The sequence below is a fragment of the Stomoxys calcitrans genome, chromosome 3 (assembly GCF_963082655.1).
Source record: "Stomoxys calcitrans chromosome 3, idStoCalc2.1, whole genome shotgun sequence".
NCBI classification, from domain to species: Eukaryota; Metazoa; Arthropoda; class Insecta; order Diptera; family Muscidae; genus Stomoxys; species Stomoxys calcitrans.
In genome coordinates, this window is record NC_081554.1 from 106,156,782 (window position 1) to 106,300,960 (window position 144,179).

Here is a 144,179-nt window from a genome sequence, read left to right on the forward strand (position 1 = left end):
TTCCACAATTCTACATTAGAACAATGCCTGGTTCATACAGAGGCTGATTCTACTAAAGAAAACAATAAATAAACAACATTTTCAAAACTAATAATACAAATAATTTATAATACAATAATTGAATTATACTCACTAATTATAAATAATAAGCAAATCAAATTTATTATTATTATTTTTCCTTTTTCAGCACAAAGACAAAAAAAATTTGGACACTTTCCAAATCGTTGATATATTAAATCAGTCCTTAACTATGTCAGCTGTTATCAGTGTTGCCGTTTTTGGAAGGTTCCTACCAAAATTTGTAGGTTTTTATTCGCTTGGTAGGCTAATTGCTGAAAAAACGCTGGGTATAACTTAAAACTATTTCACTTCTTGTCGTTTTTCTGTATTCTTTAAGAGTGCAGATAAAATCATGTATGTCAAGGAGCCATATACTGTTACAAGGGGTTTTACTGCTTCAAATTTCAGCAAAAAGGGCGTAAGTTCCGATGTTGACTGTAACTGGTACGAGTGTTAAAGAATCTTTTCCATATTTGCTAAATTCTGGGTAAGAACTATTTTGTTAGTTCGTTTTAAGTGTTAAAATTGAACTTTATACGGTTTTCGCGGTGAAACTCCATATAAAAAAATAAGCGGAAAATATCGATGAAAAGTGTTTGTTTCGCTATAACTTGATTTTTCATCTCGGGAAAATTTACATTTAATTTTTTACTCTAATTAATATCTCGGTACGGGAGAAAACGTGCCACTTGGCGATATATACCCATGAGTGACTAAATAGGGACTAAAAAAAGTTTAAAATTCGATAATGTTTTCTAACTTGGTAGAGTGAAGCTTATTTTTATTTCTCTTTCTAATTTATTTCGTTTTCGAATCGAGATTAATAGTCGAAGATTTTAAGTCAAATGATTCTCCCTGACTGGGATTTGAACAGCCAACCTTACGATTGTGATGCGTATTTTATCCCTCTGTGCTACGCGCTTTTCTTCGTTTCGGAAGGCTAAGTAAATATATACATATATTTTCTTTTGTGTGGGTTTTTTTTTAAGTTAGCGTCCAAAAAAACAATAAGAGTTGATTATGAGATAAGATAAGAGTTGATTATGAGAAAATAATTAGCGAAACATCAAAGATAGAATTCCGACAGTAATGTATCTTGATGTTTTAAATCATGAAATCTCTACAAACTATCATGCAAAAGGACCTAAAAAGTGACTATTCTGGGAGGGAGTGAGAAAGTTTGGAGGGGGGTGGAAAACAATTTAGTATTTGGGGATGCATAAATAAGAAAAAAATTTTACATAAATATAAATAAATATACTTCTAAAATATTGCAATAATCTGTACAAAGTAATAACGATTGTGAAAGAAAGTGTTTTGCTTTTGGTCTTGCAATTACAACCACATTATTTTGGAACAAGTGGAAGATGCTGGCAAAGGCTTTTCAAAAGTTGTGCTTATTTAACTTATACCAATGATAATACTACAAAATTTAATTATATTTACAAATAAAGTGGTAAATTAAATAGTTTTGTGTTTCATTATTCATAAATTTCGAAGGGGTGGCTTTTGGTTGAAATTACACATGCATATATGAATTGCGTGTACACATGCACGTAAGCAACCGATAAATTGATTGGTGCCATATTAGGTTTTATATGTAAATGGCAACATTTTGGTCAAAGAAACCCAAAAAAATCGAATGTGGTAACCTCGCCAAACCACTGTTAGAAAGATTTTGTGAGATTTTTCCAAAAAAAAAAAAAACGTAGTACCATCCTTTAGCTCCGTCAGCTACCGAAAAGGCAGGGAGCAAGCCTTGTACCTGCTATTGCCATATCGTGTCCATTGTCTATCCCATTTAGCATATAGCTTTCACATTATCCTCTGTATGTTAGAACAAGACAAATATAGTTCTAAGGTCTATATACTAACCATTCGCTAAGCATACTCAATGTAAACTCATATAAGAAGAAGACTCAATAAAACATGTACTACTACTACGTCTTGATGGGCAACTGCTCCTACCAGTAAATTAATTTATCTTAGCTGGTACCAGGATATAACGAAAAAGATGCAAGCAGATGAGTAAAATTTTTTCTTGCAAGTGCACTATCTAACAACGATTGTTTGGCTTAAATGCAGTTTAAGAGCCCCTCATCGATCTCCTTGAAAGTGATATATTTTATGTAGCTTGGTGGCTGAATCCAACAATGTACAAAATTTCCCAGGAAGTTATTGGGTTTTGAGAAATACACCCTTAATGAATTGATGATGAATTGAGTACCATCATTAAGATATTTTTAAAAGGTACATTAAACTTTGTGCATAAAATATTAAGAAAATTACACGCATTTTCGTTAAATCTCAAAATATAACCTACCCAATCCAATGAAAAGCCCCTAGACCTTTCATTTGGTATATAAAAGTTTAGTTTTGTATACTGTTTTAATAAAAATAAAAAATAAATATTTTTTACATAAATAAAAACTTTTTATTTCGTTGGAATAAAATGTGTTTACAACTTGAAATAATAATATGTTTTCTTAACATTCCCAGGGCTCTAAAAAAAACGAAGAATTTTCTATTCCATTTTGAGCCTCTTTTCGTTGTCGGCGACACCGGCGTAAAGAGTATTATAAAAAATATGTTACATTTGTGCTTTATTATTTTTAAGGTCCTTTTAGTTTAATTTCCGTTATTTTACATTTATATCATCACACATTATTTCTAGTATTCCCTAGAATTTTTTTAATGTTCTTTCTTGTTATACTCTTGTTCGTCATCATACATTGTTTCCAGTATTCCCTGGAATTTTTTAATGTTCTTTGTTGTTATACTTTTGTTCTTCCATCATTTTCTTAGAATTCTCTTCCAGCTTGCTAGAATTGTCTTCCTTCTTTCTAGAATTGTTTTCCATTATTTTTCTGGAATTTTCTTCCATTATTTTACTGCGAAACTCACATCCCATGGCAAAACAATTAAAGGTGGTCTCATTTATACAACAACCACAATTCATATGGTGTAATCCGTCAACAAGCTGACCGACGTTTTGTCAACACACACAGAAAAATGTATGTGCATGAGTGTATACATGTGCGTACATTAACAGAGAAAATGCAAGAATGAAGATAACAAAACAGAGAATGCAAACAAAAATCTGTTATCTCAATACCGTCAAACTTGGCTAGCTGCTTACATCTGTTCGCGTGAGACCACCTTCTTAAATCCGCCTTGAATTGTGACAAACCTGGACACCGAGAATGTAGAGCTAAACTTGAACGTTCCAGATCGAAATCGCCACCTCCAACCCAGAGAGTGGCTGTAAATTCATCGCAAGAGTCACCTTTAAAGCTAAACCGAGCTATTCCAGCAGGGCATGATCTGGTTTCCATGAATAATGGCCCCCCAATCTTATTAGATCAGATTTGGGAAAGGAAGGATATCCCCGTGAAATGGAGTGAGACTGCGTACAGCCATGGGGAATCACGCAACAGTCAAGGGAAATGTTGTTATGGAATTGACTATCGCCAATGGATCTGTTAAGTATGAGTTTATGGTAGCCGATATTGTGGACAAAGTTATAATTGGCGCCGATTTCATGATTGCGTCGGTGTTAATCTGGATATGAAGCATCGTGTGATGACCTGGTTCAACATCGAAATACCGCTAAATATGGTGAGGATGTCCATATTAGACATCTGACTGCAAATTATACAAAGACAATACTTCGGAATGGCGAACCAATGAGAAGGGTGTCAATGTCAAGGAAAGGGGATTGCGAAACTGGTAAAATGCGTCCTCATCCACATCGCATGGTGAAAAGTTTTACTCGTACTCTGGAAGGACATCCCCAAAAAGTAGCGGGAAGCGGTCAGAAAGATCGAGATGTACACAAATCAAAATTTGTGTTGCCATATATATGTACACGATTCAGCTTTCCATACACCGACTAAGGCTTCTTTCGGAAGCAAGTTAAAGTTACCCGGGGAAGGTAGGAACACTTCGAACAAGAATGCCCAGGAACGATATGACCGTGCGACGAATACTGAAAGCTTTCAAAAAGAGATTGTGTCCGAAATTGTAAACACATTGGGTAGGCCCTGCGGAGTCATCAGCAAACTAAACAACGCAGAAGAACGAAAACCCAAGGTAAAAATGTGTATGCGACATCTAGAGAGGTAAGCATCATACGGAACGGGAACTGCGCCCACTCGTGACGAACAGGCTTACGCGGGGGTAGTTTAATTTCTGTTATTTTAAATTTCAAACTGTTACAGTTTTCTTACTACGTCATCACATATTGTTTCTAGTGTTCCCTGGAATTTCATTAATGTTCTTTGTTGTTTTACTCTTGTTCGTAGTAATTTCTGTTGTGTTGCTTTTTATTTAACTCTACCCCATGCTTGTTCAATTGGGTATTCTCGAAACATCAATGTGGCCAGCAAGAGGTATATGAGGCATTGGCACAACGCAACATCTGAAAGCGCTTATTGAAAACGTATAAGCAAATAGCAGTTAGCAAGTTGTAAAGCAAATAAGTAGATCAATAAATCATTGTGAAGTAAAGTAATTGTTAACGAACTGTGTTTTAATTATAGTAAAACGTCTAAAGTAAAAAAAAACGTTACAATAATTTATATACATACATACATATTTAATCAACAACATATTTAAAGAGAATCGTATTAAATGCCAATATTAGCATTTTGCGTGCAATACCACGAAATCTAAATCCACATGTGTTATCTTCCATTCTCAGCGCTCAAGTCAATATAATTTATATATGAATAATAATATATTAAAATAAGATGATATTAATGATATATTTTTATAAATACCACGTTTACATTCTATAAAGTCCTGCAATTTGATGCGTTCGGATTTTATTCATTATACTCATAGCCCATAAAGTCTGCGTTCACCTGACAAACTTTTATAATTGGTTAAAGAACACAAAATAAAATTATAAATCAAATCAACTCTTTTACATATATTTTTTGTTCATATTCCTAACATTAAAAACAAAAACAAAAGTTTGGTTAAGCTCTTTCACTATAGAGCGATTTAAATATGATAACAATTAAATATAAGCACCACAAAGTCTGCGTTAAGTAATTGAAAGTAAACAAAAGAGTTATTTAAACACAAAATAAAAACATATTAACACATTCCTAATATTTGGTAGGATAGCCACGTTGTCTTAAGCGGCACTTAGTCTATTTGGCATGGAGTTTACCAACTTCTCTGTTTCCTCAGATGTTATTTACGCCCATTCTGCCTGCATGACACTTCATAACATCTCCTTGCTGGTTATAACGTGCTGACGAATTTTTTTCTCCAATAGATCCCAAAGATGCTCAATGAGGTTGAGATCTGGCGCTTGGGGTGGTGTTTTAAGCTGCTTTGGAGTGTTATATAGAAGCCAAAGCTTAACAACCTCCGATGTATGCTTTGGATCGTTATTTTGTGGGAACCAAAATGTCGTTGCAAACCCCAGTTTAGCAACACTTGGTTTCAATTTTTTTTTTCAAAATAATAATATAAACCCATTTATCCATTTTGAACTCAATAAATTCAAATTGACCCTCTCCACTAGCAGCCATACACCCCCACACCATAACTCCACCACCACGGTGCTTCAATTTTGGTTGATGTTATACAAGGGTTGTTGCTTGCCATATTAATCACTTTGCGTTCGTCTCTAACGGATAATTTTTTTGGACGCCCAGGCCGAGGCTTTGAAGTTATAATGCCGGTTTCTTTGTAATAATTAATTACGCGCTGGACAGAAGAATACGTTCTTCCAACTGTTCCACCAATATTTCTAAAGCTTTGTCCTTCTTTCCACAATTTAATAATTATTTTTTTTCAGATATGCATATTTCCTTTCCTTTAGTTTCCATGTTTCCAAATTTATTAATTAAAAAAAAAAAACAAGAGTAACTATCACTTGTTATGATAATGAACTGAAACTGATCAGAAATAAGAACAAGCATCATAAAAAGTAACGGTACTTTCGAAATAAACAAAGTGAACGCAGACTTTTTGGTTGTCATAATTTCTTCTTATGAGACAAAAGTACCGTTAGAACCAAAAGCAAAAGCAAACTTGTATTTTTGTTTTAGTTTTCTAATTTAAGAAATATAAAGAAACAACATATACTACAAAACTTAACTTTATAAATTTTTTTATGTTGTTTTTTCAATCATTAAAAAAGAAATTGTCACATGAACGCAGACTTTATGGACTATGTGTATTTGTAAACATCCGACAATTTTCTACATTCAGTAGGACATTTCCTCATTACTTATGAAAACACTTTCTTGAAGCTATTATGTTTTCATTGAGATTTTTGTTGAAACCGTGAAAAATACGTGTTTCAACTATAAAAAGCGAATATAGTACCAGCCTTAAAGCTATAATAAAAAAATTTAATTTTATGTAGCGATAAAAACCACACTTATAATTTTCTATAATTATTTTTTTTTTGTCTAGCCACGCCACTTTGTGTCTGTATGTGATGGAAGTTGGATATATATTTGACTCATTCGCACTTCTTTTCGCATTACATATGTGTGAAACGGAACACAATATAGTATTGGTCAATACACCATTTATGCTATCAAATAAAAGTTTAAATTATACAATTTAAAATATGTTCGGCGTATGCCTTCTTTACCAAGGCTGGCAAATTTTTTTTATTTAATTTGTCCTTATAGATTAATTTTTTTAGAATTTTTAGACGTTTTTACTTTTGGTCCTATGAGAGAGAAAAAAGTCTTAAGCCCAAATTTTTTTTTCCAAATTTCCCTAATTTTGAATAAAAAGGGGATTTTTCCATTTAAAATACTATTCATGAGAAACTTGAATTTTGTAGTCCAATTTGACTATCTTTGTCTATATAATTTTATGGCCAAGATTTTCTTTAAAGCATTTGAATATTTGTCGAGGCCACCGTAGCGCAGAGGTTAGCATGTCCGCCTATGACGATGAACGCCTGGGTTCTAATCCTGGCGAGACCATCAGAAAAAATTTTCAGCGATGGTTTTCCCCTCCTAATACTGGCAACATTTGTGAGGTACTATGCCATGTAAAAACTTCTTTTCAAAGAGGTGTCGCACTGGGGCACGGCGCTCGGCCTCGGCTTCAAAAAGGAGGTCCCTTATCATTGAGCTTAAACTTGAATCGGACTGCGCTCATTGATATGTGAGATGTTTTCCCCTGTTCCTTAGTTCATGGACAAAATTTTCAACTTGAATATTTGTATCAATCGGTCCTATAAAGTTCATGAAATGTATCTTCGGTTTTTGGTGGGATAATTTGAAGTTCTACGCCATACATGGAAGCTTGAAATCGTAGTTTTCTCATCCATACAAATGGGAAGTTTTTTGTAAAATTGCAGTTAAAAAAAAATTTTAAAGTTTAAAGTTTAAGTTTATGAAATGTATCTTCGGTTTTTGGTGGGATAATGTGAAGTTCTATACCATACATGAAAGCTTGAAATCTTAGTTTTCTCATGTCGTAATTTAGATCCATACATATGGAAAGTTTTTTGTAAAATTGCAGTTTTTAAAAATAAATTGTTAATTTAGTTTTTTTTTTATTGCTGCTCGAAAATGGTTGAAAAAATTTTTATATATTGTACTTCGTTTGAAAGGTTATTAAAAAAGCTACAATATGAGCTCTATGCTCTACAAATCGGTCCATCATTAAAGGAGATATTCGTATTTATATTTAAAGTTTCAAAGGCCTAAATCTCCGGGCTCTTCCCGGATACAATTTTTATTTTATTTGAATGGTGGTATAAAGTGCTATTTTCGGAAAAAAATTGCTAAAATCGGTGAGGGGCTCGTAAACTGCATTTACTCCTGAACATAGTACCAGCCTTTAGATGGCAAATGAAAAATTTTCGATAATTTGAAGTCTTGATTTGATTAAATTATGTTTTATAAATGATCGGCCTGTCGATATACTTTCATCGATAAGTTACATTGGTTATCGACGCCGCATTCATAATTGGAAGTAGTTGAATTGGCTTTTTAAAGTGAGAATAAATTTTGTTGAAAAAGTGCGCGTTATTCACAGAAATTAGTTGTAAGTTTTAATAAATAAATTCTGTAGAGTAAACAGGTAATAAGACTAAATATTTACATATGCATATTTATATAGGTATAAATATATATATTTACATATAGTTATGTCCGTTTCTAAATGTAAAAAAATGAACATTCCACTTAAATAAAACCATTGGTTTGGTTCAATTACTGTCGTATTAAATAGAATTAGGTTTCCAAAAATAGACGATTTTCGAAATAGATCCTCCTTCTACTTTATTTAATATTCCTGTTGATTAGTTAATTTTGGGTGTGCCTGTCTCGGTTGCGACGACGCTTCTGCAGCGCAGAGACCATTGCATTGTCGACCCTTTGTTTCTTTGTTTGCTTCGGGTATTCTGCTTTACTCACTGCGCTGTGCCTTTTTAACTTTTTTTTTTCTTTTCGATGTGTGCCAAAATTATTTATGTATGTATATTGACATTTGTGTAAATATTTACCAAAATACATTTGAAATGGGCGCATCCTGTCTTGCGATTTTTACAGAAGTATTGAATTTTGACCCTAGGAAAGCTTCCTATCCCCGAGACGAAAGCGCAATTCAGACCAACAAGTAAAATGAAGTCAGGAAAAGTCGCGAGATTATATTAAAATCAATAATTATATGAAAAATCAAAAATAAATAACCATAATACATGCTGTATAGATGGATAGACAAGCCGTGAAGTACAAAAATAAAAAGCAAAAAATGTTTCCAATGCAAGTCTTTTTGTTCGCCATGAGGTGGTAACGCCGTTTGCCAAACTGTCAATATAAAACGAGGAAAGGGTGAGAACATATGTAAAATTTATAAATAAAATTTGCAAAATATATGCGGGCATAGAAATCAATTTAAATTTGTTAAGATTTGCGTACTTAATTTTATAAATAACTTGCTGAACCGGGCCCGCTTTGCAGTGCCTTCTTTTACTTTATATCGAACAAAATTGCCCTTCGAATATTTATTTCGACAATTAAAAAGCTTTTATTGGAATATCATGCTACGAAGATAGTATGTGTATATCGCTTGAATAACAGTATAACAATATAAAGGTCTTTATCTGAATCCCATAGGATCTTTATTGGTCTATGAAATCGCTCGGAGGGTTTGGGGTCATTTTAGTTTGGATATAAGATGTACTCCATTCTTAAAAGACTATTTGAGCCCAATATTTGCAAGTGGATTTTGATATTTGGTAAGTTTTGGAGGTGGGGTGGCCCCCTTAGTTACCCCATCCGAAATTTAAATACCAAATTTTCTTTTTTCATTTTTTTTTTTGCCTGTAAGGGCGAGATCATTAATTTTCGCTTAAATCGCACCCCTTATCTCCGAGATCTGGCGTTTCTGAAAATTAGGGTTTCAAATAAAACAATTAATTGATCCAATAATTTTTTTTATTGGATCTACTTTTCAATTGCGAACATGATTGTTTTTGTTTTTAATTGAACCTTCAAAAATTTAATATATAAAATGCGATTAAAAATTTTATTTTTTAAATTAAACAATAACACCACTAGCTTTTTGCCACTCGATTCGTTTGCCAATTTATTGAAAACGGCTGATTTTATGGAGTGAAAATAACACTGTTATGACATAAGATAAGACTTCCCAACAAATGTTCTTTCGACTACGTATTTAAATTTCTAGACGCAATTCTAATCTTATTAATGATCATAATATGCATATCAATGGCATAACGGCTCCTTTGGCATCGATCTAATGAAAACATACTCTAGATACATGTTTTCTGTTGGGATTACTTCCGCAATGCATGTTATTCATAAAGTTATTGCCTCGCTACTCTTTCTTTTATATTTCGGGGAACAATATTTTCCGTTTCATTTTTGGAAAAACCCCCCGGTTTTTTATTTCTAAGGAGTGTTCATGGACCCAAACATAAACCTCAAATTCGTTTTCCCGGAATTTTACATATATAAACCATTGTCGCTGGCTGCGAGACACAAAACTCAAATGATCGAAAAAGAATAGAAATCAAAAGATAAAACGCACACAATCAAACATATGCATGGGGACGTTAATGATGTCATATAGCCAACCATAAAAAAGACATCGAAATTAACAAATATATAAGCGCCAGCGACACTCCCACCACTGCAAAGATTCACTTTTCGAAATCGAGTTGTTGTTGTTGTAGCAGTGTGTTGTATACTGAGGCGGCAGCCCTTGCCGATGGAAAACTCCATCTCTGCCCTTGTGCACCTCCTGTACTCGCCCTCTCTTCCATTCACGACGCTAAACATCAGGATTACAAATTAGTACTCAATCGCTCGGAGATACGGGCTTTGTGTACTGACACCATTTAGCTCTTCTCATTAGGAGTTAATCTGTTATTAAGTAGGGAGCCCATGAAAGGAGGCACAGGAGCGGCACGGCGGAGCTTGCATAAGGAACAATTTGAGATACATCCTTTCAGTAGTTTCCTTAGACGAGGCTGCAATTGTGGCTTCAAAATTTTTATGCTCATGAACAACAATTAGTTCAGTCCAGTGGTGCTTGGGCGAAAGAATAATGGGACGTATGGGAATGGGACCGTCAGGCAGATGTCACTCTCTCCATTGTTCTTCCTAACATATCGTTCAATGAATCTCAGTACATATGCCACCATACGCCTTATCCTGAGAAAAGAAGAGAATCAATTATGGCATATTTACTGACCGCTAACAATTTCGGGCAAAGCTCCTCTTCACAAATTGCATCATTCCGGGCGGAAACCATTTTAGGCCAATTACCTTCAGGCTCATGCAAAAATTGTATTCCTTGGTGCCAACGAGAATTGAAGCAAAAATTCGTGTTTCTCTTTGCTCTTGTTGTTTCGTCCGTTACATTCAAATTCGTAGACAACCATTTCAATCAGCGGGACGAGTCGAGTCCAATATCTCGGCAATTCTTTGGGCTACGAACGATTTATACCTTCTGTAGTCCGAATTAATCCACTTAATGACAGTTGTTGAATCGATTCAACATACCCTTCGGCAAACCTTAAAGGAATGTTGTTGTAACCACATTTTCATGTGGAAGTGGCGACCCTCGTCAAGCTTCTGACGAAGATCATTTTCTATGTTACACAGCAAACGGGTTTCCAATACTGCAGCCTGTAGTTCAAGTCTAGGTATGGTCATTGACTTCGGAGGAGCACATTTGATTTACCAAATTTTACCTAAATTTTACCATTTGGCATTAACGGCCTCCAATAAGACATGACACCAAAGGCGTCCTCGCTGGATTCCGATTCTGGAAAACCAATCCGGAAGTAATGTCTAGGGAGACTCACTTGAGCCACATTCTTTAACTCATCTCGCCAATGATTCCATTTGCCATACAACACTTCAGGTAAGTTCTCATCCCAGCTAATGGCATTTCTTCAGACCTCTCGCAACAACAATTTGGCGGTGATCATAAAATGACTTAGAAATAATGTAATTTGAGGTCGTTTTACAAAGAAATAATATTCATTGGTATTGTTTGTTCAAAGATTTTTCACAGATTTAAAAATGTATATTAATATTGAACAATAGTCTAAGAAACATTACAATCTAATGCAAGCCTACTTATGTAGTTTATACAAAATAAGAAAGTATTATAAAGGGTGATTTTTTTGAGGTTAGGATTTTCATGCATTAGTATTTGACAGATCACGTGGGATTTCAGACATGGTGTCAAAGAGAAAGATGCTCAGTATGCTTTGACATTTCATCATGAATAGACTTACTAACGAGCAACGCTTGCAAATCATTGAATTTTATTACCAAAATCAGTGTTCGGTTCGAAATGTGTTCATTCACCGTTCAGCGATGAGGCTCATTTACGGTTGAATGGCTACGTAAATAAGCAAAATTGCCACATTTGGAGTGAAGAGCAACCAGAAGCCGTTCAAGAACTGCCCATGCATCCCGAAAAATGCACTGTTTGGTGTGGTTTGTACGCTGGTGGAATCATTGGACCGTATTTTTTCAAAGATGCTGTTGGACGCAACGTTACGGTGAATGAACACATTTCGAACCGAACACTGATTTTGGTAATAAAATTCAATGATTTGCAAGCGTTGCTCGTTAGTAAGTCTATTCATGATGAAATGTCAAAGCATACTGAGCATCTTTCTCTTTGACACCATGTCTGAAATCCCACGTGATCTGTCAAATACTAATGCATGAAAATCCTAACCTCAAAAAAATCACCCTTTATATGAAATGAGTTTACAATAGCTCCTCTCAATTGGACAGTTTCAATAAATTTCGAATTGTAACAAACGATGTAGCATCTAAAAGTTTTGTAAAAATGTCAGCTTTTTTCCTTTAGATTTCCTTTCATTATATTATCCATTAAAAATGATGACGCGTATCGTTATGTTTGGAACGTTTACATTTCATATTCTTCGGCATCGCTATACAGCCAGCATTATCTTTAAATATTTGACGGTTGAACACAATAAATTGACGGTTGAACAACCTGGTTCATCTCTTCGAATCAGTCACTGCTATTTCGCCAAAAGTGACTGAGGTCCTATCATCCCGTCTACCGGGGTTCGAGAGTGACTTAACAGTAGACCACAGTTTGCCTACGTCGGTGTCTAAGTTACATTGCTCCAAGTTTTCACCCACAAATTCCGCTTATGTTCGTTGACTACCCTGTTTAGTGGGGTCAATACCACGAATCCCATCACGCTCGTCTGCGAGTACCACTGCTTGCGCCGGGAAATTGGACCGCGCTTGGGGTATTCGACCAGCTGGTATAAAGCGAGCGGCTGCTGCGTTAATGATGTCACGGAATTTCCTCTCGGCAACTAGCACATCCGAGGGGGGGTAGCAGTTCACTGAAGCGGCGATTGGTATACTCTTTGAAGCCAGCCCAAACGGCCTTCTTATGATTGGTAAACGTCCGGCGCTCAGAGGATATGAAGTCGGGTGTTCGGTCGATGGTGAGAATTATGGGGAGGTGGTTTGACCCCAGAGACATGACGGCTTGCCAGGACGTCACTCAGGAGATCAGGGGAGGCAATGGAGATGTCTGGTGAGCTGCTGCACCTTCTGGTAATCCTAGTGGTTGTATAGATCTATCTCGACAGTACCGGACCTGACTGCTATCCCCATGAACTCCATGTATGGGTCACTAGCGCCATGCGCAGGCAAGATAGGTCTATATTGCACGGAATGGTGTATCACGAAGGCCAATCCCTCACCTCCATTCTTGAGCGATCCTTACGTAGCACAATGTATCCGTGAAAACGGTGCAAGCTGCAGGTGTTAGTCAGCTTTGTCTCCTGGATCGCTGCGACCAATATGCTCTTCCGACTCATGAAATCCACAATCTCATCGATCTTGCCACGGAGTCCGTTGCAGTTTAGCTGCAAAAACGATACACTTCCCGGCACTGGCATGGCAATATTTGGACTGGGATGCTGCCGTTGGGTATATTGCTGTACAGGGAGGTCGGGGGTCACATAGTTCGACGAGGAGAACGCCGAAGACGACGACGACGACGCTTGTGATCCACTGCTGGCTATGTCCGCACAGCACCTTGCGACATAACCTGTATGACTATTCTCCCTTAGTAAAGTGAGGCCAGAGCAAGATCGGAAATGTACCCACTCCATGCACCGGTTACACCTCACCGACACCGACCGATGATAGAGGAGGTTCTGGCAAACCGAACAGAACCAGGGTCCGCGGTTCTTTTCAATCCCGGCACGGATGTGCCTCTCCCATGACGAAAAAAGACGAACACGTACACTGAGGCGGCAGCACTTGTCGATGAGGGTTTCATTGGGTCAATCCGGTGCGTTCAACTGGCTGCCATGGGATTGCCAGTCGTTTGTTCTTCGGCTTTGCTTAAAGATGCAAATGAATGATAATTACATTTCATCCTTACTTCGAATAAATTACCACACCTCTTTGCTTTTTAAAGCACCTCACTGTTTCGCAAAATTAGTGCGTAACTTTTGTGAAATTCTACTTTTAATCCAGATTTCACTGGTTTGCTCACAGATAGTAAATTCTCTATAAATTCAGTACTGTAGATGACATCTCTCAAATTTATTTGAACACCAGTATCACTTAAAGCATCGATTTCACCAACCGTTGATGCGCATACATGCTCTTCATTCTTAGCAACTCTTATATAGTTAGGACTCGATATTTTCTTCAGATTTCTGAACACTTCTTTGTTTTTGACAGTATTATCCATTGCACCAGAATCCAGAGCAAACACAATATCACCCATATTCTTAAACGATGCATACAATACCATCAGCCTTGAAACTTACATTTCCATTTTTTGTAGCTTTTGCTTCTGCTATCTTTTTTTATGTTACCATATTTTCACAGCGATGGCATTTTCTATTAAAACGATTCCTCCTGTGTTTAATCAATTCCAATGTTAAATCTTCTATAGTCAGTTTCTCCTAAGCAATGTCAAGAACCATTGAGACACAAGATCCGCCTCTTCTGGCTTAGGTTAGGTTGAAAAGAGGGTGCAGATATTAATCAGCCCCATGTCACTATGGACATACTTTACTTTACTTATTGGCTATGACAGAATATTTCTTCCACTAGCCGAACGTAGAATAGCGTTCCAAGCGCCTCGATCTTCTGCGCTCATTCTAAAATCTCAGACACCAAGTTTCGAGGTGTCTCCCACAACTTGATCTTTCCATCGTGCTTTTGGTCTTCCCGGTTTGCGTGTACCACCGTGTTTGCCTTCAAAAGACTTATTTGCTGGAGCTTCTTCATCCATTCTGACAACATGACCTAGCCAACGCAGCCGTTGTATTTTGATGAGTGTAACTATGCTATCGTCGTCATACAGCTCAAACAGCTCGTGGTTCATACGTCGCCTATATTCTCCGTTAACGCAAACTGGTCCATATATTTTACGAAGAATCTTTCTCTCAAATACTCCAAGCACTGCCTCATCTGCTTTCACAAGTACCCATGCTTCAGAACCATATAACAGCACGGGTAGTGTAGTCTTCGTCTGTCGAGAGATGGCCTTGTTTCTAAACTGCTTACTTAGTCCAAAGTAGCATCTGTTTGCCAATATTATTCTTCGCTTTATCTCAAAACTGGTGTCATTCGTTTCGGTTACGGCGGTGCCGAGGTAGATAAAGTTAATGACTATCTCAAAGTTGTGGTTCCCAACTTTCTCCATGTTCTTTATCTGCTCAGTTGTACAAGGCTTTTTGGGAGTGGAGACCATCCCTTTCGTCTTGTCTCCATTTACTGCCAGACCCATTTTCACTGACTCTCTTTCGATTCTTTCAAAGGCTGCAGTTACTACTTCCGGTGACCGACCTATGATATCGATATCGTCGGCATGGCCAAGTAGCATGTGCTCTCTTGTGATTAGTGTGCCATATCTATTCACTTCTGCATCTCGTATAATCTTCTCCAGCAGGATATTAAAGAGATCACACGAGAGGCTGTCTCCTTGTCTGAAACCTCGTTTGGTATTAAATGGTTCGGAGAGATTCTTTCCTATTCTTACTGAAGAACGCGTATCAGCAGTGTCATCCTGCAGAGTCTATTAATTTTGTAGGGATACCAAACTCAGACATGGCTTGAAATACCTTTGAACGTTAAGGAGTATCGAAGGCGGCTTTGTAGTCCACAAAGAGGTGGTAGGTGTTGATTTGTCCTTCTCGGGTCTTTTCCAGGATTTGGCGCAGTATGAATATCTGGTCTAGGGTGGATTTACCAGGTCCAAAGCCGCATTGATAGGGCCCAATTATCTCATTGATTTTAGGTTTTAATCTTTCACACAGTACGCTCGAGAGTATCTTGTATGCGATGGGGAGAAGACTTATTCCTCTGAAGTTGGCACATTCCGTCTTGTCTGCTTTCTTGTGTACGGGACATAGTATGCTGAGGTTCCAATCATCGGGTATGCGTTCTTCTAGCCAGATTGCGCAGATAAGCTGATGCACCTTATCAGTGTGTCGCCTCGGGTCTTAAATAGTTCAGCGGGTAACCCGTCGGCTCCTGCTGCCTTGTTGTTCTTTAGTCGGGTTACTGCTACTTGGACCTCATTCTGACTAGGAGGTAAACATTCTATACCATCATCAGGGATTGGTTCTGCGGTATCCTCTTCGCCGCCAACATCGGACACTAGCAGTTGGGTAAAATGTTCTTTCCATATCCTCAGCATGTTGTCTGTGTCAGTTACCCGATTTCCTTCTTTGTCTCCGCAGGAGGATGTGCCTGCACCAAAGCCATCGGTTTGTTGTTTAATTCTTTGGTAGAATTTCCGGACTTCTTTCTGACTCCTGTACATCTCAATTCGCTCGCACTCACGTCTTTCCATTTCCTTTTTCTTTCTGCGGAATAGACGTTTCTCCTCTCTCCTTTTCTCCCGATACCTCTCTTTCTTGGCTTCAGTAGCATCTCGACACTCTTGGTCGTAACATGGGTTTTTTGGAGGAGGCTTTCGGTACCCAAGTACGAATTTCGCGGCATTTTCCATTGAGTGGGCAATAGTTTGCCACTGCGCCATTATATGATCGAAACAAGGAGTGCTTTAATCGAGCAGTTGGGTCAGTCGAGTGGAGTATGCCGCTGCCATTTGTTGTGTCTGCAGCTTTTCAATGTCCAGCTTCCGTGCAGTGTCAGATCGTACTTTCCTCGCCATGTTCAAACGGGTGCGAACCTTTGCTGCAACAAGGTAATGATCCGAATCTATATTCGCTCCACGGATCGATCGTACATCTAACACGCTGGATGAATGCCTTCCATCTATCACAACGTGATCAATTTGGTTTCTCGTGTTTTGATCGGGTGACAGCCATGTGGCTTTATGGACATACACCTAAGCCAGTATTCGGCTTGTCGTGTGCTCTAAGAACTATAAGTAACCTCTAAAAAGAAAATTTTAAGTTAGGAATTCCATGCTACTTACAAAATCCTTAATTGTTTTCAATACCACTCCCCCATTTTGGTTCATGTCTGGTATTGTGTCTCCACCTAAGTGCCGGTATCTGTTAGACGCGAAAACCGGGCAATGACATAGGAAATGCTCCAACGACTCATCATCTTCCCAATCCCATGGCAACCGGTTGTACGCACCGGATTGACCCGATGGAATCCTCATCGGCAAGGGCTGCCGCCTCAGTGTACGTGTTCGTCTTTTTTCGTCATTTGAGAGGCACATCCCGGAGTGCCTTCTCCGTACGCTTCTGGTCCGTGCTGGGATTGAAAAGAACCCCGGACCCTGGTTCTGTTCGGTTTGCCAGAACCGGCTTCATCATCGGTCGGAGTCGGTGAGGTGTAACCGGTGCTTGGAGTGGGTACATTTCCGTTCTTGCTTACTGGCTATGTCGCTAGGTGCTGTGCGAACATAGCCAGCAGTGGGTCACAAGCGTCGTCGGATTATGTGACCCCCCCGACCTCTCCCGTACGGCAATTTATTCAACGACAGCACCCTAGCCCTACTATTGCCAGGCCAGTGCCGGGAAGTGTATCGTTCTTGCAGTTAAACTGCAACGGACTGCGTGGCAAGATTGATGAGATCGTAGATTTTAAGAGTCGGAAGAGCATATCGGTCGCAGCGATCCAGGAGACAAAGCTGACCAACACCTGCAGCTTGCACAGTTGTCACGGTTACAATGTGCTACGTAAGGATCGCTCAAGGAATGGAGGTGGGGGATTGGCTTTCGTTATACACCATTCCGTGCAGTATAGACCTATCTCGCCTGCGCTTGACGCTAGTGACCCATACATGGAATGTATGTGGGTTGCTATCTGGCCATAGTCGACTAGTTCTGGGGGATTTTAATGCACATCACACGTCATGGCATTCTCCCCTAGGTAACGACCAGCGTGGCATAGCTTTGGCAAAGCAGATAGATAGCTCCACGTTTTGCACGATGAATGAGGATGCCCCACTAGGATTACGAGGAGGTGCAGCAGCTCGCCAGACATCTCAATTGCATCCCCTGATCTCCTGAGTGACGTATCCTGGCAAGCCGTCATCTCTTTGGGGTCAGACCACCTCCCCATAATTCTCACCATCGACCGACCACCCGACTTCATAACCTCTGAGCGCCGGACGTTCATCAATTATAAGAAGGCCGATTGGACTGGCTTCAGAGAGTATACCAATCGCCGCTTCAATGAACTGCCACCCTCCTCTGATGTGCTTGTGGCCGAGAGGAAATTCCGAGACATCATCAACGCAGCAGCCGCTCGCTTTATACCAGCCGGTCGAATACCACAAGTGCGACCCAATTTCCCGGCGCAAGCAGTGGTACTCGCAGACGAGCGTGATGGGATTCGTGCTATGGACCCCGCTAACCCCAGAATCAGCGAGCTGAATCTGGAAATAAACAGGGTAGTCAACGAACATAAGCGGATTTTGTGGCTGGAACACTTGGAACAATGTAACTTAGGCACAGGTGCAGGCAAACTGTGGGCCACTGTTAAGTCTCTCTCGAACCCCGGTAGACGGGACGACAGGACTCAGTCACTTTTGGCGAGATAACCGTGACTGATCCGAAGAGATGCGCCAGGTTGTTCAACCGTCAATTTATTGTGCATCCCGAGAGAGACAGGGCAAGGAGGAGAGCCATTCGCCGTATTCGTGGTCTCCGAGCCGATGAACAGCCATCACAATTTACCGTGGGCGAAGTTACGAATGTTATCCGTGGCGCCAAATCTTCTAAGGCGTTGGGCCCCGACGGAATCTCTACATTGATGCTGAAGAATCTGGATTCACCAGGAGTTGAGTACCTTACCACTGTCCTTAACCTGTCATTGAACACTCTTATAATTCCCGATGTCTGGAAAATGGGCAAAGTGATCCCGCTACTGAAGCCTGGAAAATACCCGAGTTTGGGGGAGTCGTACAGACCGATCTCCCTTCTCTCACCAGTGTCAAAGACGCTTGAGGCATTACTCCTCCCGAGCCTCGTAGGAGAATTTCCATTCGCAGAGCATCAACATGGACTTCGGAGACTGCACAGCACAACAACAGCTTTGCATGCCATCACCACACACATTTGCCGTGGCTTCAATCAACCCAGGCCATGTGATAGGACGGTCCTCGTGGCACTAGATCTATCGAAGGCATTCGACACGGCCAGCCATGCCAAATTATTTGAGGACATCGCCAACACGTCCCTCCAGCCAGGCCTGAAACGTTGGGTCGCGAATTATCTGTGTGGCCGCCAGTCATTTGTGGAATTTAGGGATAAGAAGTCGAAACACCGTAGAGTGAAACAGGGAGTTCCCCAAGGTGGGGTGATATCTCCGGCTCTGTTTAACCTCTACCTATCCTCCATTCTATCCCCTCTAGACGGCATAGAGATCGTATCATATGCGGACGATTGTACGATCATGGCATCAGGCCCCCCACCCATTGATGACATCTGCGATAGTTTGAACGTCTACCTCAACGAACTTGCCTCATATTTCGCTGCAAGAAATCTGAAGATATCCGCCACCAAATCTTCAGCCACACTGTTCACTACAAATACGCGTGAGGTGAATACTGAGCTGACTGTGATGGTCGATGGAGAAATAATTCCGACCATCAAGTGTCCCAAAATACTTGGCGTCACATTTGACAGCTCCTACACTTTCTCCCCACATGCCACAGCAATCTGCAATAAAGTAAAAAGTAGAAACATGGTCCTCAAGTAACTCGCTGGCAGCACTTGGGGTGCAGACTAAGAAACCTTGTTGACCACGTACAAAGCAATTGGCCGGTATGTGGTAAGTTATGCAGCGCCAGTGTGGTCACGTCAACTTTGTGACACGCAGTTGAATAATATTCAGATCTGTCAGAATGCCGCCCTCCGAACTGCGACGGGCTGTCTCCTCAGTTCTCATGTGGACCACCTCCATCAGGAGACAAAGATCCTACCAGTGCGAAGACATAACTACAATACATGCTGTCTAAGCAATACCTTTTGGGCTGTTATCGCAGAAATCATCCAAATCATCATCTTATGGATAGATACCCACCGCCCAGAAGCCTTAAGGTAGATCTACAGGATCTAGAGCGTGAGGTTCAGCGCTACAAGAGAGAACCTCTAGATCAAGCTACATATCAAGCGGGTCTGAACAACATTCATGCAGACATGGTAGCAGACGCGTTAATTGGCTACCGGGTGAATGTAGTCCTTGGAGAACGACCGCCACCCATTGCACCCGAAGAAATCGACCTCCCCCGGCAAACCAGAGTAGTTCTGGCTCAATTACGTTCCGGCAGATGCAGCCGCCACAATTCCCACAGATCTAGGATTGATGCCGACGTGCAAGATGTATGTCCCGATTGTAACCAGGGACCGCACGATACACGTCACCTGTTTAACTGCTCGGCCAGACCCACTCGACTCAGACCCAGATCCCTGTGGACGCACCCCATCTTAGTCGCGGAGTTCCTGGGTCTTGACACTCAACAGAATCAAGCAGACGAAAGTACGTCTGCAACAATACAATAAACTGCTACAACAACAACAACAACAACAATGTTCACACTCGACGTCCTCGCGTTAGCACCACACCACTTCACGCATTCTTTGATCGCCCGGATCTCCTCCTGCAGGACCGTATTATGGTCAGGCAGTCTAAAACAGATCTCAGTCCCTGAGCTCTCAATATAAACCCCCAGGCCCACTCTGTCCTCTAGCTTTGATCCATCCGTGTAACATGATTTTCCAATACTAGGGTTCCGTCAATCCAAGACTGTGCCGCCGGCAGCAGTGCCTGCCTCGCACTCGATTTCAAGGTTGATCTCAGGTATCCGATCGGAAACCTCTTCCTTTCCTTCCAGGCTTCCTCTTGTCGTCTCGATTATACCGCGATGGTATGACATGCTCCCATCCTCAATCCATTCTCCCATCGCCTTTAGTCTCATAGCCGCAGTGGCTGCCTCACACTTAATCTGTATGTCAATGGGTCGGATATCTAGAATAGTCTCCAGTGCCCTATTGGGCGTGGTCCTCATCGCTCCGCCTATGCCAAGACAACATGTTCTCTGAACCTGTTGTATGGTCCTTATGTTGCACTTTTTCTCCATTGCAGTCCACCACACTACTGTAGAGTCAGTGGACTATCCTCCTCCTATTTAGGCCCCATTTCGAGCCTACGGCCCGTCTACATAGTTATTGTTGTTGTAGCAGTGTGTTATACACTGAGGCGTCAACCCTTGCCGATGAAGAACTCCATCGGGTCAATCCGGTGCGTACAACCGGTTGCCATGGGATTGGTCTACATAGTGCCCAACATCGGTGAGCCTTCTCAGTACGCTCCTGAATGTGACACTTCCAATTCAGTTTTCTGTCGAAAATCACACCTAAGTATTTGACCTTGTCAAATATCGAAATCGTCTTATTGAGGAAACGTGGTGCGTTAGGCCCACCTTCGTCTTACTCCTGAACAGACATATTTCAGTCTTCTCTGGGTTAACATTGAGACCTCTGGGTCTAGCCCAGTCATAAGCCGTATGCAAGACTCTTTCGGCCCTTCTGCATAGCTCGTTCGGATCCAGACGGGTTCAAATCCCTCCTCTAGGTCATTTATGGTGGTCACCCATAGCAGTGGCGATAAAATGCCCCCCTATGGCATGCCCTGTGCCACTTTGTCCCTTATATTTATGCCATGGGACACACAATTTATCCACCTGTTCCTTAGCATGTGGTTTATCCTGTCTCTAAGGACCGGATCCATCCGTTACTGGTTTAAGGATTGGATCACTGTGTCGGTCCGCACATTGTTAAAAGCCCCCTCGATGTCAATGCATACCGCCAGTGTGTACGTTTTGGCATCAAAGGATTCTTCTATTTTATGCACAACCGTGTGCAGGGCATTCTCCACCGACCTTCCATTGACATATGCATGTTGTTTGTATTTGAGCAGTTCGCTGGATCCTACTCTTTATCATGGTGTCCACAATACGTTTCATGGTTTAGAGTGAAAAGAAAGTAAGGCTTATGGGTATGTAGGCCTTTGGTGTCGCATAACTTGGCTTGCCGGGCTTGGGTATAAACACCACCCTTGCCTCCTGCCATGCTTTCGGAGTATATGCAAGTCCTAGGCACGCTGTGAAAATATTGACCAGGTGAGGCGCCAAATAGTATGCTCCTTCTGTAGTAGCGCCGGATATATTTCATCAGGTCCTGGTGACATAAATGGTCTGAAGCTCCTCAAGGATTCCTTCACCATAAATTCCGTAATTATACACCTTCGATCAACGTCATCATTCCAAGATTCCGGTATAATTGGTAGTTGGTATGGTTCAGTCCAGAAACTTCGTCCCGGTTCGTCCATGGCTCCGGAATTAAGGCAATATGAATCTCGCCATTGCTGATTTTCTCCATCAGAGCGTGTGTAGCAGTCTCGCTCCGGTGGAGGTTTATCTGGATTACCTCAATCATTGGTCCTCCAATAAATGGGTATATTGGGAATAGGTGATGATCTCTGCTCCCTGTTCTTTAGGCTGCATTGACTTTCCTGCCACTGCACTGCCTGATGTCATCGTTCGTTAAGCTGTATTGGGTTTCCATTTCCTGTTCTGCCTGATGTTTCAATACTAGGATCTTTGCCTATCTTAGCCTTCCAAATCTTAAGTAAATGGGCTTCTTAGGAGTAGGTTATGGTACCATCATCGTCTCTCTGTTCGTTGGGTTGCATTAAGTCTCCTGTCGCTGTGCTGCCTAATGTTTCAATATTACGATCTTTACCTATCACAGTATTCCGAGTCTTTAAGTCGGTGATGGATTCGTCGTCAGTTTCCTGTTTGTTAGGCTGTGTTGGGTCTCTCGCTACTGCACTGCCTGATATTTTAGTACTAGGATCTTTGCTTCTCCTAGTCTTTCCAATATTGAGAGATGCCGTGATTGTCTCGTTGTCGGCCCCCTGTTAGTTGGGTGGTGTTTAGTCACCTGCCACTGTACGGCCTGATTTCGCAGAATGCAAATTTCTGCCTATCCTAGTCTTCCCAATCTTGAAAAAGACAGCTTTGCTTCCGTAGTGCGTCATGCCTTTAGTCTTAGCCAAACTTGTCACGGAGATTTGATCAATGCCAACCACAAAGAGAGTTCCTTCCTTCTCCTCCCTATGAAATACCTCCCACTTTTCTGCGACCAAACCTTGGTTTTGCTTATCCAAGAATCCCAACATGCGTTCCGCCGCAAATGCCCCAACTGCCCCATCCCTTGATGAAGACTGTCGCCTTTATGAGTTGGGGGATATTCATCTTTCTCACCAGGTCAATCTTTGCGCCCTCCCAGGGAGCGTGAATACCTCTGACGAGCTGTTTGAGGGCATCATTACATTCCACCGACGTAAAAAGCAGTGTAAAGATGCCCCTCTAAACTCGCGGCTCATCATTTGTATGGGTGGACTCTTTGTGTTCCACACATGTTCAAAAATTCGATCGTTAACCAGATCCTCCACTTGGGACGGTGATCTGGTGGAATCCTACCGGATGCACAGCCGATATTAATGACTGCATAAGTCAGCTCATCCCTGTTGTGCTTCCTTGCCTCTCTGGCGTAAGAGGGGGGCTCCTTACCATTCTCCAGCGACCATCTTCCCTTTCCGTGAAGGCTGTGGCCTCCTATTGGAAGTCACAGTCCTCCATGAAGACTCAGGGGCAGTGTCCGCTTCCTTCCTCCTGTTCCAACTTTGTCTACCTCCGCAGGACACTGTCTGGGTCTTCATTGCGGGATGGCTGGCTTGTTTTTCCAAGAGTACTTGATAGCGGGCAGCTCTTTCTTCTTCAGTATCTTAGCAGCGTTGTGCTCTTCGGGAGATCTGATTATTTTTCAAGCTGCCGTAGAAGTGCTTGTAATGTCAGTTCTAATCCTTCCAGCATTCTGCATTTCTGATTACGTTGCCGGTACATACTCCTCTGTCTCCTTCTCCGTGCACCGGATCGCTTTCTCTTCTAGCTTAGCACCAGATCTTTTTAGTTACCTTACCAGGGAGTCAAATTTGAGGAAATGTTGGGTGAGCCACTCACCTTTTCTCAATTTTAAGTTACCTTATTATGTTCTTATAACGGTTTGATTTTGAGAAGACATTTCTATCGCGGGTGCCTTATCTCTTATGTACTGTAAGGTAATTATCATGAATCAAGCAGGTTATAATATCCTGGGCCTTTACATCTAACTTGCGGAACGCACCATTATTGGTCTTGAGTTGACATATTTACCGCTTAAAGGCATCCTGATGCAGCCAAATGTTTTTCTACAGAAACTTCCAATTCTCAAAATTGAATCCGCAAAATTGCACAATACCAGTTTTATCCGTGGGACCCATAACCTAATGTAATTTGAGGCCGTTTTACGAAGAAATAATACTTATTGGTATTGTTTGTTCAAAGGTTTTTCACAGAATTAAAAATTGTATATTAATATTAAACAATAGTCTAGGGAACGTAACAAAATCTAATGCAAGCCTACTTATATAGTTTAACAAAAATAAGAACAAAGTATTATATATGAACTGAGTTTACAATAAAAAAGCCTAAAGGGTCGTTCACCGACATGACAATGCTTAATAGTTCCCTCTTTGTGGTGCATATTTCACCTTTAATAATCTCTGAATTTACACGGTAAAATTTCAATTCGAATTTAAATGCGTCGAAATTGTTAAATTTCTTGCACACCTTTTATGGACATAATCTTGAACTATTTTCTTATAGCAAGCACCAAACTCAGGATTCCATTTCATCTTTCTTTCAATTCCAACTAAACGATTAAATGTCATTGAATAAGTAACTGGCAGGACTTCCCTTTCGTTACGCCATAAAAGTCTCCATTGAAATTTGGAACACCATAAACATTCTTCAAGGCATATTTTCTTTTCTTAGATATACCACTTATATGGAGATCAATTACCATTGCATTTTTTTCCGCCAAACCAGCTTAAATTCAAATTGCTTTGACGGCCACTAAGCCCCAGCTGTCTCACCAATGAACCAATGAATCATGGTCACGGAAGACCCTTCATCCAACAGAGCAAATGTTTCAACAGTACAATTCTGACCATAAAGTTTCACTGCCCCCACGCGGAATAACAACCAACATTTTCTACGAATGCTCGAAACGCAGCTTTACACCGGTTTAGCATCTGGGCCACTTTGGGTAGCAACACTTTTTAAATTTGCATTATTTTCGTTGGATACTCTCATTATCGTGCAACAATATGTTGTTCTCTTTGCCAGCCATCTATTTGACATTCTTTTTTACGGTGGCAATTCCTACTTGAATGTTCATTACCAAGACACGAAAAATATAATCCTAATTTCTTCACTTCACTCCACCTTCACTCCTTCATAGAGTGGAATCTCAATTTGTGTTGTTCCCGGCATAGGTGGCATTCCTCCATTTTCTTTTCTTTGTCAGATGCATAAAGAACCATTTTTCTCTTCACTTCACTTCGCTGTTGAACGGCTTGTTCTTGTATCCTGCACACTTCGAATGAGATTCGCTACACTTTTCAACCAATTATTGAAATCCAAAACTATGGGCCACGACTGCAAGTTCGATGCGTACTGCATCCATTTCAATCTCTAGCTCATGGGCAACTTTTGAAGTCATCCATTTGTGTTGGATTTGATAAATGTTGGTGATCATTTGCAGTCTCCAGAAAGGCGACAAGGTTTTGAACTTTCACTGCCAACGGCACTAACTTCTCCACTGCACTTTGACTAATGGACGGAATTTATCGCACCTGATGCAACTGTCCTCTAACCAACAATTCTGGTGTGCCATATTGAAATTTCAATTGTTTCAAAACTGGCCACATTATCCGGATGTATGGGCAACGACTTCACACACTCCCTAGCATCGCCCTTTAAAGCTTTTTGTAACCAATTTTCAAAATTGTTATACTGATATGCTGCAGTGGAATTCTCAAACGCTGTGAGACACATAGGCCTGTCTTCAGGGACACCACTAAAATCTGGCAAATCATACAATTTTTTCGGTAATGGCGGCATTAAAATACTTGCATTAAATCGCAGGTGTTGAACGGCGTTTAACGGCTGCACAAATTGGAGTGACTGAGACACGGGCAGAGAAGCTGGCAGCGACGGAGAAGTAGCAGGCGACGGAGCAGGTTGCAGAGGCGGTGGCTGAGAGTAACAACGGTATGTTGACCGCTGTTTAATTAGATTGTGATGTAATATTCTGGCCATTCGAATCTGCTTCATGCTGGGAACTCTCACATAAATTGTCACCTGTTACCACTGGTGCCAAACTGGATGCAGGAGTGCATGCAGAAAATGCATTTTTTGACACTCGTTGGGCATTTAACAATTGCTTGTTCAAAATATCGATTTGTCACTTCAAACTCTCTATTTATGGCTGAACAACATTCTCTGGGGGTTTGGAAGCAGACAAGAGCACTTGTTATAGCGGGCTTACTTTTATTCTACATACCAAACTTCTGTCAAACCAGCAAAAATTAAAGCTTCTGAGAACCAAACAAGGATGATCGAGAGACCGGGTACCGTATTTGGCACAGTTGTTGGAAATCGTAACAGAACCCCGCATGCAAAATTTCAGACAAACCGAACAAAAATTGCGGATTATAAGGACTCCAGAAGTTAAATCGGGAGATAGGTTTATATGGGAGCTATATCAGTTTATAGACCGATTTGGACCGTACTTATCACGACTGTTGGAAGTCATAAAAGAACACTAACTATTTGCAAAATTTCAGCCAAATCGATGCAATCAAACATGCATGAGGACGTTAATGATGTCATATTGCCAACCATAAATAAAAACATAAAATTAAATATGTATATAAGCGCTAGCGACAGCCATGTTGCATCGAAATCGAGGGTGCGCCATATACAGTGCGCTTTTCGCAAATATTTTAACATAAAATTTGCATATTTTCAAAAAAAATTTTTTTTGATCAAATTAAATATAACATTGCATATTTTAAAAAAAAAAAAATTTTTTTTTTGATCAAATTAAACAATCACCTTTTTCAAAAACTTTTCTACCGATCTGCGTGAATGTTGTGCTGACCTGCTTGATATGCAACTTGATCTAGAGGTTCTCTCTTGTAGGGCTGAAACTGACGCTTTTGATCCGCCGCTTCAGTCTCCTGCAATCCGCCAGACTTTAGCGATGTGGTCGATAGTTCCTCAGGCAAGTGTTCAGCAACAACTGCTGAGTCGTCTCCTGACTCCCCAACCCCACCGCTTCTATAGACCTTTAGTTTCAACTTGTTGAATCAGTAGGACACAGCCCCTTCAGACTTGTTGACAGCTGGAGTTTATTACGAATAGTGCATGTCTCCTGTGACCATCAGCCTCTTCCAATCTTCCAGTCTGTTGTTGAAGGATTCCCTTAGTCTTCCAAGTATCGCTTCAGAATCTGAGGGAATCCTTGGAATCCAAGCATGCGCCATTGGTTGAGAAAGAAAATCTTCCTTCTTGACTAAATCTAGTGCTGCACTTGGCCAGATCTCACTAATCTTTTTTAGCGCACAACGATACATTTCAATTGAGCGTTGATCGCCGAAGGCAATTAGTTTGAATCGGCCTCGATATCAGCCTGCATCGTCACAAACTGGAGGAGACCCAGGAAATTCCGCAATGACATCGGAGTATACTGATGACAGTCCATTGACTATCCCACTCCAACAGCCCTGTTTCTCTCCTTTGTCGACAACTGCCATTTGGCTGACTGCGGTGCAGTTTCCGCAGCAAATTCCCGGACCCAATTTAGGGAATCTCTCTCCCGATCATCATACACCATCTAAATTATCTTCGTTAATTTGATTCAGAAGGTTTTAGTTAATTTCAAGAACTTCATTTTAATTCTGGTTTTGTAGATACATTGGGTTGCCCAAAAAGTAATTGCGGATTTTTCATATAGTCGGCGTTGACAAATTTTTTCACAGCTTGTGACTCTGTAATTGCTTTCTTTCTTCTGTCAGTTATCAGCTGTTACTTTTAGCTTGCTTTAGAAAAAAAGTGTAAAAAAGTATATTTGAATAAAGTTCATTCTAAGTTTTATTAAAAATGCTTTTACTTTCTTTTAAAAAATCCGCAATTTTTGGGCAACCCAATAATTGTGCTAGTGGTGGCAAATCATTATCGCTGTCGAAATCACTTGGATTCCAATTTAATAATTTTTCCAAGCTCGATTCAGCAACATTGAAGGGCTTTTAACTGCTAAGCAATGTCTTCGCCTTCACCAATTAACTTATTTACCAACTTATTTCTGTAAAAAAGTTTGGTCAGTTTAGTGGGGTTTTGGTCCATTGCACAGCTGCTGCTACATTAGGTGGTAAAAGATATGCTACTATATTGCCATCCTCACTTTGCAGTTTTTCTATTTGTGCATGGGCGGTACAGTTGTCCAAAAGCAAAAGAGCTTTTAGGGCCAAGTTGTTGTCTTTCGAAAACTGAACAACCTATAAAAAATAAGGAAAGTATTTATTTTTAGATTTATTTGTTTTGTTTTCACATAAAACAAGATAACAATGATCTTTACAACTACAGTATGTGAGATATCAATAACATTCAACGTGGCAAGAAATATGGATTAATATAACTAACATATATTTTTACAATTACAATTTTTTACACATAATTTTAGTGACATTAACAATAATATGACCACGCGATTTTAGAGGTTTTACAATATAGCTTTTTTGAATAGTTTTGCATTGCCAATAGATTGAAGATTTGATGGCAGAGAGTTTCATAGGTGGATCGCATTTGTAAAATATTGCCATTTTGATATGAGCAGACGATACTGTGGGGCGACTATTAAAATCCTGCGAGTTGTTCTCCCAAATTGCAATTTTTGATGCAGGTACTGCGGACATCTCTCATAGATGATTTTATGTAAGAGTAAAATATTATTGATGTCAAGCTAATCACCAAATTTCACATTACATATACTTTTCTCGTAGAGCGAACAACTGTCATATCGATTAAGTCCATGAACGTATCTAGCAATAGCATTGTGGGCGGTTTCCAGACGTCTAGTGTTTCTAGAGTCACATTTACTAAATAGCTCACTTCCATAGCAGAGCACAGGTAGTAGGTACGATTTAGCCAACAGAAGACGTGTGTGTTATGGTGTAAACGAATGCGTTTGTCGCAATTATGTGATCAGTCCATGTAAGTGTGTTATTAAAAACTATGCCAAGATTTTTAGCTTTGATAACAAACTGGATATGCTGGTCACCAATTAATATGCATTCATCATTGACAATATTCTGGTTGCGATTTGAAATAAAGAGACAGTTCGATGTCATGAGCCCATCTAGAAACAATATCAAAATCTTCATTGGTTTTGAAGAATCCTATATCAGATTTAAGAAAGCTCAGATAGAGCTGGACATCATCGGCATATCCCAGCGAAAAATATTGCACTCCCGGATGCAATAGTGTAAGTTAAAGCCATCGTGACATTAGCATACACAGTTGCTTCCAGCATGCATGATTCTTTAGGGCGGTGTCCCACTTAAATGCGATTGCTTAAAGATCCAAAATGCGCATCTTGTTTAAGGTAAGGTAATGGTAAAACTAGTTCACATAGTTTAGCGCTTCTTGTTTAACATCAAAAATTCAACATAAGCATCACATATCTAATTTGCCTTTTTCATGCAAAGTATATTTTTAATTATAACGCCATTTTCTGCGATTAATACCCAGAAAATATAACGTTTTTTATAAATTTTTGCTGTTGATTTTATTAGCAGTATGTCATTCAAAATAAATCGTCAATATACATACATACATGAAAGGTAGTCTATGTCGCTTTAATTCAAGTGCAATCCCAAGTTACAAATATTAATAAATTAATTTATTTAAATATTATTTTATGAATTGTCAGGAAGCATCTCATAGTAAAAAAAATTTTAAAAATAATCAAAATAGCCTCTCAGTAATATTTAAATTTGGATTCAGTCTCAAGTGATTCAAATACTGGTTAAAAACTATAAAAAGAGTTAATTTCATTTATAAGCAATGGACAGAATTTTTAAAACATTTATTCTTTTACATTATTATTTCTTCCCAAATGGGGAAAGAGTCGAGCTAATTTGACCAAGGGAATGAATATCACAAGAAATTCTTTCATACTTGCACTGCTTATTTTTCAACAGTCGAATAGCCTTTCTCAATTCAGCCACAAACATAGACATTGTTATTTCGTTGTTCTCAATAATTACCGCTTCTATAAATAGAAAAATTCAGTAATTTATTATAATTTCTATAATGAAACAAGTAAAAAGGCATTAAGTTACGCTATGGGAGCTATATCAGGTTGTAAACCGATTCGGACCGTACTTTGTAAAGTTGTTGGAAATCATAACGAAACACAAAATTTCAACCAAATTGGCCATCTAAATCTGAACCGATATGGTCCATTTGCCTTCCCCAATGGCGTACATCAATATTTACTATCTGTGTAACATTTCAGGCGGCTGGCTTTACGCGTTCGACCGCTGTCGTGATTTTGACAGACGGACGGACGGATGGACTCGACTCAGAACGTTGAGACGATCAAGAGTATACATACCTTATTGGTGTCTTAGACGAATATTTCAAAGAGTTACAAACGGAATGACTAAATTAGTATACCTCCATCCTATGGTGGTGGGTACAAAAATACAACTCAAATTTTGGCTTCTCCATTTCCTTAAATCTTTTTAATAGTAGAAATCTGAAAATATAATTTTGAAAACAAGTTAATTTTATCTCGTACTTACTTTGTTGCGTTAAACGACAACAAAGTAAGTCAGCGAAAAAAATTAAGGGAGAGAAAAAAATCAAACAAGCGCCATGACCTTGTTCGAGATAGTAAATTCAACTGATGATTTTATTTTTTTCAAGAGCACGCGGATAAAAATCGTGCAAATTTCTAGCTTTCGTGAAGCGGTCTTGAAGATCGTGAAGTGTTTCATTTGAACTTCGTTCATTTAAATCAAATCGCTATTAACATACACAACCGCCGATCGGAAGCAATTATTTTCAATTTTTTTAAAGGAATATTACTTTACAATATATGAAAGTTTCATGCATAATTATTTAGCATACGAAATGCACATTAGTATGCTAGAATATTTTCGTATTGCTTCCAAGACAAGTAAAATTTTTTGCTGGGATATGTGTATAAAGGAATATGTGAACCGGGGTGGAAGGTTATTTATGCACATAGAGAAAATCAGTGGTCGGAAGCAAAATATTCAAAGCTTAATATACTTCCTTTATAAATTTGTTGTGAAACCAATCGTTAAAGATCCGGGAAGTCATCCAAGCAGTTTTGAGCAGTCATAAGAAAATGGATTGTCAAAATATTTGACGCATCAGAATTTCTTTGTCTTTCCTACAACAAATGGTTTTATTTTATGTGAGCCATCTGAATTTGAAAATAGTAAAATTGAAAGCCTTTTTTTTTTTGAGTTTTAAACCCTTGAGCAGTTTTTTCACATGCTGCTACAAATGTGTTATTTGGTAGACAACGGAAAAATATTCATCAGCATTGTAAATTTGTGATTGCTTTAATCTCATTTCTATCATTTTTGCCCGGAATTTGTGTATGAATGGAGTGATTTCTTCAACATTAGATTATATAAAAAAAATATAATTCCATGACGTTTTTTAAATTTGGTGAACCATCCATCACTAGCAGTTAAATTGCTTTCTAGCTTATCGGGGCACATTTCTATAAAAATTGACTTCGCTTTGTTTTAAGTATATGTCCTGTCACTGTGGTTTATTTGCTTTTCCCGCTGATTCAAAGACCAAGCATAAGGTCGTTTTTCTATTTCTTCGTATTCGGCATTGTGCAAAGTTTTTTTCTTTTCTTATTGATAAGTACTGTCCAATGCATTAATTATTTCGTATTTTTTGGATTTAATATAGCTGATGGATGATTTTGTCACATTAAAACATTTGACCAAATAATTTGTACTCACGCCTTGATACATAAAAAAAAAACTTGATACATAAAAAATTTTGCTGTGTAAACTGAAAAAAACTTCCAGAAATTAGAGCGGTAGATCGTCTAAATTTGGTTTCTAAACTGATTTTTGTCATACAAAAAACGAAAAAAACCCTGCATAATAAAAAAAATCATAAGAAAACGCTGTCCAGAAACTAGAACCTAAGAGTTCTAAGAAAGTTTAGAAAGAAAAGTTAAAAATGCCTGCTCTAATTTCTGTACAGTTCGAATTTCCGAGAGTCTACTGTATTAATATAAAAAAGCAATTGTATAGCGCATACCCACGCTTTTTTCCTTTTGATCCCATAGACGAAATTTGGAGGTTGGGTAAAGATAACGGTGCTACGAGATAACCCCCAAAGGCGAAAATAATATAACCCCTAATGAAAAAATCCCCCAACATAAATGATATAAACGCCAAATTTTTGGAAATAAAGCTCAAATAGAAAATAAAAACAAACTCCTATGCTTTGGGTTTTTTTTCACTATGAAAAAATTAAATAATACCCAAAAAAATGAGACCATGCCCAATTTTGAATTCAATTCATTCTAATTTATTTATTACATAGGTAAAAATGTCGCAAAAACTATTACAATTTTAACCAGAAAAAATTATAAAAAGTATTGCATTGTATCATAAACTACTTAACAAACCGGACACCGAATTTGTTCTGCATTATTAAGTAATGCTTGCGCCTGAAACTTCTTCGGTGACCGGTCATAACGCTTTTTACTTGATTCAACGTTTTCAGTCGCTCCTATCTGTGGTTATAATCAGTAGGAGATACTCGTATTATATTTTGTATATTGGAAACATTTAAGTCTTAAAATTATGAATACTATGCAGGTATTGTATTTAGGGGTCGACTATGGAAAGCAACCCAACTTCAATTGCGTTGCTAACGGGCAAATTTTTAATACAAATTTCAATTTCTTTTTGAATTGCGTACTTTTCTACAATTTACTTAGTAGCTGAATGTTTAAAAGCACTGATATTGACTACACTTCACAAAAATTTCCAATGTTATACTAATTTTTATATCAAGGTTTTATCTCACGACAACGCAACATCAGTTGGGTTGCAATCTTTAATCGACCCATTAATTTTATATAATTAGATCTAAATAAATATAATTGCATTTTGAATTTTTCCCACTTATAATCTCATCTACTAATTTATAATTATATCTTATTAGATTAGATTATATCGAGCCCTCACCGCGACAAAAAAAAATTTAGTGGAGACAGTTTTTATAGTATAAAATTTAATATATTCTTAATTTGCTGTTAAAATTTGGTATAGTAAAATGCAAATTTTGGTCATGAACATTGCACAAAGGAACAGGGGCAAACTTCTCACATATCAATAAGTGCAGTCCGATTCAAGTTTAAGCTCAATGATAAGGGGCCTCCTTTTTATGGCCAAGTCCGAACGGCGTGCCGCAGTGCGACACCTCTTTAGAAAGAAGTTTTATATGGCATAGTACCTCACAAATGTTGCCAGCATTAGGAGGGGAAAACCACCGCTGAAAATTTTTTCTGATGACCTTGCCAGGATTCTAACCCAGGCGTTCAGCGTCATAGGCGGACATGCTAACCTATGCGCTACGGCGACCTCCTTGGTATAGTACCTCTACTAAACCAACTGCAACTCAAAATTTGCCCTACCTTGAAAAAAATGATATGGTCAGATCCAAATATATCTCGGATAAAATATAGTTGCCTTTTTATATGTATAGCTTGCGCTGCAAATAGCTGAATTTTGTTCTTTCAGTATTTTAAAGTATAAAAGCTTAAATTTTATTTTAAATTATATAGCAAATAATTTATTTATGTAAAGGGTGATTTTTTTGAGGTTAGGATTTTCATGCATTAGTATTTGACAGATCACGTGGGATTTCAGACATGGTGTCAAAGAGAAAGATGCTCAGTATGCTTTGACATTTCATCATGAATAGACTTACCAACGAGCAACGCTTGCAAATCATTGAATTTTATTACCAAAATCAGTGTTCGGTTCGAAATGTGTTCAAATTTTGACAAATTTTGTTCAGCGATGAGGCTCATTTCTGGTTGAATGGCTACGTAAATAAGCAAAATTGCCGCATTTGGAGTGAAGAGCAACCAGAAGCCGTTCAAGAACTGCCCATGCATCCCGAAAAATGCACTGTTTGGTGTGGTTTGTACGCTGGTGGAATCATTGGACCGTATTTTTTCAAAGATGCTGTTGGACGCAACGTTACGGTGAATGAACACATTTCGAACCGAACACTGATTTTGGTAATAAAATTCAATGATTTGCAAGCGTTGCTCGTTAGTAAGTCTATTCATGATGAAATGTCAAAGCATACTGAGCATCTTTCTCTTTGACACCATGTCTGAAATCCCACGTGATTTGTCAAATACTAATGCATGAAAATCCTAACCTCAAAAAAATCATCCTTTACATTAGTAATCCTGAAGTAATAGGCATTTTACTACCAAAGTTTCCAATTCTCAAAACGTTAGATTACAGTTGTGTTCATTAATTCTCGAAATTTTACAACAAAAAAAATATTTATTTAAAGCTACAATATTTTGAAATATTTCACTAAATAAATGTTTTTTTTTCGCAGTTCAAAATAAAAGGAATATTGAAACATAACTCCATACTTTAAAGCAAATAGCCCAAAAGTTGAAAATTAATTAATAAAAAATTTTAATTATTCATTTGCCTACAGAAAACCTATTTTTTTTATGCCATGAAGCGGAAGGTTAAGGTTAACCATTTATAAAGGAAAGGGAATGATATCTTAAAATACGTTTTCTGCAAAATCAGTTCTTTTGTGTTATGCAACTATTTACATAAATAGAGATGGACGATGGGTAATACATTTATTGGTTTACCGTTAGTCGCGCACATTATAAGCAAGTGGTTGCTTATTATGTGCGCGAAAGTGGTTGGCGCAATCCCATGGCAGTCGGTTGAATGTACCGGATTGACCCGATGAATTCCTTCATCGGCAAGGGCTGTCGACTCAGTTTACCACACACTGCTACTACAACAAAAACAAGTGGTTGGCTAAGTTTGTAGCGCACCTGACTAGAAAACAAGAAGACTCATCTTTAAACCCCATTGGCGGCAAAAAGTAAAAGTTGCACTGATATTCAAAAAGCGGTAAAAAATAGCAATATTTAAATGTAAAAAAAAAACAAACAACAAAAAAACAACAGAAATTTTTTTCTAAATGTGGGATTGAAGATCCAATTATTATTATATATAGTGGGATCTGTTTATATCTGGGACAAATTCGAGATACAATTTTATCTAATTTTATCAGATTGTATCCAATGAGATCTAAGTTGATACAATAAAATCGATTTATATAAAACCACTAGCTGACCCGGGCACTACTTTATATGGAACAAAAGTTTCCTTGGAATATTTTGTTTTTGACAATTAAAGAGCTTTTAGTGAAATACCATGCTTGACTAACAGTTTAACAATATAAGTGACTTTATTTGACTCTCATACGATCGTTATTGGTCTACGAATTTAAGTTTGGAAGTAAGGTGTACTCCATTAAAAAAATACTTTATTTCAGCCCGATATTCTCATGATATCTGATTTAGGGGTGTTTTCGGGAGTGAGGTGGTCCCCCAGACACTTGGCCCTGAAAAAATATCAGCATCCTGCTCTTTGAAATACCATTTATTTACAGGATGAGGCGTCCCCCAAAACACATGGTCCTAAAATAGATTATCAAATTCGTTTTCTAATCTCAAATACCTTTCATGTGAGCCACATATTGACATGGTTGAAAAATTTTTACAGTTTGGGGAAGGGGTGATGTCCTAAATACATGGTCCTAAATTTAGATATCAAATTCGTATTCTCCTCTCAAATACCTTTATTTAAGCCTCATATTGCGATGGTCAGTAAAAAATTACTATTTGTGGGGTATTTTGGGAAAGGGGTAGAGCCCCAGAAATTTGGTGCCGAAAGTGGGTATCAATTCTTGCTCTACCCCCCAATACCTTTCATTTAATCTCCACATCAACATGGTCAGTAAATATGCCCGATTTAGGGATATTTTGGGGTGGTCCCCCAAACACTAAGCCCGGAAAATATATCAGCAACGTGCTCTATTCTCATATATCTATATATCATTTATTTGAACCCTATATTGCCATTGGCCTCAAAATTGGATATCAAATTCGTTTTCTAATCTCATTTCCTTATTGCAAAAGTCAGGGTATTGGCCCTAAAACCATAAATATTTAGTTCCTCTCTCTTTAAGACCCAAATTGTCTTGGTGAGCAAATACGTCCTAATGTTGATATCAGATACGTGGTCTACTCCCAATACCTTTAATTTGAGCCCCACATTTCCAAAGTCGGCAAACATGACCGGCTTGAGGGTGTTTTGGGGGATGGGCGGCCACTCAGTGAGTTGCCCTTGAAAATATATATCGGATTCGTTTTCCACTTTAAAAACCCTCTTATTTGAGCCTCATATTGCAATAGTCAGCAAATTCTTACTATTTGGGTGGTGTTGTGGGGGTGGGGTGGCCCCATAGACACTTTTCCAGAATATTGATATCAGATTCGTGCTTTACTCCCAAAGACCTTTCATTTGAGCCCCATATTGCCATGGTCGTAAATTTGCCCCTTTTGGGGAGAGGCGGCCCCCCTAACACTTGGTCCCATATTTTATTTAAGCCCCATATTCCCATGGTCACTAAATGAGTCCGGTTTGGAGAAGGGGAGGACCCCCCAGAAACGTGGTCCCTCATTTGGATATCAGATTCGTATTCTACTCGCATATTGAGTCCCATATTGCCATGATCGGTAAATATGTCCGATTTTGGAGTGTTTTGAAGGTTGGGGTGGTCCCCCTAGCACTTGGTCCGACAATTGGATATCAGATATGTTTTCTTATCCTAAATACCTTTCATTTGAGTCCCATATTGTTCTAAATATATGTTTTAGGGTGGGGCGGCCCCCATAGGTACCCCATCCGAAATTTGGATACCAAATTTTTATTTTTAGGGTACTATATGAGAACACACAAAATTTCGCTTAAATCGCGCCACCCATCTCCGAGATCTGATGCCAGATATAATTGGATATGATCATATCAACTTTTTTTTACTCGGGCATGAACATTACATTAAGGAACAGGAGCAAACTTATCACATATCTTTAGGTGCTGGTCGATTCAATGGGGATAAGGGGCCTCCTTTTTATAGCCGAGTCTGAACGGCGTACCGCAGTGCGACACCTCTTGGGGAGAAGTTTTTACATGGGGTAGTACCTCACACATGTTGCCTGTATTAGGATCGGATAACCACCGCTGAAACTAAGTATACTAAAATTGGTTGAAATCGGTTCAGATTTAGGTATAGCTCCCATATATGTACGAACGATTAGAACTAATCGTGCAATATTTTGGAATTTTTAATCTGATCATCAAGAAATTTTAATCTTGAGTTTGCTGATAATTTCTTTGAAATCGGTTCACATTTAGATTTAACTCCCCATATGAAAGTTTCGTCTAATTTTACATCAAGAGTTATTGCAATCACATTTGTATACCAATATTCTTATAATTTTGCATAATGTCTCTTTAACGCTGTCCGATTCAAATTTAAGCTTTTTATAGCCGAGTCCGAATGGTGTGCAGCAGAGCGACAACTCTTTGGGGAGTAGTTTTTACATGGCATAGTACCTCACAAATGTCGCCAGCACTAGGAGAGGAAAACAACCGCTTGAATGTTTTCTGATGTTCCTGCCAGGATTCGAACACAGGCGTTAAGCGTCATAGGCGGACATGCTAACCTCTGCGCTACGGTGGCCTCCATATACATATATATGTGTTTATCCGATTTGAAAAATATTGCAATAATGCGGAAATTTTTGTACAGATTCTCACAAAATTTGGCTCATAGGATTCTCTTATGATACATGAAATTTTCGATGAATTTCATAGAAATTGGCTTGGGAGACGGAATCGAAAAAATTAAATCGACTTAAATTCAACCTCGTTGTCTTTCTGTTTTTATTTAAATTATTAATAGAAATTTTGTGTATAGAAAGTGTTTTTTTTTTCTCATTTAAATCTTATATCCATCTATATATATAAAAATGAGTTTGTATTTGTTTGTAAGTCCGGTTGTTTGTTTGTTTGTTTGTTTATTTGTGGGTATGTAAGTTTGTTTTTATAGACTCAAAAACGGCTGAACCGATTTTCTTAAAATTTTCACAGATTGTGGAGAGTGGTCTGGAAGAAAGAAGGGGGGTGGACCGTCCCCCTTGCCCCAAAAGAAAATGAAATGAAAATAAGGGACTCAAATGTTGGAAAGGTATTCAGGAGTAAAGTACGAATTTCATATTAAAAATTTGGTCTATGTAACTGGGGGACCGCCCCGACCTCAAACCCCCCTAACATAGGCTTATTGGACGATCATGACAATATAGGACTCGAATGGAAGGTATTCGGGAGTAGATTACGAATATGGTCAGGAAAGAGGAATAAACTATTGGGTTGCCCAAAAAGTAATTGCGGATTTTTAATAAAACCTAGAATGAACTTTAATCAAATATACTTTTTTGACACTTTTTCTAAAGCAAGGTAAAAGTAACAGCTGATAACTGACAGAAGAAAGAATGCAATTACAGAGTCACAAGCTGTGAAAAAACTTGTCAACGCCGACTATATGAAAAATCCGCAATTACTTTTTGGGCAACCCAATAGTTTGTCAAATGTTTGTCAATTTTCATTCAAGACCAAACAATTCAGCATCTCGCAAGGGGGCGGACCCTCCCCCGTTAGCCCAAAAACATCACTTTAAATCAAAATTCGCCCAACCCCCAAAACTTCCCCAAACATACATATTGGACGTACATATCAATATGGGACTCAAATAAAAGCTATTCTGGAGTAGACTACGAATATGACATAAAAAATGAGGTCTAAGTAATTGGGGATCGCCCAACCGCCAAAAAGCCCCCCCAAATGGGAATATTATTTGATCATAGCTAGATCAGACACAAATGAAAGGTATTTGGAGCAGATTACGAATATGACATTAAGCTTTCTATCCAAGAATGTAGGCGGTGCTTTACCTCCTAAAATCGTATCCAATAGGTTATTTGACCCATTAACACAATACGGGATCAAGTGAAGGCTATTTTTGAGTGGAGTGCGTCATTCAAATTTGTGCTCAAGATGTGGTGATGCGCACAAGGCTGCATGCACCAATCATGACAATATGGGGTTAAATTAAGGGTTTAAGGTTGTGGACTGCGAATCTGGTATCTTTATTCTGCTCATATATCTAGCGGACCACCTCACCCCAAAACAGTTGATTAATAATAATTACCTAACAGGACACAGTGTAATGCAAATGCAAATTGCAAATTTTGCACATGAACATTCCACTAAGAAACAGGGGCAAACTTCTCACATATCAATGAGTGCAGTCCGATTCAAGTTTAAGCTCAATGAAAAGGGGCATCCATTTTATAGCCAAATTCGAACGGCGTGCCTCAATGCGACACCTCTTTGGAGAGAAGTTTTACATGGCATAGTACCTCACAAATGTTGCCAGCATTAGGAGGGGAAAACCACCGCTGAAATTTTTTTCAGATGGTCTCGCGAGGATTCGAACCCAGGCGTTCAGCGTCATAGGCGGACATGCTAACCTCTGTGCTGCGGTGGCCTCCTAACACCACTCAGTGTGGTTAAATTACTTTGGGGACATAAATTAATGCAGGCCGCCATACTCCCAAAGTTTTGACGTTCGGTGTGATAGGATGAGTTGCAAACCTTAACGTCAATGTGGCCGCCATTTTTAGCTCATATCGATGAGCTAACGCCCCTTATCGAAGGGGCGTTCTTTTTCTAGAGAAGTCCAAACGATGTGCTGCTGGCCAACACTTGTTTTGTTCAAACGTTTTACATGTTTTAATTACTAAGTACTGTCAATCCCATGGCAGCCGGTTATACGTATCGGATTGATCCGATGGAATCTTTCATCGGCAAGGGCTGCCGCCTCGGTGTACAACACACTGCTACAACAACAACAACTAAGTACTGTCGCCACCGTACCAAATATATAGACCGGCAAATTAGTTATTTACCGCAGAGAATCGTTTAATATGGCAATTTGATTTGATTTAAAGAAGACAAAATGATGATTATTTAATAGTCATATAGTCAGTAATAGACACCTACCACATGATGATCAATATTATAGGCGCTAAGCCACTCCAAGCAAATAGCACCATAGACAAAGAAAATCTATAGACTCGTAACAATTTGTTCAAAAAAGTTCTTAACAGATGGGAGAGATGTCAAATTCTCAGTCGTTTATATGTGATTGCGTCGGATTCTTGCGCAATCACATATAAACGATATGGAACGAAGAACTTTATATGATTAACATGTTGAGTTTTAACCTCTATACCTTTCTTTTGTCGATTACACCACTAACATTTAAATTAGCGCCATATATTGGCTGTTTTAAATTAGATCAACTGAATGGAGACGCCAAAATGAACAGAGAGATGGCAGAGTGGTCAAAATTGATAATAAAGCATTTATTCTGTTATGACAACTAATGGATCCATTGAATAAAGAAAACTAAAGTATAGGAATTTAGTTGCGGTTGTTTGCGTTATCATTTGTTAACTTTCCCACCCTAAGACGGACGATAATAACAATTGGTGTGTTAGGTATTTTAAGTGCCAATCATTGCCATAGATAAAAATAAATATCAATACAACAATTTCTATGAAAAAAGGGGGCGGACTCTCCCCCTTACACTAATTTTTAGAAACGCCAGATCTCGGAGATGGTTGGTGCGATTACAGCGAAATTTTGTTTGCCATCTTATAGTAACCTGAACACAAAAATATGGTATCCAAATTTCGGGTGGGGTGCACAGGGGTGCCGCCCACCACCAAAACCCAACAAATATACATATAGACCAACCACGACAATATGGGACTCAAATGAAAGGTAGTTAAGATTAGCAAACGTATCCGATTTCCAATTGTGCGACATGTCTCTTAAATCGGACATATTTATCGACCATGGCATTATGGGGCTCAAATAAAATGTATTTGAGAGTAGAATATGAATCTGAAATCCAAATGTGGAACCAAGCATTTGAGGTGTCGCCCCTCCACCAAAATACTTCCCAAAGAGGATAAATTTACAGACCATAGCAAAATGGGCTAAAATGAAAGGTCTTTGGGAGTAGAGCACAAATCTGATATCATCATAAGGAGGAACTTGCTGACCATTGCAATTTGGGACTCAAATAAAATGTATTTTGGTATCCAATTTTGAGGGCAATGACCATGGCCCCCTAAACCAAAGGCATATGGGGTTCAAATATATGATTATTGAAAGTAGAGCACGATGCTGATATTTTTCAGGGCTAAGTATTTGGGGGACCACCCCACTTTCCAAAATAGCCCTAAATTGGACATATATTGGGTTGCCCAAAAAGTAATTGCGGATTTTTCATATAGTCGGCGTTGACAAATTTTTTCACAGCTTGTGACTCTGTTATTGCATTCTTTCTTCTGTCAGTTATCAGCTGTTACTTTTAGCTTGCTTTAGAAAAAAAGTATCTTTGATTAACGTTCATTCAAAGTTTTATTAAAAATGCATTTACTTTCTTTTAAAAAATCCGCAATTACTTTTTGGGCAACCCAATATATTGACCATAGCAATATGGGACTCAAATAAAAGGTATGTGAGAGTAGAATACGAATCTGATATACAAATGTGGGACCATATATTCATGGCACTACCCCCTTCTCCAAAACAAAAAATGTGGGACCAAGTGTTTGGGGCCTCTTCTACACAAAATACCCCCCAAAGAGATCGAGCCTACAGAACATGGTAATATGGGGTCAAATGAAAGGTATTTGAGATAAGAAAACGATTTTGATAACCAATTTTAAGCCAAGTGTCTGGGTGATGCTTTATCTCATAAACTTCCCTTAAACCAATGGCAATATGGGGTTAAAATAAATGATACTTGAGAGTAGAGCACGATGCTTATATTTTTTCAGGTTTAAGTGTCTGGGGAACCACCCCACCCGCCAAAACACCCCTAAATTGGATATACATATTTACCGACCATTGCAAAATGGTGTTTGGGAGTAGATTACGAAATTGGTCCAAATTCGTGACCACGTTTCTGGGGATCCACACCACCTCCTAAGCCCACCAACCACCACCATGGGGCCCTTCCCGCTCACAAAATCCGAATGGGAATATCGGGCTCTAATGAAGTCTTTTAAGAATGGAGTACATCTAAACTTAATGACCCCAAAACCCACTAAAGAATTCATGTGGGATTCAAATAAAGGCATTTATATTGTTATACTGTTAGTCAAGTTAGTTATACCACTTTCGCAGCATGACATACACTAAAAGCTCTTTAATTATCGAAAATTAATATTCTTAGGAGAATTTTGTTCCATAAAAAGTAAAAGAAGGCGCAGCGGAGCGGATCCGATTCTTTTAGTAGTAGTATCACTTTATTTCTTCTTAACAATTGGTACAATTCAAAATTTTCTTAAATATAAAAATGAAGTGGATTCAAGACTATGACATTATGTCGTTAGTCATTTTTCATTTTTTTAATTCAGCTAGTTTATAATATAAAGAAAGTCATTGAAAATTTGTCTGTAGGATTTTTTTTTTAATTTTCGTTTTAGAAAAAAATTCATCTCATCATTTTTCACAGTGAAACTCCATATAAAAAATGGTGAAAAAATCTCTGACAACAATGTCATTTGTGGTACGTAGTTCTTTATTGAGTTGAAATTTGGCATTCATTAAAAGGGTGGACAAAACGTTTTTCAACTTGGGCCAACATGATGAAAAAAGGAATATCCGTCGCAAATGCGTTGTATTTTCGTACATTTTCTTTTAAATAAATAACAATTGTTGGGAAATATAGCTCTTTCACTTTTATATTTCTTGATAACATTACGCAAACAACACAATTTACCAAAATAATGCCGGTGGTAAAATATATGTCTTTTTTGGAAAAAAAACCCTGGTTAACGTCAGTTCACTTTATGCATGTTTGTCGCTTTTTTAACAAACACACTCAAAAAAAACACACCAGTTAGAACAACGGTTACATTACATCTGTACCTTTCACTCACAATGAACAAATTATGGAAAATTCTATCTTAAATCTAACATAAATAACTATAATGTTGTCTGCGAAAAAAAAGAAGTGATAATTATGATGGGGTTGCCATTGTTTATAATAAGAATATCAAAATAAAAAGAATGAATTTCAGTACCCCTCTTGACATTCTAGTCTGTGAAACCAAAAATCTCTCAGAGAACTTATTTTTAGTATCTGTGTATTTACCACATTCAGTAAAGGCAAATTTATAAAAAAAGGAAATTAAAAAACTAATAGCACGTTTAAATTGACATTTTTATGATCTAGTTTTTACTAAATCTAAATACAAATCCTTTCCGTTTACACTGCGTTTTTGGGGATTTAAGTTGTTGTTTTTATTGTAGCCACATTTTCATGTGGAGATGGCGTTCCTCGTCAACCTCCTGTAGGTGAGGAAGCTCGTTTCGCCATTAACTCGCCTTGTCATATCGAGTAGCATAGGCACTCAGTATTTGTGAGAAGCCACCCGGCTTCTCACTGAGACTCAACGCTCGATACCATTGATTGTCCACGACTGCTGCTGCAGCTACTCCGTATGGACCATTCCACTATCCGCAACCTGTGGACGCGACCGGTAGCTCACAGCTAAGCTTCTCGTGGCAGTAATGAACACCACACAGATCGGACCTCAATGTTCCGGCATGTGTGGTGCTCACAGCTATCCCGTGCCGATCCAGGGATTTAAGTGACACACAAGCGTACATGCGTATATATGAATGTGCATATGACACACATCCATACACAATAAAAGCAGTAGCCGCCCGCTGATGCATAGCTGGTGCTCACAGCTATTCCGTGCCGATCCAGGGATTTAAGTGACACACAAGCGTACATGCGTATATATGAATGTGCATATGACACACATCCATACACAATAAAAGCAGTAGCCGCCCGCTGATGCAGGGAACTAGTTTTCTGTTGGAATTGCTACAATCTTGAAGGAAGCAGTGCTAGTTCCACATCTGTGTACTTCCAATGTGTTTGAGTGGCGATTTTAACATGGGGTTGGCCACTTTTGTATCAGAATGAACCCCTTTCGCTTCCTATTTGCAACAGAACAATACTAGTTGTTGTTGTCGTAACCACATTTTCATGTGGACTAGTTGTTGGACATTGACCTATTCTGCCACCAATCTAACAATGCTAACCCTAAAAAAAATCATTAAAATTAGTCAATATTCACCAAAAATATTTAACTTTCTGAAAACCTCTTTTTGTGTTGTATGGCTTTACGCAAATATACACATACGATTAAAAACAAAAATTATATATCGTCATTAACTTTTTTTATTCTTACCAAGAAGAGCGCCATAAAAGTTTTTCAAAGCTTTAAAAAGCCTTTTTTACATGGTTATCAACCATATTATATTCTAAGGTCACATTCTTAAAAAAAATATATCACTTTATTTTTTTTTTAAATTAAACTCTTCTGCAGCACCGATTTGTTTGCGCCAATACACCACAAAACTTTATAATAGACTAAATTCTTTGTATTTTTTTTTTTTTTTTTTTTTTAATTCCATTTACTCGCATTCCTAAGGGTAACGGTATTCTGTTTATGAAATTGTTTCATTATCCCAAAAATCAGGCAGACCAAATGTTTTGCAGCAGGTCAATTCAACGCTTACACTACTTGACTTCGAGACAAACCAATGTGAATTTGTTTTTTTCTCACTACTTTGTGTATCGAAAAGAAACAGATTCAATTATAATTTGCAAAGAACCAATTACATATTGTCATTTGATACTTTCAAAACCAGCGGGCGTTGAGTGGAGCGGACGAGTTTTTTAATTTTGTTCCTCAAAGAAAAAATATTCATATCTCGGAATAGGTGCTACCCATTACGAAAAATTTTAAAGCCAACAGCAGCGGTGGTGGTGTCGGACCGTAGCATGCTGTCCTCCCCTCCTATAGGTGCGGGGGCCTTGACACGTGTAGTCGAGAGTAATGATTCAAGCGCACAACCCGTCGTCAGACTAATTAATGAGGAAGATACGGATAAACCAGAGGGATGCACAGTTCGTCCCCATCCTTTAAGTAAAGGTGGTGGCTGAAAGGGATAAACCTGACATTCCATGCACTTTTACAGAAACTAGAAAGAGAATCAGATCTCCCGAAGAGCATAACACTGTTAAAATTCTGAAGAAGAAAAGGAGCTCCCCGCTTTCAAGTACTCTGGGAAAGCCAAGCCAGCTATCCAGCGCACTGTCTGCAGTGTCCTGCGGAGATAGACAAAGTCGGAACAGGGGCGAAGGAAGCGCGCACGGAACCTAAGTCTTCTTGGAGGAATGGGATTTCCAAAAGGCCACAGCCGTCACTGAAAATGGTCGCTGAGAATGGAAAGGAGGCGCCCTCTTTCACCAGAGTGGCAAGGAAGCATACAAAGATAAGCTGACTTATTCAGTCATCAATATCGACAGTGAATCCGGTAGGATTCCACCACATCATCTGTCCCAAGTGGAGGATCTGGTTAACGAGCAGTTTTTCGAACATGTGTGGAACTCTGTAGAGGGTCCACCGATACAAATGATAAGCTGGTCGTCAGAGGTGAGACATCCCTCAGCTCCACAAAGGCGATGGTCTTCATCAAGGGACGGAGCAGTTTTCGCCGTATTTGCTTATGGTTCTCGTCAAGCTCCTCAAGTGAGCAGCTGTTCCGGTCCATACGAACGATCACCGCGGGAACCTTATAGTCATTGTTTACTTAAAGGGACCAATAACTTGCCTTCTCAGTATATCGAGTATAACAGGCAGGCAGTATTTAAGCAACAGCCTGTGACACAGACTTCTCACTGAGAATCTCCACAAGATACCGCTGTTTGTCCGTGGGTGCAGTTGCATATCTGATTATATATAGTCTTGCTTATAGTCTTCCTGTGTTGGGCTGAATCAAATAATTAGTTCTCATCGCCTCGCCAAGACAACCCTTTCTCTGAGCCTGTGTAATCTCCTGTTCGAGAGATGTCGACATCATTATTTTTAGCATCACGATTTAAAGTGAGAGCAACTCTACTGTTGAGTTTATAGCTTTAAATTGATGGTTCGAGCTCGCACTCTTTGTAAAATCTGACTTTGAGTTATTAACTTGAAAATTTGCGATTGATCTGAATTTTAAAACGCGGGACACTAATGCTCTCAAACAACCACATCAAGTACCGTACATATATGGCCCCAAAACCCCGGTCTAGAGAAAAGAAGCCGAATTGGAATGGCTCCTTAGTAGGCCTCAAAATAGAAATAGTCGCCATATAAACTTAAATTTTTTTGAGAGAGGGTGCGGATATTCCGCCCATGCCACTATGGACATACACCTAAGCCAGTTACCGGCTTTTTGTGCGCTCTAAATACTAAAAATAATTAACCTCGAAAAAGAAAATCGAAGTTATTAGTTGCAAGGAATTTCTAACTTAGATTTTCTTTTTAGAGGTTACTTTTTTGTATTTAGATTTCGCGTCTAAAAGATACCGCCATTTAGTTGGGGCACAATACCAGACATGAACAAGCTTAGGGGCATGGCATGGAAAACAATGAAGAATTTTGCAAGTAGCACGGTACTCCTAACTTAGATTTCCTTTTTCGAGATTATATTTTTTAGTTTTTAGAGCGCACATCAAGCCTATTAATGGCTTAAGCGGATTAAAATCTGCACGCTTTTTTCAACTTAACCTAACGTTTTTATTGGAAATTCATACAAGTTTCCTAAATGTTGTTTTATGTAAAGCACCATGATCCACTTGACAACTCCCGCTGATAATATTTCTTGGTCGAAATTAAACTCGCTATACGGGATAACCACTTTCGTTGACTTTTAAATGTTTTTGCTATACTATTCTTTGAAAAGAAAGCATTAAACAATGGTATAAAGCCTGACAATATCCTGCAATGGAATCTCAATATATTACCTTACAATAATTGGCTATGATAGAATATTTGGGTCCATATATTTTACGAAGAATCTTTCTCTCAAATACTCCAAGCACTGCCTCATCTGCTTTCACAAGTACCCATGCCTCAGAACCAAATAATAGCGCGGGTAGTATCAGTGTCTTGTATAGTGTAATCTTCGTCCGTTGAGAGTTGGCCTTTTTTCTAGACTACTTACTTAGTCCAAAGTAGTATCTGTTTGCCAGTATTATTCTTCGCTTAATCTCAAAACTGGTGTCATTCGTTTCGGTTACGGCGGTGCCAAGGTAGATAAAGTTACTGACTGTCTTAAAGTTGTGGTTCCCAACTTTCTCCATTTTTTATCTGCTCGGTTGTGCAAGGCTTTTTGGGAGTTGAAACCATCCATTTCGTCTTATCTCCATTTACTGCCAGACCCATTTTCACTGACTCTTTTCGATTCTTTGTCGATGTCGTCGTCATAGGCGAGTAGCATGTGTTCTCTTGTGATTAGTGTGCCATATCTTTTATCATCTGCATCTCGTATAATCTTCTCCAGCAAGATATTGAAGAGATCACATGATGAGCTGTATCCTTGTCTGAAACCTCGTTTGGTATTAAAGAGAGATTCTTTCCTGTTCTTACTGAGGAACGGTTATCAGCAAGTGTCATCCTGCAGAGTCTTATTAATTTTGCAGGGATACCAAAGTCAGACATGGCTTAAAATTCCTTTGAACGTAAAGGAGTATCGAAGGCGGCTTTGTAGTCAACAAAGAGATGGTAGGTGTTGATTCATCCTTCTCGGGTCTTTTCCAGGATTTGACGCAGTGTTAATGTATGGTACAGGGTGAATTTATCAGGTCTAAAGCCGCATTGATAGGGCCCAATTATCTCAATGACTTTAGGTTTTAATCTTTCACACAGTTCGAGAGTATCTTGTATGCGATGGGGAGGAGACTTTTTTCTCTGTAGTTGGCAAATTCCGTCTTTCTCCATTCTTGTTTATAGTATGCTGAGGTTCCAATCATCGGGTGTGCGTTCATCTTGCCAGATTGCGTAGATAAGTTGATGCATACGCCTTATCAGTGTGTAGCCTCCGGTCTTAACTAGTTAAGCGGGTAACCCGTCGGCTCCTGCTGCCTTGTTGTTCTTTAGTCGGGTCACTGCTACTTGGATCTCATTCTGACTAGGAGGTAAACATTCTGTACCATCATCAGGGATCGACGGACACTAGCAGTGGTAAAATGTTCTTTCCATATCCTCAGCATGTTATCTGTGTCAGTTACCGGATTTCTTTCTTTGTCTCTGAGGAAGGATGTGCTTGCACCAAAGCCATCGGTATCTCAATTCGCTCACACTCACGTCTTTCCATTTCCTTTTTCTGAATAGACTAGGAATAGAAAAGGAGAGAGGAGAAACTCTCTCCTTTTTTCCCGATACCTCTCCTCAATATATTTCATAAATTAATTTATGAAATATAGAAAAATATGTGCCGGGTTTCTGAGACCATATGCACCATAATAAATAAATAAAAAATAATAAAGTATAGACAATAATAATGAAATAATGACTGAACTCTGATCCAAATATCCCTGATGCCTTGGAAACTAATGGATTGACGAATCCTTGCAGCTAATATCACTACAGTTCAGTATCTCCTATAAAAGCATGTTAAATCTAGTACATTCAACCAATATATATCTTACTGAAATAAAAACATCACAAATCAACGGGCAAGCATTACACAGTCTGCACTAATCAGACGAGAGTGATAATCAGGTCTGAAGCTCAGTGAGTTAATGTCCTTCAAGAAACAGGAGGAAGCCCTCTAGTATTCCTGGTCTTTAATTCTCCGCAGTGCCCTATATTGGCTAATAATCGCACCTGCTACACAGGGTGTACAGATTGGGGTCTCAAGTCGTAATGCCCCCTTGGCCTATTCGTCCGCTAGGTGATTATCAAGAATACCAATGTGGGATGGGACCCACAAGACCAAAACATCCCCAACAGATCCACCTAAGTTCACGATATCATCATATAATCCTTTCCTATTCTTATGTAAAGCTCTAGTAGAATTTAAACTATCTGTGCATATAACAGTTCGACGTCTCTTGCCTACAGCAAAAGATATAGCAAAGTCAATAGCCGCAAGTTCCGCGGAAAATATACCAGTATGATCTGGCAAACGAGCCTCAAAAACCGCCTCATGGTCGTTATGTGAGATGTGTCGAATGATTGAAAAAGAAGTATCATCAGTGAAGAGTATTAAGACCGGATCATACTCGGAGATGGTCTCTGCAAAGAGCGACTTGAAACATTCATGGGATGTCAACGATTTTTATACCTAGTCAAGCTAGTATCAAATTTAACAACATTATCACTTCGACCGCGAATCCCTGTCGCACTCAGCGGGTAAATATCAAATTTTTCTAAAATATATAAGATTTTATTGAGAAATATAAAAAACCATACCTTCTATTTTTCTTGGTGTTTTTTTTTGTCTAGCCACCCACCAGACATATATATATTTGTACAGAGATAGACAGAAATAGATACTCACAAAACGCAGAAATAGATACTCACAATTTGTATTATTAAATACCAATTTAATTTGTCCAATTAAAAATATGTTCAGTGCATGCGTTCTTTACCAATCACTTGCCATGATACAAAAAAATCGGATTTCAATGTCAAAAATAATTAAAGCAAATAAAACCTTGTTTGAAACGCTTTTTATAAGTCAATGCAATGTTTAATCGGTAAAATTTATTATTATTTTAAAATCTATTGTATTGGTCTTTTTTACAGGAATAATGGGCAAAGCTCAAAGCAAAAGGTCTGTAGACATTACTACGGACGGAAACAAATGTGCTGACAGTAATATTCATGAAAAAATGGAGAAAATAGATGTCGAGAATGGATCAAACGGCGAGTTAGCACTCCCCATTAATTATCAGGTCCGTCCTTATTCTCTTCATAATTATGCACTTGTTTGTCATTGTTCTTTTTTTAAAATTTAGGCAGACAACTGCGAACACGTTGAGCACAACAAAGATGCTAAACCAGAGAAAATAGTTGAATCGGAGTCGCCTGAGCAATCTACAAACTATGTTAAAACTTCTCCTGAATCTGAAAATCAAAACGATAGTCCCAAGGAAACGGTTGCTCTGGCCGACGAAAACTCAATGAAAAAGTCTAAAAAGGAAAAAGTTAAAAAAAAGTGGTCTTTTCGTAATATTTCGTTTGGGAAAAAAGACAAACAGAAGCCCGGAAAAAGTGAAGATACCCCAGAAAAGGCTTCAGCTATGGTCAATGGAACAGATGCCAACACATTACTAGTAAATATCATCAAATTTTATTTAAGATAATAAAAGTATTTTTCTTCTGCTTTTAGGACGCCGAAGAATCTGAAAAGCAGCGAGAGTCCACCAATGACACTGAAAATGAAGTGGTAGAATTAAAGTGTAATGAAAATGGTAATGTCTCAGAATGTAAAGTGAATGTTCAACAGAATGAAGAAACTTTGGACAATAAAAAAGAGGAAATCGACAGGGGGAGCCATAATAACATTGAAGACAATGTCAATGGAACAAAATATATGCCTGAAGTTTTATCAACAGAAAGTAACACAAACGAAATCCTAACAGTTACAAAAAGCAGTGAGGAAATGGTTCTGAAAGAAGATACATCAACTGAATTTGACTCTGTAAAAGAAGCTGCAGAAAATAACATTTTATCGGATGTCAAACCAGAAGCCATTTCTCTAAATGGAAATGTTGACGATGTCAATCAGAATATGTCGCTGCTTGATGATGAAAATTCCCATAATGAGGTAAAAATCAACACTGAAAATTATCAAGCAGAAACCCTTGACGTTTTTTCCAACTGTACATCCAACCCTTCAAATGTCCCAGTAAATGCTCAAAATGTAAAAACATCGGATACAACAAAGCCAGATGTGGAATCTGATACAAGTGATCAAATTTCAAGTAAATCACATGAACATGATAATAAAACCATTGTTGATGATAAACTTGGAAATGGATCTTCCCCTCCACCTCTTCCCATATCCCCACCCCCTTCTCATGTCGCGGTATTTGCATTTATTAACAATGACGAATCCACCAACAAAGCAATGGAAAAAAATGCAGACATAGCTACTCAAATGGAAAATGTTACTGAAGAAATCATGTTTTCTGTTGATTCTGTCAATCTTACTGATAAATCAGATGTTAATGAAACAAGCCCTCAAGAATTAATTTTGTCTAACGAACCGCCCGTATCTGCGGGTATCAAAACCGATGGCGAGGATAACAAAGAAACAGATAGTCAACTTCTATATACTGATAGGTATAAAGAAAATGACAATATTAAGGAAGTAACCATCAATGACGATGGTAGAAGTAAAGAATTTGATTGTTCTGCAAATGAAGTTAATTATATAGGAAGAGAAAAAACTGTAGTTGAAAATCACACCGAAAACTCTCTTAATACCTCTCTGTTTAGGGAAAGTACTACAAAAGAAGAGGATGTAGAAATACCAGAAGAATGTAACTTAACCACTACACTCTCGCCGTCAAAAGTTTCCCCAGAGTCATGCACAGAATTTGTTATAAAAAACGTCTATAGTGAATGCATTATCGCTCCTAAATCTACAAGCGGCGAAGAGTACAAGACCGATGATTTAAAGAAAGAAGAAATAAAGGTGAATAAAGAATGTAGTTATAAAATAGCTGTATTCATCCAGTGACACGAAAACCTGAAATCAAAACAATAAACTTTTTTCTTTCAAATAAGTACTATAATTATGTCTGAAGCGATATTTTGAGATGGATGATAAAATGGCAATAATATCTCAAATTTTGTTTGCTCCAAAATTAGAAATAATAGCAAAATATTATTGTAATTTGTCATCAGAAATTGCAAAAATGATTCAAAATGAAGAAAGATTCAACTGTTTTTACAAACTCTCATTAAAAATATATTTAATTTCTCCTATAAACAGTAATTTCAAGTGATTAATAACTTTTTTTTTCTATAGGCTAATGCATTGGAATCAATGGATACTATCACCCATTCAGAAGTGAAACAAGATCCCTCCGTAGAAAGCGAATAATTACGCTAATTATAAAAATTATATATTAAATACACATTTTTTACATATATATTTTAATCATTTTGTACAACTTCATATCCATAATCCAAGATTATATGCAAAATAAAGTACATATTTTATTTCCGAAAAATGAAAGTCGTAATCGCGTAATTTACTTTATTTTTATTTCATGACAACAAAACAATGACATTCGATTGCATTGTTGTCATCGCGAAGGATTTCTTTTGTTTAAATATATAGTTGTGTTCTTCTACTTTTTTGTCTATTTGCACTACACATCTTGTGAGAGACAGTTCTGTTTTCATTTTGCTCCAATAATTTTCTGGTTATTTACAATAAAATATAACAAAAGTTCATCACTGTTTGTCTATTTCCACGTGAAATTGTATCTGACACAATATCTGTTTGTTTTGAGAAAAACTGTCCTGTATATTATCAAATAAAAGCAAACATTTTATTTTGGTTTTGAATCAATTGAAATAAACAAAATCAGTGCAGTGCGGTACACACATACATACATAAAAAAGAAAAATACATTCTGTGCTCAAAAGAACGCCAACAACAAAAATATTATGTCTCAGCTAAGTGAATCGTTTCAAGAGAAACTGATGGCTGACATTACATACGCCAACAATCAGCTTGAAGAAGAGCTGGTGGCTAAGTTAACGGGATCGTCAAAGAGGGAGAGAGATGATTCGTCAAATCCAGAGAGCAAAGCGAAAACACCTAAGCTGGCTCGATATGAAAGAGATATAATACATGAAATGGAAGTGCGCTTTGAGAGGCAGTGGACGATGTTCAAAGAAGCTCTTAAAGAAACTGAAGAGAGATTGAACGCGTCCATGAATAAGAGATTTGAAGAAGTGGAACTGAAGCTGTTAAATTATGTAGATACACACATACAACGAATTGAGGCAAAGTCAAACGAAATAAATGAACGACTACTGAAAGCTGAAACTGAATGTGCAGAAATAGTTAGCATGAGAGAAGATATAAAAAACCTTCGAGCCCATCTAGCAAAACAAGAAAACTTGGCGGTATCATGCGATCTTCGTGTTAATGGCATCCCTTGTTACCCGTCGGAGAATTTAGATCATATTTTTGACTGTATATGTAAGGCACTGAATGTAGCAACACCTCCATATAAGTCAATATATCGATTGAAAGGTAAAAGAGGAAACAATAGCCCTGATACTACTATAATTGTTCAACTTTTAACGCCATTCGTGAAAAACTATATCTTAAAGATGCTGGCACAGTTCAGAAAAAAATTTAATGGTCAATTATGTTTACATCACATTGGTTTTGATTCCAATCAATGTGTATACATCAATGAAAATCTTACTTCGACGAATTTTAAAATCTTGCAAACGGGTATTAAATTGAAAAGACAGAAAAAAATCACCTCGATCTACTCTTTTCGCGGCTTAATATATGCCAAGACTGCCCCCAACACTGAGCCAATTCATATTGCAAACGAGGTAGATTATGACCAGTTTTTTCGTCATGCTATTGATACTGTTTAATGTCTTTCCAAACTATATTTTTTCAAACCAATCTTTTGCATATTTTTTAATTTTTTTATTAGCGAAAATAGTAATACATATTTTAACGAATTCATTACAAAATTCTCCTTCATTTCAAATTCTCAAATTGAAAGCGTTGCCACTTCTAATAAATGTCTTTAACCAATAGTACTTTGGGTTCCAATAACGGATCATATTACATGATTAAAGTACTCTGTAGACAGAAAACTGGCCTGAATATCTGTCATATTAATGCACAAAGCCTGAAAAGGAAAATAGATGAATTTCGGCACAATTTCGAAATGTCCGGAGTTGACATAATATGTGTGAGTGAAACCTGGTTTAATTCTTCTATTACTGACAGCATAATAAGTGTTGAAGGATATAATGTATATAGAAATGATCGAAGCTCCCTTGGAGGTGGTGTGGCGTTATATGTAAAGAATAACTTACCCTGCAAAGTAATTTTTAAATCTGAACAAAATGAGAAAATTGAATCAATCTTTGTCGAGCTTGTTATTAATACCCGTAAAATTCTATTGGGTTGTGCATATAGACCAAATTGTCATATACCGTATGAATGTATTTTCGACACTATCCTTGATATTTCTGTGCACTACGATGATGTTATAATAGCCGGCGATCTCAATTCTAACCTTTTAAAGGAAAAAACACTTATTGAGTCGTTTAACTCCATGGGATTGTATGGGGTAAATACTACAATACCAACTCACTATACAACAACTTCGAACAGCCTGATTGACATATTTCTTGTTTCAAAATCTGATAATGTTCTACTATACGATCAGCTTGTTTTTCTAAGCATGATCTCATATTTCTGACATATGATGCTGTGCACACACCAGAACAAAAACAGACAAGTTATTTTAACTTTAATAAAATAAATTATGATACACTTGCTTCTGAAATACACAACATTGATTGGAGTAAGATATATGACATTTATTCTACTGATGATCAGTTAACGTTTCTTAGTGAAAATCTATTGCATCTTCTTGACTGCACCGTACCTATATGCACACCACGTCCTCGAAAAGCTCAGAACTGTTGGTTTAGTGAGTCAATTAAAAAATTAATTGACAAGAGAGATTTGGCTTACAGACGATGGAAACGTTTTAAATGCCCAATGCTCCATGAAGAATACCGAGCACTCAGAACTGATGTAAATAAAACAATTAATCGCGCAAAAGCTGGCTATTACGCCAACAAATTCCGCCAGGCTACCGATTCCAAAAAAAAGTGGAAAACAATACGAGAAATTGGTGTCGGGTCCACTCCTATAGTTGAAATTGATGCAAATCCTGACGAACTGAACGCATCTTTCCTAAACAGCACAACATATCTTGAAGATAATAATATAGAAACAAACCCAATAAATGTCATATCAAACACACCAGCATTTCCTGACTTTACAACTTTTGAATTTGCATGTATACGGCCTATTGATGTTTATGAGGGTTGCATGAGTATAAAATCAAATGCAGTTGGTTTGGATAACCTACACCCAAAATTCATAAAATCCACCTTACCATACACACTGTCGTATATCACATACTTCTTCAACACAATTCTAACAACTGGCATATATCCGACCACATGGAAACATTCAAAAGTTATACCTGTGCCAAAATCGAAAAATGGAAATGAATATCGTCCCATATCAATTCTGCCTTTCTTCTCAAAAGCTTTTGAAAAGATAATTCACAAGCAAATAAGCGCATACTTAAACGAGCATCGCCTCTTATCCAGCAAACAGTCTGGCTTTAGGCCAAGACACAGCTGTGTTACTGCTTTAATCGATGTTACCGAAGATATTAGGTCAAATATTGATGATGGACTGGCTACTTGCCTAGTACTGTTGGATCACTCAAAAGCTTTTGACTGTGTTAACCATGAGCTGTTGTGCTTGAAACTGAAGCACTATTTTAATTTTTCTGCATCTGCTGTGTTGTTAGTTAAAAACTATCTCTGCCAAAGAACTTAGTCGGTTGTAATCAAGGATATAATGTCCAAATCTCTTCAATTGAATAAGGGTGTACCGCAGGGTTCGATTTTGGGAACACTGCTTTTCTCGATGTACATAAATGACCTACCACCACGGCTCAGATACTCCTCTATACATATATACGCTGATGATGTCCAGCTCTATCTGAGTTTTGCTAAACCTGAAATACGTCAAGGTTTTTTAAAAATAAATGAAGATTTGGGCATTATTTCCAACTGGGCTCATGCCAACTATCTTAACATAAACCCTAAAAAATCAAACTGCATCTTAATTTCAAATCGCAACCATAATATTATTACTGAAGAACATATATTAATTGGTGAGCAACACATACAGCTAGTCGAAAAGGCTAAAAATCTTGGTATAACTTTCAATAACTCACTGACATGGACCGATCACATAGTTGCGACTACTGGAAAAATATTTGGTATGCTAAGAACACTGTACCAAATACAATCGTTTACGCCAAAACACATTCGCCTCCTTTTGGCTAAAACGTACTTACTGCCTGTGCTCTGCTATGGAAGTGAACTGTTTAGTAAATGTGACTCTAGGAGCACTAGACGACTGGAGACAGCTCACAATGCAATAATAAGATATGTTCATGGCCTAAATCGATACGAGAGCTGTTCACCCTATGAAAAAAGCATATGCAATATGAAATTTGGCGATTTTCTAGATATAAAAAATCTGTTACTATTGCATAAAATCATTTATGAAAAATGTCCAGAATACCTGTACCAAAAGCTGCAGTTTGGGAGAACAAACAGAAGGATACTATTGGTGATGCCTCGATATCGTCTTTTGATATCACAATGGCAATATCTAACAAATGCGATCCGCCTATGGAACTCACTACCCTTGTCAATACAATCTATTTGCAACGCAAATTCATTTAAAAAAGCTTTACAGAAAAATCTTTAAATAATCTTAATATTGATAATGTCTTAATTAAATAATGTTTATATTGTCAAAATTATTTGTTAATTAATTATATATTACAAATGTTACTTTATATACTACTAATCTCTGTTGAACTGTGTTAAATGTCATTGATATCTCACATACAGTAATTATAAGATCATTGTTATCTTGTTGTATGTGAAAACGAACAAATAAATCTAAATCTAAATCTAAATTTATTATTTGTCTATTATATACAAACTAAGGCGACAAAGAGACTGTGGAAGTTTTATTCCTTACTTCGCGATCTCGGTGACAGTATAGCTTGAAAGGAGGTAAATATATGAATCCTTGCCATAGCGGTTTTCAATCTATACTGGACCTTAGATTATTTTTGGAAGTAATTGTATTGCTGCCCCTATATCACCACTTCCAACTGGGTAGCCATTTACTATATTCTTTTGGAAGTTTCTAATGGTAAAGATTTTATTGTTGATATTACTGTCGGTCAAAAAACTTCTTTTGCACGTAAAATCATTTGCTTTTTGCACCCCTCCAAACATTTCCAAAACCACCCGCATGTATATATCGAAGCGCTGCAAGAAATTTACTTCGTACGGCCATGACATCGTTGATTCGGTCTTCCTAAAAGAAAGATCCACCAACTACAGCACAATAAAAAATAATTTTTGAATTATTCTCCTACTTGTTTTGATTCTAATTCGCTTTTTGATACCAGCAACGCTGTATAAAAAGGAAGCAAATTTCTACCGAATCCCGTGATCCAAATACATTATTGTATCGAGACTTTGTTAGAAGCAAAATCGAATACGTTATCGAATGCCGTGATTAGGCCCCGGGTTGTTATTGCCCTGATGGCCAGTTTACAGTTCGTAAAGATGTTCACATTCCACGTCCTCCGCGTGAACACTACACCACCTCACGCATTCCGTAATCGCCCGGGTCTCCATCGGGTCAAACAGGTACGTACAACCAACCGGCTGCTATGGGATTGGTCTGCAGCATTGTATTATCGTCAGGCAGTCGAAAACATATCTCAGTGTTTGGGTTCTCAATGTAGACCCCAGGTCCACTCTGTCCTCTAGTTTTGATCGGAATTACCGCATACGTGAACGAGTAAAATTGTTCACACGACATATTTCACCAGTTTATTTAACCAGTCCACTCCTAATGTTGGCGACATTTGTGAGGTAATGTACCATTTGCTGTGGCAGCCATCAAAAACTTCTCCCCAAAGAGGTGTCGCACTGCGGCACGCCGGTCGGACTCGGCTATGAAAAAGAGGTCCCTTATCATTGAGCTTAATCTTGAATCGGGCAGCAGTCATTGATATATGAGAAGTTTGTCCCTGTTCCTTAGTGGAATGTTCATGGGAAAATATGCCCATCTAATCCTACTCGACCTATAAACAGATTTCCCTTAGTGCATCATAAGCGTAAAAAGGTCTCTGGAGAGGACGTGCCCCAGAATAATTAAAGCGGGGTTTTTAAATAATTTTTGAAACATGAAACTGTTTAGTTTGGACCGCATTTATTTATAGCTTTCATAGATCATAATTTGTGGCCCCCTTTCATAGATGTGACAGATATGCCTTCGCTAGAGGCAATGGATGCAATGGATTTAAGTTTTCTTGGAATATATACGTTTGTTTCCACACTTGCAAGTTTATCTACTCTTCAACTTCCTGTGAAAACTCTGTGGCCCAGCACACAGAACAGTTACATTTCGAGCATTAAGGTCGCTATTCTGCCATTATGCTTGACGAATTGTACATTGATCAGACACATTTTTCGATATGCTTGGCCATACTTTTTTAGAGGGTTTGTTGAAATATACTCAGTATTTTTTATATTTTGAGATTTCAAAAAGTGTATATGGTACGTCTGACAATAGTATTAATACTTCAAATTCCTTTAATGATTGTGCATGCTTCAAAAATGGAGAGAAAGAGAAACTGTAAAGAACTTCACAAATGCGATTTATGGTGGAGGTTATAAAAGAACTTCGAACTTTTTTAATTTTTTTCTCTTAATATGGCTTGTAAAGTTTCACAAATTTCATGTTCCTCAAACTCTTCAGGTGCCAAGATTTTTCTGTGCGATCTACCGGCAAAAAGATGTCATCGTCATGCAATACTATGTAACACATATGCTCTTTTGAAATGACATTTTTAGAAATGGGTTTCTACTAGGGTATTTCAAAATGGGATGAAAAATGCTCCTTTTATCGGCTCGATACTCTTTATCGGGAGTTCGGTCTATATGACAGCTTTATCCAAATGTGGTCCGATATGGACGATATTCAACAAAATGGTTTAGAGGGGTTTCGGTGTGCCAAATTTCGTCGAAATAGAATGAAAAATTATTTTTTTTTTTTTTGCTTATTACAGTATATCGGGAGATCGGTATATATGGCAGCTAAATGGATCTTTTATGGCCTCATTACCCTACATCGGGAGATCAGAACTCACTATGCCAAATTTCATCGAAATCGGATGAAAAATTACCAATTTACTGCCTCAAATCTTTAAGTCTGGAGATTGGTCTATATAGCGGCTAAATATAAGTAGAATGCGATTTTATGAGATCAGAATGTCAGATTTATATTTAAAGAATACGAAATCATCAAAAACTGTTTGGAAAATGTTTTTATACCCAAGATATCTGCAAAATTATAAATTAGATTAGATTAGCTTCATATTGATCAGCTCTTGTTAAGTGCCCGATGTCTTTACATTTTTACAAAACGGTACTATGATTGTCGATGACGAAAATTCGCTTAAATTTTTGGTATTATGTAAGTCGAATTCGACTGTCAATTTTGACGAAGATGATCGATATAATAGTTAATTGCATTCTAAACTACATCGCGTCTGTTTATCGAAAGAGTACGGAACCTACTTTTATATTATTTTTTTTATTTACCACAATATTTTTCTATTATAAAACTGTCGAAGGCAAATAAGTTACAGAATAGCACAAAATGTGAAATTCGCCTTCGACTACGACTGCTGTCGATTTCGTCCAATCCTCATGAAATTCTGCACGTATTACTTTCTTGGCTCAAGGACAAACGCTATTGAAATCGGTTCAGATTTAGATATAGCACCCATATATGTGTAACGCCCGATTAACAATTAAAAAACCATAGTAACTACAGTTTTCAACCGATCTGCACCAAATTTGATACTGTTTGAAAAATTCCATAAAAATGGGTTCTGATTTGGATATAGCTTCCATATATATGTATCGCCCGATTTGCCCGATGGCCATAGTAACTACAATATTCAACTGATCTACACAAAATTTGGCATGGATTGTTTTGTTTCTGATCTTAACATATGCAAAATTTTATAAAAATTGGTTCAGATTTAGATATAGCTTCCATATATATGTGTAGCCCAATTTGCACTTAATTGGCCGTAGTAACTACAATTTACAATTACAAAAAATCAACAAAATGTGGCGCGGATTGTTTTGTTACTGATCTAAATATATCTGCAAGATTTCATCTATATCGGGTCAGATTTTGATATTGCTCCCACATATATTTAACGCCGGATTTGCACTTATGTGGCTTTTGTAACAACAATTTTCAAACGATCTGTTCGAAAAAGACAGTTTAGATTCAGATATTGTTCTCATATATCTATTGCCCGAATTTATAATTGTAGGGTTTTATATAGTCGGTTCCGCCCGACTTTTGTCTTGAATCCAATGCATAAATCGTTCGCACAAACTTTAATAAAGACTTCTCTACACTCGGAAATGCATAGATGTTTTTTTATTTTTTCCGTTCAAAAGGTCTATAACACCAGCAAACATTTCATCGCCTCTCCTTAAAAAATTCAAAATAACGGTATTGGTTTCATAGTCGATCCCGAAGAAGATGATTCCATAAAAATAGTTAAAACACTGATAATTTCTTTGGCGTCTGTAGGTTAGGTTAGGTTGAAAAGGGGGTGTAGATATTAATCAGCCCCATGCCACCATGGACAAACACCTAAGCCAATAATCGGCTTGTTGTGCGCTCTAAAAACTATACAGCCCAATTCTGAAAACTCCCTGGGAATAAACTCCCAGGGAATTAATTTTTCCCTCGAATAAAATCCTATTCCGATTGAATGGGGAGAGGAAAAATTTTGAAGAGAGAAATTCGAATTTTCGAAAACAGCTGTTTTATTTTGGCTAAACATTTGACTACTACTTTTTGGAAAAATAAGCAAAAATTAGTTATAAAGGTTGTTAAAATTGTTAACAAACATGTTTAGTGTTGTTTTTATTGTTGTTGTAGCAGTTTATTGTGTTCTATCTGTCATCTGCTTGATTCTGTTAGTGTCAAGACCCAGGAACTCTGCGAATAAGATGGGGTGCGTCCACAGGGATCTGGGTCTGAGTCGAGTGGGTCTGGCCGGGCAGTTAAACAGGTGACGTGCATCGTGCGGTCCCTGGTTACAATCGGGACATACATCTTGCACGTCGGCATCAATCCTAGCTCTGTGGGAATTGAGGCGGCTGCATCTGCCGGAACATAATTGAGCCAGAACTACTCTAGTTTGACGGGGGATTTCCTCGGCTGCAATGGGTGGCGGTCGTTCTCCAAGGGCTACATTCATCCCGGTAGCCAATTACCGCATCTGCCCGTGTCTGCATGATTGTTGCTTAGACCCGCTTGATATGCCGCTTGATCTAGAGGTTCTCTCTTGTAGCGCTGAACCTCACGCTCTAGATCCCGTAGATCTACCTTAAGGCTTCTGGGCGGTGGATATCTATCCACAAGATGATGGTTTGGATGGTTTCTGCGATAACAGCGCAAAAGGTATTGCTTAGACAGCATGTATTGTAGTTATGTCTTCGCACTGGTAGGATCTTTGTCTCCTGATGGAGGTAGTCCACATGAGAACTGAGGAGACAGCCCGTTGCAGTTTGGAGGGCGGCATTCTGACAGATCTGAATATTATTCCACTGCGTGTCACAAAGCTGACGAGACCACACTGGCGCTGCATAACTTACCACAGACCGGCCAATTGCTTTGTACGTGGTCAACAAAGTTTCTTTGCCTGCACCCCAAGTGCTGCCAGCAAGTGACTTGAGGACCTTGTTTCTACTCTTGACTTTATCGCAGATTGCTGTGGCATATGGGGAGAATGTGTAAGAGCTGTCAAATGTGACGCCAAGTATTTTGGGACACATGATGGTCGGAATTATTTCTCCATCGACCATCACAGTCAGCTAAGTATTCACCTTACGCGTGTTTGTAGTGAACAATGTGACTGAAGATTTGGTGGCGGATATCTTCAGATTTCTTGCAGCGAAATATGAGGCAAGTTCGTTGAGGTAGACGTTCAACCTATCGCAGATGTCATCAATGGGTGGGGGCCTGATGCCATGATCGTACAATCGTCCGCATATGATACGATCTCTATGCCGCCTGGAGGGGGTGGGATGGAGGATAGGTAGAGGTTAAACAGAGCCGGAGATATCACCCCACCTTGGGGAACTCCCTATTTCACTCTACGGTGCTTCGACTTCTTATCCCTAAATTCCACAAATGACTGACAGCCACACAGATAATTCGCGACCGAACGTTTCAGGCCTGGCTGGAGGGACGTGTTGGCGATGTCCTCAAATCATTTGCCATGGCTGACCGTGTCGAATGCCTTCGATAGATCCAGTGCCACGAGGACCACCCTATCACATGGCCTGGGCTGATTGAAGCCACGGCAAATGTGTGCGGTGATGGCATGCAAAGCTGTTGTTGTGCTGTGCAGTCTTCGAAATCCGTGTTGATGCTCTGCGAATGGAAATTCTCTTACGAGGCTTGAGAGGAGAAATGCCTCAAGCGTCTTTGCCACTGGTGAGAAAAGGGTGATCGGTCTACGATTTCCCCAAACTCGGGTCTTTTTTCAGGCTTCAGTAGCGGGATCACTCTGCCCATTTTCCAGACATCGGGAACAATAAGAGTGTTCAAAGACAGGTTGAGGACAATGGTAAGGTACTCAACTCCAGGTGAATCCAGATTCTTCAGCATCAATGTAGAGATTCCGTCGGGCCCAACGACTTAGAAGATTTGGCGCCACGGATGACATTCGTAACTTCGCCCACGGTAAAATGTGACGGCTGTTCATCGGCTCGGAAACCACTTATACGGCGAATGGCTCTCCTCCTTGCACTGTCTCTCTCGGGATGCACAATAAATTGACGGTTGAACAACCTGGCGCATCTCTTCGGATCAGTCACGGTTATTTCGCCAAAAGTGACTGAGGTCCTGTCATCCCGTCTACCGGGGTTCGAGAGTGACTTAACAGTAGACCACAGTTTGCCTACACCGGTGCCTAAGTTACATTGCTCCAAGTGTTCCAGCCACAAATTCCGCTTATGTTCGTTGACTACCCTGTTTATTTCCAGATTCAGCCCGCTGATTCTCGGGTTAGCGGGGTCCATAGCACGCATCCCATCACGCTCATCTGCGAGTACCACTGCTTGCGCCGGGAAATTGGGCCGCACTTGGGGTATTCGACCGGCTGCTGCGTTAATGATGTCTCGGAATTTCCTCTCGGCCACAAGCACATCAGAGGGGGGTGGCAGTTCGCTAAAGCGGCGATTGGTATACTCTCTGAAGCCAGTCCAATCGGCCTTCTTATGTTGTTTTTGTAATGTTTGTTTGCTTTTTATACTTTAATAGTGCACAATTATGGGCTACAGCTTGTCACGATATTTCTGTGTTGCGGTAACAACTTTCCCTCATCATCCAACAATCGTTGACTTAAGTGAGATACTTCCAAAATGGCCTGATGGACAGATAAATAATTTAATTGTGTCATGTTGTCTTTGGTTGCTCTGGCGTTTTCCCTTTTTTCAAGTATGTTTCAATAATTGATGGTCTGAAGTGCAATGTTGCAAATTTGGCCACGAACACTCCACTGAGTGCTGCCCGATTCCGCTTTAAGCTTAATGATAAGGGACCTCTTTTTAGTATCCAACAACAAACGGTGGCCACTTAGCGACATCCACACACCACATATTTTGATACCTATGTATATAAACCAATTCTAGGTTTCTCGTCTTTTATTGCCAATAAAATTGAAAAACTTATGCAAACCTTCTATGGATTTGGTACATGACATATATAAAGAGGGACTCGTACTTGTTTTTGATGAAAAAGAGAAAAATTATGTCCGTACATAATAAATTGAGGCCACCGTAGCGCAGAGGTTAGCATGTCCGCCTATGACGCTGAACACCTGGGTTAGAATCCTGGCGTGACCATGAGAAAAAAATTTTTAGCGGTGGTTTCCCCTCCTAATGCTGGCAACATTTGTGAGGTACTATGCCATGTAAAACTTCTTTTCAAATGTTTGGGGAAATTTTTCTCAAATTTTATTTTCTCATTCTCCAATTTATTTCGATTCAGAATAGCTATATTTCCCCTGGGAAATATATCCCTTTTTCGAAGTTTGTTTACAATAAGGGAAAAGGGAGCAGGGAAAAAACTTCCAGGAAATTGTTATTCAGAATGGCGGAAAAGGGAGTAGGGGAAAAACTCCCAGGGAATTGTTATTCAGAATAGGGCTGTTAATCTGTATGTCAATGAGTCAGATATCTGTAATGGTCTCCGGTACCCTAGTGGGAGTGGTCCTCATCGCTCCGCCTATGCCAAGACAACATGTTCTCTGAACCTGTTGTATGGTCCCTATTTTACACTTTTTCTCCATAGCAGTTCACCAAACTACTGAGGCGTATGTAAGTATTGGTCTAATCACGCCCCTGGGGAGCCAGTGGACTATCCTATGATTCAGGCCCCATTGCGAGCCTACGGCCCGTCTACACAGTTCCCAACATCTGTGAGCCTTATCAGTACGCTCCTGAATGTGACACTTCCAATTCATTTTCCTATCCAAGATCACACCTAAGTATTTGACCTTGTCAGATATCGAAATCGTCTAATTGAGGAAACGTGGTGCATTAAATTGACCCACCTTTGTCTTCCTCGTGAACAGGTATATTTGTCTACTCTGGGTTAACATTGAGACCTCTGGGTCTAGCCCAGTCATATGCCATATGCAAGACCCTTTCGGCCCTTCTGCATAGCTCGTTCAGATCCTCCTTAGAAGTATAATAACATCGTCTGCGTAGCAGATGGGTGCAAATCCCTCATCTGTCATCCAGGGTTTTTCTTGCCTATCTTAGCCTTCCAAATCTTAAGTAAATGAGCTTCTTTGGAGTAGGTGATGGTACCAGCATCGGCGTCTGTAAGGTTGCAATGTTTTCATTTTCAAGTTTTTGTCAAATATTTCTGTAAATAGAACAACCGATTTGAGCTAAACTTTCAACTCAATTTTGCATATTTCCTGTACCAGAATCCTGGTTGCTGCTTTGAATCGCATTTAAAAGTGAATTAAAATGAAACAAATTTAATAATTACCAATAAGCGTAATTACCTTACCAGGAACACTAAAATTGTGAAAATTTTTTTCTGGAAGTCGTTTGCGTACTTTATTTGCCAGCAGAAGAGAGCGCGAGAGAGAGAAAGCAAATTTTGACATTTCAAAAATAGAGAATCTGCAAATTTCTACTGGGACTTTTTTGCCGGAAGGAAATTTGCAATTTTGAGCAGATGTTTTGTAAAGATCAGTTGTTTTATGAAAACCGGCTGTTACGTGAAAATACAAAGGGCAGAGGTAAGTAAAAAATATTGTTTATTGGTAATTATTAAAATTGTTTCATTTTTGTTTGTTTTTTGTGATGTTTCAAAAACGTAATCGTGAAAAAGGGTTTTCAACGGTGAAAAACGAACATAGTACCAGCCATTAGAAGGCAAGTGCAAAATTTTCGGAATTATTTGAAAAATTACAACATTGTGTCCTTTAAACGCCAAGAAAAGAGCAATTATCGGTTTCTTAAGTGATTTGATGGAATCATCGTAAGCTCTGTAACACTCAGATTTGTCAGAATGCCGCCCTCCGAACTGCGACGGGCTGTCTCCTCAGTTCTCATGTGGACCACCTCCATCAGGAGACAAAGATCCTACCAGTGCGAAGACATAACTACATGCTGTCTAAGTAATACCTTTTAGGCTGTTATCGCAGGGTCCATCCAAATCATAATTTTGTGGATAAACATCCACTGCCCAGAAGCCTTAAGGTAGATTTACATCATCTATGGCGAAATAATTAAAGGTGGTCTCATTTGTACAACAACCACAAATCATATGGTGCAATCCGCCATGTTGCTATCAAGCTGATCGACGTTTTGCCAACACACACAAAGAAATGTGTATGCGTGTGTGTGTATACGTGCGCGTCAATGAGCAGAGCATATGCGAGAAAGAAGATAGCAATAAAGAGAATGCAAACGAAAATCTGACATCTTAATACCGTCAAACCTGGCCGGCTGTTAACAGCTGTTTGCGTGAGACCACCTTTTTAAATCCACTTTGAATCCTTAACAAATTCAAAGGAACGGTGTCAGTTTCATCGTAGCCCTCCGATGTGGATGATTCCATCAAAACACTTAAAAACCGATAATTGTTCTACTCTTTGTGTCTGGGAGGACACAATGTTTTAATTTTTCAAGATTTTTCCAAATAATCCCACAAATTTTGCACTTACCTTCGAATGTAGAACAAATAACTTGCGGTAAAATTACAACTTCATTTGGAGAGTTTTCTTTACCTGAAAACTGACTGCTGAAAAATGAAACTAAATTTATAATTACCAATAAACAATATTTTTATTTTTACTTATGTCTACGTTTTTGATCCACTTTGGTGTTAGCTTTTGTATTTTCATATAATAGGTGCTTTACAAAACATCTGTTCAAAGTTGCAAATGCTGGCAAAAAAGGTTCCAATAGAAAATTGCAGTTTCTGTATTTTCGAACTGTCAAAATTTGCTCTCCCTCGCGCTCTTTGTTACCGATAAATAAATATACGACTTCCAGTTAAAATTTGCATAAATTTTTAAGTTCCAGAACACAGTTTATACAAGGTCAAATGTGTGTTCGTGCAAAATTGTCCTTAAGTTTGATTTGTCTAAGTCCGCATTTAATGGCTCAATCATCTGTTTTCCCTTTATAAAATCAGCTAAATCCGGATTTAAAAAGCAGTATAAACGGGGTTTACAACCACTTTGACATTTCAATATACGACATTCGCCGCCCAAGATAGTTTCGTTGGGGGTAGATTTTTGTTGTTGTGCTGATCACGCTATTTCAATCAATTTATCATTTGTACAGTGGTTAACTGAGCACATGTCTATGAGAGTGGGTGTATATACACATAAAAAATTAAAAATTAGTTTAAATGAACCAATTTGTACATATAAAAAAGAAATTTGTATTATTTATGAACAATTTTGGATTTGGATTTATGATAATCTCAAAAATCCAATTAAAGCGTTTATTAAATCCATAAACCAATTATTTGAAAGTTGCCCTTCACTGCTGGGGATATGATCTGTAAGGAGTATTATAAATAAATTAATTTATATACATATTAGAAATGAATCATTTAAAATACCAGTTCTAAGTAAAAAAAATTGATATGGTCATATCCAAATATATCTTGGATAAGATATAGTTGGATCTTATTAGATCCAAATGGATCTGCCATATCCAATTATATATAATTATATCTGATGCTATATAAACTATATCTGGTAGTAGATTTAGTTGGATATGGGGCCAGATATAATTATATGTGCTATATATAATTATAATCAAAGAGATAGATATATCTAGCCTTGGATACAATTATATATATATGTATGTATATCTTGCGCTACAAATAGTTGAATTTTGTTCTTTCAGTGCTTAAATATTATTTAAATATATGGTAAACAATATATTGACTTTAGTAAGCGTAATGTATAATGCATTTTAAAAACAAAGTTTCCAATTCTCAAAACGTGAGATATTTTGTATTTTTTTAGTTTGATCGATATGTGATTGTTGGCGTTAACAATTGGTAATATGTGATACAGGGCGTTTTATTTTCTAAATATTATTGTTCACTGTCTCCCGCCCAAAGTTTATTTTCTGTTTGCATCAAATTCATTATAAGATTCAATGATGTGATACATGGGAGTTTTATTTTCTAACTACTATTGTTCACTGTTTCCCATTATTCATTATAAGATTCAAAATGAAAAGCACATATTTTTCCAGCGCCTGACATATACACATGCATTTATGCTCAAAGCAATTCTCGAAATTTTATAATAATAAATTATTTAATTAAAGCTACAATATTTTGAAATATTTCATTGAATAAATTTTTCTACACATATATAAATATATATATATATATATATATATATATAATTGGCTTATGGATTTAATTAGGACTTTAATTGGATTTTTGAGATTATCATAAAACCAAATTGCAAAATTGTTCATCAATAATAAAAATTTCTTTATAGGACTGATTTGAAAAATTTATTATTTATATGTGCAAATTGGTTTTAACCTAGTTTTTATTTTTTTCTGTCTATATACATATAACCACTCTCATAGACACGTGCTCAGTTAACCACTTTTCAAATAATAAATTTGTTGATTGTACAACAACCACAAATCATATGGTGCAATCCGCCATATTGCCATCAAGCTTATCGACGGTTTGCCAACACACACAAAGAAATTTGTGTGAGTGTGTGCGTAAATGAGCAGAGAATATGCGAGAAAGATGTCAACAAAGAGAATGCAAACAAAATCTGACATCTTAATACCCTCAAACCTGTTAACCTCTGACATCTTAATACCTGGCTGTTAACAGCTGTTCGCGTGAGTACACCTTATTGAATCCGCCTTGGTATCGTCGTTAGCAACACAACATAAACGTACCCCCAACGAAACTACCTTGAGCGGCGGATGCCGTAAATTGAAATATCTAAGTGGTTTTAAATCCCGTTTACACAGCTCTTTAAATCCGAATTTAACGGCTCAATCATCTGTTTTCCCTTTATAAAATTAGCTGAAGAGAGCCTTTATCCGGATTTAATGAGCAGTGTAAATGGGTTTTTTTTACACTGCTTATTAAATCCGGATTTGAGGCTCTCGTCAGCTGATTTTATAAAGGGAAAACAGATGATTGAGCCATTAAATTCGGACTTAAAGAGCAGTGTAAACGGGATTTAAAACGTCATCAGCACAACAACATAAATCTATCCCCAACGAAACTACCTTGAATGGCGGATGCTGTAAATTGAAATATCAAAGTGGTTTTAAATCCCGTTTACACTACTCTTTAAATCCGCATTTAATGGCTTAATCATCTGTTTTTCCCTTATAAAATCAGCTGAAGAGAGCCTTAATCCGGATTTAATGAGCAGTGTAAATGGGGTTTTTCACACTGCTCATTAAATCCGGATTTGAGGCTCTCGTCAGCTGATTTTATAAAGGGAAAACTTATGATCGAGCCATTAAATCCGGAAATGGCCACGCAAATGGCCATTCGAATGAATATCACCAGAAATGTACGGGTTAAGTTGGTTACTGAAACGAAATTACCAGACAACAGATAAATTTGATCACAGACAGTATGCCCTCGGCAATCATTTCTATCGTGGCTAATGCTATTATCAGTACCGCAGTGTTGCTCTCTAACCCAATTCCAAATGGAAATGGCATATTGAATTTTAAAGTTTGGCTACCACAGCTAATTCCTGCAGTCGATGAATCGTTATCTCTTCATGTTTCAACATTGCTTCTATTTTTCCTTAAGTGATTTAATTTTTTCAAACGGCTAGTTTTTTCCAGCTTTAACAGTCTTTGATTCACAAACATCAACAACGTGATACATTTTAACCAGTTGTATATTTGTTCTTGTTTTCCCCTATTTTTTCTTAGGGTTGGTATTCAGTTCTGCGTTCTCGAGCAAAATTTTAAAGTAGCGATTTGTTTTTGTTTCCGTACTCTTTACTTTAATCTGCACTTCTTGTTCCGTATTTGTTTTAACAACTAAAAAAAAGAAAAAACCTATAAACAAAAATGATGCCAATAATGGTAGCCACAATGTTTCTTTCAATATAGTTTGCCAATATATTTTTTTGCCGTTTTTCTCACTATAAGCAGAGAACTGATTTTCCGCTCCGAAGCGCAGAGGTTAGTAGGTCTACCTATGACTCTGAACGTCAAGGTTCGAATCCTGGCAAGAACATCGTACAAAATTTTCAGCGGTGGTTATCCCTTCCTTTTGCTGGCAATATTTGTGAGGTACTATGCCATGTAAAAACTTTTTCTGAACAGATATCGCACTGCTGCACGCCGTTCGGAATCGACCATGAAAATGGAGCCCCTTATAATTGAACTAAAACTTAAATCGGACAGCACTCATTGATATGCGAAAAGTTTGCCCTGTTCATGGGCAAATTTGGATTTGCATTTGACTGCTTTTTCGCATATGTTTCTCCAAGCTAAACAGAATATCCTGCTTTGTATTGGGAGTTTTGCTACTGATTTTTATTAACAAGGAATTAGAGAATAACATAATCGTTAGTGTAAACTACTTTTTTGCAGACAAATTTAACTAAACGAAGTCCACATGAAGAGATATAATTTGGAAGTAATGGTTCTGTTAGTCAATATTAAGACGCTTAATTTGTAAAGGGTGATTTTTTTGAGGTTAGGGTTTTCATGCATTAGTATTTGACAGATCACGTGGGATTTCAGACATGGTGTCAAAGAGAAAGATGCTCAGTATGCTTTGACATTTCATCATGAATAGACTTACTAACGAGCAACGCTTGCAAATCATTGAATTTTATTACCAAAATCAGTGTTCGGTTCGAAATGTGTTCATTCACCGTAACGTTGCGTCCAACAGCATCTTTGAAAAAATACGGTCCAATGATTCCACCAGCGTACAAACCACACCAAACAGTGCATTTTTCGGGATGCATGGGCAGTTCTTGAACGGCTTCTGGTTGCTCTTCACTCCAAATGCGGCAATTTTGCTTATTTACGTAGCCATTCAACCAGAAATGAGCCTCATCGCTGAACAAAATTTGTCGATAAAAAAGGGGATTTTCTGCCAACTTTTCTAGGGCCCATTCACTGAAAATGATTTGCAAGCGTTGCTCGTTAGTAAGTCTATTCATGATGAAATGTCAAAGCATACTGAGCATCTTTCTCTTTGACACCATGTCTGAAATCCCACGTGATCTGTCAAATACTAATGCATGAAAATCCTTACCTCAAAAAAATCACCCTTTAGATTGATGATTAAATATTCCAATACAATTAACAATTACATTAGCATACACACATACCTTATTCAATTGATACATTGCTCTCCACTTTCGGCTGCGTTTTAATGGAATTCTTCCATTTAAATTTTTACATTCAAGTTTTTTCTGTTTGCCCTCCTTCAACTCACGCTATGAATTTATTTTATTTCAAAATTATTGAAATTTTTTCAATCATAGATTTTTTTTTGCAAATTTATTTTCTCCTAGACACGTGTTTTTTTAATTACATCAGGGATGAAAAAATGAGAACCAAGAAATTTTGTTTTTGCATCATTGGTGTATGCGTGCATATATTTGGGTCATTTGCAAGTCTGTTCGGATTATATGTGTGTGAAAGAGAACACAATATCATCCTACTTATTCGAGCAATAAATATATATCGGTTATGCTGTTAAATAACAATTTTAATTCGTAAAACTAAAAATTGGTTTAAAAAACATTTGGTTTACCAATAACATGATCCAATGCAAAATATAAAAATGAAATGTAAAAAAATTGCCAATGTGATTAATCGCTTTTTAAAGACATTTTTATTAATCAATAATGTTTAATTGGTAAAATATAAGACACAGACACATAGGTGGATCAGACACATAAAAAACACACCAATAGTGGACGTTTCGGTGGTTGGTTAGGTTGGTTACAGAATTGCAGCACTGATCTTCTGAAACTCAAAAATGGCGTACACAGAAAAATTTTAAAAACTAGTTTCAATTTGTACAATTCAATAAAAAAATTTAATGATTTTTGGATTTATGATACGATCAAAAATCCCATTAACCAATTATCCATATACCAATTATTTGAAAGCATTTTTTTAATGTTTCAATAAAAATAAATAATTGATATTTTTCAAATGAATGAAAACTTTTTATTTTATTGAATTAAATTGCGTATATAACATTAAATATATTGCTTAAAAATATAAATATATAAAAAAAGAAACATTGTCGTTTCTATTACGAACCTCTATCCATTGTCGGGGACTTGGACGGTAAAGAGTATTTTAAACAATTTAACTTATATACATATTTAAAATGAATCGTAATAAATGCCAATCTTAGCATTTTGCGTACAGTACCACGAAATCTAGATCCACATATGGTATCTTCCGTCCTCAGCGCCGTTTTCTGTCAAGACCCAGAAACTCTGCGACTCAGATGGGGAACGTTTTTGTCTGTATATGATAGCAGCGAGGCACATATTTGACTCATTCTCACTTTTTTCGCAATAGATGTTTGTGAAAGGGACCACAATATGATCTTGATCAATGCACAATTTGTACTTTTAAATAACTATTTAATTCGTATTATTAACAAGTAAAAAGGCGTTAAGTTCGGCCGGGCCGAACTTTGGATACCCACCACCTCGGGTATATATGTAAACCACCTTTCATCAAAATTCGGTGAAAATTTCATACCTTATACTCATATACCTCATACCGATCTGAACTATATACGACACGCATGTCGAAAAGCCGAACATAATACACTGTGTCAAATTTCAGTGAAATCGGATTATAAATGCGCCTTTTATGGGGCCAAGACTTTAAATCGAGATATCGGTCTACATGGCAGCTATATCCAAATCTGGACAGATTTGGGGCAAGTTGCATAAACATGTCGAAGAGCCTAACACAAAGCACTGTCCCAAATTTCGGCGAAATCGGACAATAAATGCCTCTTTTATGGGCCCTAAACCTTAAATCCAGAGATCGGTCTATATGGCAGCTATATTCAAATCTGAACCGATCTGGGCAAAATTGAAGAAGGACGTCGAAGAGCCTAACCAAACTCACTGTCTCAAATTTCAGCGACATCGGACAATAAATGCGTCTTTTATGGCCCCAAAACCTAAAACCTAGATATCGGTCTATATGGCAGCTATATCCAAATCTGGACCGATCTGTGCGATATTGCAGAAGTATGTCAAGGGGCTTAACTTAACTCACTGTTCCAAATTTCGGGGACATCGGGCAATAAATGAGCATTTTATAGGCCCAAAACCATAAATCAAGAAATCGGTCTATATGGCAGCTATATCCAAATTTGACCCGATCTGGACCAAATTGAAGAAATGTGTCAAAGGGCCTAACACATCTCTCTGTCCCAAATTTCAGCAAAATCGGATAATGAATGTGGCTATTATGGGCCTTACACCATAAATCGGAGGATCGATCTATATGGCAGCTATATCCAAATCTGGACCGATCTGAGCCAAATTAACGAAGGATGTCGATGGGCCTTACACAATTCACTGCCCCGAATTTCATCAAAATCGGATAATAAATGTGGCTTTTGTGGGCCTAAGACCCTAAACCGGAGGATCGGTCTATATGGGGGCTATATCCAAATCTGAACCGATCTGGACCAAATTATAGAAACATGTCAAAGGGCCTAAGACAACTCACTGTCCCAAATTTCAGCGAAATCGGACCATAAATGTGGCTTTTATAGGCCTTAGACCCTAAATCGGAGGATCGGTCTATATGGCAGCTATATCCAAATCTGGACCGATCTGAGCCAAATTGACAAAGGATGTCGAAGGGCCTAACACAACTCACTGTCCCAAATTTCAACAAAATCGGATAATAAATGTGGCTTTTATGGGCTTTAGACCCTAAATCGGCGGATCGGTCTATATGGGGGCTATATCAAGATATAGTCCGATATAGCCCATCTTCGAACTTAACCTGCTTATGGACAAAAAAAGAATCTGTGCAAAATTTCAGCTCAATATCTCTATTTTTAAAGACTGTAGCGTGATTTCAACAGACAGACGGACAGACGGACGGACATGGCTAGATCGTCTTAGATTTTTACGCTGATCAAGAATATATATACTTTATAAGGTCGGAAATGGATATTTCGATGTGTTGCAAACGGAATGACAAAATGAATATACCCCCATCCCTCGGTGGTGGGTATAAAAATATGTTCAACGTATGCCATCTTTACCAATCACTTCCCGTGATACAAAAGAAAATTTCATTTCTATGTCAAAAATTATTCGTTTTTTAAGAATTTGCCACCAACAATAGTTATAAATTTCCAATAAGTTTACTGGAAAAAGTATGCTTAAACTAATATAATAAATACGCTGGCATTTACACAATTTCAAGCTCTTTGAAAATTGACATTGAAGAGCATGTATATTAGGCCGGGTCCATTTGTTTTTAAATAGTATAGGAAAAACGTAAACTACATACAATTCTGAAATAAAATACTAATCCGCTCCTCTCGGCTTCAAAAATTTGTTTCTGTTCTTTCGATATGTAATATTCTTGTGATCAAGGTATAGGTCGCATTTGTTGTTCGATTATCGGAAAATTTTGCAGAAGTCACTTTTTTGGTCCAAGGACGAACGCTATTTATTTTGAACAAAAACGGTTCATATTTTGATAAACATACAGCGTCCATATTTATCTTTCATTCGATATGGCCTTTTAAGGCTCTAGTAGCAATAATTTTGGTCCGATCTTTCGGATGATGAGGCGAGTTATTTGTGCCATCAAGTAACCAATGGCCAACATCAAGGTCTGTTCCCAGATAAGGATTGGCTGGAGGCGTGAGTCGGATCCTGGAGCAAGCGGCTCGCGACAACGAGGGATGCATGTGCGATCCCATAAACCCATGCGGTTGGGGCGCTGGGCCAGTAATCCGCCCTTGGGTACCTATGAGAAACAAAGGAATAGTAAAAATGGACCCCCTAAAGTTGACGACCCACGCTAACGAAAAAAGGACCATGATTTGCGGATCTGCACCTGGAATGTCCGCACTCTCCATAGGAAAGGTGCATTATACGCGCTGCCGGATGTATTAGAGAAGTACGAGGCAGATATTACTGCCTTACAGGAAATTCGATGGACTGGGAATGAAGTCACAACAACACCAAACGGTGACGAACTATACTGTGGATTTGTGGTTAGTCGGAGACTGAAACACCTTGTCTCAAGCTTTACTCCGATGGATGAGAGGATAGCCACAATCCGCATAAAAGCCAAATTCTTCAATATCAGCCTTATTTGAGCCAAGGATATTTTCAACCAGCGCCTAGAGGGAGAATATGACCGCTGCCGCTGATGTGAAGATAGGGAAGGAAGACATCTTTCACCAGATCAAAACACGAGGAACCAAATTGATCACGTTGTGTTAGATGGAAGGCATTCATTCAGCGTGTTTGATGTATGATCGATCCCTAGAGCGAATATAGATTCGTATCATTACCTAGATGCAGCAAAAGTTCGCACCCGTTTGAGCATGGCGAGAAAAGTTCGATCTCACAATGCACGGAAGCTAGACATTGAAAAGGTGCAAACACAACAGATGACAACGGCATATTTCACTCTACTGACCCAACTGCTTGATGAAAGCACAGTATCAACTATTGCCCACTCCATGGAAAATGCCGCGAAATCCGTACTTAGGTACCTGTAACCTCCCCCAAGAAACCCATGGTACGACCAAGAGTGTCGTGATGCTACGGGAGACAAGAATGCGGCATATAGAGCAACCCTGCAACCAGAAAAAACGCTCCAGATGAAGGAAAGGTATCGGGAGAAAAGGAGAGGGGAGAAACGTCTATTCCGCAGAAAAAAAGGGAAAATGGAAAGACGTGAGTGTGAGCGCATTTTGATGTACAGGGGACAGAATGAAGTCCGGAAATTTTACTAAATAATTAAACATCAAATCGATGGCTTTGATGCAGGCACATTCTCTTGCAGATACAAAGAAGGAAATCTAGTAACTGACACAGATAGCATGCTGAGGATATAGAAAGAACATTTTATCCAACTGCTAATGGCTGACGTTGGCGGCGAAGAGGATACCGCAGAGCCAATCCCTGATGATCGTACAGAATGTTTACCTCCTAGCCAGAATGAGGTCCCAGTAGCAGTGACCCGCTGATCTATTTAAGACCGGAGGCGACACGCTGATAAGCTGTATGCACCAGCTTGCCTGCACAATCTGGCTGGAAGAACGCATACCCGGTGATTAGAATCCCAGCATAGTATGTCCCGTACACAAGAAAGGAGACAAGACGGAATGTACCAACTACAGAGGAATAGGTCTCCTCCCCATTGCACACTGCGTGAGAGAAAACGTAAAGTCAATGAGATAATTGGGCCCTATCAAAGCAAAGAATCTCTCGGAACCATTAAATACCAAACGAGGTTTCAAACAAGGAGACAGCCTATCGTGTGATCTCTTTAATATCGTGCTGGAGAAGATTATACGAGATGCAGATATGAATAGATATGGCACACTAATCACAAGAGAACACATGCTATTCGCCTCTGCCGACGACATCGACATCATAGGTCGGTCACGGGGAAGTAGTAACTTTAGCCTTTGAAATAATCGAAAGAGAGTCAGTGAAAATGGGTCTGGCAGTAAATGGAGATAAGACGAAATGGATGGTTTAAACTCCCAAAACGCCTTGTAACACCGATCAGACAAAGAAAAAAGAGAAAGTTGTGAACCACAATTTTGAGATAGTCAGCAACTTTATCTACCTCGGCAACGCCGTATCCGAAACGAATGATACTAGTTTTGAGATAAAGCGAAGAATAATGCTGGCAAACAGATGCTACTTTGGATTAAGTAAGCAGTTTGGAAACAAGGCCACCTCTCGACAGACGAAGATTACACTATACAAGACATTGATACTACCCGTGTTGTTATATGGTTTCCAGGCATGGGTGCTTGTGAAAGCAAACAAGGCGATGCTTGGAGAGTTTGAGAGAAAGATTCTTCGTAAAATATATGGACCAGTTTGCGTTAATGGAGAACATAGACGTCGTATGAACCACGAAAAATATGACGACTATAGCAACGGCTGGGTAGGCAAGGTAATGTTGTCAGAATGGGTGAAGAAGCTCCAGCAAGGAAGTTTTTTGAAAACAAACACGGTGGTACACGCAAACCGGTACGATCAAAAGCCCGATAGAAAGATCAGGTGGTGGGAGACACTTCGAAACTTGGAGTCTAAGCAGAAGATCGAAGTGCTTGGAACGCTATACTACGTTAAAAGTAAGGTAAGTATATCTAAAACTGAACGGATTTTGATAAAATTATGATACTAGAGCCTTAAAAGTCCATATCGGTTGAATGATATATATGGGAGCTACATCTAAATCTTAACCGATTTTGTTCAAAATCAGTAGCATTCGTCCATGGACCAAAAAAGTGACTTATGTAAAATTTTAAGATAATCGCACAACAAATGCGACCGGCACCTTGATTACAAACAAGACACAAGTAAAAGCGTTCTAAGTTCGGCCTTCTTTGGGGTAGCATGTGCAGGGTGAGAGTCTTAGGATCATTCGCACCAAGCCTGAGAGCGTTGCGTCTTCTATTATTCCAAACTTTTAAAGAGCTTGTTGGTTTGCCGAGAAGGCCGATGGCCTAGGCATATTATAGGCATGCGAAAAGCTCCTGCTGACCAGTCGTCTGTCGGCTAGTGGAGCTTGAAGCAGCCGCTCCACCAGTCGAGGTTTCAGTAGCAGACAACATGCTATGGCCTGATACCATCACCGCAGCTGTTGGGTCTTAGGAGTCCATTCTAAGCCTACTCCCGGGCTCTAGATCTGCCGCTCCACTGGAAACAGACGCAGACCTTCAACCGCCTAATGGCAGCTATCGCAGCTATCCTTGAGTGACTTAAATTTTTCTTCCAAAAATAATGACCTATATAACAATACGTCCGCTCCGCTCAACGGTTCAAACAAGAGTCCTAGATATTATATTACGTTATATATTTTTTATGTTATATAATAAGATTTATAAATGTGAATAGTAGTTTGTAAGGATATTTGTTATCTATAGACTTAATAAAAAAATCTCTATCTATTTTTCATGATAAAACTTCTCAGCTTGAAAATAATAACAACGGTTGGATAAAAAAAACGTCACAACAGCTTCTCTCTGGGTTCCGACCAAGAGATATTTTTCAAAACAAGCTAGATCTAGCACTATATGACAGCGAAGTAATCAGCGACTACGACTTATTCCACATACGTGATGAAGCAGCTGAAAAGATTGACGCTTAACCTAGACGATATGAAGAAGGTGATCTAATTTTAGTCGAAAACGAGTGGTACCTCCAGGAAATTGTAACCGCTCTACAAAAAACTTTTTATCATAACGAAAATCCAGAATCGCGATCGTTATGTCATTGAAGATTTACTGAGGTTAATATGTAAACAACGACATTACACATCTGTGTACGCTTCAGATAAGATGAAACCATGGTGTGTTCTCCCGCACATTGAAGTCAACGAAACCAGCGATGAAGGATACGAAATCAACGACAGTACAATCGAGGACGAATGCAATGATAGGATGGCCGACTGTGGGCTAACAAATTTTTCCGAAGATGGCAACCCAGTACAGTCAGCTGACGAGTAGAGCGAGACGAAGAGTTATAGTCGGAAAGTGGCAAGCGACGTGAACGATCGTGTCACGGAATCATCCTCAACATATTTTATTTCTTTTTTCTAAACAATCCTGAATTAATAAATAATAGCTTATGTGAAATAGAACGGCTCTCGGTCTTTTAACACAAACTAAAAGCCAAATCCACTTTTTGTCTTTCAATTGATAGACTTCTTGGAGGGGCCTAATTTTATTTCATTTCATTCCGTACAAAATGTAATAAAAATATAGAAAACACAACAGTTTAATATTATTGCATAAAAGTGTAGCACAACATACCATTTATACATAAAAAATAATTGTAAAAACTGCAAACAAAAATTTAAATCCATTATTCGAAAAAATCTATTATCCATAATGTTTCCGGTCCCGAACTTGCCAGATAATCGAGGTCCGACTGCATTTCATTTTTATAAAAAAGCAAAAAAAAAAAAATAGTCGGGATGTAGCCACCATCTCTGCCAACCGCCCCCCGCAGAGAATGTCTAACTACGCCAATGTCTTTTATGTTAGTTGCATGCGGAATATCCCTTATTTTTTATATTCTCATTTCTGCACTTTTATTTCCTTACGTCAGTTGTAGTGAATTTTTCGACATTAAAAGTTTAATGCGCATGTCTAAATCTATGTTACTGTCAACTTTATGTACAGCTTTACTTTCTTCCCGGTAATGTAAAAAAGGCAATTAGTGCTTTGTTGCTTAAATTTTGTGCATCCAATGTTGTGCACAATTATAACTCATAACTTTACAATTAACAATAACTTGGCTAATTAAAACTCGAGGTTGAAATAAATTAGAGTTTAATAAAGGAAAAAAGTCTAAAAATAATAGCCTGATAAATGAGTTGGCATTAAAAACTATTAAACAATTATGATAACAATAATTAAGTCCAATACAAAAGCGAAACTCTATATAAACATTAAAAAGAATATTTGCAATGAAGTTTGCAAATTACATAGCCGGTCGGTGATACATAAAAACTGTTGCCACATTATGTGCACTTAGTATAATTTACTGCAATGTTGTTAGCTACAAAAATTGTATCAACTGTGAGCATGTATTGGACACCCACAAATGAAAAATACAACCATACGACACTGAACGTTATACATGGAAAAATTATGCTTTGGTATTTATGAGTGACAAAATGTTTACCAGCGCCAACATTAAGCAAAACCTCTTTTTTGTCACATTAACGACACCTCATTTACAATGACAACCGTTAATTGTTTACAATCGCCAATATCTTCTTCCAAAACGTTATATTCTCCATCGGCAGCAAGAGTGTCAGCATCCTGTTTCTCTTCATTTTGCTTTAATAGAAGCGTAGGCTTATACGAAAGTTGCTCAGTAACGAATTCACCCAAGCAAATTGCAACTAATTCACATTTAACACACCAGTTACCACAACAGACATTGGAGAAAACTTCAAGCCATTTTATTGAATCATCGGAAAACTCTTTAAACGACGTCCCACTTAATGTTTCGTTATTGGCTACAGTCTACAGAGGTTATAACAACAATACAGAAACATATTTCTTATCTAAAACCGATGCTTTCAAAAAATCTGAATATCCTTTAAGAAAACAGGAAGACATGTCAAAAGTCCTCACAAGACCGGAAGATTTTTATGCCAAAGGGCGTATAAGTATTGAAGACGAAAGAACTTTGAAATTAGCAGTAGAATTAACTATGTTAAATTTAAAAAGAAATGATCCCTCAGCGCCGCCTACGGTCAGAAGTAAGCCACTTCTAGAAAACGAGACTCAAGGCAATGTATCGTCATCAATAAGCCAAAGCTTTTCCACATTGAATAATGCATACGGAAATACAACAAAAGTAATTTTACAAACCCAGTCAGATGTTATTTCTCCAAATACTTCTTTACATCAAAACCATACCATAATTGAAGGAAACGACATTAGCAGAACAAATTCTCTCACAAATCTTAGTCAAACATTACCCTTAATTTCCCCCCTAATCAGCGATGAACGTTCAAAAAAATCACAAAATATGACAGAATGCGTTCCAGTACCTAGCTCAGAACATGTTGCCGAAATTGTTGGCCGACAAGGTTGTAAAATCAAAGCTTTGCGTGCCAAGACAAATACATACATAAAGACACCAGTTCGAAATGAAGAACCTGTTTTTGTTGTAACTGGCCGAAAGGAAGATGTAAACAGAGCTAAACTTGAAATTTTATCAGCTGCCGAACATTTTACTGTAATAAGAGCTACGCGTCGCATTAATGAAAATGGTGCAATTCATTCTCCTTCGTTAGGAGATAAGCAACAATTACTGGGAACTCATAAGACCAATAATACATCGTGCTTACAAACACCAGGACAAGTAACCGTACAAGTACGAGTTCCATATAGATTAGTAGGTTTGGTTGTTGGAACCAAAGGTAATACAATAAAGCATATACAACACGAGACTCAAACATATATTGTTACGCCGTCAAGAGATAAAGAGCCTATTTTTGAAGTAACCGGTTTAGCTGACAACGTGGAGTTGGCTAGAAAACATATTGAGATTCATATCGCTACAAGGCTTGGAAGCACCAAGAATAACTCTATTGCTACATCAGCTTCTCCTTCTTCGCCGCTTACCACCATACGACCACTAATTGAAATTGAATCAACGAAATCGTCTCTAAATTCACTTAATTCATTCAATCATATATTAAAAGGCGACTTGCATTCAGAAATATTATCATCGATTTATAAAAATGGCATTTGTTCTACATTAGAATGTGGGCACATACATGCAAATAATTTAAATTCGGATGAAAAATGTTATACTCTACCATCAGTGAATGGGGGCCTTCTTGAAGATAAAGAAAACCCTTCATCATTTGTAATTAACGGCCGTGCTAATAATGAACTGAAATGTGTTGATTTTGTAAACAATCTTATAGACTCGAGTAGCTCTCAATTTTTCTCCAGAACAAATTTTACATAAAAATATTTGATATGAATTGATCAGCATAAAATATAGAATATCACGTTTTTGTTTTAAACTCAGTATTTGGTAATTTTCTATATTTGAATCTGATCCGTATCAAAAACAAATACAACTTTGCTTTCTTCTCATATACATTAAAAAAATAAACGTAAAGATTAATCTGTTGCAAGTGACATCAAATAATTGATTTTCTAATACATAAATGACATATTAAACCTTAACTCCCACTACAGCGCCAAACTAGTCAGAAAAGTAAAAATAAAACATTTGTCATTATAGAAGAACATATTTGTTCAAATTATTTATATAAAAAAATCCAAAAATATATGGATATTTACCTCTGTATATCCAAATATATGCGCATATTTTATACAATCTATTTTTAATATGTATTATATTTGCATTGTAACTGATCAACATATAATTTATTTTATATTAATAAATAATAATAAAAATACTAAAACTTAAGAGCTAAATTCATTTCAATGACTAAACATGTGTTCAATAAACGATTAAAAATAGTTTGAAATACATTTCAAAATCCAATAATCCATGGGCCCTAGGGAGGGTGGGGCTAAGTTGCCATCTTCTCACCCCTAACCACTCAGAATTTTAAACCGCATTTAATGTTGGTTTCCACCACAGCAAGATATATTAATGTTGCTATTTCGTTACAAACACATCGAAAGATTTACTCCTGATGATTTTTCATTTCCGTCTGTGTGTATGTTGATCTATTTATTATAAGCTTATAATAATGCTACAATGTTGACAAATAAATATTGTAGTTTAAGCTTCGTACATACAAGTGTTTTATTCATAGGAAGCATAAGTTTGAATATGGGTTATATAGGACTATATTTTATATTACTTTCATATTATCCAATCTCCCCATTTTACTTCTAATTCTATTGTACTTTTCTGATATTTTTAAGGAAATCGCGATCTAGAAAACCAGTTAAATGCTAAAATAAGATTTCCTTGTTTTTCTCTTTATAGTACGAATAGAGAACTTTCCGGTCTGCATCCGGACAATATCCAATTGTACAAATTTTTTAACTTTGGTTTGACTTGAGGTCATTGAATAATTGTTTTATTTGTAATTTTTTACCAAAAGTCCGACCACCCCCGATAATCTTCCTCAGAGTTTTAACTGTGAATTTAATACAACATTAATTTTACAAAAGATAAAAACGTTTACACATTTGAAAAAAATACAATTGACTCATCTCTTACATCACACAAGTTCGGCTAAGGCTCTCTTATTTATTTACTATATTAAGGTTCATACATGCTTCAGTAAAGAGAAAAAATATACACTTATACTGTGTTCAGACCAAAACTGTTTTGGGCAAACGACTTGTTTTTCCTTTATAATGCTATGAAAACGAGTCGTTTTTTCTTTACAATTTAAAAGGGAAAAACACCTTGTTTGCTATAAAAACGAGTCATTCAAAGCATGTGAGCACAAATAAATTCCTAAATTGTATCAAACAAATACAGCCCTGAATAATGTCAAAAAAAAAAAGAATTAAATTTTTTCCTAAAAAATTATTAAACAAACAATATTTTGCAACAGAAACAAGAAACAATAAATTTTAACAATATTGCATGGTGAATTTGTGTTGAAGTGTAAAAAAATTTAATTTGCAAAACATCTCAACCTGTGTAAATTGTTGTGCATAAAATAGAAGAATCCCTCGATGCCAAAACGTACACCCTGGTGGTATGCATTGACATCGAGGGAGCTTTTAATAATGTGCGGACCGACATACTGATCCAATCCTTAGACCAGTACTGGGTGGATCCGGTCCACCATAAATGACCTATTACGAATGCTGACTGAGGAGGGATTTGAACCCGTCTGCTACGCAATGTTATAATACTTCTAAGGGGTAAGGATCAGAACGAGCTATGCAGAATGGCCGAAGGGGTCTTGCATATGGCATATGACTGGGCTAGATCCAGAGGTCTCAATGTTAATCCAGAGAAGACTGAAATATGCCTGTTCACGAGGAAGACGAAGGTGGGTCAATTTAACGCACCACGTTTCCTCAGAGAACATGTTGTCTTGGAATAGTCGGAGCGATGGAACCACGCCCAATAGGGCACTGGAGACTATTCTAGATATCCGACCCATTGACATACAGATTAAGTGTGAGGCAGGCACTGCGGCTATGAGACTTAAGGCAATGGGAGAATGGACTGAAGCTGAGAGCAGCTCATACCATCGCGGTATAATCGAGGCGACGATAGGAAACCTGGAAGGAAGGGAAAATGTTTCCGATCGGATACCTGAGATGAACCTTAAACTCGAGTGAAGGAACCCTAGTATTGCTATATGGAAGATCATGTAACACGGATAGATCAAAGCTAGACGACAGAGTGGGCATGGGGGTCTGCATTGAGAACCCAGGGACTGAGATCTGTTTTATACTGCCTGGCCATAATACGGTTCTGCAGTCGGAGAATCGGACGATCACGGAATACCTGAAGTGTGGTGTTAACGCGAGGACGTCGAGTGTGAACATCTTTACCGACAGTAAAATTGCCATAAGGGCAATAACAACCAGGAGGGTAAAGTCACGAACAGTCTTGCAGTGTAAGAAGGAGATTAACGCTCCTATGAGGATGGCAAAATCCGCATCGTTTGGGTGCCGGGCCATAAAGGTGTAAAGGGAAATGAAGGGGCATACGATTCGGCGGTGAATGCCAGAGGATTGCCGTCAATAAACTTGGTTAAACCCAAGCCTTTCGGGTCGACGCAGTCCGAGTTAAGGGAGTGGGCGACGAATGCGCATGCAACATTGTGGAACAGCGAAACGGTCGGTAGGACGGCGGAAATCCTATGTCAGAATAGCTATTGGTATCATAGGACTACGAGCTCACTTATGTAATATCGGTGCGGCAATGATAGCATGTGTAGGGCATGCGGGGAAGATGATGAGACGTTGGAGCATTTCCTTTGTCATTGCCCGGCTTTAGTAGCACGGATTTCCTAACTTAACACTAACAAACACTTAGTTACAATTAGAAGATTGGGGATCGCATTTATTTTACGTAAGAAAACGGCTTCTTGCGCAGCTTGTGCTCTTTATGGGCGCCGTGAAGTGTAAATTTCCCCTAGATGAAAAAACAAGTTATAGTGAAACGAATACATATCGGCAAAATTTTCCGCTCATTTTTTTATATGCAGTTTCACCGCGAAAACCATAAATAGTACAAACCTTAAGGCCGGTACTATATTCGGTTTTTGCATTGGAACTCCATATAAAAAAACAAATGAAAATTTTGCCGAAATGTATTCGTTTCGTCATAACTTGTTTTTTCATCCACGGAAAACATACATTTCGGGACGCTCATTGAGAGCACAACCGCAGTCGCTGTGCAATAAGTCATTTTCTGACGCAAAATAAACGTAAGAGTGAGTGTTTGTTAGTGTTAGTGATGTTGCTCACATGTATTTACACTGGGTGGAAAATAATAAAGTGTTTGTGGATGCATAAATAAGAAAGTATTTTTTAAATATAAATCATCAATCAATCTGTACGAAATAAGAATGTGTTGTGCTTTTGGTCTTGCAATTGCAACAACAATATTTGGATAAAAGTGGAAGATGCTGACAAAGACTTTTGGAAAGTTGTGCTTATTTAACTTATAACAGTGAAAATAATACAAAATCTAATTATTTTTACTAATTAATTCTGCTTTTGTCAGTTTTTAAATTGTTTGTGTTTCATTATTTATTAACTACGATGGGGTGGGTTTTGGGTGAAATTACAACACATGCATGAATTTCAGTACAGTAGCCACACATACACTGTGTGTACACATACACGTTGTTCGATGCCATATTAATTTAATATTTTTATATGCCAATGGCAACATTTTAGCCATAGAAACACAAAAAAATCAAATGTGGTAACCTTTTCAAACCAGCGAAAGAACAATTTTGGGAAATTTTTCCGCAAAAAGAACGTAGTACTAGCCTTTGGGAAAAAAACATTTTAGTTGGGGGTTTTTTGGGGCAATTCGTTTGGTATTAATAAAAATCACGGAACCGTGCTCCAAGGTTTTGACTATACAATCAAAAGTTATGCGAGTGTAACGATCCACTGCACTACCTACCGACCACATACTTTTTGCACGTACTACCTTTGAACCCGGTCGTGATCAGGGCAAATGGGGGGTGTTCTTGCAGAAAGTAGGTGTCTAGATTGGTTACGATTAATTTAAGATTATAGGTAGCGAAAATTAAGTGCTCTGTGTCGACAAACTAATTTTGAGGAGAAATTACTGTTTATTAGCCCCTGCATTCCCGTATGAACCGCCTAACCATGCCGACTTGTAATAATTTCGCAGCCCACTAACCTTTTTAGATTACGTCTTCAATTTCGTGAAATTAGCAAAACATACTCTCGAAAACTGTTATATTTAAACAAGAAAAACTACAAAGCTCAAGAAAAATGGTAAAATAAGCGTACGTATTATCTTTAAATAAATAAAATGGATATTTACAAGTAATTTTTGTAAAATTACCAAAGTGAAAGTTAAATTATTGCGTATTAATTTTAGCGAGGATTAAAATAATTATAAAAATTAAGTAAATCTTGATAATCCGCCGACAAGCGCTTGTTGACTTTTACGAAATGTGGTAATTTACAAAAATGCAAGGACGTTAATAAAAAAATTTAAATGCAGTGTAATTTTGTATATTAATAAACAAAATCAGACACCATGTTCTTCATTCTTGCAATGTCAGTTTTGAATTTTAAAATGTCTCCAAATTGTTCAATATTTCAAAACAATTTTCAAGTTTTGATAGTTTTCCAAATTACAATCCAAACCATCGTCCTATAGATTATGGATGCACTTTTAGCGAAAATTGTTGTCCTAGTCAACCATGGACGTCTTTTGTTTTGACCGGAATCAATGAATGAAATTTCGAATTTGATTTTAGTTCTCACGTTTAACAGAGTTTATTAATTTTTCACGGCTTCATGAAATTTTACATGGTTATAGCTGAGGTGTTATTCAGTTTATATGCAAAATTTCAAGGCCCTTGAATTTCGTTCTGGCTGTCAAAAACGCATTTATGGTCCAATTTTCAAAATTTTAATGTGCGGGATATCTTTTATAGAGTCCAAGAAATTTGAATAACAATTTATTTTTCAATTTTCCCATTTTGTTGCTTGTGGAAAAATTTCTGAACCAATTTCTGATTGTTAAAGCTGATTTAGAAAGTTAATAAAATTTACTATTTTTTTTGTTGCGATATATGTTAAGGTCCGATACCACAGTCAAAAGTTATGTGAATTACAAATCAAAAAATTTGAAAAAGTGGAATTTTTCCAAAAAAAAAAAAAAAAAAAAAAATATATATATATATATATATATATATATATATATATATATATATTTCATTGCGTTTTAATTTTTATAAATTGTGTTAACTCTAATAGGAGATCTGTGAAGTACAATATTGGAATGTTTTAACAAAAAAACTGGAAAAACCCTTCGAGTTATCAAAGAGCAAAGCTAAGACAAAATATATTTATTGCCCCAAGTAATAACTAATTGCATGGATAATTTTTTTTTGCAATTTCCAAGGATTGAGGCCTCTGCGGACATTTTACTAAAAAATGACAATTTTGCAAACATCTTTCCCCAGAGTGGGGATTTTAGGTGTTTTCATTAAGAAATGAGCCCAAAATTTTTAAAAAAGATATTCATCTACAAATAGAAAAATTAGAGTAGTATCTTTAGTAGTTTTATTTTTATGATATTTTCAATTTGAATTTTATTTTTTCACAAAAGTGTATTTTTTGGCCTCATTTTAAATTTTACCCAAATAATAGAACTAAAATAATAAGAACTAAAAGCTCTTGTTTAAATTTTTTGCATTTTATTGTAGCACACGCCTTTTTCCCATTTTTTTTTTTTTTTTTTTGGTAAAAATGCCAATATTGTACTTTACTGATCTCCTATTAGAGTTAACACAATTTATATAAAATAAAACGCATCTGCATTAAGTCTTCTTAACAGTGCAGTAAGCAAAATTGATGGTGCTGTGCCAAGTTTTCTGTATAGAGACGAAACAATGAAATAATTTTTTTTACGAAAAAATGCCAATAATTGACTTTTTACATTTTTTGATTTGTAACTCTCATAGCTTTTGACTGAAGAATCGGACCTTAGCCTATATCGCAACAAAAAAAAAAAAACAAAATTGAAATCGGTTCAGAAACGCTTGCACAAACAATTTTTTTAGCCCGAACAAAATTTTGTAGAGCCGAGGTGACCTACGTTGAAGGCCCACCAATGGGCCCCTGGTTCTTCTATGGCCCTGCATATAACTGCCACATAAACTGGATAACACCTCAGCTGTAACCATGCAAATGAAAATATCTCTATCCGTTCCAAAATGGCACACTTAGTTCCACTTTTTTTCCATCCTACTGTGCGACGTTTTTATTTGACTTTCTTTGTTAAATTCCTTTCTTTCCTTTTACGCCTTCTCCGTTTGAAAATTCTTAATGTTCTCTTTTTCTCTTTAAATAATCTTTTCCATACTTCAATTCAAAATTCAAATGTTACTTTTCCTTTATCTCAAATTAATTCAATAATAATTCTAATTCAATTCAAAGGAATTTTGTTATATTTCACAAAATTTACATCATCATCTCCCCCTCCTTTTTCGTGTGTTTGGCAAAGCTAAGATTTTTTCTGCTATAACCAAATATGTTTTTAATGAATGCTCCTACATTCCTTCTACATCCTGCAGTTCATAATAAACTTTTCCTAGTCTTTTAACAACTCTTGCCTTCACTGCTATTGGTGCCAATTTTGCACTATCAAAATCAATCTTGCAACTTTTTCTGAACGCTGAAGAGCGCAGTTCTTGCTATCTAGATATTTCTAGTTTCTCAGGTCCTTGACCCGTTCACTAGCGCTCGCTGTCAAAATGTATATTGTGCCATATTTCCCTAGAAACTTGTTAAACTCCTTGCATGTGAATTGTGAACTGTTGCTGTTACTACAGATTCCGGGCGCCATAACTATTAAAAATGTCACACTTCAAATACTCAACAATGGGTTTCGATTTTAACCTTAAACAATCTCGATGAGCAATAACAGTAAATCCTCGGACGGTTTGATGAATGGAAAATCTTTAATATTTGTCCAACTGCTCACAGGCAAGATGTCATGCCTTGAAGTTCTTAGGATGAGGACTGTGATGAGGATGTGTGAGCCTTTGAATCTAGCTTCAGTCGGAGGCAAAGGGGGGTTTCGTCCTTTCCGCACAGAAAGATATGCGTGCATGTGCTTTTGCTTTTACTTCATTTGTTTCTTCCTACTTAATATTATTAGGGGTAAGAAACAAATACCAAAAATCTCCTCAAATTCATACTTCTAGAAAATTAAAGTTAATAAAGAAAAGTTATCTTAGGTTAATGGGAAATTAAATCTTTCCCGAATACTTAAAAAAAAGTTTAATCAACAGACAAAAAAATGTTTTTATTTTAGGAAATTTTCATTATAGATTCATTATTAAAAAAATATAGAAATATATGAGGAAATAATTTAGAAATGTGCAATATACGTATGTATGTATACTTAATTAGAGTTTTCTTAGACTTTGAGTGTGTCGTTTGTCTGAAGCAGATTTACACCTCCGATCACTTCGATCTCCCTGAAATTCATGTGATGAGGCGGCGTTGTGTGTACAGGTTTTTTCCTCTTCTTACTGATTCGCCCTTTTTTTAACGGAATTCGGCAAGAACAAAAACCGCCTCCACTCCCTCTATTCGTTAAACCAGCCGTCGATCAAATGAAGAAGTGGAGTAAAAGAAAAAAATTGGGTCTCGGAGCCTCTGTGCTATGGCAAATGGTGAAAAATTTACGTATTGGCAAATAGACTTCCACTTAAAAAGAATCCAAATATTCCACGTATGGCACACTAAAGGTGTGCCTTTCTTTATTTCTTCGAAAATAAATTATATCTTTATAATAGCCTCACAATATACTCAGGAGCCTGCTGCGCACTAAAATTTACATATTAACTGATTTTAATCACGGTCCAATTTAAAAGAAAATAAGGCGGTGATCTACCTTTGAGTTCCTTAAAATAAATTAAGGAGGCTCTTTCAAAATATTGCAATAAATGGTGACTAAGAAAGAATCTCATCACTATTTTTTCTTTCTTTGACTTGACTGCCCCTGGAAATAATACGAGTTAATTTCACCAAATATTGAAATTAAATAAGAGAAAACATTAAATATTTGTGTTTTCATGGACCTATATCCGATACAATATAAGAAAATTTAAGAAATTTCAATTTTAACAATACCCAAACAAAAAATGAGAAATATATCAAGGAATATTTTCAAAGAATTACTAACATTCCGCATTAAGGACAGCAGATATTTTAAATACGATGTCAAGCTGTATGAAAAGCTTAGAGGAATGCCAATGGGATACCCCGCTTCTTCCATTATTGCTGACATTGTAATGGAGGAACTTCTGAATTGACATTTGATAAAATGGTGAAGCCTAGGATATTGACAAAATATGTAGATGATATTTGTAAAAAAAATCTGACGTGGCAGATACACTCTATTCTCTGAACTCCTTCAACAAATTCATCCAATTTACGAAGGAAGAGGAATATGATGGCAAACTACCTTATTTGGACTTGGTTGTTTATAGACATGGCAACCAGTTAGAAGTAAATTGGTATCAAAAATCGACGGCCTCTGGAAGATTGATAAATTTTTATTCCAACCACCACAAAAGAGTATTTAGAATAAGTGATCCAGACTTTTATCCAGAGAACGAGAGGAAAATAAAGGAAATTCTTAGAGCTAACGACTTCCCCGTGTGGACAATAAATACACTATTAAAGCTAAGCCAGATCTTGGGAAAATAATTGACGGAAAGCAGAATACGGAAGGAAAAATTTACAAATCACTGACATACATACAAGGAATATTTTAGGAAGAGTTGGCAAATCAAATTATAACAAGGACAAATACCAACTCGCGTTAAGAACAAGTAGAACTGTGAATGAATTATTCAGTAAGACAAAATGTAAAATTAAAAATGAAGAAAAATCAAACGTGGTATATAAAATTAAATGTAATGGCGACAAGTCCAATATATGCTCGATGGTATATATTGGCACTACCATGACGAAACTAAAAACTATGTTATCTGCACATAAATCTGACCATAAAGCTAAGGATAAACCAATCGAGCAAAAAACTGCTATAGCAGCATATTGTGCATTGACTGGTCATCAGCCAAACTTCAACGACGTGGACACCTTGGCTCAAGAGAACAACTACAGACCAAGATTCACTCTCGAGGTTTTGCATATCATCGACTTACCACCTGACGAGAGAATTTCAAAAAAGGCATAGAAAGCTGCGCGAAGGTATATCGCCACACAGTCAAGAAGCACAGCAGAGGAGAACATTCAGTTGCCAACAGACAATAGTTCATGTAATAACTAATTAAATGTAATATTGTAGTTAATTAAAGATTCTTATTGTATTTCTGTGTTTAATTGTGTGATTCGCTTTTACTAAAGTTTGTGTTTTTCTGTTTTTTTTGTTTAAATCTATCTAGCCTTGAAAATGGTAGACGGAGTCTACCGAAATATTGGAATGACATAAAAGAAAAAACAATATTTGTGTTTTCATGGACCTATAGCCGATACAATACAACAAAATTGAAAAAGTAATTTAAGCTCTACGGTACGGAGAGGCATATTACAAACAAAGTAATATTTTCATCCATTTGGGATAAAATATTAATTGAACGCAATCATATCGATAAGGTGCGGATGTCCTTAGCATGGAAAGTGCCAAAGGTATTACCGTTTAAGTCCTCCAGGACATAATAATAGTTACCTACTTTCTCCTTTAGCCTCGACTTAATAAAAAGAGGTGAGAACTTTAAATTTAAGTTCTTCTCGGCGCTACTTTGAGCGAAATTCCTTCTAAACACCTCTTGACCCACCTAAAATGATATGGGACGAGCTCGGAGATTATAATAACTCTGACTCCTATCATACGCCTCCGCTATATGCTTATCTCCTCTGATAAGTTTCAGTCTGTTATCCCTAGAAAGGACAGCACACGGTTCGTCCAGCAGATGTAAGTCGCGTAATAGCTTATAGAAGGGGCCATGGGTCACCATTTCGAACCCGAAAAGAGGGTGATATGGGGAACATTTCGTAGACTGGTGTACTGAGTTCCGGAAAGCGCAACTTATCGAACTTAATCGGTCGTCCCACAGTCTGTGATCGCCATTCAAAAACATCCTTATGCCCGCTATAATCGATAGATTCACACTCTCAGACGCTTTTGATTGTGGAGTATACAGGGCAGTGTATGTATGGGTGACTGCAAAAGGATGCCAAAAACGCGTTTAACTCATTGGATCTAAACTGAGATCCGCTGTCACTTATGATGACCTCTGGAACTCCTGCATTCGATGACCTCTGGAAGACCTGGATTCGAGCCGACGTAAATTTCTTTAAGGGGCAAAGCCAATGAAATTTAGAAATATGATCAAGAACGATCAAAATTCCTATATTTCCAACATTGCTTCTTGGATAGGGACTCAACAAATCGACGTATAATCGTTGAAAAGGGCGTATAGATACAACCTGCCTACCCATCTCAGGTCATATCGCCTAATAAGCTTCGTCGTTTTTTGCATACACCCATGACAGTCTATGCTGGAGTATGAAATCTAGAAATAATACCATCCCACAGTGCCAAAGTGATCCACAATTTCCATGTCCTCCCCTTCTGTTCCTCGTCACCTGAGTAGAGATCGGTTCTTACGTAAACCAAATTGTGTACATCTCTGATGTCAGGATATTTGGCCTGATTAGACAGAACCCTCTCTTTCATAGATAGGTAGTCCTGAACAGAAAAACATTATTACGACCCTTACGATTACTGAAGGTCTGTAAGGTCTTGTTACCTCATCAACCACAAGAGGGTGGAGTGGTCCGTTGGTCCGTCTTTATCGCCTCCACCACCGCCAAACATTCTCGTTCTGTTACGCACAGCGGAATTAAGCTTTTTGAACATAAATGCTATCGGCTCTTTCTCACTGTTCATATCCAGCTGTATAAGCACTGCAATAATACCAAAATCACTGGCATCACATATATGAAAAATTTCTTGGTAACATCTGGATTGGTGAGAACGGAAGCTGTGATGAGATGAGTCTTTATGGCCCTAAAAGTATCGCCTGCCTCTTTAGTTCATACAAATCTCTTCTTCTGCGAAAGGAGATCAGTTATAGGGAATACCTTGGTCGAGAAAATCTCAATAAAGCGGCGATACCACCCTGCCAATCCGAGAAAACCCAGAACCTGTTTTAAATTTCGTGGTACAGGATATAAAATTCTGGATTACACTTACTCGGGGTCTGTTTTCGAACCGCCGTTTCCAATTACAAATCCCAAGTACTTAACCTCCTTGACCGCAAATATACTTTTGGACACGTTTATCGTCAGGTTAGCCATCCTGAATTCCTCCGCTATTCTCACAAGAACTGACAAATGTGTAGAAAAATCTTCTGAGATCGTCCAAGTAACCAAAAATACAGTGTCGCAAGTCAGCCGGAATCAATACGTCCATTAAACGACACATTGTCTGAGGCGCATTACACAGTCCTAATGGCATAACCACGAACTGGTAGTGTGGTCTACCAGGGATTGTGAATGCAGTCAGATGCGTCTTTTAAATCAATCTTTGACATTAGGTTAGCTATATGCAACCGGGCAAAAATTCGCTCTATACTAGGGAGAGGGTATGCGTCTTTTTTCGTGACACAGTTTAGTTTTCTGGTGTGCAAGCACAGATGGACTTTGTTTGGAAACGGGTTAAATCTTTGTTTGACGGGCTTGGCATTGCCAACGTCGATTTCAAGTTTTATTAAACTGGTCCTTCCTAACCATGTTTTTCAACGTTAGGAAATAAAGCTTTAATATATTCAAGTTGCTGAGTTTGGTTAGGAGTTAGCAAACAATATTTGCAGTGTGAGTCTATCAACTCGTTAATTTGTTTTTAATATCGGACTTAAAAGCGGATGACAGTTCGGAATTGAAAGCGGATATCTCGGAAGAAACTTTGGGCGTTTTATTACCATCGGACGGACTCGAAATTACAATAGTATCAAAGATTCCGGTAGCAAGATTAAACTGCCTTCAAAAATCTAAGCCTAATATCAATCGTTGATTTAAAGACGGGTCGATCAATATCCTAAGTTGCTTAACTTGGTCCCTGAAAGGCACTTCGATATCTAGGTAACCTAATACCCTCTCTCCCATCTGCGGTTCTTACGCTAGATCGATCTTAACTAATTATACTCATGGAATTTAGTAAAATCAGGCTAGGCCAGATCCGAGCCAATGCATGACACATTCGCACCGGTATCCAGAAGTCCATGTTCTATAAAGTAAAAAAAGACTTTGGCATACAGCCTTTGGCACTGTGGATCATTTACAATGCACGAAATAGAAATTTCAGGTTCTTATAAAATCGTCGAATTTGAAATATGAATCTTTTCGGTCTTGGTTTCACATACGTCAAAGTAGAAGCCTCAAATATCTTCGCCCTTACTCTTAGGTAATCGCCCCATCTCTAATGATACGGACGAATTGGGAAGAGGTCATCATCGTGGCGAGCCTCGCCAAAAGACCTAGGTCTACGTAAAATCCTGACACCTTTTGGGAAAATTTATGGTAGCTGTCCTTGTTCGTCAAATCTGGGTTTCTATCAGTAGTAGAAGAATCACTACTGACCTCTATTGTGTTTTTTTTTTTTTTTTGAAATATTGGACTAACTCGTAGTTTTCAAAGTATGGACCTTTCTTGTGGCACACTTAAGGCAATTCTGCTTATATATATATACTCCTAGCGCCACATCCATTGCAAAATATAGACCTGTCTTCAAGGCAATACTGCCAAAAGTGTCCTACTTCCTCACAGTTCCAGCTTCTAGCAACCGAGGGACTACTTCCTATTGCGTCTACGTAAAGTACCCTTTCAGATCCAATATCATCTAGTGACTCCTTCGAAAATTCGACCTCTACAATGTTCCTCCTTAAATGGTGGGAACTCGAAGTGCTGCTGGTCAATTGACGTCGCACAATATCGTCGTCCAGCAAATTTTCTCTCATTTGTATTAACTTCCTGAGATGGGAAATCGAAAATATTGGGATATACAAAAGCTCGTGCCTAATATCCGGGCGTATGTTACGCTTTACGATTTCCATCAATTCTGTCTCGGGTATCTGTGAACTCAACCTATCCAATATCGTAGAAATGGAGTCATAAAAACTCTCAAAGTTCTCGCCAGACATTTGCTTTCTGCTGCGAAGTTCTTCGCGGATATCAGCGTCTGATCGGAAGTCTTTATATTGATAACGGATGGCAGAACCTCAACTCATCCCATCCGATAGCTGTGAATTGTTTTCTGAAACGCCAGAACCATTCCCGGGCCCTGCCAGTTAGATGGGTGTTCAAGTTCTTACAAATTACAGAATAGTCCACGTCAAATTTATCGGCTGTGAGGGATTTAACCCTATACAGAAATTGATCGACGTGCAGTGCTTGGGCGGGACCTTCAAATTAAAGATTCCAATATTCTATAATTGAGGCAATTTTATCCGAACCCAATGCAACATTGGAGTCCCGCGAAAAACTCCCAGAATTAAGCTGGTGTCCGTCACCACTATTAGCATTCTTCATTCCGATTCAAGTTCAAATTGTGAAAATTCCTACTGACACTGGCCTCGATCATGCAGTTTATTCTTGCATAATCCAGTATTTTCATGTTATCATCACCCGAACAGGTTATTTGGGGAGTACGGTACTCCTGCCCATGGACAGTCTTACCTTTAAGGACAACTTTCTCCTCAGGCGGATGAAAACTATTATCGAGAGAGTCTGGTACGAATCTAAGGCCATGTCACGAGCCGAAATCCTTGTATTGTAATGTTTTTGCATAGCACCGCGCCCCTTCCCACGACTACTGGAAGATTTTTGCTTCTGAGTATCCTGTGGCAAAAACGAAAAATCTGGCAATTCAGTCTTAAGGACTGGGCAGGATCTGAAGCGGGATGAACAGAACGTAGCTCTGATAGTTCGCAAGGGCGTCGACATGAGGGGCACTCCGTCGAAGTAGAGGATATTTCTCTATAAACTCACGGTGAAACGTGAAGGCATTCCTGTGTCTTGACAATAATTTCATAACAAATAAAATATGATACGGAAAAAACAATTTATCACATGTTTATAAATTCCAACAATCTATAAATATAAACTCAAAAATGTAAACGAAAAAGTAAAAATTGCGAATATGAGGAGTGTGTTTTCTTAAAATGTTGGTGTATGCTAGACTAAAAAAATTAATCAGACTGATAACAATGCGGCTAGGAATTAGGGCTATGAAAATGCATTAGAGATATATATCGCTTACATAGAACCAAACCGAATTTGCCAATTTTCTTTCTCTGTAATTATCGGACAGGCTTTAGAAATGTATTCCAAAAAAATTACAGGTTCCGACAACTAAGATTCCCATTAAAAGTTAAATTATTCTCCTTAATACACGTTAAATTTTTCTAAAGTAAATATCAAAATCTATTCAGGAAAGAGAAAGAAATTCACATTACTAATTGGCCAAAACACTCGATCTTACTATCCTTAAGTAATTGAAATTCAAATAGCTTTAAATGTATTCCTAAACTCGGGATCGACTCTAACAGTACAATAGGTGGTTATTAAAAAAATTAAATCTAGAAGTTCTAAGTGGTATTTGGGCCGCAAAAAGTACAATAATCGGCTCTTTTGAACCCCATGTTGGGCGCCATTTCTGTAATGACAGTAAAACCCCGGACGGGTAGATGGATGGAAAATCTATAATATTTGTCCAACTGCTCACATGCCTTGAAGTCCTGAGGGTGAGGAATGTGGGAGCCTCTGAATCTAGACTCCCATCTATTGTTACAAGGAAAAGATACAACTACAATTTTAAAGAGGTCCCTTTCTGTAGTCAAGATCTCAAACATTCATTGCTGCAATCTGTAAGGGTCTCAGTTGTTGTGAGACTAGCGCATCTTAACCCACCCCAGCCGATGTCCTGATCGCGATTTAAGTCAGAAACCCAAATGCAACATGCCTAGCCCCACATTACCACATCAAACGAAAACACGAATTAATTTAGCATTCCATTTTAACAAACATTATTTATTCAGTGCATGATAAAATAATTTATCCTAATAAAACAAAAAGGTGAACGTTAAAAAAGTTAATAATAAATCTATCTAATCTTTTGTTTTCATAATTTTTTTAAAAAATATTCTGTAAAGAATCTAACACGAAATTCTAAAACTTATGAACTTATGAAAGTATTAAGTTTACTGTATCTAAGCTAGTTTAAAAATAAGTAAAATTTTTTAACATACAGGGTGGCTGATGAAAGCCGCTACCAAAAAAAAATGTAATAACTTTTTTTCTATTTAATAATAATAATTTAATAATTAATTTAATTAATTAATTAATTAATTTAATTAATAATAATTTAATAATTAATTTAATAATTTAATTTAACATGAATAAAAGAAAAATGTATTCCATACACCGAAAAAAAAATGTAGCAATATTCATCATTGTAGCAATATTCATCAGCCACCCTGTATTTTCTGTTATAGTTAGTTACATTGTCTCTGGTTTAATTTGGAATCCTAAAGTTTATTATATTTTTTTTGTTTTTTTTTTTTTAATTACGATTTTGTATTTAACTTAATACGAAGTTTTTTTCTTCAGATATTTTTTAATTAGTATCTATTTAATTTTAATTGTCTAGATTTTTGTATCGATTACAATGGGAGGTAACCCTTATTAAAATATTTAAGGCAGGAACAAAAAGTCGGAAGTAATCAAAGCGAGAATTTATGTGACGAAACAAGTCAATAACAAGCATGATTTACACTTTACCATCATTTCTACGAGCACGCAAAAGCAAAACCAACAAAATAAGAAATCAAGTTGTAAATCATCCGAATTAGTTAAAGGCCTTCTGAAGTTCGATGTTTGGTGTTCGATGCTCCAATTTTACTAATGAGTGGATGTTAATTGTCATTTAAAAGATGTGGGTGCATGTGCTTTTGCTTTTACTTCATTTGTTTCTTCCTACTTAATATTATAAGGGGTAAGAAACAAATACCAAAAATCTCCTCAAATTCTTACTTCTAGAAAATTAAAGTTAATTAAGAAAAGTTATCTAAGGTGAATAGTAAATGATATCTTTCCCGAATACTTAAAAAAAAGTTTAATCAACCAACAAAAAAACTGTTTTTTAGGAAATTTTACTTGGCATTACGAGAAGATTCATTATAAAAGAATATAGAGAAATATATGAGGAAATAATCCGGAAATGCGCAATATACGTATTTATACTTAATTAGAGTTTTCTTAGACTTTGAGTGTGTCGTTTGGCTGTAGCAGATTTACACCTCCGATCACTTCGATCTCCCTGAAATTCATGTGGTGAGGCGTCGTTGTGTGTGCAGGTTTTTTCCTCTTCTTACCGATTCGCCCTTTTTTATCGGAATTCGACAAGAACAAAAACCGCCTCCATTAAGCCAGATATCGATCAAACGATAGAAAAGACAATGTGTTCTGGGGGCGGAACTTCGGAGAAGCGGAATAAAAGAAAAATTGGGTCTCGGAGCCTCTCTTTGCTATGGCAAATCATGAAAAATTTACGTATTGGCAAATAGACTTCCACTTAAAAGAATCCAAATATTCCACGTATGGCACACCTTTATTGCTTCGAAAAATAATTATATCTTTATAATAACCTCACAGTATACTCAGGAGCCTGCTGCGCACTAAATTTTACATATTAACTTATTTTAATCACGGTTCAATGTAAAACAAAATAAGTCGGTGATCTACCTTTGAGTTTATTTAAATAAATGTCTGGTGTACAAATTGGGGCCTGATCTTTGTCATAGACGGGAAGGTAAAAAGAGGGGAAACACTTTTCGTTATGGATTGCTATTGGAATTTATTTTATTTGAGACTATAGTCACAGTGATAGGAAATTTTGTCATTCTGATTTTAGGTGGCTTGTCCTCTTCATTGAATTGTTTGATTATGTTTTATTTTTCGGCCCCAATATATTGATTTCAATTTGGGCAATTTTTCGATCAAACACTCTTGTTTTGCATCACTAGGAATATGGAGAAGTATGAAAAGGTAACATGACAAACTTATGGACAGTATCAATAGAACAAGAGAACTTTATATAAGGTTGTTGCTGTTTTTCTCTCTTCACTTGGATGTTTTGAACTTTCTTCGTTTTTTTGGTTGTTTGCGGTGCTTTTGATGTTGATTTGTTTTTTTTTTTACCAACAGCTGTACAGGGATCACCCTGTATTCTAATGTGTCAATTTTATTTGCTTTATGGAGTATTGTTTGCGGTTGGTGATTGGCCTGGCTAAGCGTCAAAATTGATTTCAAATTTAATTTTTTTAAATATATGCAATTTAGTTTTTTTTTCAATGTCCAAGTGATATTAATACTTTCCAATTTACTTCCCAATCAATTTGATTTCGGGGTTCTATCAGATATTTATTCGTTCTTTTGGCCTGAAGAAACTAATGGTTTCTTTTAGTACAGATATGGCCCAAAGTGGCAACATTAGGTTGGGTTGACAGGAACCGTTCAAGCATTATTTGACGTTTATTCATTCCATCCACCATTGCTGTGAACTTTGCCGAGTAAAGTCTGATTACCTTTGGACATAAAATATTGTCAAGATAGTGTTCATAAATCGCACAGAGGGTTTTTTTCGTAAAGTGATAAAGTTTGACAGTGTTTTTGGCATTGACAGGTAAATGGTTAGATTATTCTTTTTGGTAAAAAAGCGTGATTTTTAAGAGTTTATTTTTTTTTATTTTAAGTCTATAGATAATAAATACCCTTACATACTAATAACAATATATTTACAAATGTATTAACCTAGGAATTTAAAAATAATATAATTTTCCTTTTTAAACTTTCTCGATTCTCAGATAGATCTATTATATCTTTTATTGATTGATTGATTAAATTGATAACATAGGTGCCGAAAAGGATCATTATTGGCATAGTTGGTTTTATAATAGGAAATTTTCAAAAGATCAAAATATCTGGTAGGTCTGATAGGAACGTTAGAGAAAAGACGACTCAAAAGAATGCAGGAATCTATTTGACCATGAATTAATTTAGTCAAAAACGTAATGTTTAGCATGGTTCTACCACTTTTTAATGTGGAAAGATTTATAAGATTTAATCGGTACTCATACGAAGGTAATGAACTTCTGTCTCACACATTTCCATGGAGACAAAATAGTAGAACCGATTCTATCAAATCAGAATGAATATTGTAGTACGGATCCCATACCACTGAACCGTTCTCGAGATTACTTCTATCTAGCAACGTATACAATTTTTTTTTCACAGAGAAATCATTAAGTTATTTACTTCAGCGTTTCATGAAGCCAAGAGCACTACGTGCTTTGTTTACAACCATTGAGATGTGTTGATGGAAGTTTAAGCGTTGATCTAGAAGAAATCCAAGGTCCTTAAAGCTATAGACTACTTCAAGTTGATTGAAACCCAAAAAGTAGCTAGTTTTAAGAGAGGTTATTCTTGAAAATGATATGTGTTTGCATTTGGAAATATTAAGTTCCATAAAGTTCTGGTTGCACCATTTGTAAAGAGTATCAAGGTCATACTGAAGATAACACTGTTCATCAGAGTCTTTCATTGATCTGAAGATCTTTACATCATCTGCATACATCAAAATATTCGAGTGCTTTAAAGTAAAAGGAGGATCGTTTATGAAGAAACAAAACAGCACAGGGCCAAGCTGGCTACCCTGTGGAACACCTGAAGAGACAACAATTGATTTGGAAACTGCAGTACCAATTTTAACTCTTTGAGTACGTCCAGTCAGATATGATCTGATCCACTTTAGTAAAGATGGACTGAAACCAATAAGATCTATTTTCCTTAACAGATGGTTGTGGTTGACTTTATCAAATGCTTTACTAAAATATAGTATCCGTTTGGTAGCGTTCCCTAAAACCATCGTTGACCAAACAAGTAAATTCTAAAATATTTGTTATCGTCGATTTCGATTTCCGGAACCCATGTTGGTAGGGATACAATATAGAATATATAGGGTCAGGACGTAACCAAGAATTCCAGAAAATACCATCGGACATATGACTGCCCACCAGGCAGTAGGAATCTAGAGATCTACACTCCCTTTGGATACGTCCCATTCGACATACGTTTGTCGACTCGAGGGCTTGGAGGTTATGGTAATTTTTTCCCCTGGCCATCGAAAACAGAAGTGTCTTCAGCTACTGTACCCACCTCGATTTTTGAATTTTTCTGTGTTCCTAAGAAATCTCCAACGATTACCCAACGCCACAGTGAATGAATTTTCTTTCTCAATAAGTGCCCTTTTGTCTTTCTCGCTTACCGCAGCAAAAACAAACTAATTAACAAGCGTGATATATTAAATGAATTTTTCAAGAAATTCAACATTCTAAAATGTTATACAAACAATTATAATTTTAATTTTTTAACTTCAACTTAATTCGTTAGTCTTAATTAGAATTGTGAAAAAACAATAATAATAAGGAAAAACAAACTTTTATTTAAAATTGCCTTCAAATTCTCAACGAAATTTTTTTTTTAAATGTTTTGCCAAATTTTAAAAGAATCTCTATACATATATTTTAACCTAGACATAAAAAGTTTGTATATCTTGTAAGACCCATATTTAGGAATCTTTTAAATCTAAATCTTAAATCTAAATTTTGTTTCATGCTATACAAGTTGGCTACAGAAAAAACCATCTATGTACATATAATTAATTAACAGCGCAACAACATGCATCCAATCGTGCAGAAGGCCTTCAACATGACCGGATAATGTTCGTAAGTAATGTAAACCCAAATTTTATTTTTATTCTCATTTTAAAATTTTAAAAATATACTAAGAGAGTTGAGCTAAGAGAGCGTGTGATGGGAAGTCCATGCTAAACGACCAGAACTTTGTACTGGCCTATGATCTATTAAAGAGAGCAAGTCTCTCTTTTCTTGTTTTTTTTTTTTTTTCTTTCTTCACCCACCCAACTTCTTTGCTCAGCCTCTCAGTATCTCAAATAGAGGTATTTTTGCAATTTTTTTTTTGTTGACAGAGATTTTTTTGTTTGTTTTTCTATCTCTGATTCGGTGATCATTTCAAGTAAATTATTAACCCGTTAAGGTTCGATCAAAATGCATTTGTACATTAAATATACGAAATTTGTTTCCTAATAAACGAAAATAATCTTTCAAAAAGAAAAATAGTTAATTAAAAAAAAAAAAATTAAGAAAATACAAAGAGGAAATTATTATTTTTTTTTTGGTAGAAAAGAAAAAAAATATTTGTTGCAGAAAGTAAATTTGTGACAATTGACCGAGAATTTGTTTTGAAATTTCAAGTTTTCAGTATAATGTAAGAAGAAAAAAAAATATCTTAACATGTTTTAGTATAGAAATGTAAAGAGTCACTACAGGCTTACTGTTATATGATGAAAACAAATATAGATTGGGCAGTTATATTTTCCAACATGAATTACTAAATTAAATACGACGTTTTTCTACGGATAGGGATGTAGTTTTTGAATTGGAGTGGTAGAATGGGGAGCCTTCATCCTCTGCATTAAGCTCACCGATGCGGCTAATGGTGAAGCCCAATAAAGTCAGACTCTGTTTGAATGCGGTCAAGAAAAAGGATGCATACCCGCTTCCAAATATAGATGGCATCTTCTCAAGGTTACCAAAGGCGAATGTGATTACGAAGTTAGATCTGAGGGATGCGTTCTGGCAGATCGGACTAGATGAGCGCTCCAAGCACTTAACGGCATTCACAGTCCCGGGCAGGCCACTTTATCAATTCGTGGTTATGCCGTTCGGGCTGTGTAATGCCCCACAGACTACATATGTGTCGTCTTATGGACGCTCATTCCTCCCGATCTGCGCCATTCTGTCTTTGATTACCTTGATGGCCTCGACATCCCCACATTCCCACATCGAAATCCTTTTGAGGTTGTCGTCTGAGTTTCGTAAGGCTAATTTGACACTAAATGTGTCAAAAGGCAAGTTCTGTGTCACCATGGTCAACTACCTCGTTTACGTGATTGGTAACGGGGGCATAACAACCGACCCCGAGAAGATACTGGCAATTACCAACTGGCCTGTACCAAAGAAACTGAAACAGGTTCGGGGTTTTCTCGGCCTTGCTGGTTGGTACAGACGGTTCCTCTCGAATTTTTCCGGGGAGATTTTTCCTAGTACCGAAGTGGTATCAACGAAGAGGAAGTTTAGCTGGACAGACGAAGCCCAAAGGGCTTTTGAGCATGTCAAGTCACTGCTAACTTCTGCACCAGTGCTGGGTAATCCGGACTTTTCCCGAAAATTTTACCTGCACTGTGATGCAAGTGACTTCGGCATTGGAGCAGTCCTTACCCAGCATGACGATGACGGAAACGAACGCCCTATTGCATTTATGAGCAGAAAATTGAACAATGCGTAAAGAAACTACAGTTTTACTGAGCGCGAGTGCTTGGCTGTTGTGGAAGCAATAAAAAAGTTTAGGTGCTACCTTGAACTCCAAGAATTTGAGGTCGTCACTGACCATTCCAGCCTTCTTTGGCTGATGCGTCAACCCGATCTCAGTGGCAGGCTGGCAAGATGGGTGTTTAAATTGCAGCCATATCGATTTACCATCAGCCACAGAAGGGGGAAGGATCACGTAGTACCTGATGCGCTTTCCAGGATACAATCAGAGGAGATATCAGCCTTGGAGCTAATGGGTCCGGTGATATATTTTTCTTCGCCCTGCTTTGACGAGATGGACTATACGAATTGGAAGGAAATGGTCCTAAGGAACCAGAGTAAATATACGGATATAAGGATAGTAGACAATTTTGTTTACTACCGCACGGAACATTACTCTGGGGATGAGTCCCAAGAGCAATAGAGTTGGAAGCTTTGGGTCCCGACTGGACTGCAGAATGAGACCATAAAAAGGTTCCATGATATGCCTGAGGCTGCCCATGGTGGCATGGGTAAAACCCTTGAGCTCCTGAGACGGGACTTCTTCTGGCCTGGGATGGTTTCGCGAAATATGTAAGACTACCAAGGCGACAAACATGGTGCTAAAACCTCCAATGGGAACTTTACCTGAAACCGTCCGACCATTCCAGCGCTTCCATCTGGACATACTTGGGCCATACCCAAGAAGTAAATCAGGATTCATTGGAGTACTGATCGTTCTTGACCACTTCTCTAAGTACCATTGCTTTGCCCACTCCGTAAATTTTCTGCCACGCCCATTATGGACTTCCTTCTCAAAACACATTTTCCATGTGTATGGGGTTCCAGAAAGCCTAGTTAGCGATAACGGAAGTCAATTCCGTTCCAATGAGCTCAACGCTTTTCTGACTACCTACGGGGTGAGACATATATATACTGCGTTGTATTCGCCGCAATCAAATGCTTCGGAACGGGTAAACCTTTCCTTGATTTCTGGTATTAGGGCATTTATGAAGGATAGTCATAAAGAATGGAACCAAAAGTAAGTAGTTAATTGTATATCATGTAAGAACCAAATTTAGGAATCTTTTAAATCTAAATTTTGTTTCATGCTATACAAGTTGGCAACAGAACTCCATGCAAAAACCATCTACATATAATTAATTAACAGCGCAACAACATCCAATCGTGTAAAAGGCCTTCAACATGACCGGATAATGTTCGTAAGTAATGTAAACCCAAATTTTATTTTTATTCTCATTTTAAAATTTTAAAAATATACTAAGAGAGTTGAGCTAAGAGAGCGTGTGATGGGAAGTCCATGCTAAACGACCAGAACTTTGTACTGGCCTATGATCTATTAAAGAGAGCAAGTCTCTCTTTTCTTGTTTTTTTTTTTTTTTCTTTCTTCACCCACCCAACTTCTTTGCTCAGCCTCTCAGTATCTCAAATAGAGGTATTTTTGCAATTTTTTTTTTGTTGACAGAGATTTTTTTGTTTGTTTTTCTATCTCTGATTCGGTGATCATTTCAAGTAAATTATTAACCCGTTAAGGTTCGATCAAAATGCATTTGTACATTAAATATACGAAATTTGTTTCCTAATAAACGAAAATAATCTTTCAAAAAGAAAAATAGTTAATTAAAAAAAAAAAAATTAAGAAAATACAAAGAGGAAATTATTATTTTTTTTTTGGTAGAAAAGAAAAAAAATATTTGTTGCAGAAAGTAAATTTGTGACAATTGACCGAGAATTTGTTTTGAAATTTCAAGTTTTCAGTATAATGTAAGAAGAAAAAAAATATCTTAACATGTTTTAATATAGAAATGTAAAGAGTCACTACAGGCTTACTGTTATATGATTAAAACAAATATAGATTGGGCAGTTATATTTTCCAACATGAATTACTAAATTAAATACGACGTTTTTCTACGGATAGGGATGTAGTTTTTGAATTGGAGTGATAGAATTTGGGGATCCTATAAAAATTTGCCTATAGGATCATAGAAGGTAAGGGTTTTGAAGTGATTCTCATTGACACCAGAGAATTTCTTTTTCTTTCAAAACGATATCCGTTTTTTTGTGTCTTCCGGCTTCATTTGTTTAATTTTTCTTTTCGATGGTTGTAAACCCTTTTGTTTAATATTTTTTTTTCTGATTGGATAAGATTGTGGGTGAAATACAGGGAGTTTATAATAATCTCTGTTTTGGGAACAAGGCTTGGTTTGGACCGGGACACGAACCCTCCCAAAGACTGTTGCTAGTTTATAAAAGGCTCCCGCCGTCCTTGCGTCAACCAAGATCCACTGATGCTTTTTATCTTGGAATGGTGCATCGAAACCGATTTTTACACTACAAATTAAGGAGGCTCTTTCAAAATATTGCAATAAATGATGACTAAGGCAGATCTCATCACTTGAAAAAAATATATTTCTTTCTTTCTCTGGCTTGACTGCCTCTAAATTGGTTGAGATGTAAAAGCAAAAAGGAAGTAATTGCCTCGTTAAACCCTTTCAAATATCAAGAGAGCAAAAAATTACCTACTCATCAATTGCATGTTGGTAATTATCGATTGCAGATTAGAAAAACAATCCAAGCAACTTTTCCATAGTTGCCCATGGAAATAATACGCGTTAATTTCACCAAAGTAATTTAATCTCAACGTAACGGAGACACATGTTACAGAATTTAGAAAAATGATCGAGGATCCCAAAATCCCAATGTACCTAGATCGTGGTAATGACCCAATTATGTCCATGTATGATTTCTGAAGTGGTCTACCTGATGCAATCATATTACCCAATGCAGGTCTTGACAAATAATTGGGAGGCTTCGACGCCTTGCATAACTCACAGTCCTGTACGTATGATTTTACATTGTATACCATTCCAGTCCAATAGAAAAATCTTCGAATTCGTTCTAACGTTTTTGCTGCATCGCAATGTGCAGAATTAGGCACGTCGTGAGCCGTATGCAATACTCCTTGCCCAAGACTTTCAGGAACAAAAAGTCTCTATGAAGTCTCCTCATCTCCGCGAGAGAAATCTTTATGTTTATATAAATATTTACCCAAAGCTTTAAAATCAGCCATGTCACTCTTCTTACACCTATCCTTCAATATATTCCCAGCTATCAAACTCTTCCGAATGATTGGAAGAATCTCTAGCTCCAAAGGCCTCCAAATTTATTTCGTCCTCCTGCTTACGCGACAAAGCATCGAGTACCACATTGTTATACCCCTGTGTTAAAGCCTTGTAGTTTAATTGACCACCTTGCCAAACGACCTGACAGATTCTTTTGGAACATTAGCCATTTGAGGCTGGCACTATCCATAATTACTCTGAACTTATGTCCCTCAATATACGGTCTACATTTCTGTATGGCCATTTCAACATTCCACTTCTGTGATGGAGTAATTGCGCTTAAATTGCTCTGGTCTCACTTCACTACGGGAGTATAGTCATACTGGTTATGTCGCAAGGTGCTGTACGAAAATAGCCAGCAGTGGGTCGCGGCGATCCAGGAGACAAAGCTGACCAACACCTGCATCTTGCACAGTTGTCACGGATACAATGTGCTACGTAAGGATCGCTCAAGGAATGGAGGTGGGGATTGGCCTCCGTGATACACCATTCCGTGCAATATAGACCTATCTCGCCTGCGCATGGCGCTAGCGACCCCTACATGGAATGCATGGGGATAGCAGTCAGGTCCGGTACTGCCGAGATAGCTGAGTCCGGATTAATGGTCAGGCTCACAACCTCAACATAAGTAAGTTGTTATCTGGCTTTAATCGTCTGGTTCTAGGGGACTTTAATGCGCATCACACTTCATGGCATTTTCCCCTAGGTAACGACCAGCGTGACATAGCTTTGACAGAGCAGATTGAAAGCTCCACGTTTCGAACAGTGAATGAGGATGCCCCCACTATGATTACGAGAGGTGCAACAGCTTGCCAGACATCTCCATTGCATCCCCTGATCTCCCGAGTGACGTTTCCTGCCAAGCCGTCATCTCTTTGGGGTTAGACCACCTCCCCATAATTCTCACCATCGACCGACCACCCGACTTAATAACCTCTGGGCACCGGTTGTTATCAATCATAAGAAGGCCGATTGGACTGGCTTCAGAGAGTATACCAATCGCCGCTTCAGTGAACTGCCACCCCCCTCTGATGTGCTAGTTGCCGAGAGGAAATTCCGAGACATCATTAACGCAGCAGCCGCTCGTTTTATACCAGCCGGTCGAATACCCCAAGTGCGGCCCAACTTCCCGGCGCAAGCATTGGTACTCGTAGACGAGCGTGACGTTGTATGGACCCCCTCTATCCCCAGAATCAGTGAGCTGAATCTGGAAATAAACAGGGTAGTCAACGAAGATAAACGGAATTTGTGGCTGGAACACTTGGAGCAATGTAACTTAGGCACCGGTGTAGGCAAACTATGGTCTACTGTTAAGTTACTCTCGAACCCCGGTAGACGGGGTTCTTGTGCATCCCGAGAAAGCCAGGGCAAGGAGGAGAGCCATTCGCCGAATTCGTTCCCGATGCCTGGAAAATGGGCAGAGTGATCCCGCTGCTAAAGCCTGGAAAAGACCCGAGTTTGGGAGAGTCGTACAGACCGATCTCCCTTCTCTCACAAGTGGCAAAAACGCTTAAGGCATTACTCCTCCCGAGCCTCGTATGAATTTCCATTCGCCGAGCACAACATGGATATCGAAGACTGCACACCACCACGGTCCTCGTGGCACTGGACCTATCGAAGGCATTCGACACGGTCAGCCATACCAAATTATTTGAGGACATCGCCAACACGTCCCTCCAGCCAGGCCTGAAACGATGGGTCGCGGATTATTTGCATGGTCGCCAGTCATTTGTGGAATTTAGGGATAAGAAGTCGAAGCACCGTAGAGTTAAACAGGGAGTTCCCCAAGGTGGTGTGATATCTCCGGCACTATTTAACCTCTACCTATCCTCAATTCCACCACCTCCAGATGGCATAGAGATCGTTTCATATGCGGACGATTGTGCGATCATGGCATCAGGCCCCCACCCATTGATGACATCTGCGATAGTTTGAACGTCTACCTCAACGAACTTGCCTCATATTACGCTGCAAGAAATCTGAACATATCGGCTATTAAATCTTCAGCCACATTGTCCACTACAAATACGCGTAAGGTGAATACTGAGCTGACTGTGATGGTCGATGGAGAAATAATTCCGACCATCATGTGTCCCAAAATACTTGGCGTCACATTTGACAGCTCTTACACATTCTCCCCACATGCCACAGCAATCTGCGATAAAGTCAAAGTAGAAACAAGGTCCTCAAGTCACTTGCTGGCAGCACTTGGGGTGCAGACTAAGAAACCTTGTTGACCACGTACAAAGCAATTGGCCGGTCTGTGGTAAGTTATGAAGGGCCGGTGTGGTCTCGTCATCTTTGTGACACGCAGTGGAATAATATTCAGGTCTGTCAGAATGCCGCCCTGCGAACTACGACGGGCTGTCTCCTCAGTTCTCATTTGGACCACCTCCATCAAGAGACAAACATCCTACCAGTGCGAAGACATAACTACATGCTGTCTAAGCAATACCTTTTGGGCTGTTATCGCAGAGACCATCCAAATCATCATCTTGTGGATAGATATCCACGCCCAGAAGCCTTAAGGTAGATCTACATGATCTAGAGCGTGAGGTTCAGCGCTACAAGAGAGAACCTCTAGATCAAGCGGTATATCAAACAGGTCTAAGCAACATTTATGCAGACACGGTAGCACGGTTGGCTACCTGGTGAATGTAGTCCTTGGAGAACGACCGCCTCCCATTGCACCTGAAGAAATCGACCAGCCGACCCCCCGGCAAACCAGCGTAGTTCCAGCTCAATTACGTTTCGGCAGATGCAGCCGCCTCAATTCCTACAGAGCAAGGATTGATGCCGACGTGCAAGATGTATGTCCCGATTGTAACCAGGGACCGCACGATACACGTCATCTGTTTAACTGCCCGGCCAGACCCACTCGACTCAGAGCATTGTGGACGCATCCCATCTTAGTCGCAGTGTTCCTGGGTCTTGACACTCAACAGAATCAAGCAGCCGAAAGATAGAACACAATAAACTGGTACAACAACAACAAAAATGAAGTTTAAGTGGTTCCGTATACTCGGGATGTAGCAAGGCCGGAGCCGTTGTAAGGAGTGCCTCCAATGTATCAAACGCCCTTTGAGCGTCTTTATTCCAATGGAAAACCTTATTTTTCTTCATCAATTCTGTGAGAGAAAATGTAATGGTCGAGAATTCGTTAATAAAACGACGATACTAACTTGTCGTTCCGATGAAGCGCCGTAGCTGTTTCAACGTTCTTGGAGTGGACATTCCTGAATGACTTTAACTTTATCCTCATCTACACTAAAATTAACGTTTCCCACGACATAACCAAGGTTCAATTCGAAGTTGCTCTTACCAACATTAATAGTTAAGCCTGCCTTACGTAAGTGAAGTGCCATCAAATGTGTCAAATTATCGTTTTCCACGACATAAACAAGGTACTTGACCTCATACAATGCGAAACTGCTCCTACCAACATTAATAGTTAAGCCTGCCTTACCTAAATTAAGTACTACCTCCATTAAAATGGGTCAAATTTTGTTCGAAATCTTGCGAAACAGGCAAAAAGTCATCCAAGTGTACAAAAATATGTGTCTTTAAATTATAAGGAATGACCTTAGCCATTAGTCTACAAAAGGTTTGGGGTGCATTGTACAACCCGAATGGCATGCGTGTAAACTAGTTTAGACGATTCAACCAACTTCACCTGCCAAAAAGCATTCTTTAAATCTGCTTTTGAGATGCAATACCAGAGGTAAACTCGACAGAATACCATTTATATGAGGGATAGGATTGGCATCCTTTTCCGTCAGCGCGTTAAGCTGCCTGATGTCGAGACACATTTTGAATTTCCCCGGCTTTATTACTACAACAACAGGCGATGACCAAGGAGGATATGGAGCCTCTTCAATCACGCCTAACGCAAGCATCTTGTCTAACTCGTCGCACAACTGTCCTTCTACAGCCGGTGAAACAAGATAATAACATTGCTTTGTTAGTTTCGCAGACCCCGTATCAATCTCATGTTCTATAAAAGTAGTATAACCCAGACCATCTAACTCTGAATTTTGAAAAGACTTAACAACATTGTCCATTGTTTTAACCTATGCGGATCTAAATTCTCTTCACATCTTACTTCTCCTATAACCTCCTGCTGTATGGTCGGACCAAAACAAGGTTATGTCTAGTGTAATATTTCCGAGAACAGTTAGTCGTTGTCCATCAGCAGTTTTCCTTTCCACTAAACTGTTAAACTCCGTTCGTTTTTTGCATAATCTGGGCTAATTTACTTCCTAGAATGCTCCTCCAGGTTTCATCTATGCCAATAATCCCATAAGGTCTGTTATCTGAATCCTTGATCACAATACTCGATATCACGATGGAATTGTATAGTCTCAATTTCCGGTAATACCTTTTAATACGTAAAGCTGATCGCCTCTTTCTACTATCGGGTTTATTACAAATTTATTTACAAGTTTTGCCATATAATTGGTTAGTCTTACTTCATATGGTGTTATCTGTGTAACGGCTCGGAGTAAATTCCTTTTCTGAAGATGGGCTTAATATTTGCTCTGTTCCTGATGACCTGCTCGTACCCCGCGGACATCCGCCATCGCATTTTCCTGTAATGTGGCAGTACACTTGGGACAGCTAGGTGGATATTTCTCGGGTGCCCCGCACCCATTACAGAATACTTTTCTTGGACCCATACAATTTTGGTACGTATGTACTATTTCGTTACAGTTCCAACATCTCAACAACTTCAAGTCACAAATTTCTTGAACATCATCGGGTTCATCATCGTCATTACAATCAAACTAAGCAATTCGACCTTTGGCTTTCCGATAATTACCAGACTGAATCTCCCTTATTAATTTCTCGTACTTTCTAACTTCTTTACGAAGCTGAGTAACACTTTCAATTTGGAGATGTAAATGTTCATGCCCTTAAATTTTTAAGATCAATTCGCATAAATCGTGGTCGCTTAAAGGATCCCTTAACTTATCAGTCATAGACGAAATTACATCCAAGTAGTCATCAATTCCTTCGTGCGGTCTCGGCTTCTGATTCCTAATGTCGTCTAACATATCGTAGTCACTCGTATCATCCTTATACTTCAGTTTTAAAGCTCTGGTTAAAAAGTCCCAACTGATATCGTCATTATGTCGGTGATAACTCCAATACCATTCAAGTGCCTCACCTTCAAAAAGAAGATGAGCATGTTTGGTTAACACTTCAAAGCCTCTACCTAAATTATTGGATGTCAGTGCACTGGCTCTATACACAAACTCCTCCACACAAATGCCATCCTTGAAACCAGATAATTTAATCTTCTTGTTCCTCATGATGTTAGGTAACTTATCGGTCTCAAATGTCTCCGATGGACCTGAATTGTTTTCTTGTGGGTGTCTTAACGAATCGGGATATGATCACTTCTCATTAAATTGGACATCAATGGACTGAGACAATATAGTTCGATATCGTGCATCCACGGTCGTAGCCTGCTCAAAAACACCACTCAAGTTATTTCCCTCGTTGGTATACAAATAATCTCAAACACCGTTAAAGCTACCAGCTCCTGCAATTGTATTCAATTCTTTTTTCGAGCGTATGTCCTAGTAACCCTTCTACTAGCGTAACTCATTCCTACATTATCGAAATTCCGCCTCTCATCCTCAGCCATTGAGATGTAATTTTCGTTACTTCTAAATAAAGCCATTTTAAGGTTTAATACAATACATTAGAAAAAATGTCAAAAAACAGCAAAAAGTTAATCAAATTCAAAAGTTTTTAAAATGTATGTATTCCACTACTCTTGATGACAAATCTTTAAAGTTTTTAAATCGATAATAGTCTTTTCCCCTTTGCCAAACTAAATCAAAATAATAAATGTTAACTGAAGGACACATATCGATCCTAACGTCTCAAACAAAAAATTTAATAAATGTTCCAAAATTTCACAGACAACAAAAGGCGAGTGAAATCTCGATACCAAACCAAGATTTAAAATCTCAAAGCAATTTTCTATCCATCACTCTTACACGGACGATTACACTATATCTTCTTTGGTACTGCATACGATGTAGACCAAGTTCAGAAATCCGCTAGAATGTATAATGCCATAGAATTTTCTACCACGGTGTCGACAACATAAAAAATTCGGAATATCGGCATCCTTCAAAATATCAAACAAAATCATCTTTGATATAACTCATACTCACATAAATCTTGATAATTCACCGACAAGCGCTTGTTGACTTTTAAGAAATGAGGTAGTTACAAAAGTTCAAGGACATCGTTAAAAAAATGTAAATGCAGTGTAATTTTGTATATTAATAAATAAAATCAGATTTAAATTATAAACTGTTTCGAAATTCTAAACGATTTCAAAACAAAAATCCTCTGGACTCCATCGATTCCAAATATAGTCTTATAGAATTTTGCATTCTCAATTGTAAAGATTTGATAGTTTTCCAAATAAGAATCCAAACCATCATCCAATAGATTATGGATGCACTTTTAGCGAAAATTGTTTTCATTGTCCGGAATCAATGAAAATTTGAATTTGATTTTATTTCTCATGGTCAACAGAGTTTATTAATTTTACATAGCTTCTTATTTACCGTTCTTCATTCTTGCAATGTCAGATTTGATGAGATATTCAAAATAAAGTCTAATAGAATTTTGCATTCTCAATTTTCAACATATGATAGTTTTCCAAATTAGAATCCAAGTCAGTTGAGTGGAGCGGACGTTTTATTAATTCGCTTCCAAGAATTTTTATGTAACTTGTAATAGATAATTATTTTTGGAAGAAAAATTTAAGTCACTCAAGGATACTCCGATAGAGGTATCCATTTGGCGGTTGATAATCTGCGCCTGTTTGCAGTAGAGCGGCAGATCTAAAGCCCGGGAGTAGGTTTAGAATAGACTATAAAGACCCAACAGCTGCGGTGTTGGTATCAGGCATGTTGTCTGCTACTGAAACCTCGAATGGTGGAGCGAAAGCTCCAGGCTCCACTAGCCGACAGACGACTGGTTAGCAGAGGCTTTTGACGAAGACACCTGGTTCGAGTCTAAAGGACAAAGCCGAACCTATTCCTTCTTCGCATGCCTATATTTTTCTAGGCCATCGGCCTTCTCTGGTAAACCAACAGTCTCTTTAAGAGGTTGGAACAATAGAAGACGCATCGCTATCAGGTTTATTGAGAGGCTTGGCGCGAATGATCCTAAGACTCTCACTAATAGGGAGAGAGGCTCCCTAAATTGGGCTCGGAAATTTTCTGCACAGGCTACTCCAAAGATTACACATCTAGATTCGGAAACTGCACCGCAGTCAACCAAAAGGCCCTCAAATCCTGAATCGATACATGGAAGACTAAGAGAATGTGATAACAATCTTTCAACCACCGACTGCAAGATTGGTAGATTGGATGAGGCTGATGATGGCCGGAAACATGCAGTACTCGTACTTAACTCCGGCTGTCTTGCAAACCTCAACAAGTTGAAACTATAGGTCTATAGAAGCGGTGGTGTTTGGGAATCAGGAGACGACTTAGTAATTGTTGCTGAACACTTGCCTGAGGAATTATCCACTACATCGCCAACGTCTGGTGGATTGCAGGAGACAAAAAAATCCCCCCGCCACAATCGAGACAGGAGGCATCGAAACGGGATCCAACAAGCCCTGTGTGGGTGGGTCATCCTGTTGGACTAGGCTCAAAGTGCGCGCCAACGGAGAAGCACGGAACTCAAAAAGTACTTCGACAGCAGCAGCTTGTGAAGCATCTAAGGAGGAATTGTCCACACCGCAAGTATCTCACACGCCCCTCGATGTGTACGGAAGCTCATCATGACAAGATCTAACGAATCTTTTGAGGATGAACTCCTGGTGAAATCAGAAGACGAGGCGCAACACAACAGTGGTGGAAGTTCTGAATCCTGACTATGGTCCGATTTCTACAATAAATCTCCACCTTTGTAAAGCCTCTTCGGCGGCACTAAAGGTCCTCCTGATGGCAGGGAGTTTGACGTGGTTCTTATCCAGGAACTATGGGTTTGTGGAATAAGAATTCCGAGTTTTAAACTACTCAGGTGTACGGTGAATGGGAGACACAAAGCCTATACTCTTGCAAATAGAAGCCTGCATGTTTTTCGTATTCCATCGCTAAACACTGAAGATTTAGAAGTAACAAGACTTGAAATAATCAAGTCTCATTGCTGGCTGGCTTCCCTATATATGGCACACGATTCAGGGATTCCGCCTTCAAACCTTAAGTCGCTGGTTGAAGCCGCTTCTGTAGGGAAGAAGAGCCTCATTGTAGTAAGTGATGCTAATGCAGACCCCAGATATGAGTAAGTTCGAATGCCAACGAAATTGGTGAGCTGCTTATCGAATATATTATAAGTTGCAATTTGGCGATTTGTAATTAAGAGGATAAACCGACCTTTATTACGAGGAACAGGCAGGAGGTACTAGATGTTATCTTTGTATCGGAAGATATAAGTTGAAGAATATGCGATTGGGATGTGTTGTTGTTGTTGTAGCAGGTTATTGTGTTCTATCTTTCGTCTGCTTGATTCTGTTGAGTGTCAATAACCAGGAACTCTGCGACTAAGATGGGGTGCGTCCACAGGGATCTGGGTCTGAGTCGATTGGGTCTGGCCGGGCAGTTAAACAGGTGACGTGTATCGTGAGGTCCCTGGTTACAATCGGGGCATACATCGTGCACGTCGGCATCAATCCTTGCTCTGTAGGAATTGAGGCGGCTGCATCTGCCGGATCATAATTCAGCCAGAACTTCTCTGGTTTGCCGGGAGAGGGCAATTTCTTCAGGTGCAATGGAAGGCGGTCGTTCTCCAAGGACTACATTCACCCGGTACCCAATTACCGCATCAGCTACCGTGTCTGCATGAATGTTGTCTAGACCAGCTTGATATGTCGCTTGATCTCGAGGTTCTCTCTTGTAACGCTGAACCTCACGCTCTAGATCATGTAGATCTACCTTAAGGCTTCTGGGCGGTGGATATCTATCCACAAGATGATGATTTGGATGGTTTCTGCGATAACAGCCCAAAAGGTATTGCTTGGACAGCATGTAGTTATGTCTTCGCACTGGTAGGATGTTTGTCTCCTGATGGAGGTGGTCCACATGGGAACTGAGGAGACAGCCCGTCGCAGTTCGGAGGTCGGCATTCTGACAGATCTGAATTTTTTCCACTGCGTATCACAAAGTTGACGAGACCACACTGGCGCTGCATAACTTACCACAGACCGGCCAATTGCTTTGTACGTGGTCAACAAAGTTTCTTTGCCTGCACCCCAAGTGGTGCCAGCAAGTGACTTGAGGACCTTGTTTCTACTTTTGACTTTATCGCAGATTGCTGTGGCATATGGGGAGAATGTGTAAGAGCTGTCAAATGTGACGCCAAATATTTTGGGACACAAGATGGTCGGAATTATTTCTCCATCGACCATCACAGTCAGCTAAGTATTCACCTTACGCGTGTTTGTAGTGAACAATGTGACTGAAGATTTGGTGGCGGATATCTTCAGATTTCTTGCAGCGAAATATGAGGCAAGTTCGTTGAGGTAGACGTTCAACCTATCGCAGATGTCTTCAATGGGTGGGGGCCTGATGCCATGATCGTACAATCGTCCGCATATGATACGATCTCTATGCCGTCTGGAGGGGGTGGGATGGAGGATAGGTAGAGGTTAAACAGAGCCGGAGATATCACCCCACCTTGGGGAACTCCCTATTTAACTCTGCGGTGGTTCGACGTCTTATCCCTAAATTCCACAAATGACTGGCGGCCACACAGATAATTCGCGACCGAACGTTTCAGGCCTGGCTGGAGGGACGTGTTGGCGATGTCCTCAAATCATTTGGCATGGCTGACCGTGTCGAATGCCTTCGATAGGTCCAGTGCCACGAGGACCACCCTATCACATGGCCTGGGCTGATTGAAGCCACGGCAAATGTGTGTGGTGATGTCATGCAAAGCTGTTGTTGTGCTGTGCAGTCTTCGAAATCCATGTTGATGCTCGGCGAATGGAAATTCTCCTACGAGGCTCGGGAGGAGTAATGCCTTAAGCGACTTTGCCACTGGTGAGAGAAGGGAGATCGGTCTGTACGACTCTCCCAAACTCGGGTCTTTTCCAGGCTTTAGCAGCGGGATCACTCTGCCCATTTTCCAGGCATCGGGAACTATAAGAGTGTTCAATGACAGGTTAAGGACAGTGGTAAGGTACTCAGCTCCAGGTGAATCCAGATTCTTCAGCATCAATGTAGAGATTCCGTCGGGGCCCAACGCCTTTGAAGATTTGGCGCCACGGATGACATTCGTAACTTCGCCCACGGTAAATTGTGATGGCCACGAATACGGCGAATGGCCCTCCTCCTTGCCCTGTCTCTCTCAGGATGCATAATAAATTGACGGTTGAACAATCTGACGCATCTCTTCGGATCAGTCACTGTTATTTCGCCAAAAGTGACTGAGGTCCTGTCATCCCGTCTACCGGGGTTCGAGAGTGATTTAACAGTAGACCACAGCTTGCCTAAACCGGTGCCTAAGTCGATGATGAGAATTATGCGGAGGTGGTCTGACCCCAAAGAGACGAAGAGATGTCTGGCGAGCTGCTGCACCTCCTCGTAATCCTAGTGGGGGCATCCTCATACACCTTGCAAAATGTGGTGCTTTAAATCTGCTCTCCCAAGGCTATGTCACGTTCGTCGTTACCTAGGGAAGAATGCCATGAAGTGTGATGCGCATTAAAGTCCTCTAGAACCAGACGATTATGACCCGATAGTAACCCACTTATGTTTTGGTGGCCTGGCCATTAATCGGGACACAGCTTCCAACCGGCGGTATGTACACGTTGTATAGCTCTCTGCAGGTGTTGGTCAGCTTTGTCCCCTAGATCGCTGCGACCAATATACTCTTCCGACTCATGAAATCCACAATCTCATCGATCTTTCCACGGAGTCCGTTGCAGTTTAGCTGCAAAAACGATACACTTCCCGGCACTGGCATGGCAGTATTTGAGCTGGGATGCTGCCGTTGCATATATTGCCGTACAGGAGAGGTCGGGTGGGTCACATAGTCCGACGACGAGGACGCAGAAGATGACGACGATTGTGACCCACTGTTGGGTATATTAGCACAACACCTTGCAACATAACCAGTATGACTATATTCCCGTAATGAAGTGAGGCCAGAGCAAGATCGGAAATGTACCCACTCCATGCACCGGTTACACCTCACTGACACCGACCGATGATAAAGACGGTTCTGGCAAACCGAACAGAACCAGGGTCCGGGGTTCTTTTCAATCCAGGCACGGACCAGAAGCGTGCGGAGAAGGCAGCCCTTGCCGATGAGGGTTCCATCGTGAGTACAACCGGCTGTCGTGGGATTGGGATGAGTTGGATGACCACAGCTTCTCCGATCATAGTTGTATTAGTTTCAGCCTTGGAGAAAATATTGCAGAGTTGGTCCCTCGGCTAAACAGAAGAATGGCGAATTGGGATAAATTTCGGCACAAATTCCACTTCCAAAAAAGAAAGTGGAAACTGCTGAGGAAATAGACATAAGGGTCAAGCGGTTCACGAAGGCCCCGAATGACTCGCTTGTGTCAGCATGCCCTGGTGCCAAGCCAAGGGGCAAACAGCGACCGCCATGGTGGACCCCAGAGCTGGTTGGTCTAAGTAAGGACTTTTCATCAGAGCAAAAGCTACGAGAACACCACACGATTGGGACATCTATAAGGCTGAGCTAAGAAAATATAAGGACGATCTGAAAAAGTGAAAAATCCAGGGTAGAATTCTGCAGCTCTGAGGCCTCTAGGCTAAGGAAGATTTTGTCCTCGAGACCTATTACGTTGGGGTATATCCAGAAATCAGAGAATGTATGGACAATGTCTAGTGAGAAAACACTAGAACTAATCGCTGATACACATTTCCCAGGAAATTCTCCAACGGACAACGTGGCGCCAGAAGAGGTTGTCACTGGGATGCATTCGTCGGAGGATATTAGGGAAGCTGTGTCTGAGCCGAAAATTCTTTGAGCAATTAGAAGCTTCCACTCCTTTAAGTCGCCATGCCCTGATGTATCACCGGTTGAATTACAAACTGTGTCTGATAGACTGGTTGCTTGGTTTAGGGAGATATACTCTGCTTTTATCAGAATGTCATATAAACCTGTGGGATGGAGGGAAACGAAGATAATTTTTATTCCGAAAGCAGGAAACCCTACCACACGAAGGCGAAAGATTTTCGTACTATTAGTCTGTCATACTTTATGCTGAAGACTCTTGAGAGGTTCATATAAACACATCTTAGGGCAATAATACCTGGAGATCGTCTGTCGCGTCAGTAGCATACATATAGTAAAGGCAAATCCACTGAAACAGCCCTTCACGTCATAGTCGGCTACATAGAGGGTTCTCTCGCTGTCAAGGTATATACAATGGTAGCATTTCCTGACATTGAAGGTGCTTTAATTAATGTAAAACCGACGTCAATCATGAAGAAGTTGGGAGTTTCATGAAGAAGTTGGGAGTTTCTATGCATAAACTCTACTGTAAGAAAATTTATTAATAACTTACTTACTAAAAGATTCATTACGGCAGGCTTAGATCTGTGGATCTAAAAAGATGGGTCAGCAGAGGGACTCCTCAAGGAGGTGTACTGTGTCTTCTACTTTGGAATATAGCCATTAACAATATATTATTGTCTCTGCAATAAAAAGATGTAAGAATGGTCGCGTATGCTGATGACGTGGCGATTGCAATTAGGGGGAAGATTCCTAGCACTCTAAGAGATATACTTCAGGAAGCTTTACGTGCAACAGCAAAGTGGGTTACCGAAAGTGGTCTAGGTATAAATCCGTGCAAGACAAAAGTAGTTATTTTCAGCAGGAGATGCAAGTTGCCTACAGTGGCACCTGTCTCGTTGGGAGGAGAGAATGTTCTATTTACAGGTGTTTTGCTGGACAGGAAATTGAACTTCAAATTCAACATTTTGGAAGGGGCACGAAAGCCACAGTAAACGATTTTAAAAACTACCTTGAAACAAAATTGGCAAAGAAATTCTCAAATTGTTTACCAACAAAAAATGTTATAATTTCACTATTAAATGTAATTCAGCATGATATTTTTTATGACTTCCCGAAAAAACAAACAATGAAGTAACACCGTTGGCTGCGAAAGAGGCGACTTAAGTCTCATATGTTTAATCCTGTTTCAACTAAAATAACTATGTATTTATTGTGAAAAAAAACAAGAACATTTTGTTAAAGAACAATGGGATATTGTTTAAAATCCGTTTTTATTAAATTGTTACTTGTAATATCTTTTCTAAACAACTACCAGTATTTACGGAATGGAATTAATCGTCATCACTCGCAGTATTGTTGTTGTTGTTGTCGTAGCAGTGTGTTGTACACTGAGGTGGCAGCCCTTGCCGATGAAGAACTCGATCGGGTCAATCTAGTACGTACAACCGGCTGCCATGGGATTGAGTGCTCGCAGTAAGTCAAACGTTATGTAAACGAGGTATAAAAATGGTTTCTGAAGATACTAGATTTCTGCGTGTATATCCGGATACAACAATGCCTAGCGAACATTTTTCTTCAGAGCATGGCATTTATCATTACATTGAAACACATGGACCACTGGTTTCCTGTAGACGCTTGAAACCTGAAAAACATCATTCATTCGTTAAGTAATCCTTACGTAACACATTGTATCCGTGAAAACTGTGCAAGCTGCAGGTGTTGGTCGGCTTTGTCTCCTGGATCACTGCAACCAATATGTTCTCCCGACTCATAAATTCCGCACGGACACCAACCGATGATGAGCGAAGCGAACACAACTGGGCCCGGTGTTCTTTTCAATCCCGGGACGGACCTGCGGAGAACGCACTCCGAGGTGTGCCCCTCCCATGACAAAAAAAGGAGGAACACGTACACTGAGGCGGCAGCCCTTGTCGAGGAGGAATTCCATCGGGTCAATCCAGTGGGTACAACCGGATCCCATGGAATTGATTTTTGTGTTTAGTTCGGGTGACAGCTATGTGGCTTTGAGAATTTTTTATGTTGAAATCTGGAGCTGCTAACTAACAAAGTTTTTTGCCCCAGCGAAATCTATTGGCCTCAACCCATTATCGGACGTCATCTCGTGGAGACTAAAGTTCACGACTGTTTAACCAAAGATGTCTTCCTTCCCTATATTCGCATTGAAATCTTCCACAACGATTTTAATATCATGGGTGGGGCAGCGGTCTCATTCTCTCTCTAGGCGCTTGTAATAAATATCGTAGTTCTGCTCGTCCTTGTCTTCCGTCAGGGCAAAAATAAGGCTGATGTTGAAAAATTTGGCTGTTATGGGGATTGTGGCTAACCTCTTCACCAACGGAGTAAAACCGTAAACAGCTGTATACAAATTTTTCTTGCGAAGTGCACTATCTGTCAACGAGTTTTTGTTGTGTGTGTGTGTAGTATAGTTAAGAATCATGGCATACATAAACAACGAAAATTGCGTGAACTAGTAACATACACAAAATCAGAGTTGCATTATCCACTGATTTTTACAGACAATGCACTCTATATTTTGTAGTTGGGCAACTGCCACTACCTGCAAATGAATTTTCCTTGTTTTGTGGCACTGAGTTCGATTAGCAAAATAGTAGCTACGTGTCGCTGCATCAGGATAAATTTCACACAATTTTAATTGCAAATGTAATTTAATGCTCACAAAATGCGCCGCATCAACTCTACTAAGAAGATGATGGATGAATGTATATTAAACTGGTGAAAAAACTGCTTGATTTACTTATTTATTAATGTGTTTTTGTGTTAAAAAAAAAAAAAAAAAAAAAAAACAGACAAAAAACTTATCGATTATCGTTCGTGTCGACAATATCCTTTTTTATGAAGTCTTCTAGTTTGTCACAATATTCTTAACCATTTTACGTTCCACATAGTATAAACGATTTAAAGACATGTTATATGAATCGGAAATTTGCATTCTCTCCAAAACAACGAACATTCATATCGGCCATTTACTTGATTTTTGCTCATTTCCAATATTTCCATTACTCGTTCTTCTTCTTTGTATTTTAAGGGTTTCACGGATATTTTGGTTCAATGGTCTCATCATCAAAATTTCCTCTCATTATATCGCTCAATTCCTTTAAAATATTATTTTGGTACTCACACTTATTTACGTGTAAAGCTTTCTTAACGTTTGTAGATTATTCACCAGGAATTGCTCCGTATATAACAGCGCCTAATGGCTGGTACTGTGTTCGTTTTTTGCGATATTTTTTCGTGATTACTTTTTTAGATAATAGAATTTGAAGGAAAAAAAATTTGATTTCATTCAGTTGGACATTCACTCATTACTTGTGAAAAAATCTTCATGAAAGTATATTGTTTTCATTGAGATTTTTGTAGTGTTTTTTTTTTTAAAAAAAAGGGTTAGGTTATGTTGAAAAGAGGGTGCAGATATGGCATGGTGCACATCATGGACATACACCTAAGCCAGTAATAGGCTTGTTGTGCGCTGTAAAAACTATAAACTAACCTCTAAAACGCTAAAATTTGCGTTTTAGAGGTTAGTTTATAGTTTTTACAGCGCACAACAAGCCTATTACTGGCTTAGGTGTATGTCCATGATGTGCACCATGCCATATCTGCACCCTCTTTTCAACATAACCTAACCCTTTTTTAAAAAAAAAAAAAACACTACAAAAATCTCAATGAAAACAATATACTTTCATGAAGATTTTTTCACAAGTAATGAGTGAATGTCCAACTGAATGAAATCAAATTTTTTTTCCTTCAAATTCTATTATCTAAAAAAGTAATCACGAAAAAATATCGCAAAAAACGAACACAGTACCAGGAATTAGGAATTCCGTGCTACTTACAAAATCCTTAATTGTTTTCAATACCACTTCCCTAAGTTGGTTCAAGTCCAGTATTGTGTCTCCACCTAAGTTCCGGTATCTGTTAGAGGCGATCCTTACACCTTAGAAGTATTATAATATTGTCGGGTTCAAATCCCTCCTCAGTCAGCATTCGTAAGAGGTCATTTATGGAGTGGAGCCACACCCATAGGAGTGGCGACAAAAGTGGCGATGTCAATGCATACCGCCAGTGTGTACGTTTTGGCATCGAAGGATTCTTCCATTTTATGCACAACCTCGTGCAGGGCAGTCTCCACCGACCTTCCCTTGACATAGGCATGCTGTTTGTATTTTAGCAGTTTGCTGGATGTCCTATTCTTTATAATGGTGTCCACAATACGTTCCATGGTTTTGAGTAGAAAGGACGTAAGGCTTATGGGTCTATAGGCCTTTTGGTGTCGCATAAGTTGCCTTGCAGTGCTTGGGTATAAACACCACCCTTGCCTCCTGCCATGCTTTCGGAGCATGTGCAAGTCCTAGGCACTCTGTGAAAATTTTGGCCAGACGATGCGCCAGATAGTCCGCTCCTTTCTGCAGTAATGCCGGAAATATTCCATCATGTCCGGGTGACTTAAATGGTTTGAAGCTCCTCAAGGATTACTTCACCATAAATTCCGTTATTATAAACCTTCGATCAACGTCATTATTCCAAGACTCCGGTGTCTCCATGAGTCCCTTCGTATCCTGTGGAAAATGGGTTTTCATCAAAATCCTCAACATGTCCTTCGTTGTCTCTACTCGCACACCCATGCCGTCTACTAAAGTTTCATGGTCATGGGTTTTTGTGAGAAACTTTTTTATCTTGGCGGCGTTATTAACGCTATCGCTATAAGGCTTATGGGTCTGTAGGCCTTTGGTGTCGCATAAGTTGCCTTGCAGTGCTTGGGTATAAACACCACCCTTGCCCCCTGCCATGCTTTCGGAGCATGTGCAAGTCCTAGGCACGCTGTGAAAATTTTGGCCAGACGATGCGCCAGATAGTCCGCCCCTTTCTGCAGTAATGCCGGAAATATTCCATCATGTCCGGGTGACTTAAATGGTTTGAAGCTCCTCAAGGATTACTTCACCATAAATTCCGTTATTATAAACCTTCGATCAACGTCATTATTCCAAGACTCCGGTGTCTCCGTGAGTCCCTTCGTATCCTGTGGAAAATGGGTTTTCATCAAAAGCCTCAACATGTCCTTCGTTGTCTCTACTCGCACACCCATGCCGTCTACTAAAGTTTCATGGTCATGGGTTTTTGTGAGAAACTTTTTTATCTTGGCGGCGTCATTAACGCTATCGACCTGTTCGCAGAAAAGCTTCCAGGAGGCACGTTTTGCCGCTCTGGTAATCTTATTAAATTCCTTGAGCCGTGTGTAATACACATCCCAATAAACTTCCGCTTTTTTACGACGTTCTATGTTACAAAGTCTGCGGACATCGTTCCCAATATTGCGAATCACCCCGGTCATCCAGGGTTTTTCTTGGCCTGATTTCCTTTCCCGAAGAAGACAAGGACCCAACTAGTGCAGTCGTAATTCTGTTACATTTACATCAATATCTTCTATGCTTGGACAATCTTAATTATCTTGCCCAAGTTTGTTCTGAGTAGTCAGAATTTTGTTCAGTTGGTTTTCAACTTATTCCAGAAGCTTATCGGATTCGCCGCTGGCCGTGCTATTCTAAACCTAATGTAGCGATGGTCAGAGAAAGAGTGTTCCATGGAGACCCTCCAATCCTGAACATCATTGATTAGATTTACCGAACATACGCACATCTAATACCTCCTACCTAATCCCATTAACAAAGGTAGCGGTGTTACCAATAAAAGAGTTCGCATCGCACCCTGTGGGTACCTCGTTTCCTGTCTGTTTTACTTTTCTCACCAGCCGTTGCAGCTTCGACGTGGGCGGTATCGGAGAGTCGAATAGCAGATAAGTGATGCCAGGTATGCTCCACCGTCTCCCTGTCTATCCACTGTTGCATACGACGTTGACAACTCTGGAAAAAATATATAATTCTATTTTTTATGACAAATAAGCCAGGTCCTCGGCCGATTATCAGTGTTAGCATAACATAATTGGTGGTTGATATGGTTCAGACCGGAAACTTTGTTCCGGGTCGTCCATAGCTTCTGAGTTAAGGCCGTATGAATTTTGCCCTTGCTGATTTTCTCCATCAGAGCGTGTGTAGCAGTCTCGCTCCGGTGGAAATTTATCTGGATTACCTCAATCATTGGTCCTCCAGTAAATGGGCATCTTGAGAGTAGGTGATGATCTCATCGTCTGTTCCCTGTTCTTTAGACTGCATTGACTTTCCTGTCACTGCACTGCCTGATGTCATCGTTTTTGGTTCTTTGCCTAGTCTAGTCTTCCGACTCTTTATAAAGTCAGTAATGATTCCATCGCCGGGATCTTTACCTATCCCAGTATTCCGAATCCTTAAGTCGGTAATGGGTCCGTCGTAGGGTTCTGTTCGTTAGGCTGTGTTGGGTCTCTCGCCACTGCACTGCCTAATATTTTAGTATTAGGATCTTTTCTTCTTCTAGTCTTTCCAATATTGAGAGATGCCGTGATTGTCTCGTTGTCGGCCCCCTGCACGGCCTGATATCGCAGAATGAAAATTTCTGCCTATACTAGTCTTCCCAATCTTCCCAAAGACAGCTTTGCTCCCGCCATGCCTTTAGTCATAGCCAAACTTGTCACGGAGATTTGATCAATGCCAACCACAAAGAGAGTTCCTTCCTTCTCCTCCCTGTGAAAGACCTCCCACTTCTCTGCGACCAAACCTTGGTTTTGCTTATCCAAGAATCCCAACATGCGTTCCGCCGCAAACTTACTGCCCTATCCCTTGATGAAGACCGTAACCTTTGTGAGCTGGGGGATATGCATCTTTCTCACAGCTCATCATTTGTATGGGTGGACCCTCTACAGAGTTCAACTCATGTTAAAAAATCCGATCATTAACCAGATCCTCCACTTGGGACCGATGATCTGGTGGAATCCTTCCGGATGCACAGCCGATATTGATGACTGTGTAAGTCACTCTGGCGTAAGAGGGCGGCTCCTAACCATTCTCAGCGACAATCTTCCCCTTCCGTGATGGCTGTGGCCTCCTATTGGAAGTCACAGTCCCCCATGAAGACTCAGGGGCCGTGCGCGCTTCCTTCGTTCCTGTTCCAACTTTGTCTACCTCCGCAGGACACTATCTGGAGTGTCCATTGCGGGATGGCTGGCTTGGTTTTCCCAGAGTACTTGAAAGTGGTGAGCTCTTTTTCTTATTCAGTATTTTGGCAGTGTTATGCTCTTCGGGAGATCAGATTCTTTTTCCAGCTTCCGTAGAAGTGCTTGGAATGTCAGTTCTATCCCTTCCTGCACCAGCTTCCTGCACTTTAGCCCGATTATGCTGCCGGTACATACTCCTCTGTCTCCCTCGCGTTGCACCGGATCGCTTTCTCGGTCTCCTTGTGAGCTTAGAAAAGCCATCGATCACTTCTCCCGTCATCCCGATGCCCTCATTTCTCGATTCGAATGCGATGACTGTTTCATTAAAACAGTTGCTGTCTGAATCCGACTCAGAAACACCACCGTTATTTCAAGGCGAGGGACGTACTGCGCATCCCTCTGGTTTATCCATCTCTTCCTCACTAATTAGTTTGACGACTAGTTGTGCGCTTGAAGCATTACTCTCGCCTACAGGTGCCAAGGCACCCACACCTATAGGAGCGAGGACAACACGCTACGGTCTGACGCCACCACCGCAGATGTTGAATGGCTTTGGTTGAACATTAGAATAATCCCGCATATTCAAATTGGCGTTTTTTTACTTTTTTTGGGATTTCATAAAATGAGTCATGTGGCAACTCTGTAGTGGCAATGACGTATCCGTTTGTGAAAGTGTATTGTGCAGTAAATTGTGCTGTGGTTATAGGCAGTTATTGACGCCACAACAGCGCTTTATGTAGCAGGTTTTAACCTGATGCCCACGTTTCAGACAGCAAAATCTGTGCTTTTTATAGCTTTCCATCTTTCATCGATGGACATGTGCAAAAGTTTCGACCATTTTTTTGGGTTGGTGCACTCACCCTTACATACTGCACATTGGCTAACAGCGTCATTGATGTATTTACGGCTTGGTGACGGTGCAGTAGCAGCAGCATGGAGTCGGTTTGATGCGGCAGTGGTAGATGTAGACGGCAATGGTCATGGACGATGTTAGTCAGGGGACGCAGTACGGACAGCCTTCTGCAAAATCAACTATGTATATTGGCCGGTTGTTGTAGTTGAAAACGTTTTTCGGCCCGCTTCTTTTGGCGGCTTGTTGAAAGCTTAGTGGCCAGTTTGCTTAACAATGCAGAGTTGGACAGATGACGATCTCCTTTCACGTTCCTGTCAAATGTGTCCATGTTGGCGATTTTGTTGGTAAAATTGGCCAGGGCTTCCAGGTTATCATTGGCTAATGGCTGGTACTACGTTTTTTGGGGGAAAAATTTCCCTAAATCATTCTTTCGATGGTTTGACAAATTTACCACATTTGATTTTTTTTTTGGGTTTCTTTTGCCAAAATGTTGGCACCAACCAATTTATCAGCTGCTTACGTACATGTTTACACACAAATGTGAGTGTGTGGACTGTGCTCAAATTCATATATGTTGTTGCAATTTCAATTAAAACCCACCCCTTCGAAATTAATAAATAATGAAACACAAAACTACTTACAAAGAAACGAATTCAGCTTTTATTTTTAAAAATAATTATATTCTATAGTATTTTCGTTGGCCCCTGCCAGCATCTTCCACTTGTATAAAAATAATGTTTTTGTAATAGCAAGACCAAAATCACAAACCTTTCTTTCACAATCTTTATTAATTCGTACAGATTAATTTAAATAGCTTGTTATGAAAGAAACATTTATTTTTTATTTATTTTACAAATATCATCCACAAATAGTATTTTTTTTTTCACCCCGAGTAAGTACATGTAAGCAAGATCAGATTTTATATGGAGTTTCGCCGAGAAAACCGTATATAGTAGCAACCTTAAAGGCGGAATAGCACGAACTTTTTCAATTTGGCTTCTAATTAGATGCCCGAACGACCAAAGGTTTGGCAGAATTGCGTAGCAGCGACTCGATAGCATCTCTGAGTCGCATGATGTTGTATAGGCTGTTGTAGCCAAATTCAGCTGTGGTGCTTTTGTAAGCTTCATAAAAGATTTGCCATTTTTCTGGAAACCTGAAAATGTGGGAAGAGAATAAATTTCCTTGTGTGGAATTGAAACAAATCTTTGTGGATACGAATTGTGGACAGATATATTCGAATTTATGGACTGTTGTAGCAGCGGATATTGTGGCTGATACACTTGTTATGGAAATGGCAACTCTCGAGGCAGATTTTGTGCAGGATATCGTGTCTGACGTATTATTTAATGGCGGGGTGCTATCGTCGATGCAGTGCAGTGGCGAATGCTGACTGCGACGCCGAAGGCATTTGATTGGCTTACTGCATTTCCACTTGTTTTGCGGTATAAACAAGTTGTGCTGGCATATTTTATGTTGAGGATTTATACTCACTGTGTTTTACTTGCATTTGTTCCATTTGTAATCTCATTTGTTTCACGAACTCACCGACTTCATTTGTAGGTTTTGGCATACCAGCTGGTGAGTTGGCTGAAATTCGCTGATGCTGTAAGTGAGAAGGCGGATTAGTAATATTGGCAAGACGCATACCGTCCATTGGCTGTGGCTGCTCTTGTTGGGTTTTTGATGGCGTGTCGGATTTTGGTGAGTGGCTGTTAGACATCTCGCTGACATATTGCTGAAAACGGGCTGGCGGTGTTCCTTTAGTGCTTCTGCTGCTTGTTCTCCTGGAATGTTCTTGGGTGTTGGAAATAAGCTTGGCGGGATCTCAACTCAAAGGTAAGTAGCGCAATTCACACATTGGCTGGCTGAATAATTTTAATCCAAAATTTGGCCAAAGTTTGAAATATAAATATATATATTAAAAGGACACAAAATGTCTGTCCGTCCACGGCTTTTTTTTGTAAGAACGTTCGCTTGCCACCAAACATATGTATAACACAAAATTACATTAAACATTGAATAAAATTGTTGCTATATTTCCTTTGTGTAGCAGGAATAACCATCTCACAGGCCTTCCAAAATAAGATGATTGATGAATATATTTGAAACTGATGTCGCTACTGTGGTATCACAATGGACCTAAAATTGTCTAAATGGACTGACATTCCAAGCACTTCTACGGAAGCAGGAAAAGGAATCAGATCTCCCGAAGAGCATAACACTGCTGAAAGAGCTCGCCGCTTTCTAGTACATTGTGAAAACCAAGCTAGCCATCCCGCAATGGGGACTCCAGATAGTGTCCTACGGAGGTAGACATAGTTGGAACAGGAACGAAGGAAGCGCACACGGCCCCTGAGTCTTCATGGAATTCTGTGACTTCTAATAGGAGGCCACACCCATCACGGAAGGGGAAGATTGTCGATGAGAATGGTAAGGAGCCGCCCTCTTATGCCAGAGTGGGAAGGAAGCACAACAGAGATGAGTTGACTTATGCAGTTATCAATATCGGGTGTGCATCCGGTAGGATTCCACCAGATCATCGGTCCCAAGTGGAGGATCTGGTTAACGATCGGATTTTTTAACATATGTGGAACTCTCTGGAGGGCCCATACATACAAATGATGAGCTGCGAGTTTAGAGGGGACATCTTGACGCTGCGTTTTGCGTTGGCGGAATGTATTGATACCGTCAAACAGTTCGTCAGAGGTATTCACGCTGCCTGGGAGGGCGCAAAGCTCGACTGGTGAGAAAGGTGGATATCCCCCAGCTCACAAAGGCTACGGTCTTCATCAAGGGATGGGGCAGTAAATTTGCGACGGAACGCATGTTGGGATTTTTGGGCAAGCGAAACCAAGGTGTGGTCGCGAAGAAGTGGAAAGTCTTCCATAGGGAGGAGATGGGGAAGGAACTTTCCTTGTGGTTGCCATTGATCAAATCTCCGTGACGAATTTTGCTAAGACTAGGTTAGGTTAGGTTTAAGTGGCAGTCTGCCATCAGACTCGCTTAGACGATGTCGTCCATTGTGATACCACAGAAAAAGAAAGATGCCTTCTAGTTCCTACCGTTGAACCATCCAGATCGCTTTAAAAAGCCCTATAACTTGCGAATGTTCACATCCGCTAAATCAGAAGAAATTAAAAACTAAAGTGGAACTCCTTCTAACTGCTAGTTCGGGATACACACACAGTAGGTGTTCTATAGTCTCTTCTTTCTCGATGTTCCTACAGCTACAGCAAAAGTCGTTGCTGGCAACCTTCAGTCTGTCAGGATGTTTTCCGATTAGACTTTGACCTGTCAAGACGAACACAATGACGTCTGTTCTAGTCAATGACAGCAAAGTGTTAGACCTCTTCAAGTCTAGATTAGGCAACATAGTTTTGGAATGCTTGCAGCCCCCTCTTTGTGACCATCTATCATTCGTTGTCCTTCGGGCCTGGTCCTCAAAACTTAGCTTACATGTCGGTAGAGACATATTAACAGATTCGAGTTTCCCTGGAATGTGTAGGGTAGTTCCGAGTCTCGCAAGATCGTCCGCTTTACAATTCCCTAGGATACCTCTGTGGGCCTGCACCCAGATAAGGTGCATTTTGAGCTATTCAGCTATCTCGTTGAGAGATCTGCGACAGTCGAGGGCGGTTTTTGTATTAAGAAATACGTTCTCCAGGGATTTAATGGCTGTCTGAGAAGATATTTATTCCAATCGTGGTAACGAGATTATATCTTAGCCATTCCACCACTTTTTTAATTGCAAGGACCTTTGCTTGATACACACTCCAATGGTCGGGTAACATCTTCGATATGACCAGTTCTAGATCTTTAGATTATACCCCAAAGCCCACCTGGTCGTTTAGTTTGGAACCATCCGTATAGAAATCTATATAACTTCTGTTACCAGGGATATCGTAGTTCCAATCGGTTCAATCAGGAATAGTGGCACAGTAATTTTTATTAAAAAGCGGCTAAGGTACGGTGTAATCCACACTGCCTGGAACTTTGGATATTGTATTAAGGATAACACAGTGTCCGTGGCCGCCACATGACCAATGAGAAAGCTTCCTTAACCTCACGGCAGTGGTCGCTGCAATTTGTCTAGCCACAATGTCCAGAGGCATAAGATGTATCATTAAATTCAGTGCATCAGATGATGTCGTCCTCTGTGCTGCTGTGATGCACAAACATGCCATCCTTTGGATCCGGTAAAGTATTGAACAGTAGGTGGATTTTTGAAGCGTCGTCCACCAGACCACAACACCATATAGCATAATAGGTCTGACAACTGTAGTATATACCCAAAGCATGACACGCGGTCTAAATCCCAAACTTTTGCTTTTCCAGAAAAGCTGTCATTGAGGGTGGACGTGTTCTTCTAAAGCTCGCATTAAAAACGCAATTTTTCATAGTTTCAGTTGTGATCACTACGAATAAAAATAATAACGCGATTTTGAATCGATCTGGTTATACATTTCTTGCGTTTAAATATATTGAAAAGTGCATTAGAAGACATAACAAATCAAAAACAAAAGTGCATATAAAGTTTTTGCCAAGTTGAAAAAGAAGACTACAAACAAAACAATAACACCAATAAAGAGTGTCTAGTGAAACTGCTGTAATCCTCTCACAAATAAATAGAGAGTTTCCTTGTTATAATTTGATTTTGATATTAATTTGAGTAGAACTTTTCAGTAAATATTAATTGCTGTTATTTTAATGAGTAGAGCTTTTCAGTAAACATTTATTGCGACCCAAAACAATTGCGACTAAATTTACCATATATCCCTAAAACTATACTTCACTTTTAAACATTTATTGAAATAAAAGTGTATCCCATTTGTCCACTATTTATCTCAACATGATCTGTGCGAAATCGAAATGTCCAATTAAAAAAATCGAAGAACCTATGGTATCTTGCTGGTTATGTTATACGACTTATCACGCAAAGTGCGTCGAACTTTCTGCAAGAACTGCCGATAACATAAGAGAAGACAAAGGACTTCGTTGGTGTTGTGCAAAGTATAAAGTATTCGATGTTAAGTTTTATGCATTTCTTAATAATACTCGCAGTGAATTCGAAACAATTAATAATTAACTCGTCGCCTTAATGGAAAAATTTGCAAGATACAAAACAGTTTTTGGAAATGCATCATGCCTGAAGAATTTTTTGCAATCACCCATCGATTCAATGCGTAAAAGAAAAAAACCATTGAATCCTAATATAAACGCAGTTCCATCTAATATTGAAATTCTAATGGATCAGCAACCATCAACCAGTTTAGTCGCCGATTATGCGAGACTTAATACTTTGCCGCCTTCTGGCCTATTGACTCTATCGAACACAGCTGCTTCATCAAGTGCTCATAGTGCCACTGCCTTACCGTCTGGAACAACAACATTTTACACTCCACAAGCTACACCCAAACTACCAACAACGACTCCTAAACCACTAAAAGTTGCCCGAATAAGAAAGCGATGTTTGCAGCCCAATTCGCTGGTAAAACTTCCACTGATGATATGGTATTTTATATAAAATCAAAGATTGACGTTGATGTCGAATTAAGTGTTTACAAATTTAAGTACCATGAAATGCGTAGCAAAGCTTCTGACGTGGTTAAGGGTGCAAAACGAAATAAAACGCAAACAATTAACAAATTTATGAATATTTTTTAATTATGCTTCCTGACACGTCACTTATTTTTTTTTTAATTAATCCAATTTTTCTGTACAATGAATAGAAATACAAAAGGCAATTCAACGCCTACTCATCTAACATATTTTTTAAAACTCAAAAGTGTTATATAAACTAACAAAGAAAATGAAAACTTAACCTACTTTGTTAAAAATAAATAATTTAAACGATTGAGAACAATAAATGTGGATACACCACAGTACCCCTCCCTAGTGAAAACGAAATTTATACTCCAGGAGCAAATGATACTTTCTTTCTGGATCGTAATTTCATTGTTGACGTTCCTTGTGTATTGCTTGAAGTATCCGGAACTTGAGTTGGCTCTGATTCATTTAAGAGATAGGCGGGTTTGGCCGGTCGATGGATATAACCTTATCATCCTGGCCTCGTCTAATTTTGAATATCTTACTCTTCCGCGAAATTACTGGAAATGGGCCTTCATAGGGAGGTTGTAGAGGTTTTTGAACTGCATCATTTCTTACAAAAACATGTGAGCATGTCAGTAGATCCATGGGTACAAAAATTGTGTGCTTCCCATGTCTTATGCCAGGAGTTGGTCTTATATTTTGCATATTATTATGAAATTCAACGATCCAATTGTCTGAATATTTGGAGTTGACGTTATCAAATATCTCACCAGGAAGTCTGAGGTTGGTACCAAAAACCATTTCAGCAGAAGAATAACCAACATCTTGAATAATTGCCGAGTGCAAACCCATCATATCTACAGGAAGAATTTCCACCCAATTCTGCGATTTGTATGACTCGATAGCTGCCTTCATTGTTCTGGATGGTAAGGTGTTGTATGGGTAACATTTACTCCTAATAACCGCGAAAATTCTCGAAAAAGAGCAGATTCAAATTGTCTTCCCTGATCGGTTGTAATAGATGACGGAACTCCATATCGGGAAACCCAGCCTGACAGAAATGCTTAAGCAACGGTTGTTGCTGTTATGTCTGTCAACGGTATAGCCTCGGTCAATCTGGTAAATTTGTCAATACAAGTGAGAACGTACCTGAAATTTTGACATAGAGGTAGCGGACCAACCAAATCGATGCTGATGTTTTTAAAACGTTCCGTTGGCAACTCAAAATTTCCAAGAGGACTCTTGACGTGGCCATTAACCTTTGCCTTTTGACAGGATATACAACATTTGGTCCAAACATTCAGGTCCTTAGATATTGATGGCCAAACAAAACGAATTTTAATCAAGCTTGTTGTTGCTCGGATGCCTGGATGAGATATTCCATGTAGTGATTCAAAAAGAGGCTTGCGAAAATGTTTGGTTATATATGGTCGTATTGCTTTTGTTGACACATCACAATAAACTTCAACATTCGAGCCAGGGACAAACATTTTTTTCAAAACAAGAGATGTGTTAACTTTTAGTTATTGTTGTAATTCTGTGTCGGACTCTTGCGAACGAGCCAATTCGTTGTAATCCAAAGGTGATGGTAATGATACTGCATCCAATCGAGATAATGCGTCTGCAACTGTGTTATCTTTTCCGGAAATATGTCTTATGTCGACAGTATGCTGCCCTATGTAATCAAGGTGTCGCAGTTGTCGTGGGGATGCCTTCTCCGGTTTCTATATAAATGCATATATTAGGGGTTTGTGGTCTGTGCAAATAAAGGACTCTCTTCCTTCCAAAAAATATTGGAAGTGTTTCAGTGCTGAGTATGCTGCGAGAAGTTCTTTGTCATAGGCATTTTCATTTGAGACAAGCTCAATTTCTTTGAGAAAAATGCTATGGGTTTCCACTCACCGCTAATAAATTGTTGTAAAACTCCACCCATTCCTGTATCCGATGCATCAATCCGCAAAGATGTCGGAGCATTGAGTTTTGGATGAACATGTAGAGCTGCATCAGCTAATGAGTTCTTGCATTCCTTGAAAGCTTCAAGTAAGTCCTCTATTCAATAGATCTTTGCGTTCGTTCCCTTTTTATTTCCAGAACAGATTGCATGATGTTTTGACTGTTGATGTGCTGCATTAGGAATAAATCGTCTATAAAAATTTAACATTCCTAAAAACCTTCGCAGCTCTTTTTCAGTTTCTGGCAATTTGTAGCCTTTGATTGCTTCTACGCGGGATGACAGGGGTTTGATACCATCTGCATTGACTACATATCCTAAAAATTCGACTTCTGCAACTCCGAGCACCGACTTGGAATAATTAACAGTAACACCAAACTCTCGAAATCTTGAAAATAATTTCCTGAGATGTTCCAAGTGCTCCTCTTTGTTGTTTGACGCAATGAGGATATCATCTATATGGCGTAACAGAAATCCAAACCTTGTATGACCTCGTGTATGAAACGCTGAAAAGACTGAGCTGCATTACAAAGTCCAAAGCTCATTCGAGGAAACTCAAATAACCCAAATGGAGTTATAATTGCAGTCTTAGCAATGTCAGATTCTTCAACTGGTATTTGATGATATGCTATAACAAGGTCCACTTTACTAAATATTTGCTTACCGCTCAACATGTGTCCAAAATCGTGTATGTGAGAAACAGGATAGCGGTCGGGAGTGGTAACAGCATTTAAACGGCGGTAGTCGCCACATGGTCACCACTCTCCATTTGACTTCGGGACTAAATGCAACGGACTTGCCCAGGAACTTTTCGAAGGACGACATATACCTTGTTGCATCATCAAATCAAACTCACGCTTTACAATTTTGAGCTTCTCAGGGGACAATCTTCGTGCTTTTGCATGAACCGGTGGACCTTCTGTGTGGATAACATGCTTCACAGAATGCTTCACTGGTGAAATACGATTGTCACTTTGCGTCAGTTCAGGAAATTGTAGAAAAAGCTTACAAAATTCTGAGTTTTTTGAAATTGATTTTACAGAATTTAAAGATCCAGAAAATAACGTTACATTACTTTCTGATCTGGACGTATTATCTATCAGACGATTGTTCTTTACATCAACCAATAACCCAAAATGGCTAAGAAAATCAGCGCCAATTATTGGTCTGTTAACACTGGCAACGATAAAATTCCAGGTAAATTTTCGGTTGATGTCAAGACTTAAGGTAAAAGTTTTTATACCAAATGTTTTAATAGGGGACTCATTAACTGCTATTAATTCAAGACTTGATGGGTTTTGGCGTTTTTCAGTTGAGGTAGCCGGGAACACAGATACATCAGCACCGGTATCGATGAGAAACTCATATTTTAGGTTTGTATCACGAACAAAAAGGCGACATATCTGTTGGCAGTCCTCATCCGTCACCGATGATGAGGAGCCTTTTAGTTTTCCGGAGAAAAATTTGGCACAAATGAGCAGGGCTGGACACATTTTTTAGCACGATCACCAAACTTATAATGATACCAATAAAAAGGTTTATCACGTGACTTACTCTGTGACCTGCCTCTTGATTTTGAACGGCTTCTTGATTGATTTGCGAGTGCCTCAATTTTCTTGGTTATTTCTTCAATTTTGGCTGTTAAATCCCGAATTTGTGTCGACTTTGTCGGTTTTCTTGAGGATATAGCACTAACATCCCATGATTCCGCGGTACAGAAATCTTATCGGTCATAGCCGCCAAATTGCTTAAAGATTCATTGCTTTCCGATAAAATTGCTTGAGTTTGCTTCGGAAGTCGTTGCATCCAGAGAGATTTTAAAAGTTCATCCGAAACCTCACCAGAGGCTAAACAGATCATCTCACGGAGTAATGTTGATGGCTTTTTATCGCCAAGTTCCATTTCACGCAACAAACGCTTCAACCGCTTCTCTTCCGAATCCATGAAACGCTCTTGGAGACTCTTTTTTAGCGTTTCATACATATTTGTTTCTGGTGGATTGAGAATAAGGTCGCTTACCTCCGAAAGAACGCTTGCGTCTATGGATCCAACAATTGTATGGAATTTGGTTGAATCGGATGTTATTCCAGATGTTATAAATTGGCTTTCGACCTGTTTGAACCATAATGCTGGATTGTTGCGCCAGAATGGTGGAGTTTTCACTGAAACTCTTGAAACCTCCACAGGGCCTGTTGGTAGCGGGTCACCCATTATAGAGTTTGACGTAATATTACCATGAATCAATGGTGAATTCATTCCAGGAATGATTTCTTCAAAATGATTATCTAGGGCTCTGCTGGAGTTTCCGGTTGGCGAATGAAACATTGTCTTATGTGCTTTAACATGTAGTCGGGGTCACCAATTGACGTGGTTGAGGGTGCAAAACCAAATAAAACGCAAACAATTAACAAATTTATGAATATTTTTTAATTTTGCTTCCTGACACGTCACTTATTTTTTTTTTTTTTAATGAATCCAATTTTTCTGTACAATGAATACAATGAATGACAATTCAACGCCTACTCATCTAACATATTTTTTAAAACTCGAAAGTGTTATATAAACTCACAAAGAAAATGAAAACTTAACCTACTTTATTAAAAACAAATAATTTAAACGATTGAGAATAATAAATGTGGATACATCACACTTCTTTCCGAATCATTGTTCCAGAAGACATTTTTGAAGTCGTCATAAAACCTGATTTTTGGCCCGCTGAGCATTTATCCAAGAATAAATCTTTAAGGATACGCCTCGATCTGTTGCTTACCTCCCAACTAATTCTAACTCTGAAATTATGCCAAAAAACTGAATTTATCATTTGCTGCTGATCACATATCTCTAGTATATCAAAATGTTAGAGGGTTAAATACAAAACTATCGTCTCTTTACTCAGATAGCTTTATTTTAGATTATCATATCATCGCTTTTACTGAAACTTGGCTTCAGAATAAGGTATACGATTCTGAAATATTACATTTCAAATACCAAATATATAGGCGTGATCGGAACGATAAAATGAAAAAATTTGGCGGTGGTGTACTAATAGCGGTCTCCACTGAATTTCCTTCTGAAGAAATAATAGTGGAATCTTCATTGGATATTGAATTTGTAACCGTAAAAATATTTTTGAAGAATGTTTCAATATTTATTTCATGTTCTTATGCCCCACCCTCTTCATGTGAGGATATTTATTTAAAACACGTCTAGGCAATCCAATCAGCATTTCAGTCGTCTCCACCAAGAGACACATTGATTGCCCTTGGTGATTTTTATCTTCCTCAAATTAACTGGATTCATTCGTCCGAGTCAAATAATTTAACACCCGTGATACCAAATGGCATTTCTAATGAATGCATCGGCATATTGTTAAATTTTGGTCTTTTTCAAATTAATTACATAAACAATTCATTTTCTAAATTACTCGATCTTGTTTTCGTTAATCAACCATCTGAGTTATATTTAAGTTCTATTGATCCGGTTGTAAGTCCTGATGATAGATATCATTCGGCACTCAAATTACTTATACCCTATCCTACTCTTAAAGTTAAAAGAGATGTAGCAATTGAAAAAGTGTACTGTTTTGCCAAAACTGAACTCACTACTCTCAAACTGAACTCACTACTCTCATCTGTTCATTGGAATGAAATTTTCAGATCTAGAGATATCAATGAATTTATTTCACAATTTGTCCCTAAAACTACTTTTTGCAATGCATCTGGTCCTCCATGGAATACAATCAATCTTTCTAGGCTGAAGAACAAGAAGAATAAATTATATAAAAGCTTTAAACGCCCAGGGTCAACGTCTGACTTTTCGATGTGTCCATTAACAAGATGCGAATATAATAAAGAAAACATAATTGGAATTCCATCAAACATTTTAAAGCATTGCGCTCTCGAACTTTCGTATCCCCTTTGTACACTTTTCAACAGTTCATTAAAGCATGGATATCTGCCGGAATTGTGGAAGCAATCTTATATAAGGATGTTATTTAAAGCCGGAAATCGCTATGAGGTTTCTAATTACAGGGGCATTTCAATTTTGAATGCTATTCCGAAGCTATTAGAGAAAATTCTGGGTGCCACTATTTCACATCAAGTCTCTTCTATATTGTATCCCTACCAACATGGGTTCCGGAAATCGAAATCGACGATAACAAATATTTTAGAATTTACTTGTTTGGTCAACGATGGCTTTAGGGAACGCTACCAAACGGATACTATATATACCGATTTTAGTTAAGCATTTGATAAAGTCAACCACAACCTTCTGTTAAGGAAAATAGATCTTATTGGTTTCAGTCCATTTTTACTAAAGTGGATCAGATCATATCTGACTGGACGTACTCAAAGAGTTAACTTTGGTACTGCAGTTTCCAAATCAATTGTTGTCTCTTCAGGTGTTCCACAGGGTAGCCACCTTGGTCCTGTGCTGTTTTGTTTGTTCATAAACGATCTTCCATTTACTTTAAAGCACTCGAATATCTTGATGTATGCAGATGATGTAAAGATCTTCAGATCAATGAAAGACTCTGATGAACAGTGTTATCTTCAGTATGACCTTGATACTCTTTACGAATGGTGCAACCAGAACTTTATGGAACTTAATATTTCCAAATGTAAACACATATCATTTTCAAGAATAACCTCTCTTAAAACTAGCTAGTTTTTGGGTTCCAATCAACTTGAAGTAGTCTATAGCTTTAAAGACCTTGGATTTCTTCTAGATCAACGCTTAAACTTCCGTCAACACATCTCAACGGTTGTAAACAAAGCACATAGTGCTCTTGGCTTCATGAAACGCTGGAGTAAAGAACTTAATGATTTCTCTGTGACGAAAAACTCATATACGTCGCTAGTTAGAAGTAATCTCGAGTACGGTTCAGTGGTAAGGGATCCGTACTACAATATTCATTCTGATTTGATAGAATCGGTTCAAAAACAATTTCTACTATTTTGTCTCCGTCGAAATGGGTGGGACAGAAGTTCATTACCTTCGTATGAGTACCGATTAAATCTTATAAAGCTTCCTACATTAAAAAGTCGCAGAACCATGCTAAACATTACGTTTTTGACTAAATTAATTCATGGTCAAATAGATTCCTGCTTTCTTTTGAGTCGAATTTTCTTTAACGTTCCTATCAGACCAACCAGATATTTTGATCTTTTGAAAATTTCTTATTATAAAACCAACTATGCCAATAATGATCCTTTTCGGCACCTATGTTATCAATTTAATCAACTGAAAGATATAAAAGATCTATCTGAGAATTGAGAAAGTTTAAAAGGGAAAATTATATTATTTTTAAATTCTTAGGTTAAACCATAGATCTATCTGAGGATTGAGAAAGTTTAAAAAGGAAAATTATATTATTTTTAAATTCTTAGGCTAAACCATTTATAAATATATTGTTATTAGTCTGTAAGGGTATTTATTATCTATAGACTTAAATAAAAAAAAGCTCTCTTGCAGGTGTATAGGGCTATAGTGGCCTTTCTTGCCCTTTCCAAAATGTTGAATTTGAAGTTCAATTTCCTGTCCAGCAAAACACCCAGGTATTTTGCGCTTTCTGTAAAAGGAACATTCTCTCGACCCAAGGAGACATGTTCCACTGTAGGCAACTTTTATCTCCTGCTGAAAATAAATACTTCTGTCTTGCACGGATTTATACCCTGACCACTTTCGGTAGTCCACTTTGCTATTGCACTAACCGCAATTGCTACGTCATCAGCATACGCCATTTACTTTTACACCTTTTTATTCCAGAGACAATAATATATTGTTAATGGCTATATCCCAAAATAGAGGAGACAGTGCACCTCCTTGAGAAGTTGCTCTGCTGACCCATCTTTTTAGATCCAAAGATCCCAAGCCTGCCGTAATGCATCTTTTAGTAAGTAAGTTATTAATAAACTTTCTTACGGTAGAGAAGAAATGCTACCATTGTATATTCCTTGGCATCGAGAGAACCCTCTATGTAGCCGACTAGGTCGTGAAGGGCTGTTTCAGTGGATTTGCCTTTACTATATGCATGCTGGTGCTGCGACAGACGATCTCCAGGGATCTTTTCCCTAAGATATGTTTCTATCAACCTCCGAAGAGTCTTCAGCATAAAAGATGACAGACTAATAGGACGAAAATCCTTCGCCTTCGTGTGGTAGGGTTTTTCTGCTTTCGGAATGAAAATGACCTTCGTGTCACTCCATCCCACAGGTATATATGACATACTGATACAAGCTGAGTATATCTCCCTAAGCCAGGAAACCAGTCTACCAGACACAGCTTGTAATTCAACCGGTGATACATCATCAGGGCCTGGCGACTTTAAGAAGTCGAAACTTCTTATCGCCCAAAGGATTTTCGGCTCAGGCACAATTTCCTTGATGGCCTTCGACGAATGCATATCAGTGCCAACCGCTTCTGGCGCCACGTTGTCCGTTGGAGAATTTCCCGCGAAATGTGTATAAATGATAAGTTCTAGTGTTTTCTCACTAGACATTGTCCATACATTATCTGACTTCTGGATATACCCCACCGTAATAGGCCCCGAGAACAGAATCTTCCTTAGCCTAGAGGCCTCAGATGTATCCTCCACGGAGCTACAGAATTCTACCCAGGATTTGTTCTGAGCCTTCCTAAGTTCGCCTTTATATTTTCTTAGCTCAGCCTTATATATAGATGTCCCAAGCGTGTGGTGCTCTTGTGGCTTTTGCTCTGTTGAAGAGTTTTCTGCAGTCCTTCCTTAGACCAACCAGCTCTGGGGTCCACCATGGCGGTCGCTGTTTGCCCCTTGGCTTGGCACTAGGGCATGCTGACACAAGCTAGTCATTCAGGGCCTTCGTGATCCGCTTGACCCTTATGTCTATATTCTCCGTAGTTTCCACTGCCTTTTCTAGTCTAGAAGAGATAGTGGTGCAGAATTTGTGCCGAAATTTATCCCAATCCACCTTTCATCTGTTTAGCCGAGGGACCGCTACTTCAGTATTTTCTCCAAGGCTAAAACTAATATAACGATGATCAGAGAAGCTGTGGTCATCCAACACTTCCCAGTCACACATTCTTCCACTTATATCTTCCGATACAACGGTAATATCTAGTACCTTTTGCCTGTTCCTGGTAATAAAGGTAGGTTTATCCCCTTTATTACAAATCGCCAGATTGCAACATATAATATATTCAATTAGCAGCTCACCCCTTTAGTTGACATCCGAACTTCCCCATATCTGTGCATTAGCATCACTTCCTACAATGAGGCTTTTCTTTCCTACAGAAGCAGCTTCAACCAGCGACTTAAGGTTTGAAGGCGGAATCTCTGAATCGTATGCCGTATATAGGGAAACCAGCCACTAATGAGACTTATATATTTCAAGGCTAGCTACTACTAAACCTTCAGTGCTTAGCAACGGAAGAAGAAAAACATTCAGACTACCCTTTGCAAGAATACAGGCTCTGTGTCTCCCATGGAGATTTATCTTTAGAAACCGGACCATAGGATTCAGAACTTCCACTACTGTTGTGTTAGCATTGGATGCGTACGGAAGCTCATTATGAGCTTCGGGGTAACCTGTGCCGAAAATTCTCAGGTTACCTCTTTGGGGTAACCTGTGCAGAAAATTCCCGAGCCCAATTTAGGGAATGTCTCTCCCTATCAGTGAGTCTTAGGATCATTCGCACCAAGCCTCTTAATAAACCTGAGAACGACGCGTCTTCTATTATTCCAACCCCTTAAAGAGCGTGTTGGTTTGCCGAACCTATTCCGGCCTAGGTCATCAGAATAGGTTCGGCCTTGTCCTTTAGACTCGAACCAGGTGTCTTCGTCAAAAACCCCTGCTGACCAGTCGTCTGACGGCTAGTGGAGCCTGGAGCAGCCACTCCACCAGTCGAGGTTTCAGTAGCAGACAACATGCTACGGCCTGATACCACCACCGCAGCTGTTGGGTCTTTGGAATCCATTCTAAGCCTACTCCCGGGCTCTAGATCTGCCGCTCCAATGGAAGCGACGCAGATCATCAACCGCCTAATGGATACCTCTATCGCAGCTATCCTTGAGTGACTTAAATTTTTCTTTCAAAAATAATTACCTATTACGACTTACAGGAAAATTCTTGCGGAGTGAAATAACAATACGTCCGCTTCGCTCAACGGTTCAAACATGCATCCTGGCTAAGACTAAGGCATAGCGCACTAGGGGGCAAAGCTGTCTTTTTCAAGATTGGGTAGACTAGGATAGGCAGAAATCCTCATATTGAGACACCAGTCCGTGCAGCGGCAGGTGACTTAATACCGCCCAACGAACAGGGGGCTGACGACGAGACAATCACCGTCTCCGCCAAAATTGGAAAGGTTAGGATAAGCAAAGATCCTAATACTAAAATATCAGGCAGTGCAGTGGCGAGAGACTCAACACAGCCTAACAAACAGGGACCCAACGACGAACCCATAACCGACTTCAAGATTCGGAAGGCTAGGTTAAGAAAAGATCCTGATATTGGAACATTAAGCAGCGCACCGACAGGAGTCTCAATGCAACCCAATGAACAGGGAGCCGATGATGGTACCATCACCTACTCCCAAGAAGCCCATTTACTTAAGGTTTGGAAGATTAAGATGGGCAAAAATCCTAGTATTGAAACATCAGGCAGTGCAGTGAATGGAAACTCAATACACCCTAAAGAACAGGGACCCGACGATGGAACCATTACCGACTTTATAAAGAGTCGGAAGACTAGACTGGGCAAAGAACCTAAAACGATGACATCAGGCAGTGCAGTGACAGGAACGTCAATGCAGTCTAAAGAACAGGGAGCAGACAATGAGATCATCAAGTTTCCCATCGACAATGATTGAGGTAATCCAGATAAACCTCCACCGGAGCGAGACTGCTATACACGCTTTGATGGAGAAAATCAGCACTGGCAAAATTCATATTGCCTTATTTCAGGAGCCATGGACGAAACACATGAAATAATGTACTATTAGGGTGCGATGAGAATTATTACATTTCGTGGAGTAGTACCAATACTAGCGCTGGCAGAGTTCTTGAACAATCCAATAACACTTAATATTGGTAAAACCGCTACCTTTGTTAATACAATAGAATTAGGAAGCAGGTATTAGATGTGACAATATGTTCGGAAAATCAAATCGATGAGATTCAGGTTTATTGGGATACGTATTACACACGGCTCAAAGGATACAACAAAATTGTTAGAGCGAAGAAACATGCCTCATGGAAGCTTTTCTGCGAACAGCTCGATAGCGTTAATGACGCCGCCAATATAAAAAAGTTTCTCTCAAAAACTCATGTCCAAACTGGAAATTTAGTAGACGACATTGGAGTGAGCGCAGAGACAACTTAGGACATGTTGAGGCTTTTGATGAAAACCCATACTCCACAGGATACCACGGGCTCACGGAGGCACCGGAATCTTGGAATAATGATGTTGATCGAAGGTTAAAAATTACGGAATTCATGGTGCTTCAAACCATTTAAGTCACATGGAGCTGATGGAATATTTCCAACGATACTACAGAAATAGGCAGGCTATCGGACGCCCCACCTGTTCAATATATACACAGCATGCCTGGGACTTGAATATACTCCGAAAGCATTGCAGGAGCCATGGATGGTTTTTATACCCAAGCCCGGCAAGGCAAGTTATGCGACACTAAAGGCGTACAGACCTATAAGTCTTACGTCCTTTCTACTCAAAAGCATGGAACATAATGTGGATACCATGATAAAAAGTAAGGCATCCAGATAACTGCTCGAATATAAACAGCATGGTTATGTCTACTGAAGGTCGGTAGAGACTGCCCTGCACGAGGTTATGCATAAAATAGAAGAATCCTTAGATGCCAAAACGTACACACTGGCAGTATGCATAGACATCGAGGGGGCTTTTAACAATGTGCGGACCGACACACTGATCCAATCCTTAGACCAGTACCGGGTGGACCCGGTCCTTTGAGACTGGATAAATTGTGTGTCCCATGACATAAATAATAGGGAGAAAGTGGCACAAGGCATGCCACAGGGGGGTATTTTATCTCCACTCCTATGGGTAACCACCACCATGACCTATTACGGATGCTGATTCCGGAGGGATTTGAACCCGTCTGCTACGCAGACGATGTTATAATACTTCTAAGGGGGAAAGGATCCAAACAAGCTACACAGAAGGGCCGAAAAACCTTGCATATGGCATATGACTGAGCTAGACCCAGAGGTCTCAATGTTAACCCAGAGAAGACTGAAATATGCCTGTTCACGAGAAAGACGAAGGTGGGTCAATTTAAGGCACCATGTTTCCTCAACGAAACTATTTCGATATCTAACAAGGTAAAATACTTAAGAGTGATCTTGGACTGAAAACTGAATTGGAAGAGTCACTATGTAGACGGGCCGTAGGCTCGCAATGGGGCCTGAATCCGAGGATAGTCCACTGACTCTACAGGAGCGTGATTAGGCCAAACTT

The 144,179-nt window shown here is 38.7% G+C and overlaps 4 protein-coding genes and 2 long non-coding RNA genes across 8 annotated transcripts in view; 3 read left to right on the plus strand and 3 right to left on the minus strand.

Annotated features, from left to right (window-relative positions):
• Positions 1-33, minus strand: part of LOC106090318 (cyclin-dependent kinase 5 activator 1) — a 428,985-nt gene extending 428,952 nt beyond the window's left edge. The window contains exon 1 of the mRNA XM_059365389.1: positions 1-33. This exon is cut by the window's left edge and continues 51 nt beyond it. The gene's annotated coding sequence lies outside the window, so the exon portion shown is untranslated.
• A 7,957-nt stretch (positions 34-7,990) lies between these two features.
• Positions 7,991-52,394, plus strand: LOC106092724 (A-kinase anchor protein 200). Of its 3 annotated transcripts, XM_013259640.2 has the most exons (6): positions 29,162-29,208; positions 42,761-42,843; positions 49,937-50,085; positions 50,149-50,466; positions 50,523-51,833; positions 52,170-52,394. In XM_013259640.2, the coding sequence occupies exons 1-6, from the start codon at positions 29,177-29,179 to the stop codon at positions 52,242-52,244; spliced, it is 1,968 nt and encodes a 655-aa protein (XP_013115094.2). In that variant the 5' UTR covers positions 29,162-29,176; the 3' UTR covers positions 52,245-52,394. The 3 variants fall into 3 exon arrangements, with proteins under 3 accessions (XP_059220388.1, XP_059220389.1, XP_013115094.2); XM_059364405.1 differs by lacking the exons at positions 29,162-29,208; positions 42,761-42,843 and adding an exon at positions 7,991-8,133; XM_059364406.1 differs by lacking the exons at positions 29,162-29,208; positions 42,761-42,843 and adding an exon at positions 7,991-8,097.
• On the minus strand, positions 8,142-11,591 carry LOC106090316 (uncharacterized). The gene is made up of 3 exons (XR_001221799.2): positions 11,276-11,591; positions 10,774-11,210; positions 8,142-8,861 (listed from the first exon to the last, which is right to left on the minus strand). It is a non-coding gene; the product is annotated as an uncharacterized LOC106090316 (long non-coding RNA).
• Positions 29,945-112,431, minus strand: LOC106092726 (uncharacterized). Its single transcript, XR_001222214.2, has 4 exons — positions 112,380-112,431; positions 30,614-30,757; positions 30,095-30,268; positions 29,945-30,029 (listed from the first exon to the last, which is right to left on the minus strand). It is a non-coding gene; the product is annotated as an uncharacterized LOC106092726 (long non-coding RNA).
• Positions 76,673-78,471, plus strand: LOC131995624 (uncharacterized). The gene is made up of 2 exons (XM_059364407.1): positions 76,673-77,005; positions 77,843-78,471. Exons 1-2 carry the CDS (start codon positions 76,694-76,696, stop codon positions 78,017-78,019), a joined length of 489 nt encoding a protein of 162 aa, XP_059220390.1. The 5' UTR covers positions 76,673-76,693; the 3' UTR covers positions 78,020-78,471.
• On the plus strand, positions 79,031-81,780 carry LOC106092725 (uncharacterized). Its single transcript, XM_013259642.2, has one exon. The coding sequence runs from the start codon at positions 79,618-79,620 to the stop codon at positions 81,367-81,369; it is 1,752 nt and encodes a 583-aa protein (XP_013115096.2). The 5' UTR covers positions 79,031-79,617; the 3' UTR covers positions 81,370-81,780.
• Positions 112,432-144,179: the final 31,748 nt, after the last annotated feature.

Excerpts from the sequence above, each read along its gene's own strand:
- LOC106092724 (XM_013259640.2), top strand. The coding sequence starts at position 29,177 with ATGCGTTTGTCGCAATTATGTGATCAGTCCAT. Across the intron at positions 42,844-49,936 it reads TGACAACAATGTCATTTGTG|GAATAATGGGCAAAGCTCAA; the intron begins GTACGTAGTTCT and ends TCTTTTTTACAG. Across the intron at positions 50,467-50,522 it reads CAGATGCCAACACATTACTA|GACGCCGAAGAATCTGAAAA; the intron begins GTAAATATCATC and ends TTCTGCTTTTAG.
- LOC131995624 (XM_059364407.1), top strand. The coding sequence starts at position 76,694 with ATGCTTGGAGAGTTTGAGAGAAAGATTCTTCGTAAAATATATGGACCA. Across the intron at positions 77,006-77,842 it reads TATACTACGTTAAAAGTAAG|CTTGAAAATAATAACAACGG; the intron begins GTAAGTATATCT and ends AAAACTTCTCAG.
- LOC106092725 (XM_013259642.2), top strand. The coding sequence starts at position 79,618 with ATGACAACCGTTAATTGTTTACAATCGCCAATATCTTCTTCCAAAACG.